Source organism: Lethenteron reissneri, chromosome 24 (assembly GCF_015708825.2).
Source record: "Lethenteron reissneri isolate LAM-NWPU_2019-01 chromosome 24, ASM1570882v1, whole genome shotgun sequence".
Classification (NCBI taxonomy): domain Eukaryota; kingdom Metazoa; phylum Chordata; class Hyperoartia; order Petromyzontiformes; family Petromyzontidae; genus Lethenteron; species Lethenteron reissneri.
Genome location: NC_083802.1, coordinates 4,196,864 through 4,341,042, shown reverse-complemented (window position 1 = coordinate 4,341,042; position 144,179 = coordinate 4,196,864). Strand labels below are relative to the sequence as shown.

General features: G+C 41.9%; 3 protein-coding genes and 1 long non-coding RNA gene across 6 annotated transcripts in view; 1 reads left to right on the top strand and 3 right to left on the bottom strand.

Annotated features, from left to right (window-relative positions):
• The window catches only part of LOC133346436 (synaptotagmin-11-like), a 13,123-nt gene extending 4,673 nt beyond the window's left edge, over positions 1-8,450 (bottom strand). Inside the window, exons 1-3 of the mRNA XM_061558000.1 lie at positions 7,721-8,450; positions 2,880-3,766; positions 744-864 (exon numbers count right to left, since the gene is read on the bottom strand). Coding sequence (XP_061413984.1) covers positions 744-864; positions 2,880-3,766; positions 7,721-7,754 — 1,042 coding nt within the window. The 5' untranslated portion in view covers positions 7,755-8,450. The remainder of the gene's footprint in view (positions 1-743; positions 865-2,879; positions 3,767-7,720) is intronic.
• Positions 8,451-41,187: 32,737 nt separating this feature from the next.
• Positions 41,188-99,462, top strand: LOC133346434 (GON-4-like protein). The gene is made up of 26 exons (XM_061557999.1): positions 41,188-41,339; positions 44,778-45,609; positions 45,731-45,805; positions 47,847-47,897; positions 49,208-49,300; positions 50,340-50,471; positions 51,323-51,505; positions 54,069-54,264; positions 55,857-55,958; positions 56,788-56,828; positions 59,577-59,671; positions 61,759-61,960; positions 70,163-70,237; positions 71,133-71,337; positions 72,971-73,109; positions 74,614-74,764; positions 76,241-76,357; positions 79,124-79,579; positions 79,839-80,450; positions 80,965-81,108; positions 86,087-86,230; positions 88,670-88,762; positions 89,296-89,409; positions 91,245-91,861; positions 94,767-94,869; positions 97,598-99,462. The coding sequence occupies exons 2-26, from the start codon at positions 44,800-44,802 to the stop codon at positions 97,760-97,762; spliced, it is 5,115 nt and encodes a 1,704-aa protein (XP_061413983.1). The 5' UTR covers positions 41,188-41,339; positions 44,778-44,799; the 3' UTR covers positions 97,763-99,462.
• Positions 99,463-107,630: 8,168 nt separating this feature from the next.
• On the bottom strand, positions 107,631-114,847 carry LOC133346432 (histone-lysine N-methyltransferase ASH1L-like). The gene is made up of 2 exons (XM_061557998.1): positions 111,240-114,847; positions 107,631-110,132 (listed from the first exon to the last, which is right to left on the bottom strand). The coding sequence occupies exons 1-2, from the start codon at positions 114,388-114,390 to the stop codon at positions 109,690-109,692; spliced, it is 3,594 nt and encodes a 1,197-aa protein (XP_061413982.1). The 5' UTR covers positions 114,391-114,847; the 3' UTR covers positions 107,631-109,689.
• A 7-nt stretch (positions 114,848-114,854) lies between these two features.
• LOC133346433 (uncharacterized) lies at positions 114,855-120,538 on the bottom strand. Of its 3 annotated transcripts, none has more exons than XR_009755556.1 (4): positions 120,422-120,538; positions 117,725-117,795; positions 116,602-116,750; positions 114,855-115,186 (listed from the first exon to the last, which is right to left on the bottom strand). It is a non-coding gene; the product is annotated as an uncharacterized LOC133346433 (long non-coding RNA). The 3 variants fall into 3 exon arrangements; XR_009755557.1 differs by having other exon boundaries at positions 116,659-116,750; XR_009755555.1 differs by lacking the exon at positions 114,855-115,186 and having other exon boundaries at positions 115,443-116,750.
• Positions 120,539-144,179: the final 23,641 nt, after the last annotated feature.

The following is a 144,179-nucleotide window of genomic DNA, read 5'->3' as shown; positions in this document are numbered from 1 at the left end:
ATGGCGCATATACCACATGTTGTTAAATAATTGTCGATGCTTATGTTATCTACGTATGCGGTACTATGGACTGAGGCAACCTCAGACCAAGATTTATACTTACAAACTGAGATATGTGGGGAGGGAAGGGGAGGGGGGGCAGGGAATTACATATAGGATTTCTATATTGCATGTTCCCTTTACCCAGGAAAGCCTCGCTTAGTCTCAAGACTATTTCGCATGAGCAGCTTATACTGTTACGACGCTTGGCCAATTCGACTTTTTGTCTGGCATGTGGGAGAACACCGGAGTCCTCGGATAAAAAACGAAACAAAAATATTGCATGATAATACTCAAAGCTCGGCACAAGAGAGATTTGTTAATCCATTATTTTACTGCCATCTGCTGGCCACCTCACAGACGAAGCCTACCATGCCTGGTATTCTTTGTGCTAACCAGGCTCAACTGTGCTTCTGAAGATCTAACAAGTGAAGGTGTGTTCAGTGTGGTTTGGTGATCTGATAATTTTGCACGTAAAAGTCAGAGTTTCAAATGTTCTACGTGCTAATTTGAAAACTGCATTTTTGTTGTTGATTTAGCAGTCATGCACAGTTTATGTAAAAACACCAAAAACATTTTTTATTAAGAAAAAATCCTGTTCTTTGTCCATTCAAAAAACCACAGCAATGTATTCACGCTATTATAATAAGGGTGTTGTTGCCATTCGTCTGGTTGTGACGTTTTGGTGTTTTGAGCGACCATACCTGAGAGACCGACGATGTCTGTTTTTGGAAGGTGCCTTGCCTTCAGCACAACCACAGTCAGTCTGCTCGCCGCTGGGTGATAACACAGCGAGACCAGGATCTCTCCGCGTCCCACCGATTTCTAAACAAGACGTAAACGTGCAACAAACGAAAAGCGATTACGATTGAGAAACGTCATCGTGATATCGAGACGGATGTCAATTACTCTAATAACTGGAGCATTTTAAAATAAAGAATATACTCTACATTGCTGTTTAGGGGATTTCACCAGCGACTATAATGCATCACGATTGTGCTCTAAGATATCCAAGTCGAATGGCACAGAACAACTCCAAAATATGGGACTGTGACGCTATTTTCATTGCCTCTTCCGCGAAGCTCTTTTACTATTCTGGATTTGAAGCTTTCGTGACTGCAAGGATTCATATTCTTAGGTTTTTTCGGTAAAGTCACGTAGGTAAAACATTAAAATTAATAAAAGTAAAATAAAATAAAAATCACCGGCAGCAAATTGCTGCTCGCTGCCGGTGATTTTTTATTTTATTTTACTTTTATTCATGTTAATGCTTTACCTACATGACTCTTTTACTATATTGTGTTCCTTCATGATGTCATGTTGTCGATAGAGTTGTTTTCTGTAAGAATTATAATATATGTATCCAGCAACAATTGATATTTCTACCTTTAGCACTCAGAGGTTGCCAAAGTAGATTTAACAAAAAAATAATATGTTTTGTGCAGCTATTGTTCCCAATAGGTAACCTTTACGTAACTAATTTACTGTACAGGAACCATTAGCTTACAAATTTACTCTACTCGAAAACCAGATGCAATTGCATGTGGGTATCTGGAGTTCAAATCGATGATCTTAGCTGCACCATGTCAGTATGCAGAAGTATAACACCGACTACATAATGTTACCTCCAACTGCACTAATTTAATAAAGTAACATTATACATCGTGACTGAATTCGGAATAAAAGCATGCATTATAACATATTTTTTCCCATTTTGATCCTGAAATGCTGTGTTTTGGACACCATTAATCATTAAAGCAGCACAAATTTAGTTTAATGTCCCTGCTTTGTCTGTGCACACAACTCTATGATCATCATCATCCAGCTAAATGGTTTTTAGCTATTTATTAAATTGATTATGTTTTTGTTTTTACAAACGTGATAATGATCAATTACATTTATGAACATGGTACTGGATATAATCCAGGGTGAGCATCAGTGAAAGGGCTGTTAAGTGATAATTGAATGATAATAGAAAAGTCATGTTTATAGAAAAAGAAAATGTTGCAGCTAACGAGCACCCAATGCAATGTTGTTTGCATAGGAAAGGGCTTTAACCAACACTGAATATAAAATACCCGGTGATTAATATAAAGGTGGTGAGGTTGATGAAGATTGTGATAAAAATAAATTATGGGACTCATTAGTCGCATACAATGCATTAAATGTGTTTCAAGTGTGTTTGATGGAACACCTTATTTTAAAGCGTTTAACATTTTTAAGTTCTTCATAATTGGCACGTTATTTTAAGGCCTTTCAGTCTTTTATCAATGTATTATTATTATAAACGCGTCACTACACCAATAGTAATAGTTATTGGAAAGCATAAACACATTTATTATGATATACTGTTCTCCCTTAACTGAGCATGGTGATTTATGTGGGATTTTTTTTTCACTCGAGTGTCAAACATCACATCGCAATTTTGGGCAGAAAGTGGGACCAGCTTGACTCATTTCATTTGTGTAATATGAACTGTGTAACAAAAAAGACTGCCTAACATATAAAGGGTAATATAAATGAATATATGAATATATTATAAATTAATATATTAATTTGAATATATAAGCACATAACATTAAGGAAAAAAACAAGATCCTATTCATAAAATCGTCCAATTAATTGATTTTGTTCTGTATGATCTAATCCTCTAACACAATATTTTATTTTAATGCTCAACCCTTATTTCAAAAAGTGTAGGCCATGTGCAAAGCTTTTTGCCGAGTTTAAATGCCAGGAAATGAATTAAGTTTTAAATCATGAGTATAACATCGTTTTGCCATATCCTATCAAAGATGTGAGTTACGGCTCTCCGCTCCTGTGAAAAACAATTACCTCACCTGTACATTTCTCTTTGTGATGTCTCGGCTCAAAAAGACCTTGTCGGGACTCAAATCAATTCCAGCCAAGGGCACCATCACCTCACCAATAACGTCATCGCGGGAGAATCTATCAAAGCTCAGAACGAGAAAGTGCAGGACGAGACTCTGGAGCTGATTGTAGGCAATGCCATAGAAGGTAAACGTTTCGTCGAACATGGGATCCAGCGTTCTCCTGAGCACTCGTGTTTTGATCTTGTGCTTCTTATCAGGCAAGATGGTCATTTTCACGTATGGGTCAGAGCTGCCCGTCTGATCGTCCATTACGGGGAGACTGCGCGCCTCCCGAATTGTGACCACAAACGCTTGCTTTTGGAAATTATACTCGACGGCAAAGAGGAGTGTGCCCAGGTGTACGTCTTCACTGTCAAGAGAGAACGGGGAAGGGCTCTTGCTCGACGACAAGTCTTCGGCGCCTCTACCGTCGCAGTCGGTGCGACTTGCGGGAGAGCTCTGCTCGCTCAACGAGCGGCAGGATGGGTTTTGCGGCGAGCCCAGTTCGAGCCCGGGTGTGCTGCGGATTGTGTTTTGGTTGCCATCGGGGCTGGCCAGTGTGAGATTGCCGGACTGGGCTAGTGTTACATTTTGAACCATGACGGGTGGCTTTAGGCTCCTATTTTGGTTGTCCTTGAAGGGTTCCACCTCGTGTTTGTTCTCATAGCACTTCACTTCGCCAACTTCTTCAGAGTAGACATTTATGCCCTTTAAAATGTGAGCGAGTTTAATGGGCGACGATTTGCTTGCTCTCCTGGTTTTACCCAGGCAACAGATCCACGCGTATGCCGAGGCTGAGAGTGTCACGACCAAGAGCGTGACGCCAACGAGTGCCAGCACAATTGGTGACACGTCTGTAAAAGAAGGGGATGAAGGCACATACATGACACACCAATATTAAGATACAGGTACCGATTTGGTTTTTAAATCAAAATTATTTTCAAGTACAGTATTCCATCGGGTAATATTCAACCGGAATATTGATCGCTGGCCTCGGCAAAGTAAGGTAATTTACCCTTTTTACCGGGTAAAATGGCAAAGGGTAAAGGTGTCGACATGCCAAGGGGTAAGGTAAAGGGTAGTGTAAAGGTAGCGCAAAGTATTACCCGGTAAACACCTTGTTTACCGCTCGCTAAAAGCTCCGTGGCGCAGCCCGTGGCCTCCATTTAAAATATGAATCATCGAGAGTATTCTATATGAATAAAGCGCTCTACCTCACATTTACCTGTTATAAACCTTGTTCATGTGTAGTAGTACCCCAGTAATTGCCCTGTAATCGGGTAATCTATATGGGGTAAGGGTAAGAGGTAGGGTAAAGGTAGGCCCGTTGATTTGAACTTTTACCTCACCTTGCCGAGGCCTATTGATCGCATTCTATAGCTCAGCAGTAGAGAGCTGACGCTTTGCTTGCGCGAGACCCCGTGTGCATTCTCTAGCAATGCCACTTTGTTACGTGGTGCAGCGGCACACATTGTAAGCCAACACTCGGGACACGGGGCTAGTCACGCTGAGATCAAGATGTGTGGGTTACACAGTGACCACAATTCTCCATGGCAAGTAGGCAGTTGATCTGTTCGTATTTTTAGTTTTATCCCTCTATGCGAGTTTTCATCAGGTGATCAAATGTTCTACCACATATAAAATCGCTTAATAATTGAATGTATTGTTCGATATTGGTGGTGGCATAAGATTGTAATTTTGTTATCATTCACCACGTAAAAATAAAGCAAAATGTTAGTCCATTCACTTAGGTGCCTTCCACAGTTCAATGCATCGCAACGGTATTTTTTTTTTAGCAAACTTTGTACAGCTTTAAAATGTCTTCATCTGTCTTCGTGTTCTTCATTGCAAGGCCCACGGGCCACTGGCGGCCCCTGGTGGCCTTTAGTGCGACCCCTGACTTGCGGCCCTCGATAATACACAACGTGTGAAAACACCCAATCATGCTGTCAAACCCAATAGTTCCAATGATGTCTTATCGGCGAAAGTGGGTCCCCCCTCTGAAAATGAGTGAAGAACACCGATCTGTCTCATCAACAGTGTCACTTGTTAAACAAATGCTGCACGGTTGTCTCACGTCATCGCCAAGTGTCCTCCGTAAACACCATGGGGCCTTACTCTTTGGTTCTTTCGGTAAAGTCGCGTAGGTAGAAAAATAAAACAAAATAAAAAATAATATATCACGACGTTTCGATCGCAACACAAGCGGTCGTCCTCAGGCGGAAAAAATTCAGCAGTTCCACTGCTGGATTTTTTTTTCTAGCTACGTTAATTTACCAAAAGAACCAAAGAGTATGGATTCCTCCAGTTACGAAAGCTTCAAATCAAGATTGAACCATGGGGCATATTTAGGGTTTATTCTGCTGTTGAGACTCGGGACGTTAAAACCTACTTAGCCAAATTCTCATGAAAACATTCGACCTGAACCTTCATTGGCTGCGTAACTAAAATGTTCATGCATTTTACGTGGTGAAAGAGATCACTTTGTGCTCATTCTTTTCATTGTCATACTCATAAGCCACCACAACAGCTTTACTGTAATAAATGATGTGCTATATTGCATTGCTGTACGGTGTTCAATGGGCCCCATAGCGTTCATGTTTTGCTTTTATATATACCATCAGGCTACCCAGCATTGTTTAACAAGCCACATGCCGTTGATGAGACTGAAAACCAGCCCACGATTTGCTTGCTTAGGCAAATGCTATTAGAATTGTTAGCTTCTTGCAAGGCTAATGAGGGATTTAAAAGTTTTTAAACTGGTAGAATAAACCACTCAAGATGCATGATAATGATCTATCCATGTCGATGTAGGAGTAATAAGAATATGTACAGCTGAACCCTCCTGAAACAGTCCTCAGACACAATCTTTTTGAGGGTGTGTTTGGTAAAATAGTATTAAGCCCAAAGTGATAAAAAAAACACACAGTAATAGCGTTCCAGTAAAATGTCTTATTTGAAAATGTTATTTAAATTACCACTAAGCATGAGCGTACACTTTAGAAAATAATGTGTTTTATATTATACGCAATCATTGCACTGCATGTTACATAACAGATGCTAAATCTGTTGCATTTCGTGCAATGATGTACTCCCAGATGCCGTGGGCCCGATGGGTTGTGTAAGAATACTTTTTTTTATTTGGAAAGATGGATATAATAATGAGCCGCAGAGTCAGCTTATCCATCTTATTCCGCCGTGAAGCCCTCTCGTGGCCAGCAGATCTCGACATTGACATTTCGCTACATTATACCATACGCAAGAGTAGAATATATCTTATCAGCCGTATGGTCATGAATAGCACATTACTGTATTCGTGATTGGTAACATGTTTTACTTGACACCAGGGGTAATGATTGCACAGTACATAATAGGGGGGAGATGCTTAATCTCGATTAGTCGATCATCACAGACGGAATTGTTCGAGCCTCTGCATTAGGTCGGCCTGCTAAGGCGTAGTGACATCACGCCGAGCACTCAATAAATCATCATTTCGCAGAATGTGGCATATCGTGAGAATACAACCTTTCTTTTTTTCCCCATTTTACATCCGACGCTGCCGCTATTTCTAGCAAGCAAGCTGTCCGATACACTATATCTCACGGGATACATAAAAAATGTAACGTACATGAAAGAAAAACTATGCCATTTAAGTAACGAAATTTGCAATCACTGGTTACAACATGCGTTTGTTATATAAACGTGTACTCATATATCTATCAGTTTTCTAGACGTCACTTTCATTGGACTTATAGTTGATACATAATACGAGTATATACATGCATTAATGGAGAAGACACGCACCATTGTCTGATACAGTATGCGAATGTATAGGCATTAATATTTAATTGCATTAAGGTTGTCATGAAATATTCAGACCGGTGTCCATCGCTCATTTTCCACCAGTGCACATGAATTATCCACGTCATTCAAATGCAATATTGTTTTCTCTCAAATTCAGGACCAAAAAAAAACCACGAAGAGGCTGACAGTCCGTTTGAACGTAGTTTGTTGGCGACAGCGGCAAGAGTAAATTATACATGATGCGTTAACGCCGTGATATTTTACGAATGAAATTATTACACTAACACGGTACAGTGCCGCACTTGCCAAGACGGATACAAAACAACAACGTGGCCCTTCCTTCGCCCGTGATTTGCTGTGGAATCAAAGCGACACTTAGACACACACACACACGCGCGCGTACGTCGACTGCACCCCGAGCGTATTCTGACCGTGGCGACGATACACGAAGTAGCGATCGATAACAGACGGAGCAGCGCACATCCGCTGTGCGCACGCTCGGTTATTGCTGATGGTGCACGGCTCCTGCCCACCGACGCTGGCTCAGCAAATGTTTTTTTTAAATAGAAAACGCCCCTTACATGTTGGCAAATTTCAAATTACATTCTACAGTGTGTGTGTATGTTAGACGTACGTCTGTAGACATTAACGTACGGCATGATTTTCATTCATCGACATCGTGTTGGACATGATGATGATGGTAATCATCAGCATCATTCATCAACGCTCATCAAAACAAACACTCATCAAGACAAACATCATCGTGATCATCGTCATCACCAGTATCATCATGACTACTACCATTATGACCACAAAAATCATCCGCATCTCGATCATCACCAAGACAATCATGACCAGCATCAGTATTATCACCAAAATTGTCACTACCATCATGACCACCAAATTCATTACGATCTCAACCATCATCATCCTGACGATCATCATCTTGGTCGCGTGTGTGTGTGTATGTGTGTCTGTGTGTGAGTGTGTGCGACTTCGCTCACCGAGGCTGGACTTGGAGACGGACACCTCAAGCATGGTGCTGTCCGCACGGGGCTGGTGCTGATGCTGCTGCTGATGCTGCTGCTGCGCCTGTGTTTAGCTCGGTGAGGACGCGAGCGAGGGCAGGAGGAGCGCGTGTGTGGGGTGAGTCTGGTGTAAGAGGGAGAGACACCCAGAGTCTGTGTGAGAGGCAGAGACACCCAGAGTCTGTGCGAGAGGCAGAGACACCCAGAGTCTGTGCGAGAGGCAGAGACACCCAGAGTCTGTGCGAGAGGCAGAGACACCCAGAGTCTGTGTGAGAGGCAGAGACACCCAGAGTCTGTGCGAGAGGGAGAGACACCCAGAGTCTGTGTGAGAGGCAGAGACACCCAGAGTCTGTGTGAGAGGGAGAGACACCCAGAGTCTGTGTGAGAGGCAGATACACCCAGAGTCTGTGCGAGAGGGAGAGACACCCAGAGTCTGTGTGAGAGGCAGAGACACCCAGAGTCTGTGTGAGAGGGAGAGACACCCAGAGTCTGTGTGAGAGGGAGAGACACCCAGAGTCTGTGCGAGAGGCAGAGACACCCAGAGTCTGTGTGAGAGGCAGAGACACCCAGAGTCTGTGTGAGAGGGAGAGACACCGTGAGTCTGTGTGAGAGGGAGAGACACCCAGAGTCTGTGCGAGAGGCAGAGACACCCAGAGTCTGTGTGAGAGGCAGAGACACCCAGAGTCTGTGTGAGAGATTGCGCGGCGTGTGTGAGTCCCCCTGCGTTGCCTCGACGAATAACCTCAATGAAAGTCGTCAACAGCCGCGTCTGCCTACGTACGGAATGACGTAAATAAGGCGTCGTGGGAGGGGAGTGGGTAGGTGGGTTAGGGGGATGCCGCTGGGGTGAGAGAGAGAGAGCGAGAGGGAAGAAGAAGAATCGCCGCCTTCAAGCGCCGATAGGTGGGGGGCGATGGAGTGGTGGTGGGTGGGGGGCGATGTGGTGGTGGGTGGGGGGCGATGGAGTGGGTGGTGGTGGGGGGCGATGGAGTGGTGGTGTGGTGGGGGGCGATGTGGTGGTGGGTGGGGGGCGATGGAGTGGGTGGTGGTGGGTGGGGGGCGATGGAGTGGTGGTGGGTGGGGGACGATGTGGTGGTGGGTGGGGGGCGATGTGGTGGTGGTGGGTGGGGGGCGATGTGGTGGTGGGTGGGGGGCGATGGAGTGGTGGTGGGTGGGGGGCGATGGAGTGGTGGTGGGTGGGGGGCGATAGAGTGGGTGGTGGTGGGTGGGGGGCGATGGAGTGGTGGTGGGTGGGGGGCGATGTGGTGGTGGGTGGGGGGCGATGGAGTGGTGGTGGGTGGGGGGCGATGTGGTGGTGGGTGGGGGACGATGGAGTGGTGGTGGGTGGGGGGCGATGTGGTGGTGGGTGGGGGGCGATGGAGTGGTGGTGGGTGGGGGGCGATGGAGTGGTGGTGGGTGGGGGGCGATGTGGTGGTGGGTGGGGGGCGATGGAGTGGGTGGTGGTGGGTGGGGGGCGATGGAGTGGTGGTGGGTGGGGGGCGATGTGGTGGTGGGTGGGGGGCGATGTGGTGGTGGGTGGGGGGCGATGTGGTGGTGGTGGGTGGGGGGCGATGGAGTGGTGGTGGGTGGGGGGCGATGTGGTGGTGGGTGGGGGGCGATGGAGTGGTGGTGGGTGGGGGGCGATGTGGTGGTGGGTGGGGGGCGATGGAGTGGTGGTGGGTGGGGGGCGATGTGGTGGTGGGTGGGGGGCGATGGAGTGGTGGTGGGTGGGGGGCGATGTGGTGGTGGGTGGGGGGCGATGTGGTGGTGGGTGGGGGGCGATGTGGTGGTGGTGGGTGGGGGGCGATGGAGTGGGTGGTGGTGGGTGGGGGGCGATGGAGTGGTGGTGGGTGGGGGGCGATGGAGTGGGTGGTGGTGGGGGGCGATGCGGTGGTGGTGGGTGGGGGGCGATGTGATGGTGGTGGGTGGGGGGCGATGTGATGGTGGTGGGTGGGGGGCGATGTGATGGTGGTGGGTGGGGGGCGATGGAGTGGTGGTGGGTGGGGGGCGATGGAGTGGGTGGTGGTGGGGGGCGATGTGGTGGTGGTGGGTGGGGGGCGATGGAGTGGGCGGTGGGTGGGGGGCGATGTGGTGGTGGTGGGTGGGGGGCGATGGAGTGGGTGGTGGTGGGGGGCGATGTGGTGGTGGTGGGTGGGGGGCGATGGAGTGGGTGGTGGTGGGGGGCGATGGAGTGGTGGTGGTGGGTGGGGGGCGATGTGGTGGTGGGCGATGTGGTGGTGGGTGGGGGGCGATGTGGTGGTGGGTGCGGGGCGATGGAGTGGTGGTGGTGGGTGGGGGGCAATGTGGTGGTGGTGGGTGAGGGGGCGATGTGGTGGTGGTAGGTGGTGGTGGGTGGGGGGCGATGTGGTGGTGGGTGGGTGGGTGGTGGTGGTCGTGGTGGGATGCAGGGGGTGGGGGTCGCTCATCCAGAAACGCGCCCACGCCTGTGGGTGCGGTTTGAAAAAACACAGTGCGCACGTCTCTCCTATTTCGCATCAATTCCACGTGGATATGACGCGCTGCCTTGGGGTTATTAGTGGATGAAATTCTCCGCGGCCCGTGGTCGCGGTCATTCCAGGGGTTGTTGGATGCGCACCGGACTTTGGCCACCTCTGGTCGGTGTGGGTTGACAGAAGGCGTGCGCGTGTCTCTGTGTGTGTTGGGGTGGCGTGGGTTGGAACGGTTCGCGGACCTGGGCCTCCCCTAGGTCGACTCAGCCTCGAATGAGTACCTGGTGCGGTGTGTGTAGTAAACATCACCGCTGGAGAGACAAAGGCGGCCGGGCGTGGTACTGGCCACCCACCCCCATCGCGTTACGTGCCGACCTACATAGGTGCCCCCAGCAGTCTGGTACATCTGTACGCGGGATCGGTCTTTGTGGTGGCTCAGGACTGTTTTATATACTGTCACTCACCGGGTTCATGATCATCAGCTCTTGTTTATCCACTGCTGGATGAAGCCCCGCACCCCCACTTCCCAATCCGTCACCATCCCTCTTGGTCCATCTCACTCCTGCTCACGAACTGGTTGGTCTCACGGCTCCGTCTCCATGGGTATCGTGCTCTCGGACGCGTTCTCTCCATATTTCTTACCCCGGTGAACTGACTCCGCGGGTTTAAATGATGCGTTTTCTCAAAGAGTTGAGAATTACAACCCCGCGTCGTTTCAGTACTTTTTAATGTTTTGTTTCAAGCAATTGACCTGAACCGGTTTTATTTCATTTCAATGTATAAACGGCTTGTGAGGCACACGCCAAACGGTATTGTTTCTAGATTTGAAACTTTCGTGACTGCAAGGATTCATACTCTTAGGTTTTTGTTCGGTAAAGTCACGTAGGTAAAAATAAATAATAATAAATAATAATAAAATAATAGAAATAATGATAGAAATAAAATAATAAATCACGACGTTTCGGGCGCAACACAAGCGTGACTTTACCGATAAAAACCTAAGAGTATGAAACGGTATTGTGTTTTGGGGCAACATCCCGAAATACATTGGCAGTGGAATGACTGATTGTCCATCCAAATAGAACCGTACATCATATTGAAATAGAAACCTCGGTCATATTTAGTGGCTGTATTATACACTGACGAGTTGTGCTAATGAGTGCAAATAGGCACTTTGGGGGTGAAAATTATGTTTCTGGTACTAATTAGTGTATTATCGCTAATGATCACGAATCTTCGTGATTCAATACACACGTTTTATCCGCGAACGTTTGAACCCGACGAACCAGCTTCCATCGCCCATGGTGAACCCACTTCCATCACCCCGATTCAATTAGCTGAGCCGGTGATTCACTTCCTTGGTGAACACCTGCTGTTGCCTGATTAGCTTATTACATTTTAAAGCACTATCTATGATCACTACAGCCCACGTCATCAGGCCTCATGACATTTCAAATGGAATCGTGAACGAATAAAAATGTATGATGTCACTCACGTCCTCCTCCCCCCTCCCCCTTAGTGACTGTGTCGAATATGTATCCAATTTGACAGCCAATCATAATTTGACAGCCTTATGATCCCAGGTGTTTTCCATTTGTCCAATACAGTGTTTTTTTTTAAATCCTTTATATTAAGTTCGCTTGCTTGCGTGCTTGCGTGCTTGCTTGCTTGCTTACGACCGTGCAAATCTTTCGGTCGTTTTTTAACCCACTTCCCGTGATCCAATCGAGCTGACATTTTACACACAGACTCGTTGTGCGAGACATGACGTCATTTATGGACGGCCCCATATGCTAAGAACCAGATTCAAACATTAAGGTTGGTAATGCCCAACGCTCAGCCTTTTTAATAGCGCTGGCTGGGTCATGTCGCCTGCATGTCCGGCCACCGCATGCCCAAGCAACTTCTGTTGGGTTGAATAGATGGAGCTAAATGGGCGCGGCTCGGGCTCGAGAAGAGATGGACCGATGTGGTACAGAAGGATGTGGAGCTGATTGGACTTGCCAATGACTGGTACCAGAAGTGTCAGGACCGACCTCTGTGAAGGAGGATCGTGTTGGATGCTGCTGGGGAGTTGGAGGCAGTCGCCCTCCAGAAACAAAGGAGGGCAGAGGAGCGACGCTCACAACAACGAGCAGAGCGCCGGGCGCCTAAAACGCAGAAAGTTGGCACAGTGGAGAATACAATTGGTGCATCTGCCCCCTCAGTCTGTCAGCCCATGGCACCTGGGTCGATGTTGGAACTTCCTGCCAGCGGACCTTTCGACACTTCACGTGGCCTCAAAGTGCACCTAGCATGGCACAAGCGCTGTGGTGACATCACCGCCACTTAGTGGTCAACAACGCACTTTTCTATTCCAGTTCACACAATTGACAGTTATTTGTCAATTGTGGTTGACAGATAATCCTCCTTGACACTGATACACTTCCTGTGCTTTCCATGGCAATGGCTTTGCTGCTGCTGCTGTCGTTAGTAAGGTTGTGCGGCAGCCCGCCATGCAGTACACACACACACACGCGAGAGAAAAAATGTAGTTTCATAAAATGTACTGTAGTTGTGTTATCTTCTTCTTTAGTGCTGCCTAACGGCGTGTGCGACTTCACGATGATATTGGTCCCGGTCTAGCACGGCGTGTGTGCTAAACTGTGAGTTCACGAGTGATGACCATATTTAAAAAAATACTGCAGGTTAAAAGGGCCCTTACAAGAAACCGAGGAGAGAAAATACACAGGCTGCCCTCTGTTGGATAGATTTATGCCACGAATGAATAAATACATGTCACTGACAAAAACAATTTAGATCGAATTAACACTACCATGCCTTCATTTTGGCCGAACAAACTGTCTAGGTTTAAATTGACAAATAATGACTCCTGTTTAGGGAGAAAACTAATTTTTTAAATGTATTGCATTCATTAAGCTCATTTTAAAATGCATTAAACCTTCGTTGATCACGAAGGGTTCTTATTTAAACAACACTTAAAGGTTTTTCCAAAATGCTGTATAAGGAGCAGAACAGTGGCCTGTCACTTACAACGACTAAACCTCTCTCGTCTCTCCGTTGATCGATTGTCCCACTCTGTGCATCGTCTGTAGACCCATGTCTAAAATCACATACAGTATTTAGAACTCCCACAGAAAAACATGCGATTTACAGTTCACGGGTTCAGGCTAGGTCATGGCGAAATAAATCCCAGTTGTAGTTGAAATGTAACCTTTTTTTTTCAAACCAATTTTAACCACTGGTTCAGGACCACATATGGTGATGAGCACCACCCCATGACCGTGGAGAAACGCTTTCACTTTGCCCTACATTACAACTGTGGACTCTTTCAACATTATTACCAAAATTATTGGCAGCCGTGGTCAACCCACTGCTGAATGGTATATGTTGAACTTCTTTCGTACCGTACGTAGCCAACCGTGATTATTTGGAGGTGCGGATGAACACTTTTTCAAGTCTCCACCCCCCCCCCCCCTCGGTCCTGCAAATTAACGATCCACCCAGCTCCTTGGCACGAACAGATGTCATCGCTCCATCTCCTTGGCTAATGTCCTCTGCGATGTGTCCCATCCTTTGACTGCCACTCCACCGTTATTCTTGACTATCAGCCGTCACCCCTTCTCGTGACATGGCATGCCCGATGGTTGCATAATAAATAAATAAAAATCAGTGTTTTAATTACATGTTTTACTACCACCACCACCACCACACTATCAGCTCATCTCCGGAAAGCAAGCGGCTCTAATTGCGGAACGCACAATCGCAAGTTGGCAACGTCAGTAGCTTTCTAAGGTGAGACTTCGAGGAGCGGTGAGACACTTCCATCAGGATCAGAAGAACCACGGGCAATTTGGCGATGCCCGAACCACCTTCGTATGAAGGTGTCGGCTGCCTCAATCACCACCAGAACACGAACTGCAGCGAAGAGCTGACGATGCCTCACGTATCTTGCTCCAGTGGCGTTTGTGCGAGGAGCCGTACACAGATTATGGTTTAAGTAGCGTCTGTTCTCGGATAACGCTTGTTTCCCTAATGCGAGGCAAACGTTTTTTTTTACTAACGCGAATGCCGATAGGATATCACGCAATTCAGTGACCATAACTCCGTGGCGGCCAGGAGGAATGAGCGATTGTTACGGCATCATCACGCAAGGCGGGATACTGCTGGATGCTTCTAGATGCTACCCACGCGCTTCCAGTCTTTGTTCAGCCTGTGTTATCGCGGACTGTCCTTTTACCCTATACCATTTGCTATTTATATTAACGAGATGTTTCCATAACGCGGTGTTCTTCAGGAACGCAACTCCCGCGTTATAGGAGGACAGACTGTACAGTACGATTACTGACGATGTGCGGCATGTGTGATAAATGGTCATCATCGATCTAAGTTGGTGTGATGCACACGAAATTAATTAATTGTATTTTCTCTGAATGGGCTCACAATGAGTGTGCAAAGCGTATGGGGATTATTCAATGGAGGAAATTCACAATAATGATACTTGACAGCCCGGTGTCAATCAACTGCTGGATGTAGGTCTCCCCATGCTGTGTCAGCTGCAGGTGTCGTTCTCCCATTCTTCATGCTGATCGATGGCGGAGTCGAGGATTAGGTTCCGATGCCACTCACCGCCGATGTTAGACATGACCAGAAATCAAATGGATATCGCTGGCTTCACGGTCTACAATCGCTGTTCCACAGACGTTGGCCTACGACCAGTGCACGGAGTGATTGATGATGGTGTGGCGCTCGCCTGTCATCCAGCATTGTGGAGGAAAAGGTTGGTGGGCCGCACAGATGCTGGGCAACACCCTTTCCGTGTGCGTCAAGGTGCTATACCGCGGTTCGCCAGGAGAATGCAGTACAGCAAAAAATGTGAACTCTACCTGTTCTGTCTGTAATGGGATAGAGTGTTTCCCCCTCGCTGTGTGTGGGTTCTCTCCGGGTGCTCTGGTTTTTTTTTTCTCCGACATGTAAACATTCATTAATTGGTCGATCACATCTTACTATATATAGAGGGCCGCAGAACTTATTATTAGTGCCGGCTCACTGAGTGGCTGCCGAGCTGCTTGTGTGTGGTTCCTCATGCCTCTGTGTCGTGATCTCTGTCTCCGAGAGTCAGTGAACACGTTATAAGTCGCAATTATTATTAGGAGTAGGGTTTTGATGTTTTTATTTACAGGCCAAATGGTAAACTCTTTTATTAGAGAAACAATCACTTAAATTGATAAAAAGCTAAACACATTCGTCAATAATAGTGCCTTGAAAGAATAAATTTATAATAGGCAACGTTTTGGATAATGGCCTTTCTCATAGTAAAGAATAAAATGGATAGTGTTGTTTGTCTAGAAGTCGATAGTGGTGAATGGACAATTGTTTATTGGTGTTACATGCTATAAATTGTTGGTATAACAAGAGTAAATACACACTGTGTATTTCCTAGCTGAATGTGTTTGTCAATATAAAAATGGGCATTTTGCAACTTTATTGGTCTTCATTTTGTCGTAGTAATGTATTTTCTGGTAAAAAAAAATATATGTAAATGTATTATTCCATTCGCGGTATTTAATTTATCCAGCATATGGCAGCAGTGCCTTTTTTGTTACATCCACCATTCAAAGCCATTGTGTTGCTATAAGCTGAGAAAGACAAAATACAACATGTATTTAGGATGTTAAAGATGACTCGGAAAAACTCAAGGGTATTCTATTTTTGTATCGCAGCATCAGCACCCATTCCTAGCCATGCTGCTTTTCCCACTTGTTAACCATTGCACTTATTTGTACTGAAGAACACTGCACTGAAAATGTGCGATGAATGGCCTGTGTATGTAATATGAACATAACTTTAAGTGTTTGAAGTCTATGGGCATTAAATCATCAGGCGGAGTGCCCCTTTGTGGCGCATATATTGTAAGCACGATGGGTGAGTGCATTAGATGTTATAGCCTAAAAGCTACTCCCCTTGTTTAATCAGCAGGTCTAGTGCTGTACCTAATTTACAATGCACTTATATTTACACGGTGAATGCATAATTCCATTACTTAATAATGAGAATACTGGTAGGCATTGGCATCAACTGGAAATTCATTCTAGATTCTAGATTTGAAAAAACCTAAGAGTATCAACTGGAAAATCATTGCCTCAGTGTTTCCACCATAATCCCTTTTACACGCCTTTCATTCGAAATTAAAATAAACTGGGCTCACAGACGTTTTGGTGATGTTATTGGATGGAAGCGGGAAGCCTATTTGCGTAACACAAAAACTAATTTCTAGTACTTAAGCAATCAGCAGACTTAATAGATTTTCATCTGAAAACTATGTTAATTAATTCATAATACGTTGTGCAATGATCCATGTGGCACACCACACTAAAGAATCTTAAACAGTGGTAATGGGCTATATTTAACTCAAACCAACATAGATCACTCGAAAAAGTAAAGTGGAAAAGCAATAGCCTCGTATGCATAGGTGGCAAATATTTGACATTGCTTTCTCACTATCAGCTCACGTAAGAGCACCCCAAAACATATTCATTGAAATTAAATTGTCATTGTCACTAGCAATATGGCGTTTTAGCCTGTTCTTCATTTTCAGGACAATATGTTATGCAAATATAACTTGTGTAGAGTATCTGCTAGCCCTTTGTAAGGTATCTGAAACCTTGCGCAGGTTTACTCATCCGATGCCTGCGATATTGATTACACATTGCAGAAGTCACTTGTGGTGACGCCTTTACAAATATGGCCAATGTGGCAGAAAATCGCTTGCTGTGGTTAACCATTATATTGCAGAACTAACCTTTGCTTTCTGTTTTAGAGTTTTCACGACTATGCAAAACATTATTTGCCCATTGCGAAAGCTGTGCATATTACAGGACGAAATTATAACGAACCAAATCTGTTCACTATGTAATACACTGCTGCATAATTAAGCAATCGGTCCAAAGACATCATGGGACCTCCTTCGCCAGTGTCAAAATATAAGAAGAGGTTTTTCCTTTTTTTCTGGCAACAAACCAGGTGTTAAGATGTTAAAACACCAAACTGAAACCTTTTGCAATGAATCGTGTCTGCATTAACCACAGATACTTGTGGTGAAAATACAAACAAAAAACATGCTCTAACAGTTCCGATTTAAAGCTTTCGTGACTGCAGGGATTCATATTCTTGGTTCTTTCGGTAAAGTCACGTAGAAGGGAAATCATAAAATAATATTGTTTTATTTGTATTATTTCCCTTCTACGTGATTTTACCGAAAGAACAAAGAATATGCTCTGACAGTAGATGCATTGCCTTTGAAACTGATTGGTCCACACCGAAGTCCACACAGAAGTTTCAGAATTGGCAGCGATAAACCCAGAATGAACTGACAGGAGGAACTGTCAGTTCATTCTGGGTTTACTACAACGGCTCAGTTTATACATATATTATACATTTCCCTGCTCCTTGTAGCAGAATTAACTTGCCGTGACTCATCCCGCCGGAGTCATCGGCTCTGTAGACAAAATGTACTCATCCAGTCTCTCTTCATGGCGAGCTCCTGCTGTGGTAGTGCATGCAGGGCTATTGTTACAGATATCATTTTTTTTATTACTCATCTTCACATTGATCAACTTATATGATGAGATGAAGGTTCAAAGAAGTTATAGTTACATTAGCTGCATTAGCAACCAGATGTTTCAATATGAGATTGGAAAAAAAAAATACCTATAGTCTGTAAATAATTTTAATACAATTGTAGTTTTGCATGTCCTGGAATTTTACAAATCAGCATTTCTATTTTTGTGATGTAACAAACAATGAATATATTTGTCTCTCATATGATGCAGGTTTGCACACTCTAGCAGTTTTCATGATGACGAAATTATGAAAAGTTTTACTCTTAGGTTAAAGGTGCTACTCATCATCAGTCGCTTGTCCCTGGCTGGCACGTAGCGGTCCGCGGGAGACTCTGCCAAGTGACCCAATGCTGGGCACGCCGCCACGCAATCCAAGACCACGGTATTTAACGTCAACCTCAACAGTAGTCTTCTTCTGTATGGCTGATGTAGATGCAGAGCAACGACTACAAGTTCACATTCAGGTGGTCAAGCCAGATAACCGCATCACGAGCAGTGGAGTGGTATCGCTGTGATGTCTCCTTCGAATTTGTGGATAGGGCATTGCGTCGTAATATGTTGTTCTGGATGACCGCAGTCGCACATTGGAGAGTTTTTTTTATTTTTCATTTGTGCACAAAACCATGGCATCAGCCATGGCATCAACGATGGTTTGAGTGGAAATTTTAGCCACAGATTTTGATGCAGAAGATTGTTCTAATGTGTTTCCCTTGTCAGCATGGATTTATTTTAGCATCATATGCCTTTGTAAAAATATGTCACTGATAATTAGCATATTTATTATAGTCACATCAAAAGTGTATCTCAGTTCCCTCTTTTTAACCTGTACAGTATTTAATTATCTATAAATATGAATCCAAAACTAAAGATGGCTGAAACCGTTAGACCTTTCACCTCCTTCAGTGTTTCACTGGTCATAATTGTTGTTGTATTGTTAGCTTCAGATGCCGTTTATGGTGGAACCTGAGCTTCGTGGAAGATCAAATCCAGGGATCTCATGCGTTGGGTCTTTCGCAAGGGTGTTTGTGAGTTATTTTGAACTCCATTCAGCTCAAGAGTGGTGCGCGTCCACGTCAACTGTGGGTGATGCCCCCAAGGTCGACTCAGGTACCGCTTCCGCCGTTGTAATGGTCATGGCTCTCGCGTGATCGGCCGAGGCGTCCTGCCCCATCTCTGAGCCGTGCAGCAGTACGGGAAGGATGTAACAGCACGGCGGAAGGCGGATCTCTGTTACCAGGTTAGAGTCGTGTGCAGTTCGCTGCCGTGCGTTGTTGACCGATCGTCGTATTGCTATCGATGTTTATGATTCTCCAAACTCAATGCGACGAGTTGTTTGCAGAATGCAGGGCCAAGTACTAGCGCTCCTTCATGCGTGAAAACAATACTTTCTGGAACATTAGTTTGTAAATACGGTAATAACAAAGCAATTAGTGTGTTCAATGAAATATGTCTGGAGGCTCTTTTAAATATGGTATGTTTATTTTAAAAAATCGTTGATAAATCACGACCATTACTGTGACTAGAAAGCTTTAAAAGAGATGTTATATATTTTACAACTGAACTATGTAGCTAATTTTCAGAAGCGACCTGGCCACAAATGATTGCGCAACGAAGTGGCTTATCACGTGGCAATGTATAGCAGCCAAATACCTTAAACGCATCTTGATTCTAAATGTGGAGTGAAAAACCAGAGGACCCGAAAAAAAATGTTGATGAGCAAAAAGCCACGATGCCATCTGAGGGGTAGAGATAGAGAAAACAAATTGGTGTCAACCAATGCAAATTCCTTTGTCAAGGCGCTCTTCCTCCCCTAACCCAGCTTAAATATACGCTGCCAAGCTTGGTGGTGTTCATTCAGACGCTGTCTTTCCGACAGACCTGTTCTTCACCTGAGGACGGCTGCTGGCGTTGTGGCCGAAACGTCGTGAGAATTGTATTATTTTATTTTGTATAATTTTAATTATTTTATTATCTCCCTTCTACGTGACTTTACCGAAAGAAGCAAGAAGATGGTGTCAACCACTTCTGAAACAAAGGCAGGCTGCTGAAGTTCAGCTCCATTATTACGTCTTTGCTGATAATGATCAGCTGATAATGATCAGCAACGACGGTTCTAGTTTGCTCTTATTGGAGTTCAACTCTGCGATTGCAGTCTGTCGTGTGTGTGTCCTTCAATTGTTAGGTCTGCTACGGTCATTGCCAGATCTGCTTGTCTCACAAATCAGACGAGGAGCGATATCCGCCTAATCAGGGTCTATTAAGAAAATAATGTTGTGCACTGATTCTTGTAATTATTGACAGTTAGAATTAACATTTTCCTGAAATTGACGTTGTGAACAGAGTTGCAAGCTGTAATAACTTCAATGTCATCCCAAGAAGGGGCATTGCAATATTCATTTCTCTACATGTACACGATTGATCCGATGCAGTTAAGATGTTGATCGTGATACTAATGCTAAATAGTGTGCTGGCTAAAGTATACTGTAATAAGCAATGTGTGGCAATCTTAAGCCGACACCAATTTATAAATGCTAGACATAAGAAAAAATACTTTTATACAGAGCCGTTGTCATTACATCATCTTTGACAGCTACTACGGGAGCCAGTTGCAGCAATCCGGGATCGTTTTCTTGCTTCACGTATACTTGTCACAAGGGTGGCCTTTTGTTTTGTTCGATCCACGAAGTAACCTTTTTCTTAACTTTAATTAAGCAATTGTTTGAAGTTGATTGTGACACGTCATAGAATCACACCGTGGTGGAGGAGGGGAAAATCGTTAAATGCCGCCTACATTGTGCTGTTTATTAGGCGTGTTACAATGAAAATGATGAATTTATTACCATCAACACACTCGCCAAACACACTGCCTTGATAGAAAAACTATAATCGCCGACGTTTCAAGCAATGGGCCTTCTTTGTGGCACATGACATTTTTTGCTTGCATGTAATGAAATGAAGGTGAAAGGAAAATCAAGTTTATTCTGAAAAAGGCTTCAAAATAGTTCTGTGCAATGACCCTTCTTCATCACACATGAGCCATGAAAAAAGGGGCATTGTTGTTGACGAGTGTGTTGAGGTTTGTTTTGTTATTGTGCGTGTCCACCACTGCCAATTCACCACCCCCAGATACTTTATTGATTCAAATCGAAAAGTTATGGAATTTCATTTCAGTTAAACGAGGAAAAAATACATAAATACAAATGAGGTAGTAAAAATTAGGCAAAAATAAAATTATTCTGAAACTGAATCACAATCCATAAATAGTGGCAATTGCTGGAGGGGAGAATGGTAACTTCCTATAGTTTTTCAGCAAGTACCAATGCATTTGAACTAATCCCCGAATTAATATAATTTTGTTCACAATAAACAATGCATGCAATCACTCAGTGCAATAATGGATTATTTACGATTCATGAAATGGTCATCGTGACCCATGGTTTATCCACTGCTGGATGAATGCCTTCCCTCCACAACGTCAGCACCCCTCACCATCCAGTGACGCTGCAATGATCCCCCGATCCTGCTTACGAACTGATGTCACAGCATTCCCCAAATACTGGATTGGATAAATTAAGGTGTAAACATCAACGTAGTAAGACCTAAGCTCTTTGGTTCTTTCGGTAAAGTCACGTTGGTATAAAATAAAATAAAGTAGTAAGACCTGTATGGAATGTATATGCTGTTACACAGTACAAACAAAACACGGAGAGGCAATACAAAATTACACGCAAAAATAATTGAATAGCAATAATCGAATCACTACAATCCATTCGCTAGGAGGTGAACCAGTTTATTAGACCATTGTTTATTCGAAAGTTAGATGTGTCTAGCTAAAAACTATTTTTTATTCTGCCAGGTAAGGCCCACTTATCTTTATAACTCTTTTTCAGAAGCGACCGGCCCACAAATGATAGCTCAACGAAGTGGCTTATGTGAAAATGTATAGCAGACAAATAATATAATCTAAACGCATGTTTCTAAATGTGGAGAGAAACACCGGAGGACCCGGAGAAAAATCCACGCGACCACGAGGAGAACACGCAAACTTCAAAAATACAGGCGTTAGGGTCGGGATCGGACCCACGACCTCCTGTATACCAGGTGAGGTAGTTAACATCTCGTCACCATGGCGCCTAGGTACATTTCTGAAGAAGACAATAATCAGGGATTAATTTCCATTTCTGGTGGCATATTTTCTGGGGCGACCCAAGCCCCATCGCTCTAGACCCAACCCACCCCCGGACAGCAGGGCCCAGGCGGCTCCGACGGCCGACATTCAGCCCTTGGTGTAACGGTGCATCTGGCAATCGATTGGTATTGATGGTGAAACTCGCAATGCGTGCAAAGAATCGCGGGCGTTGAAATATGAACGTTTTCAGTTGGTACGTTGTAACTGGGTTCACGTGACCCGTGCAGCCACTCGTGGCCGCTACATGTATCCCCGTAAAGATGGGGCATTGCCCGAAACGTCACCGACCATTTACATAAAATGTTTACAGCAGTGCTGTTCACGAGTGTTTTGAGTTGTTTTTATTATATTATAAATGGTTCAGTGTAAGCATTGCGGATTGTAAAGCTACCATAAAAAATAAGACTAAAGCCATACATACGTCGAGTTAACTGCGGTTGAAGAACTCACACAGAGTATTAGTTATCTGAATTCGCACTTGAAGCTTAATAAGCAAAGCAACGCAAATGCGAAACAGTAAGAAAATAAAATCTTGACTTAAAGCTTTCGTGACTGCAAGAATTCATATTTTTTGGGTCTTTCGGTAAAGTCACGTAGATAGGTTCAAAGAAAATAACAAAAAAAATAAAACTGAAGACGACCTCTTGTGCTGCGACCGAAACGTCGTAGTCTTTTGTTGTTATTTTCTTTGAACCTATCTACGTGACTTTACCGAAAGACCCAGAGGAACAGTAAAAAAATAAATCGATATCGCGATAATCGTCATATCGTGGAATTGAAGATCGTATCGTAGTATCGTGAAGAATCGCGGCAACCGCTTGCTTTAGTGACGGCTGTTTCCGCGCCGCTGTTTTGTTTGCTTACATCGCGGCAGATGGCGCTGCCTCTTCGCGAGCGCTTCAACATTTTTATCGGCGGATTATGTTCGTCACGCTTCGGTTCTATCCCTTTAATTAAAACCGCGCACGCTTGATTTGTGTGTGCGCGTGTGTGCGCGCGAGCGAGCCAGGAGGATGGCTCAGAAATGTAATGAGCGGGTTTTTTTGTAATATTTTTTTAAAATCCATAATAGAGGTTTTTTTTGTTGGGTTAGATCGCGTAAATATAATAATGTGTCGTTAAAACCGGCCACCACCCGACACAGCCAACCAGTAAGGGGTTGTCACGTAAACATAACGTGGCCAATTCGTCACTAGTGCAGCACCACTGGTGTGTTGGAAAACCAAGCCACAACATTTATAATCTGAGTACGACGTTTCGCCAGTAATTACGACTAGCTTCATCAGGCGACAGCCAGATTACGCGACAGCCCTTACTAGTTGGCTGTGTCGGGTGGTGGCGGGTTCAACGACACATGCATTTACGCGATCTAACCCCCCCCACCCCAAAAAAAAAACTCTATTATGGATGATATTGGTCGCGAAAGCCGACGTGTTAAATTTACTAACCATGTGTTTTTTTATTTACACGTAAATTATATATTCGTTATCGATGTGCACCAACCCAACGCCTTGTTTAAAAAGCGCGTGTCTTTTGTAACGTCACTCGCCACCCTCTTGTTGCTGCGTCAGACCAGGTTGAAGAACGCGCTGTGTACCGGAGCAACCGCGTTGATGTCGCCTGTAATTAGTGTGACCCGTGAGTGGCAGCAATTAAGTCGGCAGCTCGGGCAGCGCGTAACTGCCGAGTGGATGAAACCAACAAGCAGCGTGCCATCGACATCAACCTCGTTAGGATTTACATTCGCATATTTTGCCCACCAAGGTGGGAGGAGGGGTATTTTCCGGAGTTCAGACCCGGACAGCTCTGGATAAAATGAACACCCTTAAACCTTACTCTTTGGTTTTTTTTTTTCGGTAAAGTGACGTAGGTAAAAAATAACAAGTATAACCCGTAAAAACAAAGTTTTTCACTATAAATCCTTTATATGCGTGGCGGCTAGAGTCCTCTCGTCCTCTGGCTTGAGATGGCTGCCACCTATGGGTCAGATGATTGCATTGCACCATTAAGCAATTGGTAATTAAATAAACAGTGTAAAATTTTGGGAAAAAAATTTCACGAACATTAATTGTCACGCACAACGAGTCTGTGTGGAAAATGTCAGCTCGATTGGATTACGGGAAGTGGGTTAAAAAACGTCCGAAAGATTTGCACGGTCGAAAGCAAGCAAGCGAACTTAATATAAAGGATTTAAAAATACATTAAATTACGACGTTTCGGAGGCAACACAAGCTTCCGTCTTCAGGTAGGCACCGTCACAGCAAAATTACTGTGTCAAGTGAAACCTCGTGGGTATGTGGTCTGTTTGCCTTTATTAAAACACGGGTGAGATTCTATTGCGTCAGAGAGACCTGTGTTTATCGGATGTAGTGTCAGTCATTACCATTACGAGTTTTCATTGTCTACTTAAATACAAAGTAGGAATTTCACAGCTTGTTGGAATAATACATTAAAACGTCCTACATTTGGTAGTAAACACAATAATAATACATTATTTTGAACACTTTATATAATTCCACGGCTGGATGAAAGGCTCGCAGCGCCGTGTCTGTTAAGAGAAAAGTTTGGCCACACTTGGCCACTCTGCTCAGTGCTTGCGGATTGTTGAAACGGACGGGAGGGGTCGAGGTAGGACCGGTTTGATTATCGCTCACACTGATTGTTACCCGTTGCCAGGTTTGTGTGCAGTGCGCTAACCACTGCGCCACCGTTCCGCCACTCCACCCCGAACCCAGTAACGCCTATAGCGTCGGAAGCGCGGAGGCTGACGCGTGCCATCGACCGTGGCTGTGATTGCCTTTTATTATTTTATTCAACACGTATAAACAACCAGCGACTCGTACAACCGGTGTGATGTATTGACAGTGGGTGTGCGGTAGCTTCAAAGTAACAAAAAAATGCCTACGGACATTTTATTATAGAAAAAATAGCTATTTCTGTATTAGCGCACCAAAGAAAATCACCTTTCTGTAAAATGCATCACTGCAATATCACATCGCTGTGTAAAGCACACGTGGTGGAGCGTTGTCGCAGTGGTTAGCGCACTCTGCTATAAATCTGTCTACCTCGGTTCGATAGCCGTAAACGGATACAATCAGTAGCGAGCGATCTCTAAACAGCTCCGGGGGGGCCTACCCCTAGCACTTCCCCCCACACACCCATCACCAACCCTCATTGACCAGCGCAGTGAAGTATGGTCAAACAATCACCGTTAAATATAGATTTGAATCACCGTTACCGAAACCGCGTGATAGAGAGAGAGAGAGACTGTATTCAGCACCTGATAACAAATGAGGGCTAGAAATTAGCATTCTCTACAAATATAATCTCAACAATATGGGACATACCAAAGGAGATTGAAGAAGAAAAAAATCCCACCTCCGAGCGATGTATGCCTACAACACATAGAGCAGTGGAGATGAGCCGCGTTCAAACATTTACATTTGTCTCGAACGTTTGCTTTTTTTCTATTTAACCTTTCCCTTTAATGAATGGAACGCCTCCCTTTCAAAGCAAATTGGAGTGACGGCGCCGTGACGCAAAAGGGGTTCCGTAATTGGAAGGGATAACACCCGACGTCACTGGAAGTCATTGAGCAACACACCACAAAAAAAAACCCCGACACGCACTTGAGAGTGCCTATAAAAAGCCGAGCCCTCGTGGTCCTTGCACTGCTCTCTCGCCCTCTCTCTCTCGCTCTACTGCTGCCCGCTCCTCGCTCGCGCGTTCCGCTCCACGCCACGGGAGAGGGCCAACGACGAGCCATGGTGTCACAAGTTTCGCAGCTCTCCCTCCGAGGCAAGCTCGACAATGTGCTCACCTGGGTGACCATGCGGCCGTGCGGCGATGCGAGCCCCGAGCCGCCGACGAGGGTGCCAGCGCGGTCCAAGGACATCTTCAGCATCGTGGTGACGCCGGATCGCATCCCACGGTTCACCATTCCCACGCTGGACACGTGTCACTCGCCGTTCATCAACACCCGCTGGAGAGATGCGCTGAAGCAGCAGCAGCAGCAGCAGTCGGAGGACGCTGGACAACTGGACTGCGAGTCCTGCACTCAGAAGCAGCAGCAGCAGCAAGGAGAGATGAGCAGTCCCGAACTGGTGGCGTCTGTGAGCGTGGACCCCGCGAGGAAAGCTCTCAACATCCTTGACTCGGCTTTGTATCGGGAGCGATTGTCCAAGCGAAGCTCCACGGCCACCTGCAGCTCTTACGAGAGCTACTCGGAGAAGCAGAGCGCGAATGACCCTCACCCTGACCCCGCGACCAGAGCGGCTATGTCAATGCCTCACTTGGCCAAAATCACCACGCCGTACGGATTCCCGGCGCTGGGCGAGAGTCCGAATATTCGCCGCAAAGAGTCGCTCTTCTTCGAGGACGGGAGGCCCCTCTTGCCCTTATCTTCGCTCGTCGGGCGCAGGAAACCGGGCGCACTGCTGTGCAGGAGCCGCTCCACGCCAATCGACACTCGTCAACTCCAGAAGCACCTCGGCTCCACGTGCCTCGAGGTGGAGGAGGAGGCTGCCCAGCCCGTCAAGAGAGACACTGCGAACGCCGACTGCGCAGTCCCCAAAACGCAAAAGAGCAAATTCCGAGCGATCATCCGCAAACACCTCGGCAACATCAGGCTCATGAAGGCAAGCTGTCAACTGCCCTGCAACTCTGACAAAACCATCGCGTCCGTGGAGAGAGCGCCCAGTCTCCAGCACTTGCGGCAGTGACGCGATAAATGGGTTATATCCAGAGCGACGAAACAGTTTTTGGCCAGAAGCGACGAAACTGTTTTTGGCCAGAAGCGATTTAAACTGTCACTGGTTATTTCCTACTTAAATGCGATGCGGTGAATATTTCTGTGCAACGCTTATTTATGGACTCACTACATCTTGATATGTATATATTTTTAAACACATTAAAACGTATTTTGTTGAATGTTTTAAATGTTTACTCGCGAACGCTATTTTTTGTTGAAGATGAACAATGTAAATATGTACATTACTTTGTGTACTAATGCTGCCCTCTGTGTTGCGTTCATTTGTATGCCTATTCCGTCAAAATCGGCAATTACATTCCATGCCACAAAATAAAAAAAATTTAAACGTACACAATACTCATCGTGAATGTGTTTATGTTTACACTAAATTCAATACGTTTCTAGGGCGAGAAAACTTGTATTAAACAGTACTGGCAAAATTAATCCAATTAATTGAGAAGCCTTATCATGAGCATCATCATGAAACAGAATAGGATCGGTGAAAACATCTACTTGACATCATTGGATTTCAGAGGCTATGACTCACCTTGCTCATGTCCTCGTTGAGCTGTATAACATGATAAAATATTAAAGGGGTATTTACGCTGCTCTGAATAAAGAGCGCACCACTTGAACGCTGCAGAGGTCCTGCGGCAGTCATGATGCAGACACACAATGACTGTGTATTATAATCACATGGGCGCTACATTCTATCCTTCTTAGTCTATAGATGTATGCCAAATTAAGAAAACGGATATATAAAATGTCCTACATGACTCACACCAACAGAAATGTACAAAATTGCCCGGTGACGCATCGTTTGTCTGAACGTGCCATTCCATATGGAGGAAGCGCATAGGCGGAGTTTGACTTATATATGTAGGGGGGGGGGCAGGGGGTTCACTTTGTTCCTTACATTAGTAATCGTGGGTGCATATGATTAATTATTTAATAGCTTTTTATATGAATTGTAAACTACTGAAAATAAATTCATGGTGTCCAGTTTGGGAGGGATTCCCCCCCCCCCCCCCGTGCCCCAAACTCCACCAATGCCAAATCGGCATAAACCTTTATCTACCTTACATTACAGCAGTCATCATTCATATAAAAAGCATAGTCTTAACAATCGAAACGAGTGACTACAACATGCGTTTTCACACCACTACGTGCGTCTGGCTGTCTTGTGCCTAAAGGCATGACAGTCCCACAATATGTATGGATGGAATGAACGTCGATATTTCTAGTAAAAGTTCAAACACCACCATAAACATCTAAATGAAATCAGTGGTGGATTTCGAAAAATTTGTGTGGGGAAGCACGATCGATACTGGACAAAGGCTCTACACCCACGCGTGCAGCAATAGCCAACAGCTACACACTTTTGTATGCACAGCCATTCACCTCTACTCCACAAGATATCTCTGGCTCCCTCTTGCATCCATCCCTCTCATCCATCTCTCCCAAAATCCCTTCTTCATTCGATCTATTCACACTCATTCACTTTTTTGTTCCATCTTTTGTCAATCGCTCACTCGCCCTGCAGTATAAGGCACTTGTCACGATCAGTCTCTCCACGCCACAGTACCCCCTTCACAACTACCCTCGCTCCCACGTGTTTTCATTCCTTATTAATCCCCGAATGAGCACATATGAATAAGAGTTCTCTCTTATTCATCTGTGCTTCATGCTTAATTGTTAACTCATTCTATGGCGTGCTCCCACCTTCACTATCATTCCCTCGCTTATTAGAGAGGCTCTAGAGAATGAAAGCCCTATCGCAGTGATGTGATCAAGCGTTGTGCAGTACCGTGATCTTGTTATCGTCCTGTGTCTGCTGGCTGTTAACTAAAGTAGGCATCTCTATGCCACTTTCCAATGCAACATTTACCAACCCAACTCTTGCCTCCGTTCGTCTCGCATACCTTTTGTATTGAAGCCTCCCATGACTATGGCGTGGTGTTTGCTGACACTTAGAAATGTGGTCATCTCTTCAGACACATGTCTTTTTTTATTACCTTCAATTCAGGGTAATTTGAGTCTCAAAATAAGTTGGGCAACTTGATCTGAAGTACGGTACTTATTATCTCTCATATGCCATACTTGATTCTTACAGATTCCCTGTTCAGCTTTTCTGAGTCACTCGACAGAGTCCTCGTGTTGTATGTAGCGATGGTGAAAAGCAGACGACGTCCTGTTTGTACCCAATCGTTGTGTAAAATGCCACTAAAATGATGTTGTGTAAAGATCATCTACCAACCCAAGAAATGCCGTTTTGGTAGAATGGCTTTAGTGCGATACGCTGATTGAAATGAACAAATGTTTCTTAATGCCATCAGATGCGGCCGGAGACATGCTAGATAACAATTGTTGTTTTATTTCTATATAGTTTAAGTGATTTGTTTACCTTTCCTATACTTTGTACTCCTATCGTGTGTTTTGCCTTGTTTGTTGTAATGTTCTGACCCGCCCCTACTGGACATCTGTGAAAAAATTGCTTTACAGCTCATCGGATTCCTCCAGTCTGAATTAACATTCTGACCTTCGTGATGTTGCTGAGGTATGATATCGGCCTATAATATCTTGGTGTGGTGTGATCCATACCTGGCATTTTGAGCAGAGGCAGAACCTGTGACACCTTGAACGAGATAACCTGCCCTCTGAATTACGGATTTGCTACGCGGGTGGACAGCTGGGGAAAGCTCGTGCAAGCAAGATACAGTCAATGACGTGGGAATCACGCTGAGATACGAATATTTGTTTGGCATGGTTGAGATTAGTGTCGTCAATCCGGCCATAGCCATATACTGCACTGTAATGTGCGCATTTATAGCAACATTTAACACGTTGTTTTTATTATAAATATAAATGTTTACTTAATCTGACAGAAGTAATGTGAAGTTCTCTGTTATTTTTGCATGGGATGTTGTCACGACAGCTTAAATGAATAGACGTGATAGTTTTGCTGCATGCACTTTGTTTTGAAGTAATTCGATGTTTCGTAATTTAATATGAATTTGCGTAATTTAATGAATTATAATGCTTGCCTGTAATGTTATACAATGCAATGTAATGCTACTTGTTTCATCATCGTGAGTCATGATAAATCCACTGCTGGATGAAGGCCACCCTTAACCGTCGCCATCTCATAACGCCCTGCCATGTAACAATACATGTGAAACTCGTGCACACAAGATGATTGGATCTCTCCATCTCCGTGGTACGCGTACTTTTGGACAAGTTCCTTCCCTAAGATGCCACTCCGTTATTATTTTTGACTACAGATGCCTTCCAGAAACCCGTGTTGTCTCGGTGTAATGGTAAATTGTAGTTCTCAATATTTCACACTGTTTCTTTTCACACTTTTCACTTGTTCTCCATTCACGTCCATATTTCTGACCCATACGTAATAGCACGCAGTACGGACTAATGATAAACTTTCTTCATTCGGCACACTGATCATCATCCACATCTGCACCTCCAATTATCAGGGTTGGCTACATACGGTGCGAAAGAAGTTTAACATATATGCTCTAATGTGCTCCAGTTGTATCCCTCCGAAAAACATATCCACTTGTATGCCAAACTTGTACGATTCTTTTTTATTGAATATTCATAAAATGGAACCAATTTTATATGTTTACTGGGCGCTTGAGCAACTTGTGAGTGTCATTTATTTTATGATTGTTGTACGGGGAAAATTCCCGTGCTTGCGTGATTTATTTTAATAGTATCAACAGTAAACACCTGCTGCTACGCATGTGCAACCCAATAAAATGCAACTTTGGGCCAACGTTCATTGACGTTGGGGGCACTTTGGTCCAACGTCGACGAACGTCGGCCCAACGTTGATTTGTTTACTGAGATGTGACGTGGCCGCAGCACTACTAAATAATAACACAGCTCAGGTGACACCGACTTTACACATCTGGCGACGTTAAAGGAGAACTGGAAAAATACTCTCACGGGAATTCGAGCCAAGAAGGTTATTTGCCTGGTTGAGAAAACTGGCCAACAGCCAGCACGAGTTTGTCTTGGAAAGACAGCAAAATAGTCATCGTGAGTAGAATAATGTGATGGGGAATACGTATGAAATGTCCTATTTTATTGCACGTTTAATTACCTATTATATTGATGCACTCATTATAATCGTGATAACTGCCAGGTTTATTTATTTATTTATTATTTACAAGTATTTGTTTCACGATAGAATTGAGTTGTTATTTACTACTATAATGAGCCAAGAATGTCTGTGTGTCCCGCGCGTGATATCACTCCACGTCGACCAGCCCCCCTCATTAATAATTATAAACAGCTTACGTCCTCCATATGGACCCCCCCCCACTCATTAATAATCATGAGCAGGTGACGTCAATCCTCATCAAAAAGCTCCCCTAATTAATAATCATGAACAGGTGACATCTCCCAAATGGACACCCCCCCACCTCCATTAATAATAATTAGCGGCTGACGTCACTCCACATGGGGGGGGGGGGCAAGGCGCCTCCTCCCCCCTCCTCGGCGTCAACTCACAACCCTCACTACAAAGGCAGAACCCTCACGTCACGCAATCTCCGTAACGCTGTTGACACATCAAAGTAAAAAGGACGTCATGATGAATAAGGAATTATAACCTTTAAATGAAATAGGTCTGTGTCACCGCACCCTTACAAACTGCACACGCATTGATGCAATGAATATCACGTCGCGGTCTGCTTTTCGCTTGCAAGTTTCAGATTTACTGCAATACACCCATCCATGGACGGGCAAAAGGCTCTTATATATATGCATATACAGTATAAACAAAACATATATAGGATGTTGCCATATTTTAATCAAATAAAAATATGAATTGTTAAGCAAAAAAATATTCATCCGCTGCTTTTCATTTAAATTAAGTAGGTGTTTTTCTCAAAAGGAACACAGGTAAAAGTAATTGTCCGAACAAACGAAAAAACTAACTAAATAAGTTAAGCAGATAGTACTTTGAATCTCCCAGTGAGACAGATCAAACGATGGGCAATTGTCTTAAATCTCACCAGCCTCTCTGTCCACCCAGCAGTATGAATGGCTACACCGGCACGTCGATGGGGTAAAGTGTGGGCACTCCCTCGTCTACCAATGATGTATCACTAAAGTGGAAGAGTACATCTAATCATAGTGGAGGTCCTTCAGCCAGCAAATGACGTGAGCCGGGAATTGCAGAGCTGCATCGTTAGCTTTTTATGGATTCTGTAACGCTTTTCAACATCTGTGTCCTCGGAACTAAGGTATTTAATGAGACAAAGTAATGGTAGGGCTCGTTCAAGCGTGCATGAAGCAGTGCAGTGACTGAGGTCGACGTGATACTAACTTCAATTATCGTTTATTTATAGCCAAGGGAAATAGTAACATCATGGAAAACAACGAACTGCAACGCATAAACGTCATATCGTGGCTTATTGGCATACACCGTGACAAGTTATTGTTACTTTAAAGTCCACACACACGTAGCTGTGCCCTAACCGACACTCGTTAAGTCGTTACATTGACGTCTTTACTGTCCATGCATATTAACGGGACGATGGATCCCCTCCACTTCTCCCATTAACCGGCTCTCACCTCTTCGCCCGATCACTCACTCCCGTACTCGGACCGATATGATGTCTCCCTTAACTTCTCGAGCAGGAACCTGTCACCTGCTACTCCACACACCTCTACACCTAGCAGGTAGCTGTCACCTGGCTACTCTACACACCTCTACACCTAGCAGGTAGCTGTCACCTGCTACTCTACACACCTCTACCCCTAGCAAGGACCTGTCACCTGGCTACTCTACACACCTCTACACCTAGCAGGTAGCTATCACCTGGCTACTCTACACACCTTTACACCTAGCAGGTGACTGTCACCTGGCTACTCTACACACCTCTACGCCTAGCAGGTAGCTGTCACCTGGCTACTCTACACACCTCTACACCTAGCAGGGACCTGTCACCTGCTACTCTACACACCTCTACCCCTAGCAGGTAGCTGTCACCTGGCTACTCTACACACCTCTACACCTAGCAGGTAGCTGTCACCTGGCTACTCTACACACCTCTACACCTAGCAGGTAGCTGTCACCTGCTACTCTACACACCTCTACCCCTAGCAGGTAGCTGTCACCTGGCTACTCTACACACCTCTACACCTAGCAGGTAGCTGTCACCTCCTACTCTACACACCTCTACCCCTAGCAGGTAGCTGTCACCTGGTTACTCTACACACCTCTACACCTAGCAGGTAGCTGTCACCTGGCTACTCTACACACCTCTACACCTAGCAGGTAGTTGTCACCTGGCTACTCTACACACCTCTACACCTAGTAGGTAGTTGTCACCTGTAACTCTACACACCTCTACACCTAGTAGGTAGCTGTCACCTGGCTACTCTACACACCTCTACACCTAGCAGGTAGTTGTCACCTGGCTACTCTACACACCTCTACACCTAGCAGTTAGCTGTCACCTGGCTACTCTACACACCTCTACCCCTAGCAGGTAGCTGTCACCTGGCCACTCTACACACCTCTACCCCTAGTAGGTAGCTGTCACCTGGCTACTCCACATACCTCTACACATATTCTAGTGAGCAGGAACCCTTTACAATGCACGACCAGAGCTAACATCTGCACGGCTGTCTTTAACAGCATGAACTGGACAAGAGGCAAGCCATCGGGTCTACCGTCATTGTTATAACTCCCTCCTCTACCCCACCTACTCGTTATTCTAACCCTACCTCTTTGAACTCTCTGCTCCCTTCTTCCCGCATTCACAGGTGAAGCTTACTTCACGGCTTCAAGTCCACCTCGCCTTGAGAGCTCCATCTCCATGGCGACCCCTGCAACTCTGTCTACATGTGCCTGCGCTTCAAACGCAGGTGCACTCCCCATCACCCCCACCTACTCACCGTGAACGTCACGCTCCTTACACGCAACAATTACGCGCAATCTCCTATCGACTCGGAGGTCACAACAGCGGCACGTCCGTAGGTCGAGACGGGACAGCGGCTCTGATAGGGAGGAGTGAGATGAATTGTGGCATCGCAAGAGTGATAGGGATGATCGAAGGGGGGGGGGGGCATTTATCGAGCAGTAGATAGACCATATCCCTGATGATGATGTCACAAGCGTTTTTGATATGTTGCAGGATAATTTGACATGGCACACAATGAGTGGTACACGGTTTTGCAACCGTAGAACACTTGTCTCAGGAAAGGTGCACAGTTACATGGGATATGGCTACATTGCTGTTTAAAACTAATAATTATTGGCAACGATTAATTCGGTAATTTGTTGAAATTGAGAAAAAACTAAAAAAACCTTAAACCGGGCTGATGGCTATAGACGGAGATCTACTTGGTAACACAATGTTGATAATGATCATTAGGATTTAATTGTGAGACATCGTATTAAAGAACTCCTAACTAGATTCATTATATCAGTAAAGTGCTGTAGCCGCTCCGGTAAAAAAATAAATTGATTATTTCATTTCAAGAATGTAACGTTCAATCAACCTTCATCACTAAATCCTGATTGATAATCGAGTTTAAGTAATCTAGTTTAAATAATCAGATTTAATCCTTAAAATAAATAATTAACAGTCAATAAATCTAGCTTTTTAAGTGAAAATAATCCATTGAATTACAATAATGTTAACCCTAACCCTAAAAAAAAATGCACCTGAAGACAGTCGCTTGTTGTTGCGATCGAAACGTCGTGATCTATTATTTTTTCTACCTACGTAACCTAATTAACCTTATTCAAATCTTAAAAGAAAAAACTCAAGTGTTTCACCTAATACAATTGTAGTGACATCGCGGGATGTCACTGTGCTGTGCCGGCCCTAGAGAGGCACGGCGTGCGGTGTAACGACATCGCGGACACCACGACGATGTGGGTGAAGTACCGGCCCTAGAGGGGCTTGGTCAGCGCTGATTGATAGCGCTGGATGGCATCACGCTTGGCGTGCAATGCCAGCCCTAGAGGATCGGGTGTGAGTGTGCTGGCCGTAGCGAAGGAGTTACTGAGGGCCATGCACTCTGGTTGACCTGAGAGGACACGTGACCGGTTAAGTCTAAAGGGGGGCCCCAAGTGGGAGTTATGGGTGGTCACGTGGTCCGGATCGAGAACCTGCTAGAGGTCCCTGGAAGATGGTCGTGGCCAAGGGCGGAGCCAGCCACACCGTAGAGAATATAAGCCGGGTCCCCCAGAGGGGCCGGCGTTGTTGGTCATCCTGAAGAAACCTTCGTCTACATTCAACGTTCTCCGAGTCTCCAACACGTGGACCTGGACCCAAGCTGTGGTCCCGGTCCGTAGTAGCTAGCTACGTGGTAACTGGTGTAGTTAACCTGGTGGTCACCACCATAGGATGTTATTCTGTTAAGGGGCAATTACCGCGTGTGTTGGTGTTAAATAAATGTGTTGCCTCCAAAAGCACGTCTGCAACTCAGTTGAACCTACTACACAATTATGCTATGAATGGTACCTTATTATAAATGACATTTGGATTTTATAAAGTTTGAAGATTTACATTCGCGAATATCATGCATTATAACGAACACTATAACCTTAATACAATTAACAATAGCTTATTTATACAAATAGTGAAATAGCTTTACCTTGTTACACTATTTAACCCTGTGAATTACAACCAATCAGTTAGCAATCAATTATAATGATTAGAGCTATTTCACCTGCATGGCTGTGATGAGGACGTCATGACACCTACTTAAGGACCAGTGGCGGCTCCTGCAAAATCTCACAGGGGGGGCAAATGTCTGGATGATTGATAAGGATAAGGTCCACCCATGCAATGGATAAATTAACAGCTTAAGCATGTAAAGGCAACTTCACTTCTTTAATATTAATGAAAAATAAAGTGACTCTTACAATACATCTTGTTTGTTTCTATACTCACTATTATTACAATCCACTCAGTTTCTTTTATTAAAGATTCCACTAGGTGGCGACAAATAATATTGTTGACTGAAACGTGCTTACGTATGATGACGTAAGCACGTTAGTGCGAGCCCTCCCGGAAGCCATAGAGAATGCATTGGAGCGCCTGCCGTTCGAAAAAAAACATCTTTGAATGTAAGTCTATGGGAACACTCTAGGCGATTCTCAGCCGGAGTGAACTCGCCCAAAAAGAGGCGGTACTCCACAGAACGTGACATGACGCTGATTGGACTATATCCAGAGGCACAGTAACGGCTCGCGTAACTCTGTAGTTCAATGACATTGGTGGTGCGTCGCCCAATCGCCCTAATGAAGAAACCGCCCCTGTTAAGGACCCAGATTATAATGCGCATTCACTGGAGATGTGAGTTCTTGCTGAGCTCTTTAGTGATGATGCTGGTTGCCATTTTCAGCGAAGCGTCGTACAAAATTGTAAAAATTTTGCTTGCTTTTCAAAGTGCCAATTTGCAACAAAGAAAAAATCAAGTAGCACATTTTCCCACGTGACAACTTGATTTTTGTTGGCTTCGTCGGTTGGTGGAGGGTGCATAGCTCCAATATAAATGTTACACCTACACGATCTTGAATCATAATATTGATCATGAACACCTACGGGTATATATGAAGTTACACCCACATGTATTTAAGTCAATAAAGTAGGCATCAGTATAGGAGCATAGAGCAATGGGAATGAAAAAAATGAATCTTCAATTCTGCCACGCACGATTCGCTACGTGCATTAAGAATATGAAGTAATCGACTTTAATATCGGTTACTTGTTCGATCACCATTCAAACGCAGCATCACTCTTGGACCAATCAATATAAACTACGGCATTCTTTCTTGATATGCGTATGCCTGATGTATGTCCAACTTATTTTGCACCGTACGTAGTCAACCATGCCAATTGGAGGTGCGGGGGAAGGACGACAAACGAAACAATCTGCACGTGGATGCAGACCAACAACTAAAATTTCACATTGGGGTGGTCAAGCCCAGATAACCGTGTCAGGAGCAGCGGATTGTATGGCTGTGATGTCTCCTTCGTAATCGTGGATCGGGTATTGTGTAGTAAACTGTTGTTCTGGTATGTTCTGGGTGACCACAGTCGCACACAGGAGGGTTTTTCAATTTTCCATCTGGGCATCAGGTACCCGAATTTGCCATGGTTCGTGGAAGATCAAAACCGGGGATCTTCTGCGAATACGTTATAAGGCCGCACTCATTACACACAAAGTGATCACCACAAGTGAACCACAATGACTTGCTGATCTCGTCAAAGAGCATAAGGGGCCGTCCATAAAAGACGTCACGCGATTTTGGACTCTTGGACCAATCAATATAAACTACGGCATTCTTTCTTGATATGCGTATGCCTGATGTATGTCCAACTTATTTTGCACCGTACGTAGTCAACCATGCCAATTGGAGGTGCGGGGGAAGGACGACAAACGAAACAATCTGCACGTGGATGCAGACCAACAACTAAAATTTCACATTGGGGTGGTCAAGCCCAGATAACCGTGTCAGGAGCAGCGGATTGTATGGCTGTGATGTCTCCTTCGTAATCGTGGATCGGGTATTGTGTAGTAAACTGTTGTTCTGGTATGTTCTGGGTGACCACAGTCGCACACAGGAGGGTTTTTCAATTTTCCATCTGGGCATCAGGTACCCGAATTTGCCATGGTTCGTGGAAGATCAAAACCGGGGATCTTCTGCGAATACGTTATAAGGCCGCACTCATTACACACAAGTGATCACCACAAGTGAACCACAATGACTTGCTGATCTCGTCAAAGAGCATAAGGGGCCGTCCATAAAAGACGTCACGCGATTTTGGACGATTTTTGACCCCCCCCCCAGACGTCACAAAGCTCTTGCCCCCCCCACCCCCCAAAATAAAACATGCTTCAAATGGCTTTAAACTATTGTCATTGTAGTGCGTATTTAATGTGGCGCTTCACTCTGATGTTGTAGGAGAAAACATTTATTAAAAGGTCTATTTAATAAAGTAGAACGTGTTGTCTATATTTATTTAAAAAATGCGCATTTTGATGTGACGTCACATTTCTCACCCCCCCCGCTCGTCACACATCGTCACAAATGTCTGACCCCCCCCCCTAGGTGCGTGACGTCATTTATGGACGGCCCCTAAACCATCACGCATCCTCGCAGCGGCTTTTGGCTGCGAGCCATCGAACAAAGACGGTCACCGCATCACGCACTTTCAGATGCGCTTCTGCAGCCGTCTGGAACGCCGGTTCCTTCCAATATTGTGAAGCCACTGGAGCTATGCAGTTTAAAATCTACATAAAAAATGTCAATTTAATATCTACATTAGAAACTAATTTATTTATAACTGCCCTTTGGATTGTTTGTTGTCCGTCCCCCGCACATCCGATTGGCTACGTACAGTCCGAAAGAAATTCGACATACATAGATAGCTGTCTTATATAAAGTGTACATGCCCTAATGTGGTTAGGTTAGATCTCTCCGACAAACATCTAAAGTTGTTTGGCAAACTTGTTGTATGATGTTTTGTTACTTAAGATGTATTACATACATACGTTGGGTCTTTCACAATGTGTTTTTTAGCTCTTTTGTGCTCTGCATTGACGACTTTCTAACGAATACATTTGGAAAGAGTACTTTGAGAAGTTGCTAAATGGTGAAAACCCAAGATGCGTAATGGTTGAGAAACATCAAATAATTGAAGTAGTTGCAGATACATTAACCAGAGGCTCTGGGGAGCATGACACATTAAAAGATAGTGGGGCCAGATGAGATTCCAATTGACGTGTTTAAATTAATGAGAGAAAATGGTGCTGAAGTATTAATGGGGCTGTTTGGGAAAAAATGGATGGAAAAGAAAATGCTGTATCCGTGGAGAGAGAGTAAATTGGTTCCCATCTTTAACGGGAAAGGTCACGTACACGAGTGTGGTAACTACAGAGGAATAGCATTGATGAGTCACATCATGCAACTCTGGGAAAGGATAATAGAAAGGAGACTGAGGAAGCTGGTGGATATTGGTGAGTCAGGTTAGATTCATACAGGGAAGGTCAACAATGGATGCAATCTTTGCACGTATTGATGTAGAAGTTCTAAGAGAAGAAACGGGACATGTATATGGTGTTCATTGATCTAGAGAAAGCGTACGAAAGGGTGCCTCCAGGGGTTATTTGGTGATTTATTAGAACAGATATTCCTGAGGTATATGTCCAGCTGATCCAGGATATGTATGAAGGAGGATAAATGCATATGTGCGAAGCAGCCGTGGGGTGTTGGAGAGTTTTCAAGTCAAAGCAGGAGTGAAGCCAGGTTCTGCCCTGAGCCCTTTCCTGTTCACCCTGGTGCTGGACACACTAACGAGATATATTCAGAGACAGCCCTCGTGGTGTATGCTGATTGCAGACGATATTGTGCTATGCGGTGGAAGCCGACGGGTAGTGGAAGATGATTTGAAGATTTGGGTGCAAAATATTAAAGGGAATGGGTTGAAGATCAGTCAGATAGTACATGGTGGAAATTATCAGTGGAAATACTGCAGGATCGCAAATTGGAAGTGACCAGTTAACGAAGACGAACGAGTATAAGTACCTGTGCTGATGGACCACTAGGAGATATGAGAACATGAACAATGGCTGGATGGCTTAAATTGCGAGAGATTACTGGAGTAGTGTGTGATAAGAGGGTTCCATTATGAGACCTCCTTTGCCAGTAGCAAGATATAGTAATAGGTTTTCACCCTTTTAACTGGCAACAAAACTGACACCTTTATACAAGGGATCATGTTTGCATTAACCGCAACACTTGCGGTCAATTTTGTTGCCAGTTAAAAGGGTAAGAACCTATTACTAAGAGGGTTCCAGTTTGGTTAAAGGGAAAAGTGGACAAGGTGGTGCTGTTGTATGGGGTCGAGTGCTGGGACACAATAAAGAGGGAGGACCAAGCTATGGTATGCACAAAGATGAGGACGTTACGGTGGATGTTGAGTTTGATAAGGAAGGACAGGGTCAGAAACGAAGAAGTGAGAGGAAGACTCAAGGTGGGGAGAAATCACAGAGAAGATGGGAGAGCATCTACACTATGGGAACCTCATTTGCCAGTAAAAATATAATTGGTTTTTGTACCCTTCTATCTGGCAACAAAACTGACACCTTTTTACAAGGAGTCATGTTTGCATAGACCGCAATACCTGCAGTCATAATACAAACAAAAGAACATAACTCTGCACATTATGCAAACATGACTCCTTGTATAAGTATAGCCCGTAAAAACAAAGTTTTTCACTATAAATCCTTTATATGCGTGGCAGCGAACTTAATATAAATATAAAGGATTTAAAAATATATTCGCCTGTGGAGGACGCGGGGATCGATCCCGCGACCTTTGGCATGGGAAGCGAGGGAGCTACCAACTGCGCTACTCCGCCACGGCCTGTGAAGGGGTTACGCTCTGGGCTCCTACACTGTGACGTTCAGCCAAAGCGATGAATGAGTTCTATTTGAATATATGTAAAATCATTTTTTTTGACTAAAAAGTGTAAAATTTTGGGAATTTTTTTTCACGAACATTAATTGTCTGGCACAACGAGTCTGTGTGGAAAATGTCAGCTCGATTGGATCACGGGAAGTGGGTTGGAAAACGACCGAAAGATTTGCACGGTCCTAAGCAAGCAAGCAAACTTAATATAAAGGATTTAAAAAAGGTGTCAGTTTTGTTGCCAGATAGAAGGGTAAAAAACCAATTATCAAGATGGGAGAGATAAGGCTGGTTTGGTTCGGTCATGTGGAGAGACAACAATAAAATGGTATGGGCCAGAAGGTGGAAGGAAATAGATCAAGAGGAAGGCAGAATAGGACGTGGGCGATGTGGTGCGATCGGACATGGTGGCCAGAGGAGCACAAAGAGAGAAGGCTGGCAAAGACAGTGGGACAAACGCGTGGAAGAAGTAGAATACATCTTCTTGGTTCTTTTGGTAAAGTCACGTAGAAGGGAAGCAATAAAATAATAAAAATAAAACATTAAATTCTCACGACGTTTCGGCCACAACGCAAGCAGCCGTCCTCAGGTGTGGCCGAAACGTCGTGAGAATAATTTCATTATGTTTTATTTTTATTATTTTATTACTTCCCTTCTACGTGACTTTACCGAAAGAACCAAGAAGATGAATTCCCTGCAGTCACGAAAGCTTTAAATCAAAATTTAAGTAGAATACATTTGGCCGCCATCTTACGTGGGGGTGGGAGAGGGTTGGTGAGATCTTCCACCCCCACATAAGATGGCGGCAGAGTGGGAGGGAGGTGAGTCTCCCCCTCCTCCACCAACATGGAGGGGGAGGTGGGGGGGAGGTGGGGGGAGGGGGGGGAGGTGGGGGGGAGGTGGGGGAGGTGGGGGGGAACCCACCCCTCGATGACGTCACCCGCGTACGGCCACAGTCTCCCTAGGCAAGATGGCCGCCGCGGCTTCATGGTGAAGTGAGGACCCCTGCAACGGCGCGCCGACTCGTCCAGACGGGAGTTTTCGAACACGCGAGACGCTTCACACGAACCCGCCTCGAAAGCCTCCGTACAACGCGGCTTCATCGGGACCAGCGTACCCTCGGTAATGTACCATGTTCAAATAAAAATCACGCTGCCGCTTATTTACATCGCACTGACGCGAAAAGTGGCCGCGAACTCGGTGGGAGGCCTTGCTTCCCAAGCAGTGGATTAGCCACGGTTCATAACAACAACAACAACGCTCGTTGCTATTTGCTGTAACTCTCTTCTTGTTTAATGAACGAGATAGCTCCCGTGGGCCGCGTGTCGTAAGTTGCTGGCACGGATAACGCTCGAACACAGCAGCAGATGGATGTTAGTTTATTCATCGACGGCAATTCCTGGGTAGACTTCAATTGAATTGTGTTGCGACCCTCGATTCGTACAGCATGGATTGTGATGGTCGCATCGGTGTGCGATGTTGAGAGGTCGATGTGTTACATTGCCGGTTGAATGTTTTGAGTTTGACTGTAACGAACTTCGTTCGCACCCTACGTAACCCACCGTGCTAATCGGTTGACTACGTCGTTGATAGGGTCTGAATTGTTCACGTGCTTAACATTAGGTACGGAAATGGTTTGCGAATGTTATTTCATATTGGGGTGCTGCGGATACTATACATTCAAGCTACATAGTGTAGTTGAAAAGTAAGTCAGTTCATTTGATGTGCTACACGGATGACCCCGCTCAGCCCGTTCCCTGGCTATTCTACAAGTGAGATCTGTGGTGCGTGAGTTCAGCAGCAATACAAACATCAAGATTGGCGGACGAGTGCAGGGTCTACACTATGGGGACCTCATTTGCCAGTAAAAATATGATAATTGGTTCTTTACCCTTCTATCTGGCAACAAAACTGACACCTTTTTGCAAGGAGTCATGTTTGCATAGACCGCAATACCTGCAGTCATAATACAAACAAAAGAACATAACTCTGATAATGTGCACTGTCCTTGAAGTTGATTGGTCCACACCCGAGACAGCTTTCCTTCGAGCCTAGTCTCATATGGGTTGGACCAGATGACGCCAAAAGGCGCACAACTCAAGGACAATGCACCATCAGAGTATGAGAGCTCGGGGCAAGCATCTACACTATGGGGACCTCATTTGCCAGTAAAAATATGATAATTGGTTCTTTACCCTTCTATCTGGCAACAAAACTGACACCTTTTTGCAAGGAGTCATGTTTGCATAGACCGCAATACCTGCAGTCATAATACAAACAAAAGAACATAACTCTGATAATGTGCACTGTCCTTGAAGTTGATTGGTTGTGCGCCTTTTGGCGTCATCTGGTCCAACCCATATGAGACTAGGCTCGAAGGAAAGCTGTCTCGGGTGTGGACCAATCAACTTCAAGGACAGTGCACATTATCAGAGTTATGTTCTTTTGTTTGTATTATGACTGCAGGTATTGCGGTCTATGCAAACATGACTCCTTGCAAAAAGGTGTCAGTTTTGTTGCCAGATAGAAGGGTAAAGAACCAATTATCATATTTTTACTGGCAAATGAGGTCCCCATAGTGTAGATGCTTGCCCCGAGCTCTCATACTCTGATGGTGCATTGTCCTTGAGTTGTGCGCCTTTTGGCGTCATCTGGTCCAACCCATATGAGACTAGGCTCGAAGGAAAGCTGTCTCGGGTGTGGACCAATCAACTTCAAGGACAGTGCACATTATCAGAGTTATGTTCTTTTGTTTGTATTATGACTGCAGGTATTGCGGTCTATGCAAACATGACTCCTTGCAAAAAGGTGTCAGTTTTGTTGCCAGATAGAAGGGTAAAGAACCAATTATCATATTTTTACTGGCAAATGAGGTCCCCATAGTGTAGATGCTTGCCCCGAGCTCTCATACTCTGATGGTGCATTGTCCTTGAGTTGTGCGCCTTTTGGCGTCATCTGGTCCAACCCATATGAGACTAGGCTCGAAGGAAAGCTGACTCGGGTGTGGACCAATCAACTTCAAGGACAGTGCACATTATCAGAGTTATGTTCTTTTGTTTGTATTATGACTGCAGGTATTGCGGTCTATGCAAACATGACTCCTTGCAAAAAGGTGTCAGTTTTGTTGCCAGATAGAAGGGTAAAGAACCAATTATCATATTTTTACTGGCAAATGAGGTCCCCATAGTGTAGATGCTTGCCCCGAGCTCTCATACTCTGATGGTGCATTGTCCTTGAGTTGTGCGCCTTTTGGCGTCATCTGGTCCAACCCATATGAGACTAGGCTCGAAGGAAAGCTGTCTCGGGTGTGGACCAATCAACTTCAAGGACAGTGCACATTATCAGAGTTATGTTCTTTTGTTTGTATTATGACTGCAGGTATTGCGGTCTATGCAAACATGACTTCTTGCAAAAAGGTGTCAGTTTTGTTGCCAGATAGAAGGGTAAAGAACCAATTATCATATTTTTACTGGCAAATGAGGTCCCCATAGTGTAGATGCTTGCCCCGAGCTCTCATACTCTGATGGTGCATTGTCCTTGAGTTGTGCGCCTTTTGGCGTCATCTGGTCCAACCCATATGAGACTAGGCTCGAAGGAAAGCTGTCTCGGGTGTGGACCAATCAACTTCAAGGACAGTGCACATTATCAGAGTTATGTTCTTTTGTTTGTATTATGACTGCAGGTATTGCGGTCTATGCAAACATGACTCCTTGCAAAAAGGTGTCAGTTTTGTTGCCAGATAGAAGGGTAAAGAACCAATTATCATGTTTTTACTGGCAAATGAGGTCCCCATAGTGTAGATGCTTGCCCCGAGCTCTCATACTCTGATGGTGCATTGTCCTTGAGTTGTGCGCCTTTTGGCGTCATCTGGTCCAACCCATATGAGACTAGGCTCGAAGGAAAGCTGTCTCGGGTGTGGACCAATCAACTTCAAGGACAGTGCACATCAGAGTTATGTTCTTTTGTTTGTATTATGACTGCAGGTATTGCGGTCTATGCAAACATGACTCCTTGCAAAAAGGTGTCAGTTTTGTTGCCAGATAGAAGGGTAAAGAACCCATTATCGAGTGCAGGGTCCTTAAAGAATATTGCACCACAAGTAGAATGGTAATTAATGGTTCAGCCGTGTAACGTCTTGCTAACGCTACTGTTTCATTAGACCTCCTTTGCCAGTACCAAAATATAATAATAGGGTTTTTCTCCTTTTTTTCTGGCAACAAAACTGAAACCTTTTTACAAGGATTCAGGTCTGCATTAACCACAATACTTGCAGTCTAATGCAAACAAAAAACACACTATGATAATATATGCATTTTTCTTGAAACTCATTGGTCCACACCAAGGGACCAATCAGTTTCAAGGACAATGCATATATTATCATTGTGTGTTTTTTGTTTGCATTTGACTGCAAGTATTGTGGTTAATGCAGACATAAATCCTTGTAAACAGGTTTCAGTTTTGTTGCCAAAAAAAAGGGGAAAAACCCTATTATTATAACGATACTGTTGTATATATTGAAGACGATGTACCGTAAACAAATCATGTTTTTGTATGTTCCAGATTGAAATATTCAACTTTCAAAATGCCCAAACGCAGGGCCCTTTCATCTCCCAACGTCCCATCAGAGAAAAAATTCCCAAGAATAAACAATGATTCAGCTTCCTCCTCTTCCTCTGTGTCTTCTGATTCAGATAGTGATGAGAATGATCAAAACACATCATATAGACTTTTAAAACCTACATTTACTTTTGAACAGTCTTCTGGATATGTAAAAAAATACAACTGTGAAGAGAAATTAGATCCATCAGTCGTTTGTGTCAGTAAACATGCTAATGATTCCAGTTGTTCATCACATACTAGCACATTAGCCGCGGTCTGCCAAAATAAACCCTTTGCAGAGGCAATTTCAGAACCAGCTTTTCCGCAAAATGCACCATTGGAAAGTGGCAGTGGTGAATATAAAACACCTGGTTTTCCAGCTGAAACAACTACTTGTTTACAAATAGAGGACTCTACAGCTTTAGGCTCGGTGAGTTGTATTACTACCAAGTGTGAGCCCATATCATTAGAAACAGTGCAAGATAGCAGCACACTTTGCTCCACCAAAGAGACGGCAGAGGATGAGAGGAGTGCTTGTACATCTCCAGCAGTGTGTGAGCCTGAAACGTTGGCCATGGTTGTTAAACTTGAAACATTGGAGAATGAAGATAATGCTTCTACCTCGAAAAGCCCGAACCAATATGTGGCTGAATTAACGTCAAAAGATGTGCAAAAGGAAGAAGAAGATAAGCTGGAAATTGTTATTGTTGAAGATACTTATCTAGAAAAGAAGCTCGAGGATGACGCACAGCAACACAATCTGACTGCAGTAAATGTTAAAAACATTTTGCATGTAAGTATAAGTTATTGATGTTTTTACAAGTGTAATTGACGCTTACACTTAAATTGTACGTTTGCTATCGGAGTTCTTATTGTGCATGTATAATATAACGGATGTCTGATGTCCTTTTCAGGAAGTCATCACGAATGAGCATGTCATTGCTATGATGAGAGCAGCCTTGAATGACGTTGATGAACCCCCAATTTTTGTAAGTAAATAATCGAGCATACGACGAGAACATTTTTGCCTAAATCTTCACGTTTATTACATTACAATATTCAACTTAAAGCAGTAGTTTCATCGTACCTATCTTAAGTAATATGTAAGTGCAGTTTAGTCAGTTTGACTGGTGATAGCATGTTAATAAAAAAAAATGTGTTTGATAGATTTTGGAGGTACTGCATTATAGAAACATTTAAATCAACTTGGAAAATCTATGGGACCTATTTGCGAGTGTTAAGTTATTGAATGATAAAAAAAAGCTTTACCCCTGCTGGCATAAATACACATGTTCAGAAGATATTCATTAAATACCTTGATAATGTCTTTTTGATCTAACACTGATGAGATAAAGCCATACAAGAGGCTGTCTCTGGTGTAGTCCGATACATGTCAGGGGCAATGTATACCTTACGAAAGCATTAACATTTTTTCGACCAAATGTTTGTGTGGTTGATATTGACTTTATACCTTGTAATAGGCGTCTATTTGGTGTTTAGACATCTTAACATCTGTAGTTATGCCACATCGACCAGCCCCCCTCATTAATATTGGTGAGCATGTGCCGTTCTCCAAATGGACACCTCCCCCACCCCTATTAATAATCATGAGCGGGTGACGTCACTCAATATCGGCGTACACCCCCCTCATTAATAATCATGATCAGGTGATATCAATCTACATGGAGCACCCTCCCCCCTCATTAATAATCAGGAGCACGTGACGTCATTACACATCGAACAGCCCCCCTCATTAATAATCATGAGCAGGTGACGTCTTCCAAATGGACACCCCCCCTCATTATTACCTACTATAATGAGCCAACAATGTCTGTGCGCAACGATCGTGACGTCACTCCACGTCGACCAGCCCCCCTCATTAATAATCATGAACAGGTGACATCCTCCACATGGACCCCCTCATTAATAATCATGAGCCGGTGACGTCACTCCACACGGAGCATCCTTCCCCCTCATTAATAATCATGAACTGGTGACATCACTCCACATCGAACAGCCCCCTCATTAATAATCATGAACAGGTGACGTCCTCCAAATGGACACCCCCCCCCCCCCATTCATAATAATTAGCGGCTGACGTCACTCCACATGGGGAGCCAAGGCGCATCCTGCCCCCTCCTCGGCGTCAACTGACAACCCTCACGACAAAGGCAGAACCCTCTCTGTGACGCTGTCGAGACATCGAAGTAAAAAGGACGTCATGATGAACAAGGGATTATAACCTTAAAATGAAATAGGTCTATGTCACCGCACCCTTACAAACTGCACACGCATTAATGCAATGAATATCACGTTCGCGGTCTGCTTTTCACTTGCAAGTTTCAGATTTACTGCAATACACCCGTCCTTGGACGGGCAAAAGGCTCGTTACCAATCATTACAGACATTGAGGCTATAAAAAGCAACATGGTCAATTCAGAATGAATAAAATACATTCCACCCCCTCTGAATAACCAATATGGTACCCTGAGAAAGATGTGCATCAGACAGTCACACCTGCACAGTTGGCCTGTGAAAGTGTGCCAGTGACCAATTGTCACGCTTCTCATTTTTCCAGTTGCTTGATGTAATCGCAAGCAATCAAAGATTGGTTTGTGACCATCCATAACTAGTGAGGTCGTGCATTGGATAAAAAGTATAAGAACCCAACTTTACTTTTTTTTGCCTGTCATTTCGATTATCATTTACGTTTTAACTGGCAGAAATTTAGACTTAACAATTCTTGGTCAAGATAAGGAAGGGAAAAAAAAACTTTTCATATTGTGTTCTTCACGACAGAACACCAGCCACTATATAAACCACTGGTTTGGCTGAGATGGGAATATAGAGAAACGTCGCTTATTTGAAAGAGGTTCTCTTAACCTGCTGGAGTGGAAATTTCAACAGTTCCTGAAAATTCTGCTGTTTGGTCATGGTCCCATCTGCAGTTAATACCGGCATTTTTTTGTACATGTAAGTTGAATGCATAACTTACTCAGCTAACATGGAGAGCATTTTTATTTACTTCAGGAACCAAAGATGACACGCTCAAAAGCGAAAGAAGCTTCAGAAAAGGGCTCCGTAAGTATTTTAATTTTGTGTTATGTAATCGTTTTTCAGTATACTAAAGCAATCTATTCTTTGAATTTCTTCATTTAATTAAAACATTGTTTATTTAAGTTGAGTCATTTTAAAATAATTATGCATTTAGTCTTGTCCCTGTATTATGGTCATCACCAATTAAAATGGATGCATTTGTAACAAAGGCAAGATATTTTACACATTGGTGTGATTGCAACTATCTGATAATTACAAACGGTTATTTGAAAAGTCTTGTCCAGCCCAGCAATGCTGTGATTTGAGTTTCTAAACAAAGCTTTGCAAGGATAACCCATCTCTTCATTCTGGGCCAATTAAATAAGTACCACGTTTTGAGAAAGTAACAGTGGTCATTTCGTGGAGTAGCTGGTACCCATAATAAGAATGGAATTTCTGCCACTGGTTTTAGGACTGAAAATTAAGGCGAGTTCCCAACACTTTAATTTGACCAGAGGAGGTACTTGAATAATGAGTGGTCATCATGTAAATATAACTTCTATAAAGAAAAATATATTTTTTTAAACCATTTCCAAGAATAAATCAGCATGTGGAGTTGCGGTAACCATTTCAGTATTGCCTTATTATGGTTTAATTAAAAGCAATGCACAGTGTATATTTGTATTTTGCATCGTTCACACTCTTCATTATGTTTTGGAAGGTGTAGCGTTATTAATTGACACGCATTTTTGGATTGCTTTATAACAGGCTAGCTTTACTACCCGGCTTCGCTCAAGACTTGGATTCTTGTTTTAGATTAATATACGGCCTACGCGGAGGATGGGGGGGGGTGCGTAACGTCAGCAGGCACACTGCGTGACGCTTCCGCATGGGGGTGACATCACAGATGTGACATCACAGATGTGAAGTCACCGCTCGCTTGCCGTGTAAAACATATCCATTATTGTGCCCCCCCCAAAATACAAAAGTCTATTTTTATACTTTTTGCATTGTGTACTGTCTGGAAGCTACCCACATGCCAAATTTCAAGTTTGTTGCATGATGGGAAGTATGCTAAACATTTAGAACAGACAGATTCACAAATTTACCTTTTATACATATAGATGTGTGTAATGTGTGTAATGGGTAATAACTTATATACCTATATATTCTCTCTTTAAATTGTTGCATATAAGTAAACCAATTAATCTATGGTGTCTTTGTTTGGAAATTATTGTAATTATAGAAAAAAAATGTATACCAACTATTTTGACTCTTCTACAGCATATTATTTGTATTCTTGTGCCATTGTTTCAATATTCCATTGGATTTTTTGTGAAATGGGTGTGCTTCAGCAACCACAGTTTCTAGAGATTCCTCTTGAGGAAGAGGACTCATCCGATGAAGAATACCAACCAGAAGAAGAGGAAGATGACACAGCTGAGGAGGTCTGTATGAGAATATTTCTAATTGGACAGCATTGCTATGAATGCAGATGAAGCAAGTCTACAGTAAATTACTTTTTACGCCTTAATAATTCATATTACATTATAATTTTGGGTCTCATACAATATGTTCTTGTGGGTTATTTAGGTGCCACAGAGCAGTCCAGCGAATCACAACCCACATTTTTGAGGATTGCTAAATCGTGTCTCATACCTGCAATTTCATCGCACATATCATTAAAGAGTAACGAGTATTATTGCAATTACTGTAATACATTTGGTGGAGTGTTTAGCACTGTTCTTCACGTGCTGTTAACTCAATAACCTGAGTTTGATTTATAGCTACAGCTAATATGAGTGGTGAGTGATAACTGCTCTGGGGGACCCTCTTCAGCAACCCAAATTGAACAATGTGGTGCAGTGGGGTCAAACAACCCTCAAGATTGGTCCGAACTAATTAGATTCTCGCTAAGGGCTCGGTTGATTGGCAGAGAAGCAAGGACCTGGAATCTGATTGGACAGTGAGTGTGAAGGATGGAAACACGGCCAATTTGCAATGTTAATTGAGGGGTTGGTTAGAGACCTGTTTCATGGAAAGTTGTGGGATTGGCTAAGGGAAGGAAGACACCCTGGAATTTTGGAGAAGGTCGTGTTCTAATTTGAATTAGCAGTCCTTCCAGCACCTTTTCTATCCGAGACTACTTTCTACATGTATTGTAGGCATTAAAAAACAATTTTCGTCAGTGAATAGAAATGTCTTTACTGTGTCATGCCCACGTACATTCATATTAAATGCATTGTGAAATTCCATTATGTACTAACTTGTGTCAGTACTCATAAGTACATGTCATATGTATGTATGTAGAACTTATTTTGCACCTTACGTAGTAAACGATGCTAATTATTTGCTACAAATATCGTACGTAATGCATAAACTGAAATGTACACTCATAGCACATAAGACAATACTTGGAGTTTTACAAAGCTAACTGAATGCTAGTTTCCATCACCAATTTGTTTTGTTTCACAACTTCCTTAACAGAGCCTTCTGGAGAGTGATCTGGAGAATTCCCTGGTGGCTGAATGTGTTTCTCCAATCAGCCCTGGGCACCACCGGTTAAGGCGCAGCTCGTGTGTTTCTGATGTTGAGGATGAAGGCAGTACTGATGCACAGGTGATATTTCCACTTACATAGCTTACCATTACTGTTTATATATAATGAATACATGGAATGCTTAAATTGACACATGGTATGTTAACGTGCATGGTATATTGATGTTTTTTTAGTGGCATAAAAACAGATCATGAGAAGAATATGATAATATTGTTTTCAAATCTAGGATAAATTTATGTTTTCTAGGCTAATCTTTCAGAACTTTCTACAGAGGGAAATTAATTCAACATCGCACTTCAAAAATTAATACAATCAATTGCATTATTTATTGTTGAGGCAGTTGTAATTGTGGGAGTTATTACTGTTTTAATTGTAAATGCAGTATTGTGTTAGTAGTTAATTGCTATGGTACTTATGACTAGTATTAATGCTGTAATAAGCTCATTAATTTTGCTGTACTAATTAAATGCTCTCAGAATGATTACTGTTGTAATTGGTATGAAAGTTGATGGTAGTATTCCTGCTGTAGGAAGTAGTAATTACAGTCTTACTGGTTGTGACATCACAAGTTTTTGGTGATGGCATGGAGTGGATTGCCCATGGATGATGATGAATTATTTTATTTGATACCTACGTGACTTTACCGAAAGAACCAAATAGTAATTATTAGAACTTTAATTTTTAACACACTAAGCAATACCTTCCATGAAACGTAATTTAAAACCCAAGTAAACGTTTCACAATTCTTAAATAAGAATTACAGCCTTTTCAGTTTCTTCATGAAGTATTTTTTATCTAATAACATTCAACATGAAAATGTCGTATCATTGCATTTTATAACAGGTGATTTTGTAAGTGCAAATCATAGACAATTGTTTGTTTCTTGGACATGTGTTTGCTTTTCTCTTTAGTCAATCCAAGTTGAAGAACCACAACCACAACCCACAATTCAGAAGATCAGACACGTTAGCGCCATGGTTGTACCAATGGGGCCTCCACCTCCCCTCCCAGCAAAGGACAGCACTTTTATTGAGAAACTCAATGCTGTTGACGAAGAGTTGGCATTCAGCAGCATTGTTGGATATCAATATCGGGTTAGTATCACGTGATCGTGTAAATGTAAAATTGTATGATCATATTGTGTATTCTTTGCTGTTCACAAAAACAAGTAATTTCGTTCCAAATAATATTTACTTTTTTTTACCTTTGCCAATGTGCTGCTGTTAAGAATAACTGTTAGGTTATATATTCTTGGTTCTTTCGGTAAAGTCACCTGATGATGATTGCTTGTGTTGCAGTCGAAATGTCGTGAGAATTTTTTATTGTTTAATATTTTTATTATTTTATTATTTCTCTTCTACGTGACTTTACCAAAAGAACCAAGAATATGAATCCCTGCAGTCACGAAAGCTTTAAATAAAAATGTAACTGCTAGGTTATGAATTTAATTCACAGTAGCAGTGTGTGTGGAAGGTAAGCAAATGTTACTATGGTATTCTACCAGAACCAATGATATACCATGATATCTCCCTTTGTATTATTGCATTTGTTTACCCAGGAAAGCCTCGCTGAGTCTCATAACTCTGTTCTGTCAAGTTTTCACAGGGGGAGTCGATGATTGCGATCTATATTCAAATTGAGTAATGTGGGTTTACTCTTTCAAAGTTGGCCAATTTGGACCATGACGCCGGCACAGTGGCCTGCTCTGGCGTATGACGTCATGAGACCTCTCAAGTTCACTATGAAGCACACGGTGCATATTTTGAATATTACACCGGCAGTAATAACCATGGCGGTCGCTGAATTCGAACCATGAACCAGTGCGACAAGTGGTGAACGTGCTACCAAAATAACCATGTGTGAATAAACCTACCACAAAAGTCTTTCTTCAATGTGTATTATTATAATTGTCACAGACTTCTAATAAGCAGAATGTGGAAATTCATGTGACGTACGTATACCCTTTAAAAAAATGCTGTTGGTTCCACGGTTATTGTGCTGTAGATTTTTATCATAGCTCACTGGAATTGGTACTGCATATGCAGTGTCTGGGATGAATGGGTTAGATATTCAAGGACGAAGAATGCTGCTTTATGAAAGTAGCTTGATATAAATTTAAAACACAGTACTTAAATTGTGAAGTCTAATTACATGCAAGATATTAGTGAACCCTACTTGGATATTTTATTCAATTAAAATAAATCAGAATGTGTTACAGTGTATATCATTTAAATAGCATTTTTTATATTATTCTATCAAAATTGTTCCTAATTTTAATTGAAGAAAAGCAAAAAACCCACCGCTTTTATTATTTTCAATTTATTTTTATTTATAATTTTACATTTATTTGACTATTTTTATTGTGGGTTTTTTTGCTTTTATTATTTTCAATTTATCCTTTTTATTAAATTCGTATGATTTTTTAGTTTATTATTTTATATTAAAAAAAAATTATATTTACGTGACTTTACCGAAAGAACCAAGATTATGAGTCAGTGCAATTAAAGTGCTACCATGGTAGAATACTAATGTGCCCTGGCTGCTAGTGTTCAGTATTAAAAAGGTCCAGTGGGAAGTGTCCGAGGAAAAAATATGACCATATAATAAACTGAATGTGCTGTACATTGCTATGGGTGGTATGGTTAACAAAGAGATGAGACTATCATGTGATGACATTTCTACATGATGTCCCCATGCCAGCATTTCATCTCCTCAAGCTTTATGATTTTGCCTTTTATATGAGGCAAATGCATCTCCAGTGAATCATCGGTGGCCATGTTTTTGTATTTGTTTATTAGGGCGCAATGTACGATCGTTAATTTGTTTTCAACGTTTAACTTAAACGATTTGTCACTTTCGCTGTAAGAAGTTCACCACATTGGCCTTTAACGTGTGTCCACTTGACGTGCATATGAATCCTAATATGTCGATATCACTTTCTATTTTTTATATATTTACATCTGTTTGTGTTCATTACTCTCAATTCCTGCTGTCCTATATTTTACAAAACGTTCATGACACTGTCTTTTCATGTCTTCCTTTAGCCTGGCTCTCATACCCCTTTTTCCATTGGTACACCCGAGTTGAGCCGGTATCATAGGTTTTTCACTGGTTATGTTCTGTACTGAGCTAGAACCTGTCTCTCGGGGGCAAACAGGGCCAGGAGTAGGGCTAATGACACCCTTATTGCGTCTGACGTCAGCTGGCACGTATGTAGATGATGTGTGGGACTGCGTCACCACACATCACCTACATATGTCTCAACTAATTGCGTGTCAAGTTAATGGCGCATCTTGGCTTCTGCAGTGGAAAAACAACCAAGTCCTCTTGAACCACCACTTCTGGATGGCAAACCCCTTTGTAATATAAATATATAAGCCTACACTTAGTTTTGTTGTATGTTTTTCAGTGATTTATTTTAATAGTTTGTAAATGGCTGCTGGTGTTTATATGTTGGCAATACATGAAATGACATACCCCTCACAATGGGAATGGAATTTTCCACCAGTGGCTCAGGGCTGTAAAGAGTGACACCTCATGCTCATTGGAGTTGGAAACCACTTAAGACTTTTTTGAGTGCATTCATATGGAAATCCATAGCATTGTGCCTGTTTTAACTTTTTGAAATAATGTTTTTTTTATTGTTGCCATGTTCAGCCAGACGATGAAAACTTAATAGCATACCGCACACGCTCCAAGCGGACACTGAGGGACATGCCTATTGGGCAGCTAGAAGCAGAGCTGAATGCACCAGATATAACGCCAGATATGTACGAGCCGGCGGTTATGGAGGATGAAGATTGGAAGACTTGGCTGCATGGGCTTATGACAGACCCAGTAGATAATGCAGAAGGTAAGTCACTTGGTAATAAGTTTTGCAGTATGAGGTTTGATTAACGTCTTGGAATCAAGAATATGCAGAAGAAAAACATCTGTTGATAAATTGAAGGTGCCAGATTCCTGTTGAAAATATGCATCTCATTCTTGTGTGAATAAATAGACAGGAGTAGAGGCAAGGCAGTTGTCGTTTTTTCCTTAAGTGAGAGCGAACTTTGGCTATTCCAGGCACTTGAAAAGTCTTCGCTTGCTTTATTGTTGTAACAGGTTAAGCAGTGAAACACATTTTAGAATCCTGTGGCGATAAGACTGCCCTATAGATCCCTTGCCTGGTTCCGTGCCAGTTCAAACCCTCTTTTCACCATCTGTTGTAAGATTTGGCCATTGTACAAAATCGGCGGGGGAAAGTGTTTTTTGTCAAGTCGTGAATTAGGAGGCTAAATATTTATTTAGCTTTTTGCTTGTTTTGTTCCATATGACTTTGCAGGAAACAGTTTTGGTTTTGTGCTTTTATCTACTGTTAATCCCACTTCTCCCATATGAACCGTATTGCGGGACCCCGGGGTCCCGAATAAACTGAAGTAAAAATCGTAATTAATTTTTGGCTACTCCGTCCCACCGCGCACATAAACGCCGCGACCCACCTGGTGCAGATCATTCTGTTGTCATGTCGTCCAAGCGCAATGAGGACCAATGCGCAGAATAAACTTTGTTTAGCGCATTGTGTAGAGCTCGTCGAGAGGAATAGATTGCTGCATCTTTCGTCTTGAACAGACATAAAATGACGCCGTGACGCAGTTTATGCGCGAGCCGGGGGCTTATGGGACCCCGGGCGTCCCGCCATAAGGTTCTTATGTTATGGGCATAATACTTGTGTTGTGTGATAAAAGTACATTTACAAAAGTTACTGTGACTTGTCTTCCCCTTGTTCCCAAAACATTAAAATCTAAATCTGTGAATGTAATTTTAACGCTGTGTATTTTCAGGAACACAGTTAAAATTTGATACGTATTTTGTAAATCCAGGCCTAAATTAATTTAATTAAATTATACTTAATTTTTATTTGGTAATGCCACCCCCTTACAAAAGGTATTTCTTTGGGAAAATAAGCTTTATACAGTGCGGTTCGGCTTACGTGCTGTTGTTCAGGAACGCATGTCACGCGTTATGCGAGGGACTCCCATATGAGGTTTATATAAAATTAAACACCCTGTCCTTTAGTTGTGCTGAAATTCAAACGTAATTTTTTTTGGGATGTAAACCGACTCTTTTTCAGTTTAACACATAGACTCTTTTTATACAAATGCAAAAAAGACAAGAATATACTGGGTACAAAATGCCACACTGTCCTAATTTAATTTGTCTATTCTACTAATTAGTTTGAAAAAAATCAAGACATTCACAGCAAGTGTACTTCAGAACTATGTGTCACTCAAAGTTGCCTAAGCCACCAAACAATCCGTGCGATTTATGATTCAGTGTAACTTCTAAATTGTCCAAAGAATTCGACTAAAGCCACTTAAAACGAAGAACCTAAATGGAGTGAAACAAACTTCCCAAGCCATTCTGTGCAGCTTACGTTTACATTTTGTGCTTGATTGTCACTAGACAACGATGATGAAGAGGATGACCCAGAATACAATTTCCTGGAGGACCTTGATGAGCCTGATGTGGAGGACTTCAGGAATGATCGTTCTGTCCGGATAAGCAGTAAGTCTACTCACCTTCTACCTCACATTGGGACTTAAAGTGATGATTCTCCTCTTGAAATACATTTATTAGTAAGTCTACTCATTGTATAATTAGTCAGATCTTCCTTGGAAAAAATCTTAATCCTAATAGAGTCTCATTTGGCTGTACAAAAACGAATAATGTCATATCCTGAGTGTAGTTAGTGGCCCTTGGTTGTTTACAATAAGCCTTTGCTTGTAATTCATTCATGAAAAAATATCACTTCCTGTCAATGTGTCGTGAAAGGACTATGTGAATACACACAACCAGCTCATTATGAAACATGTTTTTGTCGGGATTAATGCTCGCTGACACATTCAAATGCAAATTATGTATTTACTCACTGCATAGATCTTTGTGAAAAAGAATTAAAGAGGCTGGTAGAAATTAAGACCTAGTCTATGATAAACAAGAAGTATTTGAGTTTGAGAATACAGTAATTAGTATGAATGTGATTTAAAAAATAAACAATTGTTTTGAAAATTTAAATTGTATGACTATATTTTATTAACTCTTTTATGTTCAGGACTTGGTTTCCTGATCTTAACATAGATGCGTTGAAATAAAATATATATTTTACAGTGCAGAGCGTGAAATGCAGATGTTTAAGTTTAGTTTAATGCTCTCCAAGAAATAAAGAACGGGACACTAACATTGTTCGAAAACAATTGTAAAATAATGAATGCTTAAACATTATAGAGAGTGGTGGTATCTTTAAAACTATACCGTTCATGTTGTATGTTACTATAGCATTTTTTGTTAGCTTGTTTTTATATATTGGTTGATAGAAGCTGTGTTTTTTTTGCAGAAAAGGAAGTCAATGAATTAATGGAAGAACTCTTTGAAACGGTGAGTTTAGTCTGTCTTTAAATGATCAAAATTCATGTTGCAGAATGAATAACACTACAATTGTGTGTAAGGTTACAAAATGAAGAAAAGGAATATGCAACCAAAACATTTTATTTTTCTTACCTTGTAAATATACTTACCAAGGTTGTGTGTCCTGGGTTGGTTGACAGCGATGAAGCAGCGAATATTTGAGGCCAATCAGCAGTGATCATTTTTTTTTAGTGTTCAATAGATGTTTCGTCTTGCAACCAAATTCAAGGTGGAATGAGCTTGTATTGTTTTATTCTATGCTGTGAAGAAGAGTTTCGTAATACATTTTTTTTTTAAATGTCATTCTTTGGACTAGACTGTAAAAATATGTGATATGACGGGTCACTGCCAGGTCTGGGCAAGGTCGGTCATGCTCTAGAGACCCCACCCCCTTGCCTTTCTATTTCTCTCATCCACAGCAGACATGATAGAGATGACGAGCACAACACACATTACAGATATGTGGGATAGTAATTCGCCCACGGTGTTTACGGATCCATTTTTTCTACTTTCTTTGATCAAGTTACGAAATAATTTTTGTAACGTTGGAGTGAATTTAGCTGCCTCCCATCACCTGTATCATCTCCGATTAGCACAGTTGGCTATGTAGTGCGAAATAAGTTCTACATACATACACCTGCATACATGTACTAATTAAAAAGCTTTCTTACAGATTTTAAATAGATAGAACATAATGCAAATACAAAAAACAGGGTCAGAATGCAGTCAGCCAGCTGTGTCGGTTAGGGTTTAAAATAGTCCACACTTTGTCGACCGACAGACTACTGAACATTTCAGCAAATCTTCTGTATTTTGTGTAAATGTATGCATTATATGAAACACATGTTAAATATGTGGGAAGATGTGTATAAAACATTTGTGAATAAGAGGATATTTTTTCGTATCTACGAAAAGATCCACGGAGCATATTATTGTTGGCGTAACATTCCTGTGATTCCTGCTTGTTGCCCATGTAACATTGAACCAGTCACACGAGCAATTACGTATTCTGTGCAGCCAACCAGACTATCCTAATTGTCACTTTGTATTAAATTCAACTTTAAAATTCACCAGATGTCATTAATATTAAAGGTTTACTGGGGATAGCCTTTACAAAAAAAATTGGTGGTCATGACATTTTTATGAAGGCTATCACCAGTATTGTATCTATTGAAGCTACTGCCTTTGCACATACTACTAATCACCCACATGTTATGACATCACTTGCGTTCATTTTAATTGTCAAAACGACATTGATTAATAAATCATTCTCCATTGAGAAATTATCGGAGCATTCATTTGCACTTTAGCATTATGGGGTAGAGCCGTTCACCATGACCCCTTAAGTGTTATGTTTATTGTGCCTGTCATGTGATAAAACTAAAGTGACACTTGGGCTACCCCAGTTGCTAGGCGTGAGGGCCCCTTGCTTTGGCTTCCTTACACGTGTCTTTGAGAGAAATCAGAAACACTCAAACAAGCTTGGCCATCCTGAGCATGTGCGAGTACTTTCTGGAGTCCATTTACACCAACAATGCGAGACTACAGGCTCTATGTCCATGCTTGCAAGGCAGTCTTTAGCTCCCTCCATGTTTCCAGCTTATTTTGTTTTAACCAGGTGAGAACTCAAGAGACCAGGATAGTCTCATTTGCTCGCGTGACCTGGGTCACAAAAATGGCAAAAGCAACAATGAAAAGTATTTTAAGTACAACAATGAAACAAAACAAATGAGAAAAAACGATGTAACATGATACATCAAGCATTACACAACCATGAATCAATAGTAATACATTTGCTCTATGTCCATAGTCTGCACTGCACTTAGCCATGTGGGTTGAGGAGGGAGTGATCTATCTTGCTACTGGGAGAAACAATTTTGGGTCATGTGTGAAGCACTCAGGTCAAAGTGCAATTTACTTTTATCTTAATTATTGGACTGTTTTTTTTAGGAATGGATGAAAGATTTTGAATGTTTTTTTTGCTATTGTGGAAAACATAATTTAGCTTTAAAAAAATGTGCATTCAGTTAACGTTTATAATTTTCCAATTAAGGTTGCTGTTATTCATTTGTTTTATTTCAGGAATGTGTTTGGTTAACAGGCAGCAATACAATAAAAATAACGAGAATAGGTTTTCCCCTTTTTTGGCAACGAAACAGGTGTTAAGATGTTAAAACACCAAACTGAAACCTTTTACAAGGAATCATTTCTGCATTAACCACAATACTTGTGGTCAGAATGCAAACAAAAAACGTACTCTGATAATATATGCATTGTCTTTGAAACTGATTGGTCCACACCAGAGACTAGGCTCAAAAGAAAGCTGTCTGGTGTGGACCAATCAGTTTCAAAGACAATGCCTGTAAATATATTAAGCCAGTAGTCTTGCTTGACTTATTCTGAATGTTGATATTGTAGATATATAAATGTAAAAACGCAACACATTTGTCAAGAATATAACATCGGCAACGTTTTAGACAATGTCCCTTCTTCATAGCACATGGAGAGCAAATTGGCCCTTGTGCCCTGTGGAAGGTCCAGTGGCCAAAACGTCACCGATTATATATTCTTTCTTTTAAGGCAGTGTTTTTGACAAATGTGTTAAATTCCCATTGTTGATTGTGCTTGTGAACCACTGCCAACGCAGCATCACCATGTATTGTTTAGCTCTATCGTCCACCAAAATGTCCTTAATTCATCCCTTTACATGATTTCAAGTTTGGAGATGAGGTCGGCTCTCAAGAGTGGGAGGAGGAGGTTGAAGAAGAAGCAAATCAACAAGAGGCTGATTTCAATACCCCTCAGACAATCAGGTACGTTGCAAATGTAGTTTTTCACATATCCATTCCGGCTGTCCACTATTCAGCACCACGCAGGTACAAGCCCTATTCGGTCTCCTGTTGGACACATACATTTGCAACAACATCATTGCCTAGATCAGGGGTTGGCAACCTACGGCTCCGGAGCCGCATGCGGCTCTTTACGGGCTGCTTCTTGACGATATGTACGTATGTACAGTACTCAGATGCATTGCGGCTCTTGAAATACTGAATTTTGTACCGAATTGGAAAGAAATGGCTCTTCTTGTTATTTTGGTTGCCGACCCCTGGCCTAGATGTATATTTAGTTGTGTTTGTCACTTCCTTATAAAAGCAAACTCTTGTCATTAAATAAATGTAGCGATAATTAAGCTGATGAAAAAGAAGACGGGATTGGAGGATACCTAAAGGGGGGCATGTTTAGCTGGAAAGAAGAAGGGATCGGGGTGGCTTAGAGGAACTTTGGAAAGTTCCAGAGAATTTGGGGAGAGAGAAGGTATATGAGAGGTGTGTGTCATGTGTTTGGTGCTCTGGGAGAGAAGGCGTGCTGTGGGTGTGCACGTGTTGTGGTGTATGTATGTTATGGGGAGCGGTAGTGTAGCGGTTAGCGCGCTGCGCTATGAACCTGGTGACCCGGGTTCGATTCCCGCTCACGGCCAACACCAGTGACGATTATCTGAACCGATCCTGGACCTCCCCTATGTCGACTCAGCCTGAAATGAGTATCTGTAAACATCGCCACTGGGGAGACAAAGGTGGTCGGGCGTGGTTCTGGCCACCCACCCCCTCGTGTACTGTTCCGGCCTTCATAGGTGCTTGCTAACAGCACTTGCCCCTACAGTCTGTTAAGGCTATACGGGGGATCTTTGTCTTTATTTTTGTATGTATGTTGAACTTATTTCGTGACGTACGTAACCAACCGTGCTAATCGAAGGTGCAAAGAGGTGAATAAAAGTCTTACCAGAGGAATTTCGTCGTATGGACTCCCTTTCAAAAGCACCATTGTGCATTCATGAGACAATTGGTAAATGTTTTGTTGATTGGGCCAGCTATTTGTGATGAAGGTTCCATTAAGGAGGTGCGGTGAGCACCTTGACGTAAATTCTGTTTAACATGAGGCGAGTGATGTGAGTGTTTTATGAGGCCTGTAATAAATTACATGAGTTCTAGGAAGATAGAGCCGGAACGGCTTGACACGGCCATTGATTTTTTTGTCTGAATACAAACTGGTTGTGAGAACTTTAATGCTTGCAGGATATTTACCATGACATTTTAATGTGTTTTGATGATTATATTTAGTAGTGAGGTAAGTGATCACCAGTAGTGCAGGAGTAACTGACAATAATGCAATATTCACTTACAATTAAGATTCAGATTATTTTACAACAATGAAGCAGTGAAGTTTGGGTGATCGGTCACAGCATCGCTGAATTCTCTCAAACTATGGCAGCAATGCCAGATTTAGATTGGGGCTAAGTTTTGATGCCTTGAAAGCGTTACGGAAAAGGGAAATCATACTCAAATTACTGGGAGGTATTTAAATCAGATGTAATTGAGACAGCAGCAGAGGTACCTCATGTAAAAAAATGTGCAAAAGAATTGTCAAATTATTCAAAGTAAGAGTCCTTAAATATTTAGTAAAACTTTGGAAGGCAGATGTACCACTGTAATGCAGTGTTTAGTTTGTAGGTCTCTGAATGATAAATAAACGTGTATTGTTGGTTTTTCTTATGAATAGAATATTTGTCATAATTTATACAATGTATTTATTTCATTACAAAAAACTAATGAATTTTCTGCTCCATCATTTAAATGTACAATGCTTTTTTAATTGCACTTTTAACATGTTTTACTTTCAAAATAATTATGAAATATAGGTTATACACTACCTCTAGATATAGAACAGCATTGTGCAATTACCACTCTTTGCTGAAAGTGGTAAGTGTGCCACTGTTTTCCGCACACCATAAATCATACAAATTGTAGAAACATTTGTTCAAATTTAAACCCGAGTGTTTAAATCCAGGACAGCAAAAATTCCCTTTTTAAATGCATGTTGTTTTTGTGCTTTTGAACATCAGATTTGAGGAACCCCTGGCAAATGTCATTATGGACTGCCGGCACACGGTTAAGACACAGCTGGACCTTTTGAAAATGAGGAAAAGTAATATCAAGAAAAAAACACCTCATTCTCCAGAAAGCAAGGAGGAGGAGAAGAAAGTCGTTTGCTCTGTATCCTTCTCTCCAGAGCAGTATGCCATGCTCCAGCAGCAAATGCAGCAGGTAGGAGAATATACCTATCGATATGCAACCGATAAAAATGTGTGCACAGCACTCAGTTTGCACGTATGTCAAGTTCAAGCGGCAATCACAACTAATGCTGTTTATATCTTCACACGTCGCAATTTTTATTTTCCTGCTGTTGTGAAGTTGACCTCCTGGGTCCATAGTAAAGGTGTTATGATTTACTCAGCGACTTGAGAATTGATTGAGGGTTGAGACTAGACTTTACGATACAATACAGGTTCCATTAAAATTCTAGATGTGGTTTAAGTCCTTTTTAAATTATAATAACAAGGATCCTAGGCAGCCAGAAGTACATTTACCAAGCCTACTTGAATAGTGAATTACGAAGCGATCAGGGGAATGCAATAACATAATACTTAGGCTATAAAGTAATAGAGAACTATAAGAATAAATGCTTTAATTTAGACTTAAAGCTAGAGAGGTTACTGGGAGCGAGTTTCAGAGAAGGTGGTGCATTTTAGCTGAAAGAGCATATGTCTCCTTTCCATGTTATATTACGAACGTCTAACATGCTCACCCTTTGATGATTTTCTTAACATCCTCCATACATTTGTATTCAATGAATAGAAGCTTTTTTTAATAGGTTTGTCTAGTGCCCCTCCACATACTTGCCCTCTATAATGTTAATATGATACACTGACTAATCTCCATATATATAAAAGGCAAAGTTGTGAATATGTGTGTTCAAAATGTTTAGTGTATTTCCCGACATGCAACAAACTGAAAATTCGCCATGTGTGTACTTTCCAAACTGTACACCATGCAAAAATGATAAAAACATACTTTTTTTGGGTGGGGGGGGGAGCTCAATAATGCACATTTTTGCACAGCAAGTGAGCTGTGACGTCAAATCTGTCACGTGACCCGCGCATGTGGAAGCGTAACGCATTGTAGTGTAGCGCTTAGCGCGCTGCGCTACGAACCCGGCGACCCGAGTTCGATTCTCGCTCACGGCCACCACTGGTGACGATTATTTTAACTGGTCCTGGGCCTCCCCTAGGTTGACTCAGCCTCAAACAATTAACTGGTGTGGTGTGTGAACATCGCCACTGGGGAGACAAAGGCGGCCGGGCGTGGTGAATTAAGTGCCTGGCGAAGCCGCGTAGTAAATCTAGTTTGTTTATAATTGTTCTCGTTGCTAAATGTTGTTGAACCCCATATCTACTAATGTAATATCTTTTTTGACTTCCTTTTTATGATTACCTGTATTATGCACGTTAAATACCTTATCACATATATCTCAACGTTATTTACTACCTCCAAATCTTGACTTTCAAACCTACACCTGTGCCGAATATCAAAGAGTCACTCTGCTCAACGCAGCAGCCAATTCAATTTTAGTAAGCAACCCCACATTAAGACCCTAATTTCTATCCACAGCTGTAATACCCCAAGTAAGGTACGAGCCAACACGACTATATCATCTTCATTCTCCTAGGTTCTCGATTGCAAGTGGTGACCCCTTTGTTTTCTGCTGCCTGTGAACTATTAGGGGTTTAAATGGACACAGAATAATATGTCATTGAACCAAGTGGGTGGCAACATACACCTCCACTGAACGTCAGTTCTCTGTCAAACCACTCTGTCTCTCCTAAACATTTGGCTCATCTTGCCTGGAATGCCATAGCAACTTGCGTTGCTATTTGTCTTTTAAAGTGCTAAAAGATGCTGTAGCTTTTACGCACCAAGTAAATGTAAATTCTAATAATCTGAGTATTTCTGTAGCTTTCTGCAGACAGAATAATATTCTTGTAAGCTATAAAAATGTGCTGATGTATTTCCAGCAGTTCAATATTTTCAGTCTGATAGTAATATTTTATTATTGTAACTCTCCGTGCCTTAACCCACACTGCATTTATGTTTCAGCTTCTATATGCTTGGGTGTCATTAAGCAAAACTTTCCTTGAATACTCAGTTAACTTCCCTAGAATACCGTGTAAATGCATTGTGTCGTTGTTATTCCCCTTTTTACTTTAATTCCTTTCATCTAATCGTATAATAGCCTTTTTTAGGCTCGTGGCAACTTCGCCGATAATATCATCCGTTTCAGGGTGCCATGGCAAAGTGCACTTTGCAATGGACTCTCACCCCATTTATAAAACTGTTGTGCTGACAGCACCTGATGCACCATAAATACAAAGTAACGCTGAAACTCCTGCCTGGCCCAAGCCATAGCATCCAGGCACAAGTGAGCCATCTTCCTCATCTGCATTGTATCTGTCAGAAAGGGAGATGAAGCATTTGTCAATTATGTTGTGTGACCTATGGCTTTAGTTGTTGCACTAGAAAGGCATTCTTGATTAAGGTTTTTTGGGCTAGATTGCATAAGTATAAATGTGTCTCATCGGGTGATTTTGGCAAAATCGCCCGATAATGCTGGAAGTAATTACCAGTGAAACATACTCAGATTGTAAATGTTGTGGATTTACTCTCCAATACACAGGTAGGCTGAAATAGTAAGTAATTGGCACGTTCTGTTTACGTGAGAAACCTTACTAATTGGCTGTGTCACGTGGTGACGGGTTAAGAACATATTTATACTTAAGTGATCGAACCCAAAAAAACATCTCTGAAACAATTTTTCAGCCACATTAATTCCATACACCCAGCCATCAAATTCACCATGGAGGTGGAAAAAAAAGTTACCATTCTTGGATGTTTTAATCGAAAGGAGACCAGATGGCTCAATGGGACACAGGAAAGCCACCCATACTGATGCCTACCTAAAACCTGACTCCCACCACCATCCATCCCAGAAGAATTCCCTCATAAAAACTCTACACCATAGAGCTCGATGTATTTCCGACAGTCATCACCTAGCAAGTGAACTGGAACACTTACACCAAGCCCTCAAGATGAATGGATATTCAGACGACACAATCCGTAAAGCTATCACCCCAACCGTTGGGAAAGAACCATCTGAGGACCCAATCAGAATCATCACCTTGCCATACATAGCAGGAGTCACTAAAATTATTTCCAAAATCATGAGCAAACTCAAGATCCAGGTTCAATTTAACACAGTACATAAAATTCGTGATCCCATTTGTGAAGGATGTGATCCCTGATATGCAATACCCCAGCATCTACAAACTAAGCTTGTCTATGGCAGTAGTTAAATTGGGGAAACTAAGCGACATATCTCGGACCGTGTTCATGAACATAAGGCAGATCTGAAACACGGTAGGACCAATTACCTCGGCCGTGGCTGATCATTGTTTTAATGCGCTGGGCTCACGCGAAATTGATTTCTCTAAGACAAAGGTACTTTACAAGCCCACTGGCTATCAACAAATATTCGTCCATGGAGCCATCCATATATATAGACACAGGACACAATTTCAACCGAGAAGATGAGTACAAACTGAGCAATCATTGGAAGGACTTTATCAACCAGTTTAAGTCGCAATTGGCTATGATGTTCCCATCCTACCACCTTCCGATGTTAGTTGTGCTTTACGCCCATTTCAAACTTGCGCTTTCTTCACAGTCACTTTGTGCGCAAACCCTTTTGTTGCGACGCTGCGATCTTCCACTATCATGCTAATCTCTCTTTAACATGCTAATTTTCACCTGGCAGCCCTTTAATTGGTGTAAAACGAACCACCACCGGGCTCGCTGCCGAACACTTCCATTATCATTGGCTGCTGACATTTGGGCTACGCCCATTTCAAACCCTTATAAACAGTTTTTCTTGGAAGCTAACCTCCTTTTTCCTGAAGACGATCGCTTGCGTTGTGATTGAAACGTCGTAGTTTTTTGTTATTTGTTGTTATTTTCTTTGCAATATCCCAAAATTTTAAGGAACTTCAAGATTCGTGATTCCAAACATGGTCACCTTATAGCGATTCACAAAAGAGAATCGTAAAGACGTTTGTAATTGATGCGTCAATATATTTAAACTTTTTAATCCATTAATTTTAACTGGAATACATTTTATTTGATCCATAAGGAGTTTTGGTATTAAAGTGGAAGTCATTCTGTCCACTGGAGCACATGATGTGGGAGTGGAGCACTGGGACCATTTGGCTATTCCATGTTTTCTTTGCGTTTGTGTTCGGAAATTATATAAATTGAAAACATAATTTTATTGGAAAAAAATATGTAGCAGTTTAAATGTTTATTTTGCTTATTTACCTACTTAAATTTCGGTTCCTGCCCATACAAAATATTACATTTCTATTGTTGGTGGCAATACTGACAGCTTGGCAATGGCAGCATGTGGCAGTTGGTAAAAAAAACATTAAGATGTCTGTGAATATATCTCAAAATGGATAAATTGCCAAGATATTGTATTGTAAATGCCCTTACCTCCAGTATTCATGATCTCAAAGTATCAAAAATAAGCCATTTTTCAGAGTTGGAAGTGTGAATGGGAAAGGTTTGCATTAATCTTTTTTTTGTAATTGGTATGAAAACCAGCAATAATAATATTGTAGGACTCTTTGCAGGTCATAAAAATGTGCACCAGGGTGAATTATAAATCTGGAAACATTGGAGATTTCACTTCGGTAACACGCAGTCGCCGAGAAAACCGAGATGGTTTGGTGTTGTTATGGTCCCGAAATAATGATCGACCCTGTTGTGTATAAAATTTTCTATCATGTGTATCAGGCCTCCCCCTCCACCCTCCCCCCTCCCTGTCCAAGACGTTGGCGTGTGCAGCAGTTTGTCGCTTGCGCACAATCGCTTCCACGCCGTCGCCCACCCTTTTGGCCCAGCCCCCCCTCCCTCCCGATACGTTCCATTCATTGGCTACCACATTCTGATGAGCTCCCCCCCCCCTCTCCTCCCCCCTCAACTCGCTTTTAAGGGATTACATCTTGAATCATTGCCTCACTTGATGCAGCTAATCTGGCTGTGACGGTCCCACCTGATGACGGAGACTTGTGTTGCCTCCGAAACGTCGTGATCTTTATTTTATTTTATTTTTATTAATTTTGATGTTTTACCTACGTGACTTTACCGAAAAAACCTAAGAATATAAAATAGGCTTATGAAGAGACTCAAGAAGTAGCCCTGTCATGAAGCCTTCCGGGATGTTTTGTTCGAAACATAGTGGTGCACTGCTTACTTAGAAATGCACTTGGCCATGACTTGATGCAGATAGGATAACTGAAATTTAATGGTAATAAAAGCCCCCAAACGTTGTGATGTTCATAGTAGTTGGCAGATTATGTTTCTATATATGGTGGTGACAGGCCCAGCGATAGCGCGGTCGCCAGTCTTCGCAGAGGTTCGCCGTTAAAATCTGGCATATGATTAACTGTACAAGTAGGCGCTGTCTGCTTCCCAGTGGGCTTTAAAGTTCCTGTAACATCGTTTTGGTTTTGGCATCATGGTCCAAATTTGAAAACTTGGGATTCAATGCAGCAACATCGCCCCCTTCTGTGAAGCAACTAAATACTGTGTCTGAGAAAAACAGCACTGTTCTTCGAGCCATGCATTATAAGAATGGTGTGAATAACAAATGCGCTCGTGATTTTATCTATATTTTGCCCACGTGAATATGAGGTGGTCTTCATCTCCATTGATAGCCTCGAGAGAGATGTATTTGCTCCATAGGACAACTGCTGTTGACTGCATATAAAGTGGCACTTTTTTTTATTGGGCACAGATGGGTGGTGGTTTATAACAGAGGTGATAAAAGGTTCACCTTAATAGTTTATCTTTGCAGGGAAAAGTAAAAGTAAAACAAAATATGTTTACAGAATAATAGTGTTTGTGTCATGATTACTCAAATGGGTCATAATGAATATAGAAATACATATACGGTCTCATGGATATTGTTTATCATGATTATATGGATATTGAGATCATAATTCCTGTACAGATCACGATGAGAGATGTAAAGGATTAAAATATGTCAACCAGAGTTGCATGGTTATGTTGTGTACTGCTAGTTTAATCCAAAACCAGCAGAGGTCCCCTAAAAAGGAACTTTGAAGTTTCGGGGCTTCTGTGCATCATCCGCATATGGCTTCGTTTGAGACTAATGCACAGATGAACCCAGGTATTTACTATGCTTGACTATCTGGAATTATATTGGTGCAATAAATGTGGTGGTAAAGGTAAAAAAATAAATAGTTTTTCTGCTAGTGACTTAAATTTGAATAACTACATTTAATGTAATACTGTATTTGGTGGTGTGCTTTGCCATCATTAGCGACAACACCACACGTGTTGTTGTTTTGATAGGGAAAACACTATTTCCACAGTTACGTAAGTAAGTTTAGGCTTTAAGCCAGCGTACACACACATTTGCCGGTAATAATATTTGGCATTAGTAGGAGTATGACGCATTACACAGTCTACATTGCATGGGTATTTATGTTTTATGGTTTTGGGTTCTTAAAACGACAAATACGTTTTAATGATTAACACAGTAGTCATGTAACTTTAGTAACATGTTTTAACCAATATATAGTCCTGTTATTGTGTTTTATAATTACTTATATTGACTGGTCAGGTGGCACTGTGATTAAAGTGTGCAAATCACACGAAAAAACTAACTTAAATATTGCTTAGGGGTTGACTTAGGTCATCATTTAGTGTCAATCAAACGGGGTCCTACTTTGTGGGCAGTTATCAGTGGTGACAATAAACTGGCTCCTATAAAAAGGATTTATAATTTCAAATATTGTCTCAAGTCTTCCAATATAGATGGGAACCTTTCCATACTTACATATGCAATGTGAATATATATAAGGGAAATTTGTGAATATGTGTGTCTGTTCAAAATGTGTAGCATACTTTTCGACATGCACCAAGTGAGCAGTGACGTCACATCCGTGATGTCACCCGCATGCGGCAGCGTTACGCAGTATACCTGCTGACGTCACACATCCCCCTCCCCCAAACCCTCCGCGTAGGCCGTGTATCCCGCACAAATGCGCGGCTGGGGGGGGGGAAATAATGGCTATAATATACAAGGCTACAAACTTTACATTTGCCATGTGGCTAGCTTCCATACTGTACACAATGTAAAAAGTTTAAAAATATACTTTTTTATTGGGGGGGGGGAGGAATAATGGATATAATATATTGCACAAGTGAGCGGTGACGTCACATCTGTGATGTCACCCGTGTGCGGAAGCGTCACGCAGTGTGCCTGCTGACGTCACCCCCCCCCAACCCTCCGCGTAGGCCGTGTATAAACCCAAGACAAGAATCCAAGTCCCGGGCGAAGCCGGGTAGTAAAGCTAGTTTAAAATACATACCGTAATTGTTTAAACTATAAACCAAGCAAAACTCTTTTTAAAGTCTTAACATTGAACTTGAAAATATCTTAAACCAGCCAAAAGTCAATCAAATGTTCAATGGGGCAAAGTTTATTGAGCTATTTGTTAATGGTACTGTGATATATTGTCATGGGAGAGTGGGTGCACGTTTGCCACGTTTTGCAGAGGTTCGCAGTTTTAGACCCACGACCGCCCTGGTTAATACTCTGGGTATATTTTGCGATGAATACCCCCCTTCCTGCTTCACAATAGACATTAAAATGTCCTGTGATGTTATTGGGAATTAATAGGCCATGTATTTTGCCATATAAGACCAAATATGACACAATTACCAGAAGATTACTCAATTGGGATGACATAGCACCATCACCCACTGCTGTGAAACGACAGCATGTTATGTAAAAATAGGATCTTGATTATAACCTTCTGCAATAATAGTGCAAATACCAAATGTGATCATGATTTCACCTGATTTCTGTACTATTCTAGAAAGTATGCAAGTCATAAATATTACACTTTCAATGTATGGGCGCTACATTTGGCTTTGTGGTGTTGAACGGCATTTGCTTAGGTACATTGTTTTTATTTGTGATGAATAGTGACAATATTACGCCGATAATTAGTTACATTTTTAAAGTCTGTAGGTATTTTGCATTTTCTTCCTTTATTTGCGAAGATGGAGCACTTTCTGAGTTTAAATAACCTATCACAATGTGAAACACCATTGTTCAAGGTTGGAAAATCGGTAATATACATTAGTGTTTACTGAAGCAGACTAAGCAGTTATGCATTTTGTACTTAAGTGGATCATTATTTTGATGGATGAAATAAATAATATTTTTTGTGTGTTTGTTGCATAATGTCGCTTTCTTAACAGACTTAATTGATAATGAAACAATGTTTAAAATGTTTAATATTTCACACTCTGTTCCATTAGCATGTTCAACTCCTGACACAAGTTAACCTGCTGTCAACTGTCAATCCGGACGCTCACCTCTGCAGGACATATCTCGTACGTTCAGTATACAACAACATTAACGCACCATTCTGTTACTGAGTGATGAATGAATATAAAAATACATATACGTTCTCATGGATATTTTTTATCATGATTATATGGATATTGAGATCATAATTCCTGTACAGATGGTGATGAGAGATGTGAAGGATTAAAATGTCAACCAGAGTTGAATGTTTACGTTGTGTACTGCCATTTTAATCCAAAACCAGCGGAGGTCCCATCTAATTATCTTTTAAATATCCCGAGAGCAATTAATGGAATAGACGACAAAGCCCTTGTTGTTAAAGCATCAACGTTTTGGAACAACCTTGTTTTCCCCCTTAACATACATCTTCCTTCAAAATTATCCTGAAGCAGAAGATTAGTACTAGATGTCTTCACATTTGCAAATATGATTTGTAACTTTGATCCTTACTTGTATATCGATAACTCAATGTTAATGTGCCATTTTATTGAGGGACTACTGTGTGTTGTCTTGGTGTGGTCTGTGACTTTTGTTGTTTTTGCTGCCTGATTAATCGGACTTGTATCATAAAATGTGTATATATATTTAGTGACTTGCTTACCTTTTTCTCTATTTGCACTCCTATAGTTTTTGTATTGTTTGTTATAACCTGTTGACTCGCCCATACTAGACATGTATGAAAAAGTGCTTCATAGCTCATCGGATTCCTCCAATCTAAATAAAGATTCTGATTTTGTTAGGCGACAGTGCTGACTGAGGCATGGCAGAATGTGCTATGTAAGGAACTAACTGCCTTACGTTTCCACAACATCAACCTCTTGTTCTGCCAATATGGTGTGGATTAACAGTTGAACACCCTTCATGAATGTTAGCCCTGATTGTCTTTTTAAATGTTAACTGGTTTTTGTCTGTTTCATACAGCAAGAACTGCACATTCTGGGGGAGATGTCACAGACAAAATACCAGGAGGTCAACTCAGCCTTCCGTTCCTCTTTCATTTCATGCAACCTGATGGAGTCCTTGCATATTGTTGATGACTTTGACAAGAGTGAAAAAACCAAGTTAATAAAACATTATAGCAAAAAAAGTAAAAAATTACAGTCCAGTGAAAAAAGAATGATTAAAGGTGAGCTATTACAAAATGTTTTTAAGGTTATCATTTCGCAGTTCAATTCGACAGACTTAAACGCGGCATCTGTAATTGTACAAATGACATATTTTTGAAATGATTTCATGAAATGTACTTGGTTGCATATTTCGAACCTCTGATTGGCTCTACGATGTGAAAGTTCTACATACATACTCTTTGGTTCTTTCGGTAAATCACGTAGGTTTAAAATAAATCACGACGTTTCGGGCACAACACAAGCGTCCATAATCAGGTGGGAAAGCTGAGGCAGACTTTTATGGACGCTTGTGTTTGATGGACGCTTGTGTTTTAAAACAGTCTGCCTCAGCAGCAGACCATGCTTTCCCACCTGATGCTTGTGTTGCGCCCGAAACGTCGTGATTTATTTTATTTTATACCTTCGTGACTTTACCAAAAGAACCAAATTGTATGGATTCCTGCAGTCACGAAAGCTTCAAATCAAGATTCTACATACACTTCATAATCAACGTTTTTGGGTTTAGATCGCGTTATTTATAAATGTGTCGTAACCCTCCACCACCCGACACGGCCAATCAGTAAAAAAGTGTCACGTTGACAAAATACAAATAGTTCACTGCTTTAGCCCACCGGTGTGTTGAAGCGTGAAACCACAACATTTACAATTTTTGAGTAGTACGACGTTTCGCTGGTAATTGCATCCAGCATCATCGGGCAATTCGCCAGAATGGTGAGGCTCTGCTCTGTCTCCCGTTCTTATATAGAGCAGCAGCAGGGTGACGTCATCATTAACTCATCATCTCATCAGGTGCAACGATTTGAGGGGGGGGGGGTTGTAATTATATACTAGATTAGTAATCAGGCAGTTGTTACGATGCGAGTTGTAGATTAGTAATCAGTTGGAATGTGTTTTATTGTAATTATGCTACGTTAGTAATCAGTTACTAACGTAAGGAATTGTAATGTATCTTATTTAATAATACGCTTCCAGGCCGCACTAAGCCTGTAGCTGTCTGAGCGATTAAAGTTATTTCTGTTTCTCTCAATTTCAATGGATTCTTTAATTAGTCTTTGCCAGTAGTAACTAGTTTTACACAACACTTCCACGTTGTCAAAATCAATTGAGTGTCCCTGTTGTGGTGGAGGGTTACGACACATTTATAAATAACGCGATCTAAACCCAAAAACGTTGATTATGAATAATATTGGTCGCGAAAGCCTACGTGTTAAACTGATTCTACATACAGTTTGCAGTTAATGTATATTCCGTTAAATGGTTTTCTACAAAAGCACTGTCATGGTAAGCCCATTTAAATGAACTTCACACGAGGAAATGTCTCTTCTATGTTAATTGTACACACTTTTGGTTGTCTTCATGCTACTTCTGGGAGCAGATTATTTCAAATTAGTTTTCTGTGGTTTCATGAATTTTTCATAATATATTAATATCTATTTATTTTATTTTTCTGTGGAGTACATTCAATGTCAGTCACTTGGCATTTTTCTCTCATCAGTACAGATCATTTACTACTTGAATATGAAAGGTTAAGCAGACTAATCTATATTTGCTGGATTAAAGGTAGGTCCGAGCAGAACTCCACAACTTGTATTTGGATGAAAGTTATGCAACCTCCACTGTGTTATTTAACAGGAGGCAAACTTGAATGTTCTGTCAAGCTGGCTTGTATAATGAAGAGCAATGTGTTCATGTATCGGGAGCTTCTGCCCTGCTGCATGCTACATCCTCCACAACCCAAAGAGAAGAATGTTTTCACGAATGCAGAAGACAAGTAAGCCTTTCTGTTACTTGTCTAAAGCCTCGGTCCACATTTCTCATCTAAAGACTCTCACCTAAGAACGTTAAATTGCCGCAACACGTGTCATATACATGTCTCAGGGGGTGGATCTGAAGGTAGCGTCGGCGCTCAATCACAGGTAAGCTCTTCCAGCACATGAATGCTATTATTTTTCGTGGGGGTGAAGTTGGCCGGACTTTATTATACAAGGCAATTAATATGAACTGACCTACTGATAAACTCGAGTGATAAAGCTGGTGGTATTATGCTGATAGCCTAGGCTTTTGAGGTCCTCACAACTGTGATGCCTTATGGCAATTACCTTATTCTTTGCATTATGAGACGCGTCAGGAAGTAAGTTGCACCACATACTTGTGCCCGGTGTCAATTAAATTATACAAATCAAGTCACACCAACCAGATTTTCAACATGACCCCCAATGTTTGCGAAAAAAAACACGGGGAAAATCTCATCTTATGCTGAGAATATGGTAGTTTGATCAGTTCGGTTCTTTATAGTTTATTTAATTTGTATTTTCTCGAAATATATAAGATTGAATATAAAGGCTGCCACATATATAAACAAAAACATTTATTTTTCAATATATTTGTATTTATTTTAAAGTAAAAAAAATTTTCCGTTAACCAACATTTTTATCAGAAACTTTCAAATCTCAGCAGCTGTGGTTGGTAACTACTGTGTTTTGCATATAATTAAATACATGTGTTCGATAATTCTTACATTTTATATTATTTAACAACTATAAAAGTAAAAACTTCATATGGTATCTGAGTAATTACATCATAATAGTTTAATGTTGCCATAGTACGGTAATATCCTCCACTCAGCCAGTCAGATCTAATCAGTATCAGAATCAGGTTTTATTGATCTTATATAGGTTTATGTAGCACCCTATTCCAAGGTGCTTTACAACACTTATACAATTCTACATAAGATGATAGTAGTTGAAATAGAGTGTGGAGTTATTAAAAGTAGTGGTGTAGTTATGGTGACAGGAGAACATGCAGAAGAGGTTTTAGGGGTGTTAGGGTGGGGCCTGGTCGTAGATTGGGGGTGGAGGCAGGGAGTAGCAAGTGAGCTTGGTTGGGGGGGGGGGACGAGAGGGGTTTTACAGGAAGAACAGGTGCAGGTTAGTGAATAGTATTTAATCGGACTGAATCCATTCACACTCAATCTGTGTACGTCTAAGATATTGAATGGAATTAAGACTGGATTAATGTTTTTCAGGAATGCATGAAGACGTTTATTCTGTCAGCAGCATAGGTGTCATCTAGTAGTATTTTTTATTGTATTATATTACAAATAGTCATTTTATTTAGGTGACAGCACGTTAACTATATGTTAAAGTACAATTCAATCTATGTTAAGGTACAGTTACAGTTTTGACCTGCATAATTCTAAAATGCCATAAGCCCTGAGTAAATTGTAGCTCATAATGACTGATATTTAATTTTAGTTTTTGTCTTTTCCTCCACAGTCTGTTGGTGCTGGGTCTCAAGCACTTTGACAAAACACCCTGCCAAAAGACGCTCATCAGCCAGTACCTAATGCCTCCAAAATCTATGCAACAGATTTCCTTCAGGATCAAGAACTTGATGTCAACACGCAGTAGCAACAATGTTGTAAAGGTAATGGTGGGGAATCAAAAGTTTAAGCAACATTGTTCAGCAAAATAATTTTAAAAAAATGTACTCTTGATTTTTTCATATGGTACAAGCTTCCTTATTCTATTTCAGTTGTACATTTTGCAGATATGTCTATTTTGAATGCATAACTCCAAATTAAATTTGAGTAACTGCATGCTCGTGGTGCTGCTGCTTCATGTGATCCTACTGGTGCTCCTTCAGGATGCTTGGATTTTAAATTGGTTTTGACTTAATATATATAGCCTCATGTTCCTCCCAAGCAAAGTTGAATGACATGAAACAAGGGGCACTTCCCTGCATCTCTGCAGGATGGTCCTGGCATGGGAGGAGCCTTAAAGTTTCCCTCATTTTATCGTATGGAAGGTGAACAGGGGAAGATAAGACAAACGGGCTGCATACTCTTTGTTTTTTTTCGGTAAAGTCATGTAGGTAAAAAAATAAAATAAATTTGTGATTTAATTTATTTTAATTTTTTACCTACGTAACTTTACCGAAAAAAACAAAGAGTGAATCCTTGCAGTCACGAAAACTTCAAATCTAGAAGGAAAAAAACAGGCTGCAGTCAATCACTCGGCAAAATAGTGTTGCAGATGAGAGCATTTGCTGACCCACATGATTTAGTTATGAATTAATGTGTTGAGTTTTCTGTTTTACTGATCCAACTCATCTGTTGTTGGAGTTCATTCAGAACAAGCCATGTCCAGATGATAAATACAAATGAAGAATTACATTTCTTTTAAAAATTTTACATTGAGTATTAATGTAAATATGTTACCTTAATTCAGTACCACGGTATTGTGCCACTGACCTTAAAAACTATTGTACACTACTGTACCATATAGGGTCACAGTTGCAAATGAAATGTATTTCCTTTGTCATTATCCAATTGTTTGTGGATCCTTGAAAATCTATATTTGGTGCATCCTTAACAACAAAGTAATTTGTGTTCTACACACTGACATGACATAGGCAAGTGAAAGATGAAGGGAAGTGAATGGCAGCTTTGCTTTTTGCTTTGGTTAAATTAATGAATGCACATTATCATCACCGCAGCTTGGTACACAAGATCATTAAACACTGGTCGCAGGTTATCTGCACAATGAATGTTTTTATGTTATACTGGTAGGAACCACCTGGTTCCACCAGCCCACAGAGGATTATTGTGTCTGTCCGTCGTGCATCCAAAAATGAGAGGGGAGGGTGGGGAGGGGGTGTGGGGAGGGGCTGGTTGGGGCTGGATGGGGGGTGGGAGGGGTGGGGCTGGGTGGGGAGGGGCTGGTCACCCCGTGATGCCCTTATAAAACTCAACGTTTAACCTACTCACGCCGGCTTGTGCCCGCCCTCACAGTTGGGCATATTTGCGGAATACACCATGCCGCCGTTGGCACTGGCCATTGACCGAGTAACCCAACGTTCCTACCAGCTCACTCCGCATGAATGTGTTTTTATACATTGCAGACATACAAAAAGACTGGAGTAGTAGCTGTGATGCCCAAGCCATGTGTGGACGTGCTTCCTGAAGAAGCAGTTGCACCGATTGACAGAGATCCTCGAGACATTCCTCCGTGGTTCAGGGTAAGGACGAGTAGCCACGGCATGTGCACTGGTGATATTCACTCATAAATAACTCCAGGCTATCATATTGTGATATGTGAAGTGGAATAAAAAGATCTTTCTATATATACGCATGTATTTAATGATCATGTTACTATTTTGTTTATCATTAACTGCAAATGTGAACAAGTAACCTTAAGGCTAATGGTTAAGGCTAATGGTTACTCCGACTACACAATCCGCAAAGCCATCACTCCAACCATCAAGAAGGATCCTGTTGAGGAGCCTTTCAAGACCATCACCTTACCCTACATTGCTGGGGTCACAAAAAAGATCTCCAAAATCCTGATTAAACACAAGATCCAGGTCCGATTCAACACAGTACATAAAATCCGTGATCTGGTCCCGTCTGTAAAAGATGTGGTTCCAGACATACAGTATCCTGGCGTCTACAAACTAAGTTGCCTCTGTGGTAGCAGTTACATTGGAGAAACCAAACGACATGTCTCGGACCGCATCCGTGAACATAAGGCAGACCTGAAACACGGTAGGACAAACACCTCAGCCGTGGCAGATCACTGTTACAATTCAGTGGGCTTACATGACATTGACTTCTCCAAGACAGAGGTTCTCTGCAAGCCATCTGGCTATCATGAGAGATTCGTTCATGAGGCGATCCACATATACAAACACAGAGACAATTTCAACCGAGAAGATGGATTCTGGCTTAGCAATCATTGGAAGGACGTAATAAACCATTTCGGATCTTAACTGATTGTGTTCACGTTTACGGTGACTTTCAGACCGCGTTCCACTCACTGGCATGGTGCAGTGTGCAGAGTAATGTATGGTGTCGTAATTGTATAGTAAACATATAGCAGTGTGATACACATTAGGGTGGGTAGAATAATACATAGTGTTATATTAAAATGGATAAGGCAGCAACTGCAGCAGCAGCAAGTGCAGCAGCAGCAGCAAGTGCAGCAGCAGCAGCAGCAACTGCAGCAGCAGCAGCAACTGCAGCAGCAGCAGAAACTGCAGCAGCAGCAGTAACTGCAGCAGCAGCAGTAACTGCAGCTCCCTTTGATGCTGTTAATCCTGCATAATGCACATGCATATGCAGTACTAATCACATTCCTGCATTTCCCATAAATATGCTAAATCCCTTTTGATATGCAAATTCCTTTGTCAATGCGCCCAGCTTATATATATGCTCCAAGCTCGTGTGCTGTTTCATTCAGACTCTGTCGCCTCGACGGACCTGGTTTTCACCTGAGGACGGCTGCTTGCGTTGTGGCCGAAACGTCGTGAGAATTGTTTTATTATGTTTTATTTTTATTATTTTATTACTTCCCTTCTACGTGACTTTACCGAAAGAACCAAGAAGATGAATACAAATATTATTTAATAAAAATAATAATCATATTATTTTATTATTTCCCTTCTACGTGACTTTACCAAAAGAAAAAATATTATTTCCCTTCTACGTGACTTTACCAAAAGAACCAAGAATTTGGTATTCAACATGTTTAAGATAAGACTAGTGGTTTTGTATGGCTGGTATTATTTTTTGGCGGAATCAACAATGACATTAACTTGCAATTCCAATCATGTTTAATTTGTTTCCTCTGCATCTTGATAAATAATAGTGCCTTTTACAGGAATATTGAGTGAATGGCAAAATTAATGTATATTACCAATGAAAGCTTCATTGAACCTCAACGACAAAACAAGTCGATGTGCAGGAGAGAACTTAAGCATACTTAGAGAGAACCTCTCAAATCTGTACACATCGGTTGGCAATCTATTTGTTGTACTCTCATGCACTGTCGACTTTTTATACCTGCACAGTGGAGACCATTGGAACATAATTTGCGTTACAAACTGAAAGTGTTTTAAAAGATTGAGTTGTCGATCGGTCGTCGTACTCCAACGGCATGTAGTGTCACCCATGGCAACATGGAGGAGTAGCTGTAAGTGAGATGGTTAAAGTGGACGTGTTGTTTTTCAGAGAGCTGTTATTGCATTTCTAGTGATGAAAGAAGGTTATTCTGGCAGATGTGTTGTGTATATATATGGGGCACCTGCATGCCGTGTAAAAGCAATGTCAGGAAGTGGACTTAAGGTTCCAGAAAGACAATATATACATTTCCTAATAGGCCTATGAGTGGATGAGTGGCTGACCAAAAATGCCCGCAGCTTCAATAAATGCGTAGAGAGCAGAGGGAATTGTTCAGGCTGATGGATGAGTCAGTATTGGGGACATAGTTCATTCCAGATTGCTGGTCATATTGTGCAGGAAATATCTGACTTTCAATATCCTAAGATGTTACCACAATGAGTACTCAAAATGTTGACGTGCCGAGCTATCTGCGTTTGTCAACATGTACAATATAGCATGTATTTCTGTTGCATAGTATCGTGATGGGATACATCCTATTTTATGATTGTGACTAATAGTCCAACTGGCAAAGCATTGATTTTCATAATCATAATATTACTTGAGCGAAAGTAGAGAAAATGCAAGCCTGTGAGTTCTGCCAGCGAGGTTCTGGGTTGTGATCTACCAAAATAGTGTTCTAGTCTATTGCTGATATAGAATTAGCATTGTGCAATGGTATGCTGGGGATTACAGAGAGAAGTGTCAGGATCATGGCTGAGTGAGGCTCTGTCAGGCACATGTCTACTGCTAGCGCATTGCAAATAAGGAGACTTTCATGAATACTTTTGGTACATCTCATAATAATGACTACATAATAACAAATAATGCATTTTTGATTTTCTTAGAAACTGATTGGTGTTGTGAAAACACAACTCAATGAAAAAGAAAGCGTCACTCCGAAATCGCCTCCCACGTCCCTTCCTGATGTGAACGAACAACTGCATGAAAATGAAACCGTGATGCCACAGTCACCTCCCAAGGTCACTGTCACTGAAGAAGACCCGCAATCAACCAAAGAAAACAAACCTGTTGAAGACAGCAAAAGTTCACAGGGTGAAATGTTACAGAGTTCCATGCAAAGTGTCACCGTTATGGAAAATGACTTATTGGGCTGCTTCAACGTTGCGGGTGATGATGGAGACCTAAAAGTCAATGCAACCGACAAAACGAGATCAGATTGTGAAGGAGGAGCACATGTGGATGAGCAAGAAGAAGAAGAGCTCACACAGGAGGAGGAGGAAGATGAAGATGATTCTTCATCAGAGTCGGGAGATTCTGCACTCTCTGTCCCAGAACTACAGGTAACCCCCCCCGGTTTTACAATTATTCAATCAAATGTTGGATCTACGTATACATATATCACATAGTGTGTTTAGAAATTGTATTATTTTAGTTGTCAAAGGTTTATCTATGTTTAAGCAGCATTATAATATTTGAGACTGTACTGTTACATTAATTGCATGCAAATATTACTTCCATTAAATAATTATCAACGCTTGCCCATAACATTTGATATGAACAGTCAAAATACAAAGTTGTTCTACTTCTCTTCTGCCTTAGGAAACCATTGATAAGTTGTCTTGGTTAGCTTCAGACACAAGGGCAAATAATCCAGGTGGTGATTCTGAAGATGATCTCATATCTCAAGAGGAGACCTCTGAGCAAGATGAGGAAGAAGAAGAGACAACAGAGCCTGCTAACAATGAGCAAGAAAATACATCTGTCATCCCTGGATGCTCCAGCAGTCCACCAGCTCCTGTCGAAGAAAGTGTCACCAGCAGTGTTGAAATTGAGGGACAACTGGATGTGGCTCCTAAGGAAAAAGTTGCAGTCAAAGTCAAGCCCAAACGAACCAGGTATAGAGCAAGTATGGATACGTCAAAGATGTTGCTTTTACTAGGCGATGATATTTTGGAAACAGATCCACAACGTGATAAAAAGGATTTGATATATGCTCAGGCATACTTGAATAGAGTGAAAGAGACCCTTCAAAACACCCCTGGAAAGTATGAAGAGTTTTTGAAGATCTTACATAACTTTGAGATGAACCATGCTCATCGGTCGGTTGTGGACATGTATGAAGAGCTACACAATGCATTTAAAGACTGGCCTGAGCTCTTAAAAGAGTTTGCTGTGTTTCTTTTGCCTGATCAAGCACTGGAGTGTGGACTGGTAAGTTATTAAATTATTGCTGCAAAGTAATATCACATCTCATTCATTAAACATATCTGGTACCATTACTAGATGGATGTAGATACCATATTTTATATTGTATTTTTATGCAACATCACCCTGTCATTCTGTGGAAAGGAAAACTTAAATCCACGATAGTATGGCACGTTAACACTTCGCCTGGACTCATTCATTGCATCTGATAGGAGTCGCACGGCTTATCAGATTTTGTCATAGAAAATAACCTGGTCCTTCCTGAGCCATGTTGGCCTGGCTCAGCATGGCCCCAGCCTGGCTCGGTTGTATTTGAAAATGTCGTACAAGACAAACATTCTGCCCTCTATCTTCTCTGAAGAGGGGCCATCACTCTAACTTTTATTTCAAGACATTATTAAAGACATTATTAAAGACATTGGTGTCGTCAGTCTTTGATTTAGACTTATAACATTCTTTAATGTTACATTTGTTTTTTACAATATTAGAGCTACAGTGTTGTTTTTTGTTGTTGTATCAGTTTGAGGAACAGCAAGATTTTGAGAAAGGCAGAACGTTTCTGCGGCAACTGGAGATATGCTTTGGTGAAAATCCAACTTATTATCAGAAGATTGTCAAGGCTCTACAAAATTGCGTGAAGTTTACCCAAGAAGAAGTAAATGAGGTACATATATATATCACTTATGCTCTGCATTACACATGATGTATCTATGTAAACTGATTTAGATGTCGCACAATTGCTCTATAAGCATAATTGGTGTATTGCATACAATTGTCCATGCTGTGCTATCTGTATGGAGTTTAATTTTACAATCTCTAAAGAGATTGAATGGTAATTAAATGGTAAAAATGGTTAAACAAGTCAGTCTTCCATTAGACATTTATTGAAATATAAGCAATATTAAAAGCTCTCTGTGATCAGTTCTTATATAATGATGCGTTCATCCTTAATATCATGTATCATTGTCTAAGTCCATGAATACAAAAAAATGCAAGAGATTTTACTTTCCTATTTTTAAATATGGGGTTATTTTTCACTCATGTGATGCATAGAACAAGATATAATTTGGCACATGGTATGGCTTTCTCTGACTTATATGTAACGAGCCTTTTGCCCGTCCAAGGACGGGTGTATTGCAGTAAATCTGCATCTTGCAAGTGAAAAGCAGACCGCGATGTGATTTTCATTGCATTAATGCGTGTGCAATTGGTAAGGCCGCTGTGACACAGACCTATTTAATTTTAAGGTTATAATCCCTTGTTCATCATGACGTCATTTTTACTTTGATGTCTCAATAGCGTTACGGAGATCGCGTGACGTGAGGGTTCTGCCTTTGTAGTGAGGGTTGTAAGTTGACGCCGAGGAGGGGGGGAGGAGGCGCCTCACCCCCCCCCCCCATGTGGAGTGACGTCAGTCGCAAATTATTATGAATGGGGGGGGGGGTGTCCATTTGGAGGACGTCACCTTATAATGATTTATTAATGAGGGGGGCTGTTCGATTTGGAGTGATGTCACCTGCTCATGATTATTAATGAGGGGGGGGGGGGGGTGTGATCCCTGACATGCAATACCCTGGCGTCTACAAACTAAATTGAGTCTTGGCAGTAGTTACATTGGGGGAACTAAGCGACATGTCTCGGACCGTGTTCGTGAACATAAGACATATCTGAAACACGGTAGGACCAATACCTCGGCCACTTCCCCTTCCCACCCCTTGATTGTGTCCTCCTCTCCCCCTACCCCACACCCCCACCCTCCCTGGCTCCTCCCCCCTCATCTCTTGCCTATATATGGCCTCTTGTTGCAGCAGCCCTTTTGCCCACTTAAGCAATTGTTTCTTGCTGTGGTTGTCCCACCTGATGACGGACGCTTGTGTTGCGCCCGAAACGTTGTGATTTAATTTATTTTATTTTCTACCTACGTGACTTTACCGAAAGAACCAAAGAGTATCACTAGCCCCGCATTCTCCGTTTATGACCCTTGGGCTACACCCATTTTAAACCTTTTAAACAGTCTGCCTCAGCAGCTTTCCCCATATTTTCTTGCCTCCTGATGACAATCGCTTGTGTTGTGATCAAAACGTCGTCGTTTTTTGTAAAAAAAATGTTATTTTCTTTGAACCTATCTACGGGACTTTACCAAAAGATCCAAAATATGAATTCCTGCATTCACAAAAGCTTTAAATCAAGGACGTAACCTGTTCATGATTGTTAATGAGGGGGCTGGTCGATGTGGAGTGACGTCACGAGCATTAAGGACATTCCTGGGTGATTATAGTAGGTATTATTGTGGATAATATGATTATTATATGTATTTTTCAGTCGAGTGTGTTCTACCTCATGGCACTGGTGGTCACTACAAACAATGTATAAAAAAACACATTCGTCAGTATTATTAGTTTAGTTTTGTTACGTTTATTACATGCATGATTCCATTTAGCCAGTTGCTCGGCTGTTTTACAAGGGAGATCCGTGGTACATGAGCATAGGGAGCAACAAAAACACAAACTCACTATTGCAGAGAACGAGTAGAGGGTCCTTAAGGAAGTTTGCACTACAAACAAACAATGAAATATAATGGTTGTAAAAAAAAAATTAGGGGCATGTCCAGGTTAGCTCTGTGTTTTAGCCCTGTAGGGAAATAAATAGGGGAAGTGAAGGGAGGGAGCAAAGCTGTAGTTGAGCGGCAAGAGTATTCCTGAAATGTGGAGCAGCAACGCGGAAATATTTTTACACAAAGTTTTAGCACATGGAATCAGCAGGCACGTCTCATGTTATGGGAGAGAGTGGTCCTATAGGCAATTGGCAGATTTGTTGAAGAAGACCTTAGGGATGAAGACAGCCCAGTGATGGTCTCAACAGAGATTCAGGGGGAAACAGATTTAAATATTGGATCTCTACACATTCATCTCTGCATGCAAAGCTTAGCAGGTAAATATAAGTACTGTGCAGTGATTGATTCATGGACATGTGTCATACCACTTTCATCATCGTGGCCATTAACATAAGTGGCTTAAAGGGGTATTCGAAGCTGCTATTATGGGAAGCAATGTTGAAAGTGCAATCTACAGCTCATGATGGTGAAGTAACTTGTCCTTGTACAGAATTAATAAGGCACGTTTTACTGCGAACCGTTTTTCCAACATGAAACCTTCCGCTTCTTTGTTAACTAAGTATACTCTTGAGTTTTTAGATTTAACATGAAGTATTGCGCCACTCCATTTCTAAAACACTTATTCACTAATACATATGTAAATAGCATGTGTCATGGTCTTTGTCAGTGCTATTGTAAAAGTGCTTTAATCTTTTAATGTATGCAGGAGGCGTGGGTTCGATCCCGACCCTGACGCCTGCTGTATATCTGGAGTTCTCATGTTCTCCCCGTCGTCCCGTGTATTTTTCTCTGGGTCCTCCGATTTCTCCCTCCACGTTTAGACACATTTTTTTGTTACAATTTAATAACACTTCAAAATTATGACGTACAGTTTAATCCAAGTCACTTGCCATCACCGTGAAGCAGAGGTGGAAGATTGAGGATGCACTCGAAGTGGAAAGCTGAAGGTCTAATTTTTATTACAAAGACACTTCCCAGTCTTAATGAGTGCATCTAGAATTTTCTACACAAGAGTAGCCTAGAGCTATGTTGGAAAACAGTGTTCAGGTCATCGTTTTTTGGCAGTCTGCACTGTGTGATTATTTATTTCGGCACCCTTTTCAGCTTAATCCACCTGCCCTAAATGACATTGCCGAGGTGGATTTGCTTGTCACACTAAGTTGAGTGTTGACAAGTCATCCCATGAGATAAATGTCCCAGGAAGTCACCTGTGATGTTATCCTTCCATGTGAATTTTTTAAAATTTCTTTGATAGTCTGCTTTGATATTCGTAACAATTGGTTTTCAGCCTTTGGTCAATTCAGGGCCTTAGTATGAATTTGTATGTGGGCAGCAGTGGCACAGTGGTTCGCACACGGCACTACAAACCCAGTGACCTGTGGTGCCTGTTCTGAATGTTCTCCCATGGTAACTAAACATTGAATGGGTGTCTGGTGTGGTGTGTGCTTTGAAGGTAATGGTTGGTCGATTGCTGCAGATTATGGATTGTTGTGGTTTGGTGAATCATCATTAATTGCAACAGGAGCAAATTCATTATTTAACATGAGCAGCAGTCCTGGTCAAACTACTGCTGGAGGAGGGCATCCCCGATCCGCCATTATTTCTCGTGATTCTACAATGTAGTTATCTACCTTGCACCTGCACATGACCTGATTTCATTGCTCCATTTTCTCAGTGAACATACTCTCAACTTAACATTCTCATTCCATTCCATGGATCCATTGGCCATCCATACCCTCCAGCCCCACGTCTTGCCCAGCACACTTAATGTTTTTCAATGGTTTTAATTACATCATTAACCTCCATATATTCTCTAATTCACTTGTACCTCTTTCTATCGATTAATGCCATTTCAAACATGCATCTCTCAATGCTTACTTGGGCCTCTTTTCAGCTTTAGTTCCATTTATTTTTCAGTATCTATATTTTTGATCCTTTCCCATATTTTTTAGCATATTGTATCGTTTTTTTTTTTCAATATCCAGTTAAGCTTCCCAAAAACGCTTCATTATTTTTTCAAATTCCATGTTTCATTGTGCTCCACTTAAATATATGTACCTAGGTACACATCTTATGCTTGCTATTCCTGTTATGTCCTTCCCACACTTATGTCAATATTTTAGCAAAATAGATTTACATGACCCTTTTTTTGCTCATTCATCTCGAGCTTGACGGTTGCAACCTTTTTTCTTAAGTTCTAACATTTCCTGCAGTTGATTTTCACCAGACATTATAATGACTATGGCAGGCTAAACTTAGATGGTGAATGTATTCTTTATTCATATTTATGCCTTTGTGTGTTCAGTAAATTTTTCAGGAAATGTCTTCAAATGCCACGTTGTGTGACTCACATTTTTAAGTATTATGTAATAGTTGTATGTAATGTTAGTGGGGATGTTCGTTGTTTGTTGATGTTTTTATATTTATGTTTTCAAAATAAATATTTTTATTTTGGCCTTGGTTTTTTAGAACTTTAGATGACTGCAAATATTTCTCCTGAATGCTTTTTTCTTGTCTACAAAGGTTAGGCACGATGGTTATTGATACTTAAAAACACCAATAAATAATACAATTGTCAGCACAGCTTGCTGAAGTATTCTTGGGTATTTTGGTAAAGTCACGAAGATAGGTTCAAAGAAAATACGTGACTTTACCGAAAGACCCAAGAATATGAATTCCTGCAGTCACAAAACCTGTAAGTCAAGCTTGCTGAAGCTTTCTTCTGCACGATTTTGCAAATATTGCTGGCAAAACGGAACTTATTTTCTCAATAACCCACCATTTGTTCTTTCCATTGGATCGCCAACCTTTGGGTGGTCCAGTCTAATGGTTGTCAGTCATTTTAAACGGGCACCTTTCCCACCCAAAGGCCTCTGATCACGACATGGATGGCAGTGGACTGACAAAGGGCAGTTGTTATTTTTATGATTATAACTTGCTTATATTTCGTCACAATGTTTTAACGCCTCACTTGTGCGGTGGTATGTGGTTCATGTTCTCACATGTTTTTGATTGCATTTCATTTCAGCTGAAAACACAGATGTGGCACCTAATGAAAGGCCACAATTACCTGCAGGATGTGTTCTCCATGTTTTTTGACCACTTGAGGCCACCAACAAGCAGAATGGATGACTTTGAGGAAGTAAATTGGACAGATGAAAAAGAGTATAAGGTATTGTCAATACATTGCTTAACCTTATAGATGGCTTGTTGTGGCAGAATGTCACAATTTAACAATATATGTTATTACCAATTTTTGATAAAAACATGACAATTTAATTGAATCTTGTCTTCACATGCATTGTTTGATTTTGGTGCATAATTCTAGATGTGTATTAATAACGATCCATCCCACCCCCCACTCCCCAGGAATTTGCTGAATTGTTATAATATTGGGTGAAGGATAGATTCAAGGATCAATGGTTTTCATATAATTTTTGTAACCTATCAGCGGTATTGTCTGTCTGACTTGTTTTGTAATGTGATGGTGTGTGCATTCTAGTATTTTAAAGGTACATAGCATATAGTTTGCTTAAATTGTAAACAATTTGATAAATGTATCTTGAGTACGGCCCCGTCTGGAATTGTAATTTAAATCGTGTATTCTCTTCCTGGTGGGATTGACAAAACTGTGGAATCGTGACAGGGGTCATGGAATCATGAAGGTCAGGCTATGTAGAGCCTGGTGTGGTATTCAAGCAAGAAGGGGGGAGGCTCCTTGGGACCTAGCCGGCATATTGGAATTGTCATAAAAAAAATGTGTGGCGATGCCTAGGTAATACATTTGAATATTGATTCTGGTAGATACCGGCTGGCTCGTTATGAACCCCTAAGTTTATAGCGTAGCATTTACATGGAGCAGTTAAATATATGTGTGTGTGTATATATATATATTTGGCTATGCACTTAACTGCTCTGTGCATTCTGATCAAACATGGGCTTGGGTAAGGACCATCTCCAAGCCGGCCAAGACGAGGAAGTCTGGGCTACATGGACAATGCATTTTACTAGCCACATGGAATAAACCAGACTTTCTATTCTGGCCAGCTATGAACAGTGATGTTTACGTAAGCTAACTAGCTAGATTGCAATAGCATATCAATAGAATTCCATTATATTGCACAGCCTCTCTGTTAGAATCTAATTCGAGTGAATAGAGATTTTCAAGGTGAATTTCCCATCGAAGAATTGTGATTCCTGTAAAATTCATCTGGGGTGGAATTGCATGAATCTAATAGCGATTCCGTGGATGAGTCACCCAGCTATTATGTTGAGAGTAAAAATCTATTTTAATCCATAAGCTGTTACATTCCTGCCGAATGCATTTAAATTGCACTCCCTGAAACTTCCAATACTCTCAGGCTGCTCTTTTTAGAATATAAACCAGCAGTAATAATTTATTAAATAAATCAGTCCTCTTACAAGCAATTATGTGTCCCTCCTGGATAGAAGCATGATGCATTGTGCCCAATAGGGCACATTATTGTCACTGATTATGTTCAGTTTGTGCCACCCTGGGAAGGGGGCTCATTCACCGTGCCTTTTCTGCATAATCCCACAGAGATGAAGTGAATGATAAAAAAACATCCTCTGGTCTCAATTATCTTCCATATAATAACGTGTGCTGTGTCTGTCATAGCTCCATGCGCTTTAGAATGCATTCAAGGTGTTTCTTTGCCTGATGTGTAGTTTGTGTTTTCTCACTTAAAATCTGTCCTGCAGATAGCATTGTTTAATTCCACATTTGATAAATGTAATCTGATTTTAAATCGTGTGCAATGTCACGCATGATTCTCTGCAGCACAGTTACGCATTTGCACAGAAGTCCTGCAGATATCAGCATATAGTGTATGTTTGAGGCTGCAGACTATAAAAAGGGTGAATCCTTTGTCTTATACAATGATGATGGACTTATTCCCCACCCTCGTGAAAATTTGCAGAAATTAAGGTGAAGAATGTCAAGTTGGACTGTCTAAAGTGCACGTGGCTTTTCCTTTTTTTGACAGTATGTCATGCTCAGGTGGTAGGACATAGGTGATTTGACATTGAATGGCCTGCAGCCTGCCCACACACGTATACAATTTTACGAATGAGTCATGTGTCCATTATTCCCAAATCATAATTATTTGAAGTCCTGCACATTTCCAATCCCACACATCCAGGCATGAGTGGTGCTTAGTGTTGTTACTAGGGGCAAAATAAGGAAAAGGTGCATCTTCTAATGTAATTGGCAGCAATGGAAATCAATTTGAGCTGCTCTTTGAATGAGTTGCTTTTGGTAATTGTCATTGATTTTCTTTTTCAATTAATTATTACCTAAAATTAAAATGTGCAAAGTTTTCACATATCCTTTGGAATTATCGTAATGTGTTGCTGGAGTTGGACAATATAACATTGAATTTTAGACACTTGTAAATTTAACACAGCAAGCGCATGATATGATTGAACTAAAAATGTATAATGTATTGTGTATCCGTTTTAAATATACCATAGTACTAAAAAGGTTAGTTTGTTTTAAAACGTAATTCATTCGAAAGTTTCCACGTGACTTGTTAAGAATTCTAATGTTTTTTAAAAGAGCTAATGATAATATTGACCTGACCTTTTTCAGTTTGATGGATTTGAAGAAGTTGTTTTGCCAAAGTTGAAGAAATACAATAAAGAGAAGTCTAAGAACAAGGACGGTCCATCGAGCAGTGAAAAGGTGTGTTGTCTAATTTGGGCACCTTCTATCCTTTGTACAGTTTGCTCTCAGATCAGGCAGTAGTTTCGTTCACGAAGAATACCGCGTTATGGAAAAATCGCGTTATAATAACCAACGATGCTATGGGAAATTAATGGGTTAGGGAGTAGTAGGTTTTGAAAACACCAACATGACATTTTTCAAATAATATTTGGTAAAGTACAGTCCGCGATAACGCGTGAGATGCGTATGCAGGCTGAACAAAGACTGAGGCACGTGAGTAGCATCTATAAGCATAAAGCAGCATCCCGCCTTGTGTGATGCTACGCCGATGCAGCCGCACAATGGATTATTCCTACTCGTGCGACGTAGTTCTGTTCATTCAGTCGCGTAATATCCAATTTGCATCCGCGTCATAAAAAATGTGTTCCCTGATACATTCATCGCGTTATATCAGATTCGTGTTATGAAAACACTCGTTATAGCAGAACGGACTGTCCATGCAATGTGATATACTCTTTATGAATGATTATTTTCATTGAATTTTTAAACAGGATGACATTTCCACTGCAGGGGCAAAGCCCTGTACCTGTAGGTGTCATGAAGTAACTAACACCGAGCTGAAACCTAAGAAATGCAAGAAAAGATGTCTGCTTTGTGTAAACAAGGTACATTTATGGAACTCATTATCATGCGTGGCCTCTTTACATTTATTCAATGTTTGATCTCGTGTTTGCTCGCTTTTATTGTTTGGTTTTAGCTTTTTCCAACAACAAAACATTCAAGGGTACGTTGGTGACAAACTCATCATAATTTAATATGAATATATGACTATTCTTGAGGATATAAAATGACTACCTAATCTGATATTTTTTCATGGTAAATATATCACTGTTTATTTTCTAACTTATTTCATGGGAGTGACTTCATTGAACAACTATTGAACTTTGCATCATCTTGCCTATATCAGTCATTTTTGTCTGTCTGTGTGTCCGTCTGTCTGTCCCGTTTGTCTGTGTACGCAACTTGCAACGGATTTAACTCACAAACTGGGGTTCACGTTTAAGGAAAACTACCCAGATACCACACGCTCTAACCCAAAAACCTTTATTATGAATCAGTAGATACTACTGTAGAGTCTGTAGTTACGACTGTAGTCAGTAGATACTACTATAGAGTAAATAGATACTACTATAGATTCAGTAGATACTACTGTAGAGTCAGTAGTTACGACTATAATCGGTAGATACTGCTATAATCAGCAGATACTGCTATAGAGTCTGCAGATAATACTATAAAGTTAATAGTTACGACTATAGCCAGTTGATACTACTATACAGTCAGTATATACTACTACAGTCAATATATACTGCTGTAGAGTCGGTAGATACGACTACAGAGTCGGTAGATACTGCTATAGTCAGCAGATATTACTATAAAGATTATAGTTACTACTATACGGTCAGTAAATACTGCTGCAGCCAGTGAATACTACAATACAGTCAGTAGATACTACTGTATTCAGTAGATACTACTATAGAGTCAGTAGATATTACTATAGTTAGTGGATACTACTATAGTCAGTAATTACTACTATAGAGTCGGTAGACACTACCGTAAAGTCGGTAGATGCTACTAGAGTCAGTAGTTTCCACTACAGTAAGTATATACTGCTGCAGACTCAGTAGATACGACTACAGAGTCTGCAGATACTTCTATAGAATCGGTAGATACTACTATAGAATCGGTAGATACTACCGTAGAGTCGGTAGATACTACTCGAGTCAATAGATAATACTACAGTCAGTAGATTCCACTACAGTCAGTATATACTGTTGCAGAGTCAGCAGATACTACTGTAGCATTAGTAGTTACTACTATAGAGTTGGTAGATACTACTGTAGGGTCAGTATATACTACTACAGTCAGTAGCTACAACATCAAGAGTCAGTAGATACTACTGTAGAGCCAGATACTACTATAGAGTCAGTAACTACTGTAGAGTTGCTAGATACTACTCACTTTATTGTATGTAGGGTGTGTAGGTATATATGCCTACGCGGGGATACAAATATTTTTTGAGCGAGGGGATGTCGACAATTTTCTGAAACCTTTTAGATCAAGTATTTACCCCCCACTTTATATAACTTTTTGGACTTCTGCAAGCCTCTTATAATTTTGTTGACGGACAAACGGCATGCCGGGCTTTCACAATAGCTTAGTATTTGTGTATGTACATGTTATGTTTTTACGAGAAGTTTTGAAATATATTTTTCCCCCGGGAAACGCCGGGTACTTCCCGCCAGTCTTCAATAAAGTGGACTAAAGACCCTGTAATATTAAGCAGTATGTGTTGGTGTCACGTACACATTTGTTGACTCAATAAAAATACGTACAATTATTGTTTTGTAAACTAAATCCAGTGGGCTGAAGTAAATGCAATGTTCTGTAGAAACGTTATGAAAAACTGTTTTTAAATTAAGTTTGTTTTCGTATGTTTTAGATTTCCGGAGATATAAAAATTGGAAAACGTAAAGAAATTGAGCATCCATCTCAGCTGACTGAACAAGACCCTCCTACTCAAGTTACAGAAAGCCTCTCTGCCTTGAAAAAATCTGAGGGGTTTCATAACAACATAGACGGTGATGGAAAAGATTCTGTAATTTTACAGACTCACAAGAACACAGACGTTGTACAGGCTAATTTTGACAGTCCTGTTTTAGAGAGTATTGTACAGACTGGACCAACTGTTGATAGTCCCACGAGAGACCATAAATCCACCCCTACATGTCTGCACAAATCCGAGAGGACTCCATCTGATGAAAAATCGCTGAGAGTTTCATTGGGCGCAAATTCTGCCGATGAAAAGGCAAGTAGAACCCAGTTTGAGTCGTGCAGTCAACCGAAGCAAAGCAGCTCCCGGGGAGAAACAACCACAGAATGTGCCACAGACATCGCTTCGTCACTTGTCAGATCAGTCAAGGCCAAGGAACATGGCAGTGGCACTGTACAAAGCAGTAACAGCAAGCATCAGGCTGAGCCTTTGGAGCGTCTCCATGTGGTGTGTGCCAAGAACAGCACAGTGAGCTCTACAGGGGAGCTTGTGGTGTTGTGGACCAGGTGAGCAATATGTTGTGATTATTACGTGTGAATGTCAACAGAAAACACTAACTATCAAACCCTAGCCGATCCATTTAGAGCGAGTTACTGCGATATCTGCATTCGTTGTGGCGTCCACTGAAGGTGTTAATATTTGTGAAATGAAATAAATAAATGTCTAAATATTTTTCTGAATGGACCAATTTTCCTAATGCATGTTAAAAAATGAAAAAGAAAATCAAGCAAACTCAATTTGTCTCCAATTTTGCCTGGTAAAGCATCGCATGAGCATTGTGGCTTGGATTTACGTGGGAGGTATAATTTCCAAATGAAACAGATTTCAATGCTTCATTATGAATTCTCATTATAGTAATGCTCTGCTCCTATTCTTCTACATGACCAGCATACCACTAAGGTTGTTAACAATATCAATATACTCGACTGTGACATTCAAAGCAGGGTATTTCCTTTTTGTAGACATTTTATTATAATGATATGCTGCCAGTAATTTCTAATGTACATCAACATGCTGTGATTTTATTTGAAACCTGTTTTGGAACAAAATAATCTTTTGAACAGTATCTTTACTTGAATAGATGTAGGTTTTAAAAAAATGACTTTTGCAGTTATGTCTCATTTTCTGTTGCTTCGTGTTATTTTGAACATGTTCTGCATTACAATATTTGTTTCTTGTTTTCATATTTTTATACATTTTATGCCTTGCAAAATAAGCTCAGTGTGCCTATAACACGGCCTGGAAATGTTCTGAGTATGAAATCTATTACTAGCATTGGATTGGCTGCTATGACCACAATTTAAGCTGCTGCAGAGATGTTGTGGCATCTCTGATGGGATTATTTTTTTGTTTATACCCCGTGGAAATTGTTGGCCTGCCATTTGGAGAAACGTAATCTCTTATATTACAGCCTGGCATATCTAGTTTTATATCAGGACTTGATCTTTTTAAGACTTAGTAAAAGGTTCTTCTTACAGGTGGCATTCACTTTGTTCAATTATAATGCTAGAAATCTGCACAAATTGTCTGAAACCTTAAATAAATTGCTGGGTAACCCAACAGAAATTTTTTTCATCGAGCTAATGATGCTATCAAGAAGGTTGTAACCAGTCCAGAGTTTGCATGCTTCAACAAATGCTGCTGGATTATATTGGTCTGAAAATCAAATAGTCTGATGGACTAAAATATCTCTCTATTTGGATGTGGAGACACAGAAAAGAGTTATGCCTATATATATGCTGAACATTTTAGATCGGACAAAGACAAAGTGAAAACTTTTTGGTACATTTATCACTATTCGTGTTAAATGGCCTTGTTTGGGTCGTATTATTTATTTCATAACACATAGGTAGGACTGATGTGGTATAGAGCAGATGGTTGTTTTGGATCTGCTGGATCTCTTTGGCAGATTTATTGATGAGAGGTTCTACCAATTGCGCTCACCTGGTGGGGAACCACATTTTGTGTCACCTGATTTAACTGTGGCATGGAATATTTCATTGTTAAAGGGTGGGGAAGAACTTACTTACAAGGTACAAGTTAATGTTTCCTATGCAAGTAATTGGTTAGTTGTGTTTTACATTATGGATTTCGGGTAATCACAAACTTTATTGATGATACATTTTCAGGCCCACATTTGACTCTTGAATGCCCTCTTCATGTTTATTGGCAAATTATTTATGGTATGTGAAAAGCATGATTGTGTTTATGCACTGTTTGATGCAATTGATGAAAGCTTATTTGAAAACACAAGTGCACACTTGTATTAAGTGTCCTCATAAGGCTCCCTGATGCGTCTATAATAAATATTTTCAACTCATTTAGAACCTGATGTTTTTGATTAGTGAATCATCTTCTTGTTCCCATCACAAGAACAAGTGCGTTTTCGCCAAAAGTAGAATCATGGCAGATGCAGGTGCATTACACATGACAGACTTCAGCCTGTGGCTTTTTACAAAGGCACTCCAGATTTGTGACTCAATGATCAGCAGCGGAACATTTATATACGTTTAAAAGCATTTTCAAATTACATGTAACTTGAAAATGTGACATGTTTCCCAAACAAAACGTCACACAAACTATCGTTCTCCTGACTGTCTGTAGCCGAGGCTCCAATTATTTAAATGTTTACACTCCATTTAATCACTCAAAATAATGAAGGTAATTAAACTGTACTTCACAATCCAAGGTGTTCGTATAAACAACAGCATATGAATAGTATTTTACAATAAACATTTACAAACTCTTTTCAGACTAATCCATGTTTTTTCGTGTGCTTATAAGTAGGTCAAAATGTGTTCCTGCCCAAACAAGCATTGGTATGGCAGTTATCACATTTCGAGGCTCTATGCCAGTCGTATTTCATATTCTCATGTCAGAGGTCAATCCCTCCATAGGAAAGATACTGTTTATTCAAGTGGAAATGTATGTTCTGTTCAAACGAGCAGAGGCAGTGGTTATCTTCCATGTATAGCCATGAGCCATTGGTAGACATTTTCCATTGATCTTTCGGGGTGAGTCTATCAATAGGGTAACAACCGTTGGCTTCCCCGCAAAGTGGTACACGTTTAATTACCCCGGAGGGATGATGGACCTAAGTAAAAACCCGAACGAGGATTTGGACTCTCAACCTACTGATAGTGAGCTGCTCTCTCTACGGCTGTGCCACGTGGCTAGATTCTGTGTATGACTGCAATTGCTTGATCACACCACTACTGGTGGATATTATTACGAGCTACTCTTCCAAGCTGGCCAGATGTCTTTGTAGCGACGGGAGTGCCAGCACTTTTTACCCCACTAAGCAACCTGTCGATCAAGTGTTTGTTACTGTAATACGCGTGTATTGTACGTGGATTTGCATGTGAATTTTGATGCAGGCTCTTGTATCATTTTTGCCTTATTGTATTTCAGGGAAGCAGACAAGATTATTTTAACCACCTGCCAAGAGAAAGGAGCAAATGGAGCTACATTTACTGAAATAGCCAAACTGCTTGGTAATAAGAGCTCACAAGAGGTACAGTATTTGTGTGTGTTTTTTTAACCTATCGCTTATACAGTGTGCATTTATGCAATAAAAATCACTCAAACACGTAAATAAATAAGTAATTAGGTAGTGTACACCGCCAGTTCGCATGGGATTAAACCAGCTTTGCAAGTGCATTAGGGTGATGGTCTCAGCCCAGTCACCAATATAACTGCACAAGCAAGCCATATTAAATGTGGCTTTCCATTTAATTTGGCATATTACAGTTCCGATGATTTTTACTACCTACTGTGAGAGTTATATGATATTTTACATGACGTGGCATAGCTCACTCCAAGTTTGAATGGCGGCGTATTGGTGAGTGGACTGCACTCTCAACTCGACAGTCAAAGTTCAATTCCTGGTCACGGCTAACATCAGTGGCAAGTGATATCTGAACCGGTCATGGCTCCCTTTCAGCAACTTGTACTCACTCGCGTGGTGATGTATGATCAAACAATCCCGATATGGCATATGGGACCTTTCATCCTGCAGAGGATTGACAAAGGTGCTTTCAATTATTACAATAGGTGTTTTTTCATAATGGAGTGGAAATTTGTCTGACTTTATGTCGTGTCTGTTTAGGTCTGTATAGCCTTGGGTTAATGACAGCTGCCTCTCAAGGCAATGTTCGTCATGCCATAGTTTGCTCCTGTCTGTATACTTATTCCTAGTTGGCTGTGGTGTAGTATTATTCAAATAGGACATAAGCTTAGTTTTATTTGGGTGGAGTAAAAATAATTGCAATTGTATAATTCATACATTTCGTTATACCATGTTTGAAATGTTTAACAAATTGTAGCAATTACAATGCTTGTATGGCATAATGTAACAGAAGTGGCAAAAGTGATGAGATTATAAAAAAAGACTACCTTATCGTTGTGTGCACAGTTCTTGGATGTGTATGCCTGCAGTGGAGGCTTTTAGTCCTTCCAAATAATAAATCATGGGAATTTTTTCTGTAGGTAATGTGATGTTCATGTGTAGCTTAACAAACTTAAGAAATATACAGTTCTTAACAAACTGCAATGTACGTTTATATGAGCAATGATTCTTCAAACATTGTGTAGCAGTCGTTGTATGCCTTATACATTTTATGGAATTTCATTACACATTTGACAAATTAATATTAAATGCGATTTGTATTTTCTAAATTGATGAGTTACATCTGTTCATTTTGCTAAAGGTATTTCAAGCAACATACCATTTACGTGTGTTCTCTCACACATCAATATATCAATCTGATAAGGCCCCTCTTAACTCACTGACTCACTGTACACTGTCAAGAGATTGACTCACGAGTAGAACCTTAACAAATGAAGCATGCGTTCATTTATGGTGTGGGGTTAGAGATAACAAACCGGTGCATTAAGTAGCAGTCTTATTATTGGGATACTTGACCACAGTACTGTAATATATTGTTTGGGTCTTTCGGCAAAGTCACGTAAGACCCAAAGAATATGAATTCCTGCAGTCACGAAAGCTTTGAATCAAGATAATACTGTAATATATTTTACCCATTGCCATGGAAAACCATACAAATAAAAAGTACAACTTCTTGTAACCAAGAGACCATTGACATCCTGCTGTCCAAAACATGTTTTGTCAGACCACATCTGGATTACGGCTTTTATCAGTGAATATTTACAGATCAATTCAATCCCTCCGTATGAGTCTAATAAGAATGGCATTCATTACAATAATTGTATGAAGTAATTAAACTGTACCAGATGTATCAAAGTCTCTTTACCAAATGTTGACAGTGGACACGTACTTGACAAAATGTTATACTGGCAGGAACCTCCTGGTTACACCAGCCCACAGGGTATTATTGTGTTCTTCCGTCGTGCAGGGAGGGGCTGGGTGGGGGGTGAGAGGGAGGGGTGGGGCTGGGTGGGGAGGGGCTGGTCACCCCGTGATGCCCTTATAAAACTCAACGTTTAACCTACTCACGCCGGCGTGTGCCCGCCCTCACAGTCGGCCATATTTACGGAATACACCACGCCACCATTGACCCTGGCCATTGACCGAGCAACCCAACGTTCCTACCAGCTCCCTCCGCAGGAATGTGTTTTGGCCAGAGTATCGACACCGCACTTAAATCACTAGCACAGTCGACGCTCTTCTGCCATCTTGACAACAAATTGACAAATTGTGATGGTAGCCAGTGGTGGAAATTCCACATTCCAATGGTGGCATTACTAGGTTCATGAATAAGCAAATCCAAACACCAGGTGCTCCATTTCATTCTGTTGCTCAGGAGCTTGACCACGTATAATTAAGATTTAAAACCATAATAATAAAAAAACATTCACCAATAATACTGTGGCATTTAAAGGATATATATAACTGGTGACAGTAAAATGCAATTCGGCACGTTATTGTGTTTATACAAGTAGGTCTACCTTGAAATCACTACATTAAATACAAGATGGACCTCAAGTAAGTCTTTCTTTTTTAAAGGGTAGATACTTTGACAAAGGAGAAGCCTATATTAATAAGTAAATTGTTTATTGGCACACCTTGTTTAACATGATGATCCATATAACTTTACCACTGATATTCTTTTTTATTGAAACACAGGTATTGAAACAGACTTATTAAGTAACGCGTGGATGCTTAGCACATTGGCAAAAGGTGTGATTTGCCTATTGTAACCGTGTATCAGTGTTATTATGAGTGGCTTTAGTTGACCTGTTTATAATGTTTGTCTCTACAGGTGTCCCGTCGGTTTCGTGAGCTCGTCAGGTTATTTCACACGGCGGCAGCGGCGGTCTCTCCATGCCACCACTCAGATGAGGAGGAAGAAGAGGACAGCACAAGCAACAGCTTGGAGCCACTTTCCGACAGAGACTCGGTGGCCACAGATGATGAGATTAGCTAGCAACATTTCAGAAGCCCCAAGTATACCCAGAGTACACACCGCCCACTAAGCAGGCAATGTATGGTGTCAACTGGCAGCATTAATGGCTGCTACATTGCAAGATGTATATATTTTTTAAGCGATTAATTCATGACATTCCGTATCACCTTAAGCAAGGAGGCTATAACAATGGTAGATGGCAGCCTACAGCACGGAATGCACTGTTGATGTTAACAGATACTTTTCTAATCAAAATTAACACGAAGAAATGGCCACATTAGCAGTAGTGTGCAAACATAAATATTTAAAAACTTGCCACATTTGTCAATAAACACTGCCTAATAACATATATATTTATATTAGGTTGAAACCTCAGTCAATGTCCATAACAGTGTGCATAATTGTTTTCTATATTAGTTTCAGGCATTGGCCCTTTTCCAGTGCAGAGGAAAGGGATATTGCCCAAAATGCTTATTTTTTATATATAGTGCTCTTGACCAATGTGATTTTTTTAAATTAGTAAAATGTATATAACTTTCAAAGTGAATTAGTTTGTTGAAAAAATAGAACTGAGTTTCTACCACATATGGAATGGATTCCATCAAACTTCCAAATATTGTCAAACACGTGCATTTGTGGCCAAAGGCATGTTAATCTGCTGCACTATATAGCTCTCATGCTAACTAAGCGAATGTTTTGCATTCTGGTAGGCTTTTGTCATATGTGGGCAGATATCTCCTAGATGTTAATGGAAAAGTCATAAAGTATTCATATTCCTGAACCGGATCCGCGCCGGAAGGTATAATTATAATAATATTATACATTTATAACACCATTGAACTACTTGATTTAGTGATATTCAGCTCACGGTTTGGTATATTTTCCTAATTGCCCTCAAGATTGCTGCTTTTACCCTTATATTTTGTGAAACAACACGTTTCAGGCTGGATATTCAGTCTGATTCTCGGTGCTCTGAGACCATGACAGGAAGCTGTATAATTTCTATGTTTTTCTAAATTACTAGATATGACCTCGATCAAAATGTGTAAGTAAATATTGACATCTTTAATTTCTTCCCTGTGTTATAGTAGTTCAATTCTTTTTTTCGCACCGTATTAACTGGATATTTTGTGCAATATGTTTGGGTGAATTTTGACAATGGTGTTTTCAATGATGTTTTGTTATGGTTGCGTTTTGTTGTACATATCAAGTAAAACCCTTTAAATATTTGAAGCACCATTATAAATTACTTATGTTTTAAATGTTGTGTATTTACAATTTTGCTTATTAAAGATGTGTGATGGTGCCACTTAAAATTGAAGGAATGTCATATGTAAAGTTGCCGTTTCTTTTAGTGCTGCAAAAAAAAATGCCTGAGCTAAAAGTTGGTGCTTAAGGTAAAATGTGAAAAGTTGGTCGGCGTATTAACTTGAGTAAAACACTGCCCAGAGGAGGTGTTAATCTTCATTTAAATCTCAAATACATGCAGCACTTTAGATCTTAGAAAGCCTGGTGCTGCCGTGTTTCATACGTGTTCACGTGACTCTAAACCTGTTGTGTTACGACCAGCAGGGTTTTTTTTTCGATAATAAAAACTCCAATCCACGGTGATGTGCAGGGCACCACTTGGACGCTATATTTCGCAGGGAGGGATACCACGTGAACACTAAATTTCGGGACGCACTACAAACATCCTGGGACGTGAGTTTGCGGTGTGGTACAGATGACAGAATTGTTAACTGCGCAACTACATCAATATGCAAACAAAAAATGCGGATTGCAGGAGGACCTGGTCACCTGATCAGCAACTCCAGAAATTTTGCGACATGTGGATTTTAAGAGTTGAGCAATGTTTTTTCCCTTGCATCCAAATCGAGCACATCGGCCATGTGCCTACTATCATCACCCAGGAATGTCTGTCCTTAATGGTCGTGGTGTCAGTGCACATCGACCAGCCCCCCTCATTAATATTCATGAACAGGTGACGTCCTCCAAGTGGACACCCCCCACTCCATTATTATTACCTCCTATAATGAGCTAAGAATGTGCCACGCTCGTGACGTCACCACGTTGACCAGCCCACCATTGATAATCATGAACAGGTGACGTCCTCAAAATGGACCCCCCCCCCCCCCCATTCATAATAATTAGCGGGTGACGTCACTCCACATGGGGGGGGGGGCCGAGGCGCCTCCTCCTCGGCGTCAACTTACAACCCTCACTACAAAGGCAGAACCCTCACGTCACGTGATCTCCGTAACGCTGTTGAGACATCGAAGTAAAAAGGACGTCATGATGAACAAGGGATTATAACCTTTAAATGAAATCGGTCTGTGTCACGCGCCCTTACAAACTGCACACGCATTGATGCAATGAATATCACGTCGCGGTCTGCTTTTCGCTTGCAAGTTTCACCTGCTCATGGGTATTAATTTGGAGAGGTATGGGGTGGGGGGGGTGTCCATTTGGAGGACGTCACCTTATGATTATAATTATTAACTAGCTGTACTACCCGGCTTCGCCCGGGACTTGTATCCACCACGGCCGGCCGCCTTTGTCTCCCCATTGGCGATGTTAATACGCCACACCAGTTACTCGTTTGAGGCTGAGTCGACCTAGGGGAGGTTCAAATAATCTTGACCGGTGGTGGCCATGAGCGGGAATCGAACTGGGTTCGCCGGGTTGGTAGCGCAGCGTAGCGTTAACCACTACACCCACCGCTCCTCACACACACAGACGCACAGACACACACACAGACAGACACAGACAGACACACAGACAGCACGCTAACCACTACACTACCGCTCCCCACACACCACACACGCACACACACAGACACACACACACAGACACACACACAGACACACACACAGGCAGCACGCTAAGCACTACACTACCGTTCCCCCTACACACCACACACGCACACACACAGACACACACACACAGACACACAGACAGCACGCTAACCACTACACTACCGCTCCCCACACACCACACACGCACACACACAGACACACACACAGACACAGACAGCACGCTAACCACTACACTACCGCTCCCCACACACCACACACGCACACACACAGACACACACACACAGGCAGCACGCTAAGCACTACACTACCGTTCCCCCTACACAACACACACGCACACACACAGACACACACACAGACACACAGACACAGACAGCACGCTAACCACTACACTACCGCTCCCCACACACCACACACGCACACACACAGACACACACACACAGGCAGCACGCTAAGCACTACACTACCGTTCCCCCTACACAACACACACGCACACACACAGACACACACACAGACACACAGACACAGACAGCACGCTAACCACTACACTACCGCTCCCCACACACCACAGACACACACACAGACACACACACACAGACACACACACAGACACACACACACAGGCAGCACGCTAAGCACTACACTACCGTTCCCCCTACACAACACACGCGCACACACACAGACACACACACAATACACACACATACACACAGACATACACATACATACAAACACACACATACATACACACAAACACATACACAATACACACACACATACATACAGACACACACATACATACACACAAACACATACAGACACATACATACACACATACATACAGACACACAGACATACACATAAACACATACACACATAGTCATGACCTGGCTTTGCCCGGGACTTGTATCCACCACGCCCGGCCGCCTTTGTCTCCCCAGTGGCGATGTTAATACGCCACACCAGTTACTCGTTTTGAGGCTGAGTCCCTCCCTCGCCACTCTGCCTCCCTCGCCACTCTGTAGAGGACGTGAAATTTGTATGAATTTACCTCAGAGTGGCGTGTTGGGTGTCGAGGCCTAGCACCGTGCAGAGCCTCCCGCCTTGCCTGATTTTCCCACCCGGCGAACGCTGGGTACGGGTGCCGGTCCCCCCCCCCCCGCGCTATTAAAAATGGCGTCCACCCCGCGGCGAAAAGTTGCTACTCGTTGCCAGGGGCAACCGCCGTCCAATGAAAGCGGCGAAGGCGTCGTTAGCTGTTGCCAGGGGCAACCGCCGTCCAATGAAAGTGCGTATGGTCCGAAATCCACACACACATACACAGACAGACAGACATGCACGATTTTATATATATAGATGAGGGGGGCTGTTAGATGTGGAGTTACGTCACCTGCTCATGATTATTAATGATGGAGGAGGGTGCTCCATATGGAGTGACGTCTCATGATCATTAATGAGAGGGGGGTCCATGTGGAGGACGTCACCTGCTCATGATTATTAATGAGGGGGGCTGGTCGATGTGGAGTGACGTCACGAGCATTAAGGACAGACATTCCTGGGTGGTTTTCGTCGGTATAAGCTACGCGCGCCGGGTCTCATCCAGTGGGTTCTAACCAGAATATTATTTTACACTTCTATAAGGTGCAGCATACCAACAAAGGGCTTCAGAGCGCCGTACAGAAAATAAATCAAAATCACTCGCTTATCTCCTTCTCCATATATATAAAAAGGCAAAGTTGTGATTATGTGTGTCTGTTCAAAATGTTGAGCGTACTTCCCGACATGCAACAAACTGGAAATTTGCCATGTGGGTACTTTCCAGACTGTACACCATGCAAAAATTATAACAAGTATAACCCGTAAAAACAAAGTTTTTCACTATAAATCTTTTATATGCGTGGCGGCTAGAGTCCTCTCGTCCTCTGGCTTGAGATGGCTGCCACCTATGGGTCAGAAGATTGTCTGGCAGCATTAAACAATTGGTAATTAAATATTTTTAAAAATGTCCCTAAACAGTGTAAAATTTTGGAAAAAAATTTTCACGGAAATGCATTGTCACGCACAACGAGTCTATGTGCAAAATGTCAGCTCGATTGGATCACGGGAAGTGGGTTAAAACACGACCGAAAGATTTGCACGGTCCTAAGCAAGCAAGCGAACTTAATATAAAGGATTTAATAAGTATAACCCGTAAAAACAAAGTTTTTCACTATAAATCCTTTATATGCGTGGCAGCGAACTTAATATAAAGGATTTAAAAATATATTCGCCTGTGGAGGACACGGGGATCGATCCCGCGACCTTTGGCATGGGAAGCGAGGGCGCTACCAACTGCGCTACTCCGCCACGGCATGTGGAGGGGTTACGCTCTGGGCTCTTACACTCTGACGTTCAGCCAAAGCCAAGAATGAGTTCTATTTGAATATATGTAAAATAATTTTTTTTTGCCTAAAAAGTGTAAAATTTTGGGAATTTTTTTCACGAACATTAATTGTCTGTCACAACGAGTCTGTGTGGAAAATGTCAGCTCGATTGGATCACGGGAAGTGGGTTAAAAAACGACCGAAAGATTTGCACGGTCGTAAGCAAGCAAGCACGCAAGCAAGCGAACTTAATATAAAGGATTTAAAAATACACTTTTTTTTGGGGGGGGGGGGGGGGGGGAGAGCTCAATAATGCATAGATTTTTTGCACGGCAAGTGAGCTGTGACGTCACATCTGTCACGTGACCCGCGCACGTGGCAGCGTAACGCATTGTAGTGTAGCGGGTAGCGCGCTGCGCTACGAACCCGGCGATCCGAGTTCGATTCCCGTTCACGGCCACCACGGTTGACGATTATTTGAACCGGTCCTGGGCCTCTCCTAGGTCGACTGAGCCTCAAACGAGTAAATTGTGTGGTGTGTGAACATCGCCACTGGGCGTGGTGAATCCAAGTCCCGGGCGAAGCCGGGTAAGAAAGCTCGTTTAACATATACGAAACAAGTAGGTTTGTCGTTTGTAAGTAGGAGAATCTTAGCGTTCAGGTGCAGTTCTTCAGGCAGAGCGTTCCAAATCTGAGGGCCAAGGACCGAAAAATCTCGAGCTCAAAAATGTGTTTTGCGAAAGTGTGGCTGAGAGGAGCATGGTCGTGTGTGAGGACCTCAAACTCCTAAACGGATTGTAAAGCGCCTGCAGTTTATCGGTCAAATGTTGAGGCTATTGCTGAAAGAGTGCTTTGATGACGGTATTGCTTTTTAAGATGACGCAAAAAACATGTAACAGGCGGGCCCCGAGAAAGCTACCATCATGAAGAATGCTGGCGAACAGAATAAGCACCTCATTTGATACCCAAACACCCTAACCGCCTGACATTTACATTCCTCGAAGATACTGGTGTTCCATGAACCGCATCAAAACATCATCAACATTGCAACTATGTTCTTAGGTTTTTTTCGGTAAAGTCACGTAGGTAAAACATTTAAATGAATAAAAGTAAAATATTTTTAATTTCTTACCTACGTCGCTTTACCGAAAAAACCTAAGAATATGAATCCTTGCAGTCACGAAAGCTTCAAATCTAGAATTGCAACTATGGCCATGCAACACAAATTCTGGAACATCTCGTAAACCACGTCCGTCTGCGCTCCTTCAACAGAGACAGCAAAACGAAGCAAACCCTCTCCTGAAGCCCTCTCCTGAAGCCCTCTCGTGGCTCGCAGACCTTGACACTGGCATTTATCTCCTGAACATATCGCCATACACAACAATAGAAGAGAACCTCCCTCTTTTGGTCACGTTTCGGTGGGAGGAGGGGGCATGATGTCACGTCAGATGTCTGTGATGAATGCCGCACTTGCGCACCTGCCAGGCAGACAGGAATCCAGCCAGAAAGCAAGCCACTTTTTTGTATAGTCTGATAATCAAAATAAGTCGCGAAACAAACAAAATAGAAACTCTGCGGTACTTTAACATCTTTGCTTTACAGTCTCGTTATGCATTTATGCTATCACTTGCACATTGAATGGCTTCTTTCTGTGTATCTTCACTTACTATTTTTACTTAAGAACGTTGGAAAAAAGGGGATGAAATCACACAGTATAGTAAGTAGCGGGTGTGGTCAAAACAAAGGATCGAAACCAAGACGAGCCGAACTTTTACGGCGCGGAGAGCGCTGGGGAAACCGCACAGCGCCACGCAAGAGCAACTCTGGCGCAGCGGGAAATGCACGCAAAGGAGACAAAACGACAATTTATCCCCCACCAAATGTATAATTTAGAGGTTCGAAATTCCATAAATGCGAATATAAACGTATATCGAATTCATTCACCTGATTTGTTACGTCGTGGCGAAATGACATACTGAGTTGACCTGTAATTAGGGATGACAGCAGCTGTTTATGTTTACGATTACACCCTCATTGGAGTTAGAGATGTATGCTCTTCACTTAAGGCGGATTTGGAATCGGTCGGCAGTAAGAAGACCCAACGTGTATGCACATGTGAATACGTGATTTTTGTTCAAATTGGATAACAAAAATCTAATGATAATATTTTTTTCCACTTTTTTGTGGCAACAAAACAGGTGTTAAGGTGTTAAACACCAAACTGAAACCTTTACAATGAATCATGTCTGCATAACCACAATGCTTATGGTCAGAATGCAAACAAAACACATACTCTGATAATCTTTGCATTGTCCTTGAAACTGATTGGTCCACACCAGAGACAGCTTTGTTTTGAGCCTCGTCTCAAACGGTGTTAGACCAGAGGACCGCCAAAAGGCGTCCTCTGGTCTAACAAAAATCTAGTTTCATTAATTCAAACAGATATAAAATATTAAATAATAAGGAATAGGTTTTTATCGTTTCTGGCAACAAAGCAGGTGTTAAGATGTTCAAACACCAAATAGAAAGCTTTTACAAGAAATCATGTCTGCATTAACCACACGTACTTGTGGTGAGCATGTAAACAAAACATGCTCTGATATAACATATGCATTGTCCGTGAAAATGATTGATCTACACCAGAGACAGCCTTCTTTATGGCCCAGTCTCACCAGTGTAAACCAGAGAACGCCAAAAGGTTGCTGCTTGGTGTTTAAACATCATAACACCTGTTTTATTGCCAGAAAGGCTAAAACCTGTTCTTATTTTTTCATACTTTGATACTGCCAAAAAATGTCCCAGATATGAAATTGGTGTTTCCTGTGTTCAATTAATTAATTGCAATGTTATTTTCGTAGACATGTAAAATGTGCAATTTGAAGTATATACTTTACAGGGTGTGCACAAAGCAATATTCCGATATTAAAGAATTATAATTAGACAGCAGCTTGAGACAGACTTTTGATAACCGCTACGCCACCGCTCCCTTAATAAAACAGTGTTTTGAATATTGGATTGTGCGGGAATTAATCATCCCTCTATATCGCCACGTGTCTTACCAACGACAGTGCAGCGAGCACACTGGCAGAGATGCTGAAGCGTGTGGGTGGTTTGTGCCCCCTAGTGGCAGGCGAAAAAAACTCGGCAGGCTTGTAAAAACAATCTTTATTCACAAAAGTGGCCCCTAAAATTAGTGAAAATAGTTTATGTTTGATTATTATATTCCTGTAAGAATAGGTTTGACTCTTTCTGGCAATAAAACAGGTGTTTGGATGTCAAAACATCAAACGGAAACCTTTTGCAAGGAATCATGTCTGCACTAACCACATATACTCGTGGTGAACATGCAAAAACATACATGGTCTGATAGTTTATGTATTCATAATAGAGGTTTTTTGGGTTATATCGCGTAAATGTGTCGTTAAAAGCCACCACCACCCGACACAGCCAACTAGTAAGGGTTGTCACGTAAACAGAACGTGGCCAATTCCTCACTAGTACAGCACACCGGTGTGTTGGAGAGCCAAGCCACAACATTTACAATCTGAGTACGACGTTTCGCCAGTAATTACAACTAGCTTTATCAGGCGACAGCCAGATTTGTGGAGAAGTCCACCTGTTTCGTTCCTTATATAGAGGCGTAGATGTGTTGACCACGCTTCTGCGCTTTTGCGCAAAGTGGGGGGGGATTACTGAGTCAACGTACATTATGCATGTGCATTATTCGAGCCCTTTGAACTTGTCCTTCCACACCAACGGTAATTCCTATTGAAGTATGCTGCCCTTTTTGTCATACATTTAAATAATGTATTATTTGATGATTCGCTTCCACGCAGCACTAAGGAGGTAGCTATCCGAACGGTTAACAAAAAATTATTTCAATTTTGATAGATCCTCTAATTAGTCTTGGCCAGTAGTAGCTAGTTTTGCACATAACTTCAACATTATCAAAATCAATTGAGTGTCCTTGTTGGCACGCATGTTCTGCTACTGCTGATAGTTGTATTTGGGAGAATTTAATATTTCTCTGATGTTCTTTTAGTATCGTGCTGATCATTCGTCTGGTTTGCCCAACATAGCATTTTCCACACGTGCAGTTAATCCTGTACACACCTTCTGTTGATAGCTTCGGTGATACATCTTTTGTACCAGATATTGAGAGCTCGGGTAGAGCAGCTACATCATGGGACCTCCCTTGCCAGCATCAAAATAAAATTTTGCCCTTTCTGGCAATAAAACATGTGTTAAGATCTTGATTTGAAGCTTTCGTGACTGTAGGAATCCATACCTGATGATGGACGCTTGTGTTGCGCCCGAAACGTCGTGATTTATGTTATATCTACGTGACTTTATCGAAAGAACCAAAGGCTATGTTAAAACAACAAATTGAAACCTTTTGCAAGGAATCATGTCTGCATTAACCGCACATACTTGTGGTGAACATGCTAAAGAACTTGGTCTGATAGTATATGCATTGTCTTTGAAGCGAATTGGTCCACACCACAGAGGGTGTGGACCAATTCATTCAATGGAAGTTGATGCATTTATTTCAGCCCTCGTCACAAACCAAGGCATTAATAACACAAATATAGAAAAACACGTTTATTATGAACGAACAACTACATTGAGATTACATGAACGCACAATATGCAAATCAGGAGTTAGGCAGGGAGGTGCGCCTTCTGATTCGCACGGTTGGCTACGTCCGGTCGAAGTACAACATACATACAACATACATACAACATACATACAACATACGAAGATGTCCTAAAATCGGATTTGAGACGTAAAAATGGTATGATCATTATTGAAAGAGAATTTTAATCTCTCCAAATTGGCTGAGGAAGGCGTTATTATCACTGCCAAATGAGATGAACTACTGGAAGTGATCACCATCTCCCCTGACTTTACAAAGGAGGCAAAAAAATCTAGTTTATTTCGCATTGAGGAAAATAAAAGTCGCGTACAAAAATTTTTATTAAATAAAATAATTGTTGGATGGTTGAATATGCATACCTAGCCCAACTACTAAAGGTGGGTCGGGATCAAATGATGAGTTAAAAAGGCGAATGCATGCTTTTGGATTACTGAATTTGACAACGAAAAAATACAGGCCAATGTGCTTCACGAACAAAGTATCCAACCAGTGTATGTATTACCTGCCTGCTGTGAATATTTGGATCATAAAGCCATTGCAAAGAATATGGAATAGAGGCTCTAAAGTACGCAAAGCGTGGAGAAAAACAAGTTGAGCATTATTACATTGACATAAAGTTAATCAGGGAACAAACACAAATCAGATCAATCATATCGACAGATACTGGAAAGTAAGTGGTCTTGGTAGGACACAATGCGAGATGGGATTATGGCCGATAGATGATGGTGATGTAATGGCAGCCAAAGAGTAGTGAATTACTACCCCGGAGAAGAAGCGATAAGATCAGCTTATGTGCAGGAGTGAGATGAATTGTGATCTTGAAGAAACACAAAGGATGGTGTTTGCATGGGGCGGCCGTCCAGCAGTGAATCATGGTTGCTGCTGATGACGAAAAAGACAATATTTATAAATATACAATTGATAGTGCAATTCTGCATATTTGCAAAACAAAACATCTGCAGAGCACACGTGTAATTGCATGCCCAAAATTCCACTTAATATGTGTGTTCCTCTTTACAACCGTGTCATTGACGAATGCAATTAGTTGATGTTATTTGTGCTCGAGGGCCTATGCCAATGGAGCATCATAATTTTCGTGTTTAATTTTAAAGACAGGGAATGGAAAACAGCATTCATCATCCAAACTGGATTAAAAATATAGAAACATACAATAAGTGCTATACAACAGTACACATCTTACCGAAAAATGCTCGTGATTTCAACGTACTATAATCCAAGTGTCAAAATACAAAAAAAAACAAGTCTGAATGGCTCCTTGTGCACCAGAGCAATGGTGCGTGTTTATTTTCTATCGGCAGCCCACCGAGAGTGGCAAAACGATGGACACTTCCATGGCAGGGACAGGTCTATCCAAAGTAATGCCTGACATTACCATGGATGGTGAGGAATGCATCTTTAAAGTGAGTTACCGTATCTCTCTGAGGACATCAAATATATTTGTTGGGAACAAAAATCATGTTTTTTTTTTTGCAATTTTATTCCATCGTTGATAATTCAGCAGGGTATACATATTCAGTTAATATTCAGTCCGTCAGCGTCTTAGCTTTCCAGACCAATATTATCCAGCAGCTTTTTCTGAAAACACACTCTGGACTGATGTTAACCGTCTCGGTCTCATCAGTCAAGTCAAGCTTTGTAAACAGATGCATTATATTGGTCTGGAAAGCCAATAGGCTAATAGACTAAAACAAACATTTATTATTACGTGGATATACTTTTTGGAGTTTTGCTTGTATACACGTTTACCCATATTGTTCCACAACAATGCACACTGAGTTTGTATACAAATATACATTTTACTCGACAGGAATATGTGAAAATGGATAGATTGACAGCTATGCTGTATGCCCAGAAAATAAATCTTTCTTCTTTCCATTTGCACCCGTACTGGAGGTTTAAATCAAGTGTTTGCCACCGTAGAGAGATGCTGCTATGCCAACTTAACATTCGACCTGGCCCAGTTCGGCTGTACTGACAGAGATGTGCATTTGTCGGCTGGGTTTCAATAATTAGAGTGCTTCACGTGAGTTTTAATCCAGGTTGCAGTCAGATTAACAAGGTGAGCAACGCGTCTATGACTGCAATTACAGTTCACTAAACATATTCAGCTCCTGGAATAGCCATATTTATTAAATTTGCAGTTTTGCCCCACTGGCTCTTCTTCTTCCTCTTGGTGTCGTTCCTGTGCTGGCACAAGCGTTTCAAGACCGATTCAATTGCATCGGAAACTGTATCAGGATCAGGCGCCACGGTCAAGGCTACTGGGGTGGGACGGTTGGCCTTTTCCACAGTGCGATGGCAATCGGGATGTTCAGCAGGAGCCTCTTTGTGTCGCCTGCCTCGTGATCCGTTTTTCTCAGAGACGTCCACGTCGTTACATGCCAAGTGCTGGTTCCTTTCCCCCCCCAGGATTGTGTTAATACTCCTGAGGCTTCTTCTTCTTCTTGTGTTGGATCGATGGCCATCATTGCTTGCCATTTTCTGTGAGGGCTTCCCTTTACACCGCCAATTGATTGGCTCATCGTCTCTAGATGCGTCTGTGAAGAGAACATGAATTTATATACAATTTCTGATGCTTTTGTATTTATTGGCTTAGGAAATAGTGTCACGTCCCCGCTGCAGCATTAGATCAGTGATATCCAAGAAGCTACAACTCACTCCATGGAATAAAATTAGATTTGTTAAAGTTGGCAACGTTTTGCTGCCGACAAAGCTGTGGCATGTGAACATCTCTGAAGTTCCTCGGGAGACAATATAAACAAATAATCGTCACCATCATCAGCCATGATCAACCCACTGCTGGATGAAGGCTTCTCCAAGCAATTGCATTTCTCACGATCCTGCAATATAACCGTCTACAAAAAACACTTGCACATGGGCTGATTTCATTGCTCCATCTCCTCTGTGAACATCCTCTTGGCACGTTCCATTCCTAGGGATACTATGGCTATGAGTGAGGCTACACGGCACTGCAGATGTGCAGTAGAGAGTATAGAGTAAGGGACTATACCTTTAATACAACCTCCCATGGGTCAAAGTGAGATTTGATTTAAGTGACGGTCCGAGTTCAGGTGTTCACATCGTTGGTGTTTCTTCTGAATTACTTAACAGTGTAACGGTGTAGGGTATTCGGCTCGGAATGTCTATTTGTGCAAATACTTTTATTTTCTTCATAATTATAACTCCAGTGCCACAGTGAAGTCTTCTCGCTTTCGGCTACAATATCAGCAAAGTGATTACACATGTACAGCCCTTTGTCCATCCTCTACTGAATAAAGGGCTCCCCATGGAGTGAGTCACAGGGGGTTCATTTGGCCACTATTGTATCACACTGGTCAGTGAAAGTTAGTGAAGGTGGGATAATAATATTCATGAGCATAGACGTATCGTACACATATTGATGTTCCTGCACAACCCCTCTGCTGACCACCACATTAAAAAGTAACTATTTATTTTCTTGGATAGTTTCAGATTTACTGCAGTGCCAAAACATGAATGCTAAATAAGATAATCTTAAATTCTGTCAATAATGAAAACATCCTTACAGTATACTTTGAGTTAGTTATTTTACAGACAGGCTTATAAATTACATCAAATGCTGGGCACACACATACACTTCTAAATATGGAATATACGGTACATACCTGACGGAAATTCATTGCATCTTTGCTTCCTTTCCCACCCTTTGTTGTGCTTTCTTCCATCTTTAAATTGAGCCGTGGAATTTGAGCAATGTCTGGAACTCCACTGCTTGGAAACATTGTCCACAAAATTAGTCTTCTTGGGTGTTTTTCCGCAGCAATCAGATTCATCTTTTCGTAGAGTTTTGGCTGCATTTGCACTCAAAGAATATTTGTAAATGCAAGCATCGATGGCTTCAAGAACCGAGTCATTGGAAGGGCCATTCTTAGTCCACCTCAAAGTGTTTGTGGCTCTAATATGGGGTTTATCTCCAGAGCACTCAGATGTTTTGGAAGATTGAGCATGCATGTGCTGTGCATTAGAGACGATTCTGGGCAAAGTCTTGGGGCTTTTGTGAAACTTTTCCCCAACACTGTTCCCTTTATGCTGCCACGAAACACTGTGGTTTAAGTGTTGCTCACGAGGGAATGCACCTTGAGGAGGCCTGCCCACTGGTAAGCATTGGCCCATGAGACATTGTGCATCTCTGGCTTTGCTGAACTCTGCCAGGTTTTGCCCTTGCTTATGCTTGTGTGTTGAAGGCGGTTTGGACAGCTTGCTGTTTGTGCTGACACTGCTGCAACTCTTATAACTCCGACAATGGCTGCTCACAGTTGCTTGATGGCACTGCTGGATTTGTACATTTTGCAATGTAGATTTCACAGTGGTTGCCTGATGATGAAGGTCCTTCCCAATAAGGTCAGGGAAGGGATTTGAAAAAAATATTGGTGAATATTTGGGTGTAAATAGCTGTCCGTCACATCCAGGGCCTCGTGTGCTGGGCATGTACCGCGATGACTGCAGATGAAAATCATCAACATTGCTGTAATAACCAGCGTCATAGGAAGTGACGGTTGATGAACTTGAAACACTGCTCTGAGAATTCCTGAGCTGCTGAAACCCAACGCTGTTTTCCTGGTCCACTGACCTTGCTGCACAATCCACAGGCGCAGGTGAAAGACAAATGGTCATGAAATTTAGCTTAAACATGCTTGGCAGAACATCTGCAGAAATACACGAGCGCACTTTGTGAGATATCTCAAACTTGGTGAACTTCACCAACAGGCCTCTGAGGTCAGTACGGAAATCTGGGATTCTTTGGGAAACGTGACGAAGGTGCTCTTCATTCCTCTTTTGCCTCTTCATCTTTGGCTGCGAGCCCGTCGTGAGAATCGTGCGAGGATGTTCCAGTTTGTGTGCGAGAACCTGCTTCACGTCGGGGCAGACGACAGGAGCAGAGTGCGTTTGCTGCTCCGGGCTCGTCTTTTTCACACCTCTCCTGCGTTTGATGCGGCCCGATAAACCATTGTTGTTGTCGGTGCTTATCCCGCTGTCGCTTGAGGCCACGCTTCCACCGCACGACGAGATGACGGCCGCCTCGCTCACCATAGCAACACCAGAGCTCGGCACGCACCGCTTGTGGGGTGACGTCTCAATGTGTCTTGGAAACCTTTCACCTCGTTTTTCCATCGCAGGTCTGGCCAAGTCCCACGCACCACTGGTAGCTGATGACACATCCTTTGATGTCACCGAACCACTTCGAATCTGTCTGCCACCCATGTATTCCGCCGACAAACACACGCGGCCGTCGGAAAGTGCCCTTCCTAAGTCTTTTTTGGCTTTAGTTTTGTGGGAATTGTCAGCACGTGCAGACGAACAATCGCTTGGTTTACGTCCTCTCTTCCTGCCAGTGTAAAGTGTGCCTTTTTTGCTTACATTTAACTGAAAATACATTTTTGAGTCAATAATTGTTGATGATGTTGAACCAAGTAACTGTGTTTGCATTTCTCCAGGATAAACGTCAGTGGCATTGCAAAAAATCTGGCCCAACGTATGTTTTCTTTTCATGGATTTCATTTTGTTGCTGTTTCCAATTAATTTTCTATCCAAAAGCTCCCTCAAATATAGTTCTTTCTCTTTTCCCAAATCTACGAAGCCTGTATTCTGAAGAGGTGCAGCCGTCTCAGCATCCAAACTGCATTCCTCAAAACGTCCCTTTCTTTCACATTTTGACACTGGCCGGGAGACTCTGTAACCTGTGTGACATGAGCTGGAGTGGTGAGGAGTGGCATTAGCATTGCGGATGGCACACGCAGGGGAGGGCATTGTGTTTTTTGCAAGTGTTTGGTTTCTTTTGTGTGAGTTGCCTTTTCCCCTTCCAGTAAATGAAGAGCTTTTGCGCGCGTTCACAGATGGATTGGTTCGTAAAAAGAGGCGATTTGATTTTGGTTTCCTGTTCATCGATGAAATAACAGCTTCTTTCAGTGAGCCAGTGACAACGGGATTCTCAACTGAAGTTGTATTTTCTTCTGTTTGCGTGCAGCATTTTCTCTTTTCAGGCGACACTCTGTTCATGTCAATAGAAGTGTTCACGTCTCTGTTTATAGCCACTGGAAACGCAGAATAATCACTCACATCATTCTGCAACACCGTGCTATTTGAGTGTCTATTTCGCCTTGGCAGTTTGCGCACTCTTGTTACACACTTGGTTGAACCAGTAGGTGAAGTGACCGATGATGGGTACTTTGTATTTTGGATAACTTTACTGTCTGTAGATGTCAATGACGTTTCCAGATCATCCAGTGCCTTTGCTCTCTTAGCGACATCTCTGTGCACAGTCACCTTACGCGGCCCGTTCTTTCTTGTTAACGCGGATGCACACTCTGACTGCGTGTCACTCGTTTGCCTTATACGTGGACCAAAACGCTTCCAAGATCCATCCGTTGGAGAGGCCTTCAGTGCAGAATTACGTCTCGCTTGTGCTCGCCGATAAATGGGCGAGCGCGGCTTTAGTTTTGCATTTGACACCACTAGCTCCCTGTCTGTCGCATCTTGGATGGCGGCAGCCTTGGCACGGATGCCGCAACGCGTGTCCAATTTCGTCTGAGCACGTTTACTGGAGCCAGCATGCTCACGCTCAGCATTGATCACATCTGGACTGAAGTTGTGGTCGTAGGCTTTGCAGCCAAAATTGACAGAGGTTTTCATCTGGACTTGGTATGCAGTTTCAGCAACCGTCTCAGAAATCTCCACCACTGGCTCAACCTCAATTGGAACAGTGGCACTGTGTGTTTCCGGAATGTCTCTGAATGCAGGGCAGTCCTGGGCTGTCATCACACAAGCTAAGAGGAGCAAACTCGTCTCTTGCCTGTGACCATCTACGCTATAGGTGTCTGAATCTACACCAGTCGCCAAGGCCTAGTACGGAGCCCAGTGACGCCTTAGCGTTGTTAACAACCAATTCGCTTGAATCATCTTGTGAATGAGCAACACATTGTTTTTGTAAATCCTGACAGACTGATTCAAGACCCATAACATCCTCTTGTAGTTGACTGCACGAGGCAATGGAGGTTGTCTTTTTGGAAACTTCAAACTCATTACTGTCAATACATATGTCGCTCTCCACCGTATTTATTTCTTTACAATCCATCTCTCTCCTCTCAGAAACATCATGAACCAGGACATTATTTATCTCGAAATGAGTTTCCTCCGCTGTTTCTTCTATAACAAAATCACCAGATTGTTTGCTCTCACAAGCATGCTGATTATTTTCTTCGATGCAGAATGACATGGAATCTGCGTCCAGGATCTTCAATTCGGATTGCCGGAGGCATGTGATGGAAGGCGCTGAGTGACACATCTACAGACATGGCTTTATCGCTTCTGTCCATGCTTGCTCAGCACCTCACAACGTATTATCTGTGTGGACGGTGCTGAGTTTAAATGTCATACACTAGTTGCTTCCAATACACTGGGATCTTTGTGATGCCTAGGGTTAGGAAGCATGCCTTTCACACCATTGCTTCTTTTCTCTTCCCTCTTTAAAAATCCAGCAGTGAGTGAATCCTTTCTCTCCAATGAATGATGGCCGTGACATTTTTTCTTTTCACATCAGCTCTGACCCTGTGCGCTGAGCATTTGGGAATGGGCAACAGAAATAAACACATCGTCAGGAATGAGCACATTTTCTCATGGACTTGAAAAAAATCGCAACTCTTTTATTTCGGACAAAGTGTGCCTTAGAAATCACAATGGAAATTCCAAGCGGCATCAAGACACGTTTTGTTTATCTGATGATTGATTAGTTGACCCTAACGTTCACAAGTTCACCAGAGCCTGCAAGGGCTCGCAAGTGTACATTGTTACGTGTGCTTGGATATCGCTAAAAAAAACTCGGGGGGATCACATTGGAAGGTGCTAATGGCCTCGATTGTCCAATGGACATTGACGTCAAAAATCAAAGCAAGCTTTGGTGCTCCTCATTTTCCTTCCGATATTAGGAAGCCACTGGAGATATGCACTTTGAAATCTAGATTGAAAACGAATTTCCTTAGAGCTGCTTTTTATGTTTCGTTTGTTGTCCTTCCCCCCGCACCTCCAATTAGCACAGTTGGCTACGTACGGTGCAAAATAAATTCAAAATACATACGTTAAGTATATTGAAAGAGATGGAGTTAGGAAATAATGCCAATTTTGTGTTTTCAAGCAAGTTATTTTTTTTTACAAAATGAACAACTAATTACTCAAACGATGCACCGCAGTTGAGCGACAGGTCGTACGTTATGGGTTGAAGTGTGGGTATTGCCACCCCTCTCAGGACATCTGAACAGCCTAGAAGAGTAGGCCGAAAATATACCCTCTAGTGGAGGCTCTTCCCCCAGTAGTTTCTTGAGCAAGTAGTTGCATGGCTGCACCTTTAATGTATTGTTTTAATAAATAGGTTACATGTTGTTCATCAAACCCAAACAACAGGGCTTCCTTCCTCTGTCTATTGTGCCCTTGTAAATACAGTGCAAATACAGTGTAAATACAGTGCACATACAGTGCAAATACAGTGCAAAGATGATGCATGCAGAGGAAGTAGAAATGGATGGATTCATCAGAGTTGAATCTGGAACCTGCCCTGGGCTGGATCATGAGGAAAAATGGATTGGGAATGATTTTCTGATCAATGAGTTAACACGTTTACATGCATAAGCATAGCATTTAACGCAGGCTCTTCATAAAATCTAAATTAAATTTAAGTACTTTGAGTGTAGTGCCTAAAACCACTTTTCTTACCCCATATCTGTGAGGGGAGTAATCTGGGTCATTTTCATACGATAATGTAGGTTCGTGTATATAAAATATGGTTGATTTTCATCCGATCCAATCTACATTTCCATGGATTAGCCAAGTCAGTAATGTTGTCTGATCCGGAGTGATTAGGATTGTATGTAAATTATTTTGTTAAAATGTAGTGCATGAATAAAGTAATGCATGAACAATGTTCATGTCATGTTTGTTACACGTGGTAGTAAAATGGAATAGCTGGAGAAAACCTACACATGGGAAACAGCACTCAGGCATCCACAAGAAAGTTAGAATAATAAAACATCCCACTTGCTGTGCTGTCTTCTGGCCACGTCACATCCCAATAAGTTTGGGAGCTTCAAAAATCACTGTGTAATCCACCGAGACCTGTTTCCAAAGCACTGTTACACAAACCATGCCACCGGATTAAAGCAGGGCTAAACGATGCACCATTCCATCGACGACTATCAATTGCTAAGGCTCACGATACATTCAATTGATCACATTTCAAATAATCTATATTTTCTATGTGTTTGAAAACTAAATGTAAATTATATGATGTTACACTTAGACTAATGGAGGGAACAAGCCTTTACAAACGGGACAGAATAGGATAAACAAAAAAATATATACAATGAGACGATATAGTTGAATGACAGCCTTCGATTGTGACTTGATGAGTTGTGAGAAGTCATCTTGATTTTTATACATGATTCTTAAGCATATGAATCAAGTTCATAAAAGAGATTGATGCACTTTGCTTGTCAATTGTACAGATGCATGTACGGTAAATAAATATACATATCTAGGAAAAAAAACTGCATCACTGCTGACTCAGCAAGGTAGAGCGCACTGTTCACGATTTACTTATCAGAAGTGAATTTGGTATTTTTACATTTTGTTTGATGTTTTATCGACGTAAAGTGTTTATAATTTGTTGTATTTAACAGCCTGTATAATTATTATTACAATTTAATGGTTGTCATTTCCACTTACTTAATTGCAAAGAGGACTGCATTTAATATGACCTAGCAAATTCAGCGTTATCAAATATTAATTTTCATCACATGCAGTGACGTTCATTGCCATCCAATTATACAAACCCCAGTCGGCATGTCACGTCGTTAATTGGGTAAATTCCAATAACGATAGTACGCCCCTCCTGCTAATTACTGCCCTTTGAAATGGTAGTGACATCATACATTTGTACACGTTGACTGGGAACAAAATGTTTGGCTTCATCGCCTGTGTTTGCAAAAAAAAAACGAGTGATTTGCTTCCTGCTGTGACGTTGCAACAGCCTAATGAGACGGTGACGACTTATCACGACTGGTGACTCTGATGACACCGCTGACCCTGATGAAGTATCACTCACCGCGTCAACTGCAAACACTTGCCGTTGCCAGTGCCTCCTGGTAAATCTCAGCACAATGTCAAACCCGCAACCTGACAGCACAATAGATACGTCGTCAGAAAAGTCACTTTGTGAAAATTAAAACAATATTCGATGCCCATTCAGTGTGTGTACATTCCTTAGGACGTTGATTTACAAATGTAAAATTATATTCTTTATTGAATTTCTCTTAATGGAAGATCATAGATGACATGTGACGTTACATGGGTACAATAAAGACCTGTCTATTCATTAGTTGTATAATCCAGTCTCAAATATGCCATGATTTGACTTTAAGCAACACAAATTGTACAGGTACGGTGCTCAAAACACAAATAATTTACCTCCCTAGATGTATTTTCCCGAAAAAAACGTAATTTTTCCAAAAAATATATGGACATCCATGAGTACCAAAGTTAAATTCTACATTGGGGCAATTTAAGTGACTTCGTGACAGTTACGTTGACAAAGAGTACAGCATCAATAGATGTGCACTTGTGGGCACATTTTGGTGAGCAATCTTGCACATTAACAAGTTTAGTACATTGCATCACACCGTATTTTTTTTAAGGATAAGAAAATCCAAAGAAAACTTTTACGAACCTTCAAGCAATTCAAAGCATTTCAGAAAATTCTGTAATCCGCCGTAAACTTTAAAGAGTCAAAGTGATTCCTGCCCATATAAGTAGTCACGATCGAGTGTTTACAGCTCCGCCAGTGGTAGATTCCATGGCAGTGGCGAGGCTATTCATAGTTTGTTTAACTACTAAGCTTTTGCAACCAATATTATCCATAATTAAGGGGGGGTTTTGTTGGGTTAGATCGCATAAATATAAATGTGTCATTAAACCCACCACCACCTTGACACAGTCACCAGGGAAATGTCTCAACTCGAGTTGTAAATGTTGTGGATTTACTGTCCAACACACCGGTGTACAGAAGTAGTAACTATTTGGCACTATTCATAGTTTACTTCCCCACAGAGTAGCAGTGTAGTACTAGTTTTATCGACACCAGAAGGATGATGGACTGAGTTGACCCCCAACCAGGATTTGAATGTGCAACCTTCTGATCCACTTAGCCGGATTCTTTAAAAATACAAACAAAGTGTTTCATGTTCCTTCAAAGCAATATAAAGTATCATACCCAATTCCATTATCCACCCTAGACTACCAAACCTAGATACATTTAAAAACAAGCTCCTTTAACCCATGATGAAAGAATGGTACTGAGTGTTTTTTTGCAATCATATTCTCCACACGTAGGGATCACCGATGTGATGCAGTATAGGATGAGCCATGTCCGAAACCAAATAAAGGATGCACGTCGAAAAAAATAACATTTCGCAGAATCATCCTCATTTTGTCACATCCATGCAACCGGTAGGTAACTGAGGTCTTCTTTTTACCACTCACTGTATTGGTGGCCTGATCTGAATGAGATGAAATGTGTTAGTTCCACACATGGACTACTTTGTCTACAAATATATTCATAATTGTCTGTTATCCATTGATTTGAGGATAAGAATCGACCCACAGATACAAAAATAAAATCCGCTGTAGATGGTTTGAGAGCCCACATGTTAAAGATGTTTGATATAACGGCTGTGAATATAATACCTCCATGCATCTGTATAAAGACAAATGTAACGTGTAGGCAATGTCTTGCGCATGCCACTGTTGGCAGAAGAACCTCCACTAGAGCTCCAAAGAGTCCCTCCTATACATGGTATTTTATCCCACTCTTCCACGCTGCGCTGGCCAGATATATTTAAACAGATGGGGTCGAACCACACCTTACCCCACCATACACAACCTGTGGTGATGAACCTATTGATTATACTTCTGGGCGATTTCCAACAATCACTTCATGAGATCGAGCTTGTGACATCTGATTTGCGAGCCCACTATGTAAACCATTACGCCACGGCCCCATTTCGAACTTATGTCCACGATTGTATAAAAAGTTCGACACACAAGTTACATTTACAACACTCGACAGCTCAGAATACACACGTAGTTTACCTCTAAAAAGAATGCTCACTCATGAAATTTGCATCTGGCCACCTTCCAGTTTACAATACAACATGAAACACAGACTGCTGTATAATACCACAAAAAGTTGTACTGTTATTGCGCGTAGATAAATCGACTGAAAATATGTAACAATGGGATACGTGACTAGTAAGAGACTACTTCTCAATGTTGTTAATATTGTAATATAACTCCGCTATTGTTTTGCTAAAACATGTTTTACATTGCTGCAAATATGACAATGGTAAATAGTGACTACACGTCCGCTTTGTGTTACAGTACACATTATTTGTATTGTGCTGTATTTTAAGAAGCACATTAAACTGAAAATGGCATTACATAAGTGCCTGTAACGGTGTGGATATGATCCACTTAACACATTTTCACGAAAAGAAGAACACATGGCAATGCTGAAATCAGCCTTTGGTTCCTAAAATCAGTCTTGCACTGACAACATTTGCAGACCAAACCACATTATTTCAATTGTCCATGTTACAATATTCAATTTCAAATTAGCATCAGGGAGCCATAGAACACAATTGCCTCTCAATGGTAACACATTCATAAACCTCAAAAATAAGCTTACCGCTTGTCTCAATCAACTGCAAAGGAAAGCACACACAAACAAACTCACTGCTGAACTTACTGCACAAACGTCACCACTTTCCAAAGTGGCAGAAATGTTTTCCGGGCAGTGAATACACCTCGGATCTGTTGTTACAACAGAGAGGGCATGAATACGTGTCTGCCTCTTTCTCCTCTGGGCACACAGCGAACTAATAAGTCAATAGCAGCAGCAAGACACTTTAAAACTATCCCTGCCCCCCCCCCCCTTTTTCTTCCATCTCAATCCCACACACCCACACAAACAGAGCCAATCACGACAAAAGGCAGCACGGCTCCCCGACTGCCAGTCAGACAAACATCAACGATTCCCCAAAGCAGCACAAACACCCCACACAGACAGGCAACACCTCCACAGCACACATCATTGAGGTCACAGCACATGTCCCTGAAGCGTTTGGATCTGCTAAATGACATCGGCCTCTGGTGGGTCAGTCTGTGCCGTGGGCGGCGGTACATAACAGCTACAATTCTGCTGTTAAGACAACCTGGCAGTGCTTTACTTCGCAATGTTTCAATTGTGCTGAATTCTGACTACTAATACTATGAAAACTAAAACCTATGAACATTTCCTTTATAAGTTACTAGATAAGGCCCACTGAGCTATATCTATATTTTTCAGAAGCGATCTGGCCACATGATAACTCAAAGAAGGTGCTTATCATGTGGGCATTTATAGTAGGCAATTACTCTATCCAAGTGTTCTTTACTTATTTGCATAGGGGAGGGCACTTTCGCCGATAAGACATCAGTGTGAGGGCCGTCACACATTTGAAACCATTGGGTTTGACAGCATGATGGAATGTTTTCACATTTGTGTATTGTCGGGGGCTGCACGCCAGGGGCCACTCTAAAGGCAATGAAAAACACTGCTCTAAACTGTTGTTTCTAAATGTTGAGGGAAAACCGGAGGACCCGGGAGAAAAATCCACGTGACCACGGGAAGAGAACATGCAAACTCCTGTATACCAGGCGAGGTAGTTAACATCTCGCCACCGTGGCACTCCAATTCATAATTTGCTGCCATTTATCAATCTGCTGCTTGTATGAGGGCCTCTCCATGCCATGTTGGTTGTGGGGGGTTTCTTTGACCAAACGGCATGGTAAAACGACCAATTCACCATGCTCGTCGGTACCGTTTGGTCAAACAAACCCCCAAAACCAACATGACATACATGACAGTGAGCCCTCGTAACTGATCCAGCATGGGGAGGCCTTCGTCCATGAGTGGATGTGGCATGAAGGCCAGCACTGGTTGGCGAAGATGTCCAGAACCAGTGAAGATAACCCTTGCCCCTGCCGTTAGCTGTGGCTGTGAATCAATTTCAGTTTGCTAGGTTAATTGCACAGTGTGCAAACCATTGTCCCACCACTCTACAAAGGAGAACTACATTACAGTACCGCAAATCACTAACATAGGAGGGGTACATTACAGGACTGTACGCAAATGCTACACTTCTCGCAAAGTATTTCTCCAGAAGCCATCAGTGTCGACCATTGCGAAAGTCATAAATGTATTACTGTATGTTAGAAGTTAATACTGTATGTTCCTGAAAGATCTATGACAACACTATTGGCAAGTCCCCTTATAATACCGTTGAAAGTGGGTCACTGTTACAAAATTAGAAAGTGGCTTATATAATGCAGTTTCTGTTGCCTGCAAATTATTTTATCTGCAAGCCAAGCCCATTTTCCTTCACTGTGGGTAAAAGGAGCCCTATTGAGATTGATACAAGAATTATACATTATTTCATATTTAATTTAAACAAACATTGCAATAAACAGACGTAACAATTACCTGCCTTGATGTATAAATTGCATAACATATGCTCTTTTACACAGTACTCATTTCATTGTCCAAAATATTGTTTCTCTGCTACAAATATTTAACAAAATAATTTAATTCAATAAACTAATGAGACCATCAGATCGTCTAAAAGTTCATACACCTTCTTCGACAACAGTGACACATGCATTACTGGATTTGGAATCCCATTATCTCTTGTGGGTCGTATACCTTTTGCATATGGCAATTACATTGACAAGAAAATCCTTTGTGCTAAATCCTTACATGTGACCCCTGTCACAGCAGCTGTGTATTATCGATTAAATGAAGCCGCAAACAGTCACATTGTTGGCACATTTAATGAAGTTGCATTTTATAGGTGTGGGTAGACAACTGTTTATCAATGACAGCTGGGTTACCGGGCAGAAGGGAAGGACAGCTGAAAAAACATGTGCCGTGCCCAAGTCAAATAAATATTGGCTGAACATTGCTAAATGCAAGATGGTGAAAACCTATTGCCAAAGTGTAAATGTGGTTATGTGCATAAAAGTGTCATGCTTGGGAAGGTTTGTAAAAAATGAAAGGATTTTGCCACAATCGTGGGTATTCTGCACGGTATAATGGCTCCGCACATGGGCCTGCGAACCAAGATTCGCTGGATCGTATTCCTGGCATGACGGTTAAATGTATGGGCAAGTTTATGTCGTGAAAATGGTCACACCACAGTTAGCCGATCGGGCGGTTGTGTGTGGTGGGGTAAAGCGTTGGCATTCCCTCATCTTCCAAGACGTTTGGCCAACATGGGAAAGAGTTGGCCAAATACACCTGAAAGATGGGCTCTCTAGCGCTCCCTCTATTGGAGGCCAACAGTGGTGTGGACAAGCAATTTCAAGGCTGCACCTTTATCTTACCACGATAACCGTGGTGGTGTGTGTAATCAAGCAGAAGATTACACTCATTAATGTGAAAAATAGCAAACAACAAAACATATCTGCATACTTTAAACTGTACTAGAAAATAAAATGTTTACATTTTACGGTCCATTCCTTACATTGTATTAATCAAGCATACTGTAAATGTCAACAATAATTGAAAAGTTCCTGGTGATGGGTAGTAGCTGGACTGTCAAGGTCAGGAGATGACCCAAATAAATAGCATCGATAACCAAACTCTGAATTCTTGGTTATGTTCAGATGAGACTCGATCATGTCAGGTCCAATCAAATTCTGAAATTGATTCCAAGCTGATGCACTCTCAATCAACCACCGTCATCACCTTAATTATTAGCAGCATCGCCCCTATTAATAACATAACGAATGATGGCACTGCAACCTGCCAAGGGCTGCTCATTGAGTATGCCACCTGGCTTCAGATCTTCCAACTGGACGCCGACCTCTGGATGCCACTCCCTTGCTCGATTCGTTAAGCTGCCCTCCTGCAGCTTGCACACACAAGTTCCACCTATGGCTGCTTTGTTTTTTTTCTGACTGCATCTTTCCTATGTTTCATTCCATGAACTAAAAACTAAACTACGAACTAAACTATTTTTATTTTACCAAGTAAGGCCCACTGAGCAACCTGGCCACAAATAATAGTCGAAACGAAGTGGCTTATCATCTGGAAATATATAACAACTAAATAGTCTAAACGCATGTTTCTAAATGTGGAGGGAATAACCGTAGGAGCCTGAAAAAAATCCACGTGACCACGAGGAGAGGAAGATGCAAACTCCAAATGTACAACAGGCGTCAGGGTCTGGTTTGAACACAATACTTCCTGTATACCGGACGAGGGAGTCAACATCTCGCCACCCTACCTTTACGTGAAATTTCGTAGCACCGGCTGCATGGACCTATATTCAAGGGCAAAGTACAATCACCATAGTCAAAATGCAACACGAATTTTCATAATTTATAAATTAATAATGACTTTCCCCAACAGACTATTGCCTTCCCAGAAGTCTCCAAAGGAAAATGGATAATACATCTAAATAATTAGAGGACATGTAGAGAACTGGTCAGATGACTGGTTAGAGGACATTTCACAACAGATCATGACTTATTGGGATTTGGGATCATGGGGAGTTACAGCAAAACAGAAAGTGTTTAATGTGCAACATAAAGTAGAAGACATATGTAGTTAATGGCAATTATAGCAAAGGACACATAGGGAGAACATGTGTTCAAATACGTATTTTTTTTTATAAATGAAAATAATATAAATTAGCTAAAGTAGCAAATAAGTAGCGTAAATAAGTAGCATTCCCAGTTACATAACCCAACGATGAATACAAGTGAATTGATTGGCATTTTAAATAGCAAGTAGCAGCAGCAACAGTAGTTGCTTGTTGTGCATATGCTTTTGTTTCTTAGAGTTGGCAGGCAATTATCCATGATCTTACTTATGGCAATGTTCCTAATATGCCATTAGCGGACAAACCCGTAGGTTCCAGCAATAAATCACTTCCTTTGCATTTGTGAGTTTTGAGTTCAATTGATTTTTTTTACATGGATTATCCCGTTTAGCCAGTTTCCCGGCTATTTAACAAGGGAGATCCGTTGTGCGTGAGCACTGCAACCGAAAAAGATACAAAACATCAACATTGTAGATAGTTAGTACAGGGTCCTTCAGGAAACAACTCAATATTTAGAGCAGAAGTAGCGCTGGGATGAAAGACAAAAACTGCCATGGTTTTTCATTGATTCTGAACTATCTGCTCTGATTTATTGAACACTCGGACACTGCAGCTGTAGTGGTTCTGTCAAGTCAATCACGTCCCAATTGCATTGGCAACTCAGGCTTTATGTGATTACATTTTCATCATCGCGAATCACGCTGTAATCAGGAGTGTTGCTCTATCAATGGTGTATTTAATTCAACGTTTAGGTCATTACCGTCATTTGAGTTTTAGATTTGAGTTTTAATGCTTCTCTTTCTCCAACTATATTCAAAGCCTTTGTTATTTTTTTATCACCTTGTCTATTTATTACCACACCAACTAAAAAAAACTACCAGGTTTAAACCAATCAAGCCTGACATTTTTATAACGCTGGCTTTGTTGAGTTTGGATGGAGTTACTGCATCTTTGTCCTGTTTTGCATTCCATCTGTCTCTCAGTGCACTCAGCCTAACACAACGTGCTTGTGTTTCACTTTGCAATGTGTCAAATACGGATTATAAAATTGCTATCCCGTGACTGCAGGGAGCGGTGGCGCGACGGTTAGCACACTGGAACCTGAGTTTGATTCCCAGCCGCAAGTTAACTGAAGTGGCGAGCGATATATTCTGAGCTGGTCCTCGGCCCCCCTTCACCAGCCTGCACTGACCAGCATAGCGAAGTATGGTCGAGCAAAGGCCCATGACTGACATGGAAAGGGAAGGCCTTTATCCGGAAATGAACAAAAAAGTGAAAAACAATCAATGTTTTTGTTACATTTTCACTGAAATTACAATTCTGATCCTATATTTGTAAAATACATACTTACTAGCTGTACTACCCGGCTTCGCCCGGGACTTGTATCTACCACGGCCGGCCGCCTTTGTCTCCCCAGTGGCGATGTTAATACGCTACAGCAGTTACTCGTTTGAGGCAGAGTCGACCTAGGGGAGGTTCAAATAATCGTCACCGGTGGTGGCCGTGAGCGGGAATCGAACTGGGTTCGCCGGGTTGGTAGCGCAGCGTAGCGTTAAGCACTACACCCACCGCTCCTCACACACCACACACACACAGACACACACACAGACACACACACAGACACACACACAGACACACGCAGACACACACAGACAGAGACACACAGACACACAGACAGCACGCTAACCACTACACTACCGCTCCCCACACACCACACACGCACACACACACACAGACACACACACAGACACACACACAGACACACACACACACACACAGACACACACACAGACACAGGCAGCACGCTAAGCACTACACTACCGTTCCCCCTACACAACACACGCGCGCGCGTCCATAGGTACACATACACGCGCTTGCTGCAGACACACACGACTTTCAGGGTGCATACGGCAGTAAACGACTGAAATAATAAAGCGGCAATGCTGTGTAAGGAACGCCTTAGACCCGCATTACACATTTGTGTAATGCGAGCGTAAACACACAAACACACACAAACACATACACAATACACACACACATACATGCAGACACACAGATAGACACATAACACACATACATACACACACATACAAACACAGAAACACATACACACACATACATAGACACACACATACATACACACAAACACATCCACAGACGTACATACACACATACATACAGGCACGCAGACATACACATAAACACATACAAAAAAACCCACATACATACACACACACATACATACGCACAAACACATGCACACACATACATACACACATGCATACAGACACACAGACATACACATAAACACATACACACATACACATGACCCGGCTTCGCCCGGGACTTGGATCCACCACGCCCGGCCGCCTTTGTCTCCCCAGTGCCGATGTTAATACGCAACACCAGTTACTCGTTTGAGGCTGAGTGGACCTAGGGGAGGTTCAAATAATCGTCACCGGTGGTGGCCGTGAGCGGGAATCGAACTCGGTTCGCCGGGTTGGTAGCGCAGCGTAGCGTTAAGCACTACACCCACCGCTCCTCACACACCACACACGCACAGACACACACACAGACACACACACAGACACACGCAGACACACACAGACAGACACAGACAGACACACACACACACAGACACACAGACAGCACGCTAAGCACTACACTATCGCTCCCCACACACCACACACGCACACACACAGACACACACACAGACACACACACAGACACAGACAGCACGCTAAGCACTACACTACCGTTCCCCCTACACAACACACGCGCGCGCGTCCATAGGAACACATACACGCGCTTGCTGCAGACACACACGACTTTCAGGGTGCGCACGGCAGTAAACGACTGCAATAATAAAGCGGCAATGCTGCGCGAGGAACGCCTTAGACCTGCAACACATTTGTGTAATGCGAGCGTAAACACACAAACACATACAAACACATACATACACACACATACACACAAACACATACACACACATACACACACATACACACACACATACACACAAACACACACATACATGCACACAAACACATACACAATACACACACACATACATGCAGACACACAGACAGACACATAACACACATACATACACACACATACATACACAGAAACACATACACACACATACATAGACACACACATACACACAAACACATGCACACACGTACATACACACATACATAGAGACACGCAGACATACACATAAAGACATACAAAAAAACCCACATACATACACACACACATACACACAAACACATACATACACATACATACACACATACATAGAGACACACAGACATACACATAAACACACATACACATGACCCGGCTTCGCCAGGGACTTGGATCCACGATGCCCGGCCGCCTTTGTCTCCCCAGTGACGATGTTCACACACGACAGCAGTTACGCGTTTGAGGCTGAGTGGACCTAGGGGAGGGCCAGGTCCGTTTCAAATAATCGTCAGCGGTGGTGGGCGTGAGTTGGAATCGAACTGGGGTCGCTCAAGCAGCTTAATGACTGTTTGTACAAAGAACATATAAAGAATCGATTATAATAACCAGGCAAGAGTCCACATTATAGACTGCCAGTACACGCACTCAGCTTCATAAGCAGGCTAGAGTGTACATGATAGAGTGGCAGTACGCTCACCAAGCTTAATAAGCAGGCTACAGTGTACATGATAGACTGGCAGTACGCTCACCCAGCTTAATGAGTATTTGTACAGTGAACATTAAAGTAATCGATTGTTGGCGCGTTGGGTTTAAAAGTAATATTAATAGCACACATTGTGGTGGGGGTGTAGTGAAGAGTAGGAAAAACTTTGATGAATTTACCTCAGAGTGGCGTGGTGGGTGTCGAGGCCTAGTAGCGTGCAAAGCCTGCGGCCTCGCCTAAAATTGTCGGCTTGGAAGAGGCAGGGTACGGGTGGCGTGCCTTCCCCCCCCCACCTCAGCGCTCCAACAATACTGTGTAATGGCTATTATTTAATTAAATACGGAGCTTATGAAAGTGGCGAAGGCGTGGCTAGCCGTTGGCAGGGGCAACCGCCGTCCAATGAAACTGCAGCCCTTGGCGAAGGCGTCGCTAGCCGTTGCCAGGTCCAATGAAAGCGGCGAAGGCGTGGCTAGCCGTTGCCAGGGGCAACCGTCGTCCAATGAAAGTGCGTATGGGCCGAAATCCACACACACACACACAGACAGACATTCACGATTTTATATATATAGATTAATATTGCCATGCACATTATACTTGTTTAGTTTGGAGTTCCATTTATATTGGTAATGGTTTTGCCAGACGTCCCGTAGAGTAGGGAGTTGTAATAATTGAGCATTGTCAATACTACGCTACACGCCACCATGTTGGCTATATCCCAACTCAATCATGGTCTAACGTGTCACAGAGCCCTTATATGAAAAGTGCAGGAACATACTATATGTTGCACATAGCGATCAAACGACATATTCTGGTCGAATATGGTGCCGAGACTCTTTAGAGGAGTAGAAAAATAATGAATCATGGAGTCTGCAACCACCACACCTGATCCTCCAACAAATGTTTTCACCTAAGCCCGAGTGCCACCCAGCAGAACCTCCGATTCTTCTGGATTAACCAGTATTTAGCTTCGTGCAAGCCACACGTGCACCCCTCACATACACCACCCGCGTGAATTGTTTGAGGTTACCGAGGCACTCCATATCTAGCTTTAACTTCACTGTGGTGTACAATTGTGCATCATCGGCATGTTGATGGAACTATATTTCATGCGATGAGATGACATCGGCGATCGGAAAGACACATGTTGAAAATAGGAAGGGGCCGAGGACAGACCCTGTGGTTATGCCAACAGCTGTATAATGCATGTGTAGTGTACTAATTCAGAGACACGAGTAGGAGGCACTCTCTCTATTGTTTATTCCGGCCTTCACAGCGATAGGGGATAACTGCATACCGGGTCAGGCCAGCCAACATGCTTCCAGACCCACAGCTTGAAGATACGAAGACCACGACGACTGCAGCACAAGTTCCACTCCAGATGGCAGCAGCCCCGACTGTGATTCGGAGCTCGGGGTGATTCCAGTCTCATGTGACGAATACAAGTAGAATATCTTCTTAGTTCTTTCGGTAAAGTCACGTAGAAGGGAAGTAATAAAATAATAAAAATAAAACATAATAAAATAAAATAATTCTCACGACGTTTCGGCTACAACGCAAGCAGCCGTCTTCAGGTGAAGAATGAGACAATGCCAAGCTAGGAGCTTATATATAAGCTGCGTTGGAGGTGGAGGAAAGAGCGCCTTAACAAAAGAATGTGCATATGAAGAGGCATTTAGCATATTCATGCATATGAAGAGGCCTCTAAATGCCTCTTCATATGCACATTCTTTTGTTAAGGCGCTCTTTCCTCCACCTCCAACGCAGCTTATATATAAGCTCCTAGCTTGGCATTGTCTCATTCTTCACCTGAAGACGGCTGCTTGCGTTGTAGCCGAAATGTCGTGAGAATTATTTTATTTTATTATGTTTTATTTTTATTATTTTATTACTTCCCTCCTACGTGACTTTACCGAAAGAACTAAGAAGATGAATCCCTGCAGTCACGAAAGCTTTAAATCGAAATTTATACAAGTAGAATAATTCATAATTGGAAAGCGAATGCGACGCATATAATGAACCAAGTCTCACACTTCTCCTACCCAGACTGCATTTGCCTGTTTCGTGGAGAAAGCACGAACGAAGTCACTTTCCATCTCATTCGAATTAGGAATAAATCCATTAGGACCACGTGTCTCGCAAGACTGGTGAGAAAGCTGCCTTCCCTGTTGGTGTCTCTGGCAGAAAAGCTGCTGCACTGGCGAAAGAGCTTCCAGCACTCGGAGTGAAACATCGGACATCATGCTGTACAACAAGCAGGACCACTCGAAAGCACACCGGAATGCCACAGAGCCCAACCGTAAACACCTCCGCAGTTGTATGACTCTCTGTGTCTTTTTGCGGCCCCGAACAACCACGTGGCCCCTGGGTGCTGCAGTTTGAGCAACCCTGCAAGTTGCTGCTGCAGCAGCAAAAAGTGGCTGCTTGAGCAAACGTATCAAAGATTGATAATTGGTTTTTTACCCTTCCATCTGGCAACAAAACTGACACCTTTTTTTACAAGGAGTCATGTTTGCATAGACCACAATACCTGCAGTCATAATGCAAACAAAAAACATAACTCTGATAATGTGCACTGTCCTTCAAGTTGATTGGTCCACACCCGAGACAGCTTTCTTTAGAGCCTAGTCTCACATGGTCCAACCCACATTATCTGAGTTATGTTTTTTGTTTGCATTATGACTGCAGGTATTGTGGTCTATGCAAACATGACTCCTTGTAAAAAAGGTGTCAGTTTTGTTGCCAGATGGAAGGCTAAAAAAACAATTATGATATTTTTTACTGGCAAATGAGGTTCCAATGGTGTATCAAACATTGTTGCAGCAGACGCATCCACCGGGCTGCTGGGAAGATGCTCTCCATGTAACATAGATCCCACGTTCGTTGAGTTGGCAGCATCAACAAAACTGAGAAACTAACGGCACGCATGTCAACACGACGATAATGCTTGTGTTGCGATGCCATGTCGCTCGACCACTTAAGAACCCTTCACAAACAAACAAAAAAACTTGCCATCTGTGACCTACAAACATGCATACACAGGAGCCCCACCGAAACAAATGCATTGCATTATACTGTACTACATATATTAAGGGATATTCGTTGTGTGAGCCCCTGTCTGTATCATGTGTCGTCATACGACCATTATGCACCCCCTAACCCTGTGGTGTGAACTTGTTAAACTCTGAACAGGCGTAGTGAACTGAAGCAGGCTCACACATGGGCACTTACTTTAATAATGTTATGGGTGCTAGCCCAACTGGTTAACTTTGAAGAAAAACTGCTACTAGTATTAAATATTGTACCAATATATATTTTTTACTTGATTATGAGAATGTATAAAGGTGTTGAAATTCAGTCGTGGGGGTGGATGGGTGGGGGGCTTTGCCCACCCCCCTGGTTTAAAAAAACTGAACAGTTCACCAGCAATAAACCATGTTGGAGGAATTTACAGCAGCAGTGTGAAAAGCGGGGTATACACAAGTATTCCCTCGTTATTCACTAACTTGCTATCAGCGATTTTCGCTATCCACGAATCACATGTGGAACTCTGCACGGCTGCATCGAGAGAGAGAGAGAGACGAAGAAGTGATGAAATAAAGCGACGGTACAGAATGTTATGCGAGAAAGTGATAATATAAAGCGATAGGATAAAGTTACGAGAGAGACAGTGATGAGATAAAGAGATGAGAGAGAATTTGATGCGAAGAATTTAAGAGATAAAGAGATGAGATAAAGAGATGAGAGAGATAATAAATAACGCGATCTAACCCAAAAACGTTTATTATGAATAATATTGGTCGCGAAAGCCTACGTGTTAAAATTAGAGAGGTAACTTGTCGAAGCTTTAGAAGCATCTGCAGACGCTGCGCATGCAACATTTGTAGGCTAATATCATTTGCTAATCACGAGCATCATTTCCTCCCCTCACACACGCACAGTGTAATGTAGGAAATATCATAACATCAGAAGAGAAACTGCATTTGATTTTACAACACATTTTAGTTCGACTTAGTTCAGCAAATGCAATATATTTAGTTATGTTGTTTTGGTAGACACATTGCTTCTTGTGTTTTATAAAAGTAATATGCTTTTTGACAAGATAATATGAGTAGGATACATACAGTTGTGTTCGTGTAAACGTGTAGAGAAAATATTTGTGCAAGTCTTTTGAATAATGTCAAATATATATTCAACAGAGCAGTCTGTGTTACTCAGAATCAGAATCTTTATTTAGACTGGAGAAATCCGATGAGCTATGAAACTCATTTTCACAGTTGTTCAGTATGGGCAGCTCAGCAAGTTACAACAGCAAACAATACAACAAAAACGAGAGAAGTGCAAATTGAGAAAATTGTAAGAAAGTAATAAATAAATAATGACATTAGATAAGTCCGATTTATCCAGACTGGGAAAGACGGCAAACACATCAACAAAACAGTCCGAGACCACACCAAGATAACCCACACTCCCTGAATAATACTGGTAGGAACCTCCTGGTTACACCAGCCCACATGGGATTATTGTGTCCGTCCGTCCGTCGTGAATCCAAAAATGGGAGGGCTGGGGCTGGGTGGAGAGGGGAGGGTGGGGAGGGGCTGGGTGGGGAGGGTGGGGAGGGGCTGGGTGTGGAGTGGGAGGGGTGGAGCTGGGTGGGGAGGGGCTGGTCACCCCGTGGTGCCCTTATAAAACTCAACGTTTAACCTACTCACGCCGGCTTGTGCCCGCCCTCACAGTCGGGCATATTTGCGGAATACACCACGCCGCCGTTGACCCTGGCCATTGACCGAGCAACCCAACGTTCCTACCAGCTCCCTCCGCAAGAATGTGTTAATGTGAGGTTCAGTTTAACGTTTGCGGAATTAGTTAATTTTGTCCTCTAGAGTTTTGGATAGGGTCTATACCGCGGATCCCCTTTAGAGCGCAGTCTCCTGCACCAATACATTGCTGCCAGTAATCACACACCTCTGGAGGCAGTTCTGGAAGTCTTCAGCAGGAAAGTCTCGCAGATAGCTCGTCATACTTGCACCGTCGACACATTTAGGCCCTCAATGTCTCCGAAACGAGTTTCAAAGCAAAGCTTTGGCCATCGCATTCTCTTCTTAGGCTGTTGTAACATTGCAAGTATTTTGGATGGTGACTTATCCTATTTACCACTATATTTCAAGTTGAACTGTTGCTCTGTATTATTTGATGTTGAACCATCGAATTTTGATGTTCCCTTTGATAACCCATGAGGTGCCAAAGTCATATTGACAGGGACTACTTGTTATTGCTTTGCTGAAACACATCACTCTGCAAGTACGCACAATTGGAGAGCAGGTAAGAATGATCTACGCTCAATTTTAATGCACCATGCATTTTTTATCCCCTGTCAATTTTGAAAACAAATACTGCCAACTTTGGGCTGGACTAGCCAACGTGGCAACCGGTTGTACTGAATAAGTTTAACCCATAGATGAACAGTGAGCATGCAAATAAATGGACCCAGCGGGCTTGGTTGATAGTTAACAGGCATGAAAAAATAAGAATAGTTAACAGGCAGCTGAAGGTTGCTGTCTCTTACACCAATGGAAAGTGAAGAACAGCTCACAGTGCGACTGTGGTCACCAGTCTCAAACCATAGACCACACAGTAACGCCACTCACCGCTTCGATCACTTGCTGGCAGTGTGAAACTATGGGGCCTGATAGGAATTACAATTTTGAAACAATGATGTTTTGTACCAGGCCTTTTGTTGAGTTGAGTGACATGTTTTGTTTTGTGGCAGCCTGGTTGTCATCACAGAGCAGCAGCGTCGAATTAGATGGAATAATAACTCTCTTGCGAAGCTGTGACACGCAGAATTGTTCATGTTGTTTTATGACACTCTCAAACCCTGCTGGGTTGTGAGATGACCAGTAGGAAGCACTACAATGTGTTAATCTACCCATAGGTACGAACCCTCGAGTTTTAAGCCTCTAGGCGGGGGTTTTCTCAAGGCACCCTGGCTTTCCCACCACATTCAAAATCCTCAAAAGGAATTTACCATTGCAAAATCTTCGTGAAAACGAGTTTGTAGCCTGGGTGAGGCTTTCCTGGATACAATAAATAAATGATATTGTTATTACAAACCTATCTGCTACTGAGACACAATGTCCTGTTGGAAGAAATATTTGGCAGGCCTGACCTTCATACTTTTGTTTTTCTCATAAATCTGACCCAAACAATTATAATCTCTAGTCCGCGTATTTGGGAGGAGGCTGACCAGTCAGCAAAGGCTGTCTGGAGTTCTTCACTATTCGTAGCAATACATCTATAGATGATATAGATCTATAGATGATATAGCTCGTATAGAGCTAGTTTTACTAATAGCACCTCCGATTAGCACAGTTGGCTACTTACGGTGTGAAATAAGTTCAACATACATGATGATAGTAGTGAGAGAACCCTGTTTGATAATAGAAAGCTGACAATGTTGATAAACCATGATATTTACAATACTGTATAATTTTTGTTATAATACATTACTTTTGCTTGACAATACCAAATGCATATATGATTTCTATTGAATGTGAACTATTGTATTAAGCAAATGTATCATTAATTTAAAGACACCCATTTGTGGGTTCACTAGGGCCTATATTGCAAGATAATAATAAACTTGAAAATGAGAATGTTTAAAAAAAACTGATGCAAGTTGAAGAAAAGAGATCGAGAGGACGGCAGAAGAAGAGGTGGGGCGATGTGATGCGATCGGACACGGTGGCCCGAGGAGCAGAAAGAGATGGCGCAGGACAGGGCAGTGTGGAGAAGGTTGGCAAGGACAGCGGACCCGACATGAGTGAGACAAATGCGTGATCATTGTACCATTAGTCCAAAGCGAGGTTACACTGATGTACGAATGTCTGCGCATTCACTGTACGTGTACTGCACACAATACAGATACTAATTATTTCATATTGGTGGGGGAAATTGCGGTAAGAGATGATGACCGAAGGTCAAGACTGACATTGCAGAGGCAGCAAAAGGAGGGTTACCCAAGAGTAAGCCGACGGTCACTATGGAGATGGAGCGATGAAATCAGCTAACATCCAGGAGCTGGTTGTATTTGTTGAAACACGAGGCCGTGAGGGATGGTGATAAGCGGAAGAGGAAGGTCAAGTCTGGGCTTAAACAGCAGTAACTTAACCATGAAACATGATGGTTGTGTAAGAGAGCATGCGTCATTATTTCAAAACTGTCTTCCATCACAATACTGTGTTTGGCTTGTCAGATAAACACGTAAGACTACTGCTTCTGACTGGCTCTATGGCTTAAAAGAGTTTGCTGGGCACAAGCCATGGGCTATGCCTAGCAAAGTGGAAGAAAATAAACGTTCGTCATATTTATCGTATTTCTTTAATTGGTCAACATAGCTTTGCTCATCTCGTAATAGTGGTGCTTCACAAAGAAAAGGTACTTACAGGCCAATAGTTACAATGTTTGCTATTTGTATAATGTACAATTTCCTTTTTGAGGTCGAATATTCCATTTGTAACTTCATATAATGCTGATATTCATGATAATTATTGAATTGAGCTTTGAGTTTACCATGTAAGCAAGCCCAGGGTAAATTATATATTGAATTTCATTACTGCCTGTTAAAGATCAACATTTTCAAAATCAAATGCATTTATGCAACATTTTGTTAATTTCCTGAAGCCTGTTGATATGTTTAACGACTGCACATTTCAAGAGTTCTTTCAGAATTTTTATTTTAAAATATTTGGTGAGCATTGAGGTATGGATCACAATGCTCCCACTCAGCACTCCTTCGGGACTAAACTATGAAACTAAACTATGTTTTTTTTTAGCAGGTAAGGCCCACTCAGCTATATAGCTCTTTTTCAGAATCGACCTGGCCACAAATGATAGCTCAACCAAGTGGCTTATCATGTGGAAATGTATAACAGCCAAATACTTGAAACACTTGTTTCTAAATGTAGAGGGAAAAACCGGAGGACCCAGAGAAAAATACATGCGACCATGGGGAGAACATGCAAACTCCAAATATACAGGCGTCAGGGTCGGGATCGAACCAACGAGGGAGTTAACATCTTGCCACCGTGGCACAACCACGTCCTCAGCATTCATTGGCACGATTCCACCATCGATGGAAAGTTCCTATTCTTTCTTGGCTCTGTTGTTGCTCTTTCATAACCTCGCTCATGTAGATCAGGCACAGTCACATGGATTCCATAAAAAATGAAATGATTAATTTATTTAGTGTTATTCATACAAACTGCAATCGCTGAGGAACCACAGACAAGCTGGAAGGCTGTCAGGGAGTGAGCTGGTGCCAACAATTTATCTGCTTTTCTCTATATATTGAGACATTTGCAGGCAATTCATATTTATACGTATGGGAGGAAATAAGAGCACCCGGAGGAAGCCCATGCATGCGAGGGTGTAAGAATATATCACGTCCATACAGAAGGGACAGATGATTTCATTCCACACTTGCTGTACTGCATTCTGCTGGTAAGCCAGGGTATTGCACCGAAATTCCCACGGGAAGGAGTCTCGCAACATTTTATCATTTGTCCGATTCACCAATCCTCGCCTCCACAGTGGCTGTGGTGGTGCTAAAAACCTAGCACTGGTTTCCTGTCAAATTCAGAATTAAAGTGCAAAATTGCCATTCTCTCTCATCGTGCCTTCTTTCAAGGTCAGTCACCGTATCACTTTGCTCCAAGATCTGCTGCTGATCGTCCCCAGAACTGAGACTGACCCTGGCAGAGCGTTGTTCTTCCGTAACTGCTCCTGTCATTTAGAACTCTCTCCCGCTGCACATACGAAGCATTCGAACTCCCTATACCTTCAGGAGTCAGCTGAAGGTGCTCTGCAATTGTTCGGGCTGACACATGAGGAATCGTATGCCTGTTTTCCGTTCCTCCAAGTTCGCGACAAAACAACAATTTGTTCATTTCACAAAATGTGTATGTGTTGCAATTATTTGTTATTACTATTCTTTTGATTATCAATTATGCAAGCGCGGCATAATGTGTGGTGGAGTGGGGTCCTCCCGTGATGGGATTGGCACCAATGAATTGAAAAATGCAGAAATGAGGAAATTTTAAGTAAAAAAACCCGCCATCCTTTCAAATCGAGGTGGAATGGTTATAAAAAAACAACTTCGCAATCCCCAACGTATCACTGGAATCCCCATATTATTAGCAAATATTACGTATGTGGAATGATATGGAGGACGGACAGCCTCATACATTTTATTTGGTATTGTATTGTCAGAGTCAACGAGAGGAAAATGAACTCTTGAGGTTTTGCACAATTGTGGATGTTCCAGGTCACTGAGGCTATTCATGTCCACATCGTGTTCACAGGAGGCTCTTCCATGCTTCAACTCTGTGTATCACGTGCAACAGTCAAGAGTTTCCTATTGTGTTTTGTCACGACAAAGTGTATTCCTTGAGGATTCTCGTTTTTGAACGTATTTTGACTGTTGTCAATTGGGATTACTCATTTATTTCAGTTAGCAAACAACTGTAAAGTTGAGTTAATCTATTAACGGGAAATTTTAAAATAATTCAAAGTACAATAATCCGATGTACCACTAAGTAATGCACGTTTAAGTGTATATTCAGTGAACTGTATTCAACATTTGTTACAGCACCACTCCTTGTCAGAACACAACCATCATGTTTGATATAAATGCATTGGATGTAGTATAACACAAGCAAGACAAATATCCCCCATAGAGCTTTAACAGCATATCGGAGCAATTGCTGTGAGCAAGCAGCTATGAATGCTGGCACGGCACACGAAGGGGTGGGTGGTCAGCAGCGCGCCCCCGACCGCCTTTGTCTCCCCAGTGGCGATGTTTATCACATTTACACTCCGGTCGCCGGGTTCGTAGCGCAGCACGCTAACCACTGCGTCACCGCTCCTCGTATATAGCGTAATACACTCAACACACATACACATAGTACTGCATATACAATAGGTGCGAGCAGCGTGCGTATGTGTATCGTATGGCTGTGTGCATGCATGTGTATACTTAACATACACTTCATCCGAAACATGCTGTTGGAATAACAAATTGATAAATAAATGTGTATGATGCATGGGTCCGCCTAATGGCTGGGGAAGGGATAGAGAAATGTGCACACCGTGGGATACAAACTTGCAAGCAAGTGTCGACAGCTCCCTCCAGTGACGTGATGGGCGCAGCAAGGGCGATTCGCTAACTACCTCGCTCGGTATACAGGGAGGTCACGGGTTCGATTCTGACCCTGACGCCTGTATATTTGGAGTTTGCATGTCTTTCTCCCTATGGTCGCATGGATTTTTCTCCCGGGTCCTCCGGTTTTCCCTCCACATTTAGAAACAACAGTTTAGGGTATTTGGCTGCTATAAATTTCCACATCATAAGCCAGTTCATTGAGCTATCATTTGTGGCCAGGTCGCTTCTAACTACATAGCTCAACGGGCCCATACCTGGTTAAATAAAAAACAGTTCAATCGTTTTCAAACCAGAAGTATAGACACTGATAGAACATTTTAAAAAAATACTTGAAAATGCACAGAGCATGGAGATGAGCCATGCCGATAATGTCACCGAGGAGCAAAAGAGGAACACATTTGGGACCTCCTTTGCAAGTCCCAAAATAACGACAATAGGTTTTCCCCTTTTTTCTGGCAACAAAACAGGTGTTAAGATGTTAAAACACCAAACTGAAACCTTTTACAAGGAATCATGTCTGCATTAACCACAATACTTGTAGTCAGAATGCAAAAAAAAATACTCTGATACGATATGCATTGTCTTTGAAACTGATTGGTCCACAACAGAAACAGCTTTAAGCAATGCAATGCGATATTGTGGCAGTACAACATAATGGCTGAAATGTATAAAGTTATTGTCATTCATTCGTTGAGATACAACATTTTAGGACTTACAGCAGGGGGCAGTGCTTCACAAGGTAATGTGCATTTCAAGTAACTTTGTCATTGTAATATTAACAGGTGCGTTTACTAGCTTCGTGATAGCAATATCAATGTTTAAACGAGATTAAGTTGACGGTAGCGTAAATTCAGTTGACAAACATGTGGCTGGAACACTAACGTCCTTTGACAAATGCCGAGGCAGTATGCATGGTATGAGGCAAATACATCTTGTATGCGATGTTATATGTAGCAATGTATCGCTTCACTACTCAGGCACAAATCCCGTAGGTCAGTATCATCCGTGTTTTGCATTCAAAATGCAGGGTGGATATGTTGCGTTTGCAATTTTGGCCTTATTTGTAAAACATAAAAACGATGCAACTTGATTCAGGCAGTGGGGATTAGCGGGATAACTCTGAAGGGTAATATGGAGTGGAAAAGGTGCGGATGGTCACACATACAGAAAATACTGAGAGACTTAACACGGGTGAGGAAAGTATTTTCATCCATTCTTACTCCACTGTGCCTTTCACGAAAGCTGGTCTGGCCATGTTTGTTGTAGTACGGAGTTAGACTTATGTCCTTAATCTAGGTTGTCTTGTGGTTGTTGTTGTTTGACTTGCATCCCACTGGGATTTTTGCACACAGCGTTGGTGTACGGTGCTTTTTTGCAATATTTTTCTGTCTTTTCTTGGATTTTCTGTTTGCACATAGTCACACAGTCACTTTAAGATGTTTTCTTGTTCATGTTTTAGTTTTTTTCTTTGTTGCGGTTGCACCCGATTCAAGAGCCGAATGGCTCACAGGGCTATACCTAATAAATGCAACTGAAAACACCCAGGGCGCACAGTAGGCTATCGGGCCATTTGCTTTTGAGATACGCAGAGTATAAAGATATGATGTTAGCTGTGACCTTGGCCGAGACATTGCAGCTATCGTAAATGTTAGATATTGAGGCTGAACACTGCGGTCTTTCCAGACACGCGTGTGATAGATGTGGGTAGGGATGGGGCTTTTGCACCTTGATCACAGACATCTGTAAGTGCCAGAGGACTGGGCCAACACTGCTGAGATCCTGGATTCAAATCTGTCACGCAGGATTCATTGAACTCAAGTGTCGTGAGTTGATGGTCTCAGCCTGGGTAACCAACGATGGCACATACAACACATAACTAAATTTTGCTTCCAAATATGAATACAATGTTTTGATGCACAATGTAGCAAGAGTGGAGGCAGGCCGTGAGCACGAGCAAAGTTGTGCTGGCTGACGGGTGGTGGATGGTGTATGAACAGGTCCGGCGGCAGCCGATTGTAACATGTTACCAGTGTGCTGGTGGTATAATTATCAGCTCGAGTTCTGCTCGTCTGTGTTTTATACATATGTTGTTTACGTGATTCGTAGAAAATAACGATTTTATCATGTAAAATCTTAATTTTAGTGACATATTTTCGTTTTACTCGAATTCTGGTTAAATGCAACTGTATGCATTTTTTGGAGGTTAAATATTGTGGATTAAGAAGCATTTTTAAATTACATTAGAAGTAGTTACGTGACATCATCTTCCAGGGACAAAAGATGTCAGAGTGAACCCTGGTTCACGACATTGGTGGCAGCGGTGGAATCTTTAGTAATTATAATAGATAAATATGGATGTAGACAACATTGGCATCTGAAGTGATGGGGGTGACGCCATGGCGAGATGTTAACCCCCGTGCTCGGTTTGCAGGAGGGCATGGGTTCGACCCTGACCCTGACGTCCAGGACTGGATGGGCCATAGGGCAGTCTAGGCAAATGCCCGGTGGGCCGGTCCATTCCATAATGTGAATAATATAGTTGTTTTTTAAGTCCAGAGACATATTGAATTGGCAAGGCAGGATTGTGATGTGGAACATTGACTGTTTTAAAGGGTATAGAAGTAATCTTTAGGGTTTAGACAGAGATTCTATTACCATTATATTACTGTTACGATATGCATTGGAATGTTTTGACTTTAATACAATAAATCATAGCTATTCCTCTGTTTGTTAGAATACACGTGTGTATTCGCAGAATAGTAAAACTTTTAATTGAAAGACAGGGTAGATAGGCAACATGGACATCCGGAATAAAAAAAATTGAGGTTTTGTAGATGCAGTAAGGAAGAAAATCTACAGTAATGTATAGGGTACATCGAAGATGGAGAAGGGCATGTTACAGAGACAGGCATTGGGGTGGTATCCAAAGATCGGCAGTCAAGGGGAAGACCAAAAGCCAGAGGGTGCGATACTGTGAGAGGGGACATGGCGAGGTTGGATGTCAACTTCACAACAACTATGGACTTTAGCAGATTAAGGAAAATTATGCTGAGGTGTGGTGGCCTCTGTGGCATTGGGAACTGGGGTGGGGGCAGAGGGGGGGGATAAGGTATCCAGGTAGGAAACATGATAATTGTCATGAAGAATAACAAACCGATATGGTTTACGGGACATTTAGATCACAGGATCTCCAATATCAGCTTGTTGGAGCGTCTCATTATGACTGCATCTAGACTAAGCACTCAAAAAATAAAAGACAACACAGGGAGGAAGAGACCTTTCGGCAGAGGCCATTCGTCATTGTAATGAGATCAGCTAAAATACCACGGGCTCCATCCTCAAATGGGGCATGATAAACCAAACATAAATTTCTCCAGCTGATGCCTAAAGAAAAACGCTCTCCTGCTACTCTACAAACAACCCTGGCAATTAAAATGTCCCTCAACAGAAAACTAATATCCTGCCCTGACTCATTTGAATATAATTTGCATTACTCATTCGAGTGAATGTCACAATTGTCTATTACTTCCGACCACTGTTGAGCAGCAATGTTCATCAGTGAGTAAGTGGGAACTCTTGTACTGCATTACAATTGACTACATACAAACGGAGGTGATAAAGTGTCGTCCGTTCTCAGCATCGAGTTAAAATGCAACCAAACATGGACTATATCGTGATAGTTCATAAACGATTTAAAATTACGAAAAAGACTGAGATTAGATCAAATATGAAAGTTGATGACATCATTCAAACTCTTGGCAACAGCAAGTGGGCTTCAGCAGGACACGTCTCGAGAAGGGATGATGACCGATGCTCATGTGTAATGATGGAGTGGTCGCCAAGGAATGGAACGCGTCCACAAGGGACGTCTGCCAGAGAAATGGAGCGGTAAAAGGAGCTCGTTACGCAAGTGCTCGGTGGATTGTTACATCGCAGGGTCATGAGAGATGGCAGCAGTTTGGGGTGTCCTTCATCGAGCAGTAGAATGATCATGGTTGACCTGTAATTTCGTTCCAGCGAAAAGCAACGTCACCCATGCCAGGGAAAAAAACAAGCTGTTTCGCAAACAAAGAGTACCCGTACAACAGCTGAGCACTTTAGAGACCTACAAAGTGTCTAAGACACTGTGGAGTTCTGTGGAAATTCCAAATAAAAGTCTCATCGACGACCCCACCATTGCTATGCGCGGCGTTGAACTGCCAAGAAAACGACGTTGCTCCATCAACCGTTTCAGAACAGCAAGAGGTCGCTGCGCACAACTCCTCCACAAGTGGAGCATTAAAGACAAGCCACGGTGCGACTGCGGCCACACGAACCAGACAATGGACCACGTTGCGATCAACTGCATCCTACGCCCGCTCTCCGACGGGACTGAGCCGTGTTGTTAGTCGCGTTCCTCCTGAAGCTATCGCGTTGTTCACCACACTTCAACTCGGGCGTGCGATTTGCACAGACTTGCCATACGCTAGAGAGAGAGTGTCTCAGATTCAGAATGTTTATTCGGTCCGGAGAATTCCATTGAGCTGTGAAGCTCTTTCACACAGGTGTCCAGTTGGGGTGGGTCAGCGAGTTCCAAGCACGCATTGATTCACTGCCCAGAAGGTTGATGCGTTATCACGGTTTGTGGTACCGAAGCAAAACTTTATGTCATGTCTACTTTGCATTGTTTCATTTGCGTTGCTACTATTTTATCTGTTTCCTTTGCACACCGAGTCACTTCATCCGCGTCAATGGAAAAGCAGCGTATAATCATCATCATTGTTTGAAATGCATACGTTGTACATGGATGTTGTCGCGCACACAACTTGCTTGGCACACGTATTGTCAATGTAGGAATATTATCTTTGCCGCTTCGTTACGTACCCAATAAAAATTGAAATTCCTCAAACGCAATGAACCCTCGCAATTACTGCACAGCACCCAGTGACATCCTGGTTTACAATGCATAGCAGACGCACATAAATGAACACCCATTCATCACTTGCCAACTCCTGTATACATAACCTTCGCGTGTCGCTGAAGTATTGATCATACACAGCATACTCGACAACTCGTAAAAAAATAAAATGTCTTGAAATTCCCCAGATTTGCATTCGTACCTCTTTTTTACACTTTTACACGATAATGTCTAACTCCAAAATGGCCATTTTTGGGTTAAACAAACACAGGCTAGGAGAAGAGGCAATGCGATTGAATGTTAATTCTTGAATCAAATGTCACAGGTGAGCCCTAACAATCACCATCTCTAAGACCTAAATTTGACGTTTCGTCAGCACCCAAACAATCAATTAAGAATGTAGGTTGATAAGAATCATAATGAGAATATGTATTAATACTCGAGGAATCCGAGGAGTGATAAAGCTCTTTTTCACAGATGTCCAATCGTGGGCAGGTCGGAACGTTAGAACAACAAACAGTATAAAAAACATAGTAGTGCAAAGTATATGAAAGGTAAACAAATCACTTATAAATATACAAATAAACGAAACTTTGTTTTATCTTACCAGGTAAAGCCTGCTGAGCTATTAACTTATTTTTCAGAAGCCACCTAAGCACAAATTATAGCTCAACGAAGTGGCTTATCGTGTGGATATACATAAGCTGCAACATAATCTAAACAATCGAAACATGAGCTTACATTGAAATACAACTACCATGAAACTACAGCATTTCAACACTGCTCAAAAATCTCCCCATTCTGCGCACCATGTACATTAATCCGAAGCTCTGCCCTTTCCTGAATATCGCAAATTAATTCATAGCAATTTTGTCCCGTAGAACAATAGGAGCTATCCAAACGAATGCAATAATACATGTGATATTTTGGTTTGTGTTTACTTTTTTGGGCGCATACTGTTACAGGATGCCCTAAATGGGTGCAGTCATTGGGGTAAACAGCCTTACTACAAATGTGTACATCAGACAAGCAATTTGAAGTCGACATTTCAAATCGAGCGTGTATTTA

Excerpts from the sequence above, each read along its gene's own strand:
- LOC133346434 (XM_061557999.1), top strand. The coding sequence starts at position 44,800 with ATGCCCAAACGCAGGGCCCTTTCATCTCCCAACGTCCCATCAGAGAAA. Across the intron at positions 50,472-51,322 it reads AAGGCAGTACTGATGCACAG|TCAATCCAAGTTGAAGAACC; the intron begins GTGATATTTCCA and ends TTTTCTCTTTAG. Across the intron at positions 76,358-79,123 it reads ACATTCCTCCGTGGTTCAGG|AAACTGATTGGTGTTGTGAA; the intron begins GTAAGGACGAGT and ends TGATTTTCTTAG.
- LOC133346432 (XM_061557998.1), bottom strand. The coding sequence starts at position 114,390 with ATGACAGCCCAGGACTGCCCTGCATTCAGAGACATTCCGGAAACACAC. Across the intron at positions 110,133-111,239 it reads ATGCAATGAATTTCCGTCAG|ACGCATCTAGAGACGATGAG; the intron begins GTATGTACCGTA and ends TTCTCTTCACAG.